The sequence below is a fragment of the Chionomys nivalis genome, chromosome 5 (genome assembly GCF_950005125.1).
Source record: "Chionomys nivalis chromosome 5, mChiNiv1.1, whole genome shotgun sequence".
Classification (NCBI taxonomy): domain Eukaryota; kingdom Metazoa; phylum Chordata; class Mammalia; order Rodentia; family Cricetidae; genus Chionomys; species Chionomys nivalis.
The window spans coordinates 97,344,772-97,488,950 of NC_080090.1; the positions used below are offsets into that span (position 1 = coordinate 97,344,772).

The 144,179-nt window shown below is 41.0% G+C and overlaps 1 pseudogene; it reads right to left on the reverse strand.

Annotated features, from left to right (window-relative positions):
* Nucleotides 1-34,059: 34,059 nt before the first annotated feature.
* Nucleotides 34,060-35,379, reverse strand: LOC130874560 (fructose-bisphosphate aldolase A-like; annotated as a pseudogene).
* Between the last annotated feature and the right edge of the window lie 108,800 nt (nt 35,380-144,179).

Below are 144,179 nucleotides of genomic sequence, written 5' to 3' on the forward strand. Positions count from 1 at the left end.
TATTCATTCTTTGGTTGAGGAGCATAGTCAAGATGGGGGAAGGACAGAGATGCAGAAAAGGAAAGAGATATTTTGATTGACGGAACCATTATGGGGCTAGCAAGAAACCTGGCACTAGAGAAATTTCCAGGAATCCACAAAGATGATGCTAGCTAAGACCTTAAGCAATAAAAAAGAGGGTGCCCGAACTGGCCTTGCCCTGTAGTCAGATTGGTGACTATCTTAAATGTCATCATAGAACCTTTATCTAACAATTGATGGAGACAGAAGAGAGACCCACAGTGAAGCACTGGCCTGAGCTCCCAAAGTCCAGTTGAAGAAAGGGAGGATTGAGAATATGGGCAAAGAGCTCAAGACCATGATGTGGACAACCACTGGAACAGTCTATCTGAGCTTAGGGGAGCTCACCAACTCCATCCAGAAGGAAGGAACCGGCATAGAACCAAGTTAAACCCTTTGAATGTGGGTGACAGTTGCATGACTGGGGCAGACTGCAGGGCCACTGGAAGTGGTACCAGGATTTATCCCTACTGTTTGTACTGGCTTGTTGAAACCCATTCTCTTTGGTTGGATACCTTGCTCAGCCTGAATATAGTGGGGAAAGCCTTGGTTCTTCCTCAGAGTAATGTGCCTTGCCCTTGCTTGGGAGTGGATGAGGGGTGAGGTGGAGAGGTTAGGTAGAAGTAATAGGAAAAGGGGAGGGAGTGGGAACTGAGACTGGAATGTAAAATGAGAAAAGATCTGTTAACATGAGGTGATTTTCAATTCCCACTTTGAACACAACCTTCCTTCTGTCCTTCCTAATTTCTAATAGAGATCATTTTAGAACAGCGTGAGAAGGATGGTAGCTGAGACATGGGGGCTAGGGATAGTGAGGTGCTTGCTACACCGTATGAAGACCTGAATTTGATCACACACACACACACTATGAGGATAGTGCTGACTTCATATAATCCCAGTGCCAGAGAGGCAGAGACAGGTGGATCCGTGGGGCTCTCTGGACATCCAGTCCAGCTGATTCAATGGATTCCAAGCCAATTTGAGACTCCAGATCAATAAAAGTAAGGTGGATAGTGCACCCAAGTTTGACCTCTAACCGCCACACACAGTACATATCTGTACACACAATATGTGTACACACACATATTTATACACAACCTCCAAGAAATATCTAAGATGAGAATTCTAGAAAACACCTTTGCTGGGCTCAGATCTGACATGACTTCGTGTGTTCAGAAGTTAGAAACTCAAGAGGAGACAAGAGCTGAACATAGTCTCGTTTTCATTTTCTTTGATTCTATCTAAAGCCTCTGAAGTTACATGCTGTGTGTGAGAGTCCTCTTCCATGATCGGGCTTTTAACCCAAGGGATTATACATTTTATCAACTGATTTGTGAACTGTGACCCTCCCTGAATCCTTGACTTAGTTACGAGTAATTACTTTGAAGCGGCGCAGAATGGACTTCATTTAGAAAGCAGCCCTTTGCCTCCCAGTTAGCTTCTAGCAGAAAGCACGTTAAGCGACCGTGCCTGGAAAAGGCCAAGACCACAATTTAAGCTCCTGTCACTTCTTCATAGAAACTCAAAGCAGAGCTCATAATGGCTTGCATTTGAGACTCTGTCTGCATGTTATGGGTCTGCAAGTTAATTTGGACTGCAGGCCACGGGCAGAGAACACTGTCCAATCCCTTGACGAAGCTATAATCGCTTCAGGCTAAAAACAAGCAAACAAACAAAAGAACTTTTTGCAATGGTTGGAGAGATGGCTTGTGGGTTAAGAGTGCAAACTGCTGAAGCAAAGGACCCCAGTTTGACCCCCGACACCCACATCAGGTGGCTCACAAGCTCCAGGAGGATCCAGTGCCTCTGGCTTCTGTGAACGTTGAACTCACATGTGTACACACATGCATGCACACAACTAAGACAAAAATAAATATTAAAAATAAATGTTCTGCATAAAAGGGACACCTCCTGATATTTGGGGGCTCACTGCCAAAAGCCTACATCCTCCTCGATCAATTGTATAAACAGTATCCCATAATCAACTGACCCCTACTGAATGTCGAAACTCTGTACTATTTAAAATGCATGTGATTTGAGGTAACAAAGTGAGTATAGAACCCATAGTTGTTAATACTGTTTATCAATGTGATAAGATCAGAAACCACTTAGGAGACAAACCTTTGCTTGTGTCTGTGAGAAAGTTTCCAAATTGGAATTAACAGAGGACGATAGCTGCACCATAAATGTGGGCAGCACCATCCCACAGGCTGGAGTCCTAGACTGAATAAAAAGGAAAAAGTGAGCTCAGCACGGGCATTCATCTCTGTTCCCTGACTGCAGATGAAACTCGATCCTTTGCCCCATGCCCTTTCTCCATGCCTTCCCCACCACGATGGACTGTATTCCTTCAAACTGTGAGCCAAAATAAACCCTTTCTTCCATAAATTTAGATCTGTTGGGTGTTTTGATGCAACAGCAAGCTGGTAAATAATTCAGCGATGTATTCAAATCAATTCTAATAACACAAAGGGGCACAGTGTGTCATCTAAGTTCCAACTTTTTCCCTTACTCTGTTCAGCCATTTTCAGCAGGTGGTTTTCATTTTTCTCATCAAAAGTTGGTTGTTTCACAGAACTGAATTTCAAGGGAGTCGGCGAGCTATTTTTAACTTGGTACATTGCTTTTACCAAATAATGTTGAAGTTTTCTTAGTAAGGAAGAATAAAGAATCAATATCAGATTGACTGCAGAATTTGCCCTACACCCAAGCTGGAGCAACACATTTGAGGTGGATAAAAATGGGTCTTCCAAACCATAGCCAAGACCTCTGCAGACTTTTGAATTCAAGAGAGGAGTGCTTGAAGAGGTTTGATAAGCTCTTTTATTGGGTATTTTAGGATGTATAGAACCATAATGATATTCAATTTATTTTCTCAATATCTTAATAAGGCTGTTATTGCCTTACTAATTCTGTATAGCAAACATCTGTGGGACGAAACAGTTCATTTGGACTGTATGTCAGCACATTTTCTGGGACTTGAAGGATAGTGTAGCTTGGCTTACTCAGTTGTGACTCAATGCCAAAACATCCACGGCCATACACTCATTGTCTTTCTTGAACCAATGGATTAGCCAGCGCTGAAGAGACAGGAATGCGAAGGCCATGGCTGTCCAGCTGTGGATCCTGAACCCCAAGCCCCTACTATTGTCGCATCCACTACAATCTATTAATTAAATCAATACCCTTGGATAATCCCCAACTCACCCTATTTCCTTAAGACAATTTTGGAGAAAAATATCTCCAAAGATATCTTTCAAACCATGTAGATACAGAAAGAAAGCTGTAACAAATTAAGGCAACATTAAATCTACCAGGAGATTCTCCAGGATGGTGTCTGACCATAGCACTCATTTTCCATAAAAGCGGGTTGGGGGAGAGTCACAGTGTTATATATTCTGTAAGAGAAACTCATAGAATAACAAAACTCATCATTTCTAGACAAAACATCTTTTATAAGATATGATGATTTTTTTCACTTACTGCAAGAAAAGCTTCTATTCACAGAGGGTGCTTTTAGTTTTTCTTCTTGGGGGCTGAATGTAATCTGGGGCTTAATCTTCAGTATCATTCACCAGGATAAGCACCCATTTTATTGTTTTGGAAACAAAGTCTCTCACTTTTGTCTGGAACTTACCAGTTGGTTAAGCTGGCTGGCCATGAGCCTCGACTTCTCCAGTGCTTGGACTTCAATCCTCACTATCCTTGATCTTCTTTACATGGATGATGACAATGGAAGCCAGGGCCTTGTTTTACTCCATCAAACACTTTGCTGACAGCCCAGAGTGGGCTAATTTTAATGATGCCTATGAGAAAGGAAAAACATTTTATGCCTCAAAGGCATCTAATCAAAGTTCTGGTTATTCTGTGACACTTTGGTGAAAGCACAATTTACATATTTATTGCTTTGTTTATTTAAAATATATAAATTGTACATGTGTACTTGTGTGCTTGTGTGTGTGTGTGTGTGTGTGTGTGAGAGAGAGAGAGAGAGAGAGAGAGAGAGAGAGAGAGAGAGACGCCAGGGTCAGATGACAACTTGTAAGACTCGTTTTCCGCCTTCCCGCTACGTTGGTCGCAGGAATCAAACTCATGTCACCAAGCCTGGTGGCAAATGCCTTTACCCACTGAGCCATCTTGTTGTCTTTATTGTGTATATACTTTAGAGCTAAGCATAGAGATTATTCTTTACTTCTTACACATAATATTAATGCTAGAAGTGTTCTGTGAGACCAGTGACTACAAAATCCAAGAAAGTCTTGAAATTACTTTTTACCACAGAATAGGCCCTTCTGCAGGTCCAGTGAACTGCTGGGCATATGGGCAGACAGCAACTCATTCCACAGCCTTTCAGATATTGTTGTCCAAATTCAAGTTTTACCTCTTGCCCTTAACTATAGAAACCTAGAAAAATTTCAGCCAGCTCTACTACAAAAGTGTACCAATAGAGGCAGATAGATGGCTAGGCCCTTAAAGGCACATTCTGCTCTTGCAGAGGACCTGAGTTCAGTTCCCAGAACCCCCATTAAGCAGCTCACAACTTCTTCTAACTCCAACTCAAGGGGATCTACTGCTCTCTTCTGGCTTCTGCAGGCACTACACTCACATATACAAATACAGACACAAGACAATCAAATCTTTAAATAAAATTCATTTTCTAATATGTTTTTTGGGGGGTTCATCTTCTTATTTAGCTTCTCTAGGATCATGAATTATAGGCTCAATGTCCTTTATTTATGGCTAGAAACCAAATATGAGTGAGTACATCCCATGTTCCTCTTTTTGGGTCTGGCTTACCTCACTCAGGACAGTATTTTCTATTTCCGTCCATTTGCATGCAAAATTCAAGAAGTTATTGTTTTTTACTGCTGAGTAGTACTCTAATATGTATAAATTCCATACTTTCTTCATCCATTCTTCCATTGAAGGGCATCTAGGTTGTTTCCAGGTTCTGGCTATTACAAACAATGCTGCTATGAACATAGTTGAGCATATACTTTTGTTTTATGATAGGGCATCTCTTGGGTATATTCCCAAGAGTGGTATTGCTGGGTCCAGGGGTAGGTTGATCCCGAATTTCCTGAGAAACCACCACACTGCTTTCCAAAGTGGTTTCACAAGTTTGCATTCCCACCAGCAATGGATGAGTGTACCCCTTTCTCCACAACCTCTCCAGCAAAGGCTATCATTGGTGTTTTTTATTTTAGCCATTCTGACAGGTGTAAGATGGTATCTTAAAGTTGTCTTGATTTGCATTTCCCTGATCGCTAAGGAAGTTGAGCACGATCTTAAGTGTCTTTTGGCCATTTGAACTTCTTCTGTTGAGAATTCTCTGTTCAGCTCAGTGCCCCATTTTATAATTGGATTGATTAGCCTTTTACTTTCTAGTTTCTTGAGTTCTTTACATATTTTGGAGATCAGACCTTTGTCAGTTGCGGGGTTGGTGAAGATCTTCTCCCAGTCAGTGGGTTGCCTTTTTGTCTTAGTGACAGTGTCCTTTGCTTTACAGAAATTTCTCAGTCTCAGGAGGTCCCATTTATTCAATGATGCCCTTAATGTCTGTGCTGCTGGGGTTATACTTAGAAAGTGGTCTCCTGTGCCCATGTGTTGTAGAGTACTTCCAACTTTCTCTTCTAACAGGTTCAGTGTGTTCGGACTGATATTGAGGTCTTTAATCCATTTGGACTTGAGTTTTGTGCATGGTGATAGATATGAACCCAAAGAAAAACATATAGGCATCTTCCTGAATATTAACCTTCATCAGGCGATGAAAGGAAACAGACAGAGACCCACATTGGAGCTCCGGACTGAAATGTTAAGGTCCAAATCAGGGGCAGAAGGAGAGAGAGCAGGAGCAAGGAACTCAGGACCACGAGGGGTGCACCCACACACTGAGACAATGGGGATGTTCTATCGGGAACTCACCAAGGCCAGCTGGCCTGAGTCTGAAAAAGCATGGGATAAAACCGGACTTGCTGAACAAAGCTGACAATGAGGACTACTGAGAACTCAAGAACAATGGCAATGGGTTTTTGATCCTACTGTACGTACTGGCTTTGTGGGAGCCTAGGCAGTTTGGATGCTCACCTTACTAGACCTAGATGGAGGTGGGTGGTCCTTGAACTTCCCACAGGGCAGGGAACCCTGATTGCTCTTAGGGGTGACTAGGGAGGGGGACTTGATTGGGGGAGGGGGAGGGAAATGGGAGGCGGTGGCGGGGAGGAGGCAGAAATCTTAGAAAGAAAGAAAGAAAGAAAGAAAGAAAGAAAGAAAGAAAGAAAGAAAGAAAGAAAGAAAGAAAGAAAGAAAGAAAGAAAGAAAAGAAAGAAAGAGGCAAAAAGAAATAAAATCACACACACACACAAAAAAAAAACTAACCAAGAAAAAAAAATTTCACTTGCTAAGGACTTCAAAAGAATCATAAACTAGAAAGTTCATGGCAGCAGAAGTTGCCTAGCTTAATTATTCCACCCGTGAGCTATCTGAAAGCAAGGTGCTTATTGAAGGCTCTAAGAGAGAGCTCTCTATGCCTCTTTCTAGCTTCTCATGGCCCTGGCCATCTGTGGCATTCCCTGCCTATCTGGATCATGCCAAGTAATATTTATTTACTCACCTTCCTGGTTTCCTAAATCTGTCTCTCAGTGTCTGTCCTCTTCTTAAAAAGACTCTATTTGGGTTGATGTCTCAGTTTAATCCAAGTTGATCTCATCCCAGCTAATTTACATCTTCAAAGATTATTTCAGATGGAATCAGGAAAGGTGCCTCAGTAGTAAACTGTTTACTAGGACCTGAATTCAATTCCTAGAATCCACATAAAGAATGCCAGGTGTGAAATGGTGCACCAGTAATTCCAGAGCTGAGAAGGCATGACAGGTTGATCACGGGCTCACTGGCCAGACAACCTACTGGTGAGCTCTAAGCAGTAGGAGGCCCTGTATCAAAAATCAAGCTGAAGAAAGCCTGAGGAATAACACCCAGAACTGACCTTTAGTCAAGAGAGAGAGTGAGAAACAGACAGACAGAGAGAGAAAGAGAGATAGAGACAGAGAGAGACAGAGAGAGAGAGAATGGAGAGAATTGTTTCAAAATATATTCAGGTCTTGGGGCTTTAAGTATATGTTACCTTTGGGGGGAGGATAATCACCCCCTCTTAACCTGCTAAGAACATTGATTCAAATACATGGAGAAAAATTCCATACTTCTACTGTGGTCTTTTTTGTTGCAACTAATTTTTTCCCTGCATTTATTGTGTGAGGGTGAGGGTGTCACAAGCATTCCATAACATGCATGTTCTGTCAGGGGACAACATATAGGAGATCAGTTCTCTCCTTCCACCATGTGGTTCTCATGCATAGGACTAGGGTCATCATACTTAGCAGCTGAGTCATCTTGCTGGGCCCTCCATTATCCTTCTCTTCTTTAGCCTAACACCTTGAGTACAGATATGCCTATAATGTTTTGTTCTGAAGTCTTCACCTTCTAAGTCAGCTGTTGTTTTCACCCAAAGTCCTCCTCAAACTGATGATGATACAAACCAGAATTATTATTACATATTTTAAGCATCACTTCCCCCAAGCCAAACTTTATGAAAAGAATTATTTGTGTGCTTCCATATCTAGGAAACAGAATAAGGTTTTGTCTAACTCATAATTTAGTCCAGTGAGCAAATGGCTTGCCCCTTTGATCTTGTACCTAGTGATCCAAGATGGGAAAGCTATGACATTGGAAATCATCCCCTCTGTCCTGGTGCTGACTTTTATACTCCAGTGGGTGCTTTTTAGATTGTATTTTACTACCTGTGTCAAAGACCAATACTGGTCAAGACTTATTACCCACCAATGAGCTGTAAAGAGACTGTTGAAAAGGGCATCAGAGGCTCCTGGAAATATGGATCATGCTCTACTAGGGCAAAATGCCCCTGGCCCAGACTTTATTAGCATCCGAGTTTCATGACTGCCCTTTCAGCTCTGCTGCAGAGCCTCCCAAAGCAGCCCAAGCTTTCAAGTGTCAAGGATTGCAGAAGGATGACAGTATTGAGAGCATCCTCATCCCATCCTCAGACACCAGAAAAAGAACCAAATCTCTATTCATTCCACCTTGCGATTCTTTGCTGGCTCCCACAGGATTCCTTCCTCCTATTATTTGTTCCTCCATCTTTCCTTTCCTTTTACCTATCTTTAATTTCAATTTATCTCTATAAGAGCATCAATTATTTCTATTAAATTGATCTATTTTATGTGTAGATGCATGTGTGTATGTGTGAATGTGTGCATATGCCACTGTACTAGCTTTGGACAGTCAGTTTTCTGTTCACCATGTGGGTCCCAGCAATCAAACTCAGGTCTTTGGGGTTGGTGGCAAGCACTTTAATTTATGGAAATAACTTGCTATGCTCCTTTTGAAGCAGAGTGTCATGTAACCCAAGCTGCCCTCCAACTCACTCTTTACTTAGTTGAGGATAACATTGGCCAAGGAAGACTTTTAGTCCTGCCTTCACAATCCCAAGGCTGGGATCACAGGTGTGCACTACCATATTTGGTTTAAGCAGTGCTGTGGATTAATTCCAGAGTTTTCTGCATGGTAGAAAAGACTCTATCAACTGACTGCATTGATCCAAAGAAGACAAGATGCTACATCCTAGTTCAGAATCTGACAGCAGATAAAAATAAAATAAATGCCAAGAAGTACGTGGGTGCTTGATACCTAGACATGTTCATGTAGCATCTGCATTCAAAGTGTGAACTTATTACTTATCAAGTGAAAATGACTTTGGTCAACCTAAGGATCTCTCTAAGCCTTGAACATTTCACCCAGCTAATAAGGATAATAGACCTATGTGCTTCCTAAGGTTGTTGTAAGATCTTAATGAGAAAATCCCTTCAAAGTAAATGGCTAGGTGCAAGGCAGCCTATTAGTTTTATTGCAATGGTATTAAGAGAAATAAAATGTCCTAGTGATTGTGAATTTGACACAGTCTAGAATCACCTGAAAAGAGGGTCTTAGTTGAGCAATTGTCTTTGTAATGCTGGTGTATGCTGTAGACATGTCTGTGGGAGATTTTTTTTTTACTGTTAACTGGAGTAAGAGGGTCTCTGGCTGTATAAAAAATCTAACAACAGCTACTGGATAAAGGTTCTATGATGACAATTAGGGTAGTCACCAATTGGTTACAGGAGAAGACCAGTTCAGGCTCCCTCTCCACGACTGCTAGAAGTCTTAGCTTCAGTCATCCTTGTGGATTCCTGAGAATTTCCCTGGCACCCGGTTTCTTCCTAATCCCATAATGACCCCCTCTATCAAGATGTCTCTTTCATAGCTATCCCTGTCCATCCCTGCCCCAATTCGACCATCCTGTTCCCTCATGTTCTCATCCCTCATCCTCTCTGCTGTTCCACTCCCCACCCCTAGTTTACCTAGGAGATCTTATCTGTTTACTCTTCCTAGGGAGATTCATGCCTGTCCCCCTTAGGATTCTCCTTGTTACTTAGCTTCTTTGGGGCTGTGGTTTGTAACTCAGTTATCCTTTACTTTACATCTAATATTCACTTATGAGTGAGTACATATCATGTTTGTATTTCTGGGTCTAGGTTACGTCACTCAAGATAATTTTTTTCTAGTTCCATCCATTTGCCTTCAAATTTCATGATGTCATTTTTTTTTTCTGCTAAATAATACACCATTGTGTAGGTATACCACATTTTCTTTATTCATTCTTCAGTTGAGGGAAATCTATGTTGCTTCTAGGTTCTGGCTATTATAAATAATGCTGCTATGAATGTAGTTAAGGAAACCATGCAGAGATCCACAGTAAGGCACTGGGTCAAGTTCCTGGAATTTAGTGGAAGGGAAGGAGGAGGGATTATACGAACAGGAGAGTGGGGGCAAGATCATGATGGAGAAACTCACAGCAAGCCAGCTGACCTGAGCTACTGATAGCTGTGGAGCCTGCATGGGACCAAACTAGGCCCTCTGAATTTGGGTAATAGTTCTATGGGTTGGGTAGTCTGTGGGACCAGAATTTATACTGAGTGCATGAACTTACTTTTTGGAGCCCATTCCCTATGGTAAGATTCCTTGCTCAGCCTTGATAGAGTGTGGAGGGACCTGGTCCTGCCTCAACTGGATATGCCAGGCTTTGTGGATTCCCCATGGAATACTTTAGCCTCTCTGAGGAGTAGATGTAGGGGTGAGGGGTTGATGGGGCAAGCAGGAGGAGGGAAGGGAGGGAAAACTGTGGCTGGTATGCAAAATGAATAATACAAAAGAACAAAAAATATACAAGCAAAATTCTCAGTGATACTGTGTGTGTGTGTGTGTGTGTGTGTGTGTGTGTGTGTGTGTGTGTGTTTTATTTTGAACTTTACGAGGGTGGATTATCAGATGTCTACTTATTTGAAAAGTTAGTCTCATAGATGATAAGGAGTGCATATTGACTACACACATTTTTATACCCCAAACAATTAAGTACATTTTTTAACCCTACGGGTTCAAAAGACACAACTCAAGATTAAAATCTACTTCCCCTTTTTCAATGATTAATATGAATATTTTTAATGGACTGCGAATTTCTTTTTACAGGCCATACATTCAACTCATCACAAACACCCCATCATTCTCTATTGTCTGAGATCTTTCCAGTATCTGCAAGTATTCACATATTGTTCCAATACCTATAATGACACTGTCCAAATCATTATCCAAAGTAGAGCACATCAAAGAGCTATGGAGTACAATACAGGGACAGAAAGGCATGTGGGGCACATTTTCAAACAGGAAATGTGTTCACATGGTTAAATGGTCTGTCTTACTATTCAATTCCATCTCTTTCAATGCCAGTGATACTTATCTACACATGGGTATGTAATTTATATAGCATCTTATGTATCTGTTTCTTGTTTGTTTCTAATTGAAAACTTGGGTATACTTCAATGAAGTCTGACTTATTCTTTCTCAACAATAAAAGTAAAAAAACTAGCTAAACACAAGCCAAAGCATCATTGTTCCATAGTTTTTGCTTCTGTTGCTGCTTGATTTCTATTCTGATTTCTCTCAGTGATGAACTGTGACCTGGAAGTATATGCCAAAAAACCTCTTTCATCCCCTCAGATTGCTTTGGTCATTGTGCTTGACACGTTTCCTATGAGGCTACATTAACCTCAAGCTGGAATCTCGACACAAACACTTAAGAAGGTCAATAGTACAAGGCAGAGAACACACTTGAATATAAGATCAGTTCTCTCTCTCTCTCTCTCTCTCTCTCTCTCTCTCTCTCTCTCTCCTCTCTCTCCCCCATCCCTCTCCCCTTCCTCTCTCTCTCCCTCTCTCAGAAAGGTTCTTGCTATTTATTTAGTCTAGACCACCCTCAAACATGTGATCTTCCTGTCTCAGTCTCCTTAGTAATGGTATAATTCCATTACTAGGCAAGTGCCTCCATGCTCACCTAGGTCAGATTATTTTTGGTACTATATTTAAACTTTAAAGGAAAAGAATATTTTCAATGAATGGTGCTAAGCAGTTGCATATACATAAGTTGAAACAAAACAATCAACATAGAACTAATTTTTGAGCCAGTGAGTAAAGGTATTTCACCAAGCCTGATGAGCAGAGTTTGATCCCCGGAATCCACATGGTGGAAAGAGAGATCTGATTTCTGCAAGCGCTTCTCTGACCTCCACACTTGAACTGTGGTGTATGCAGGTCCACATACCTAAACCTGCACATGCTTGAAAAAGAGAGATGAAATAAAAATATTTTCAAAAATCAATAGATTCCACATTACATGTCCAAACTAACTTAATAGGCATGTTAGCCCTACACAGAAGAGCCCAAATGGTAAATGACAAAACAAAGTCACAGAGGAAAAGAATGTCTATGACCTTCAGTTGACCAAAAATCCTGCAGACAAGAAGACATCAGAGATACTGGATTTTACCACAGTGGTACCTTTGTCCCGTCAGAGAACACTGTCACAAAAAAAAGTGAATTACAAACCACAAATTGGAGTGCTCATAAACTAATAAAGGACTTGTGTCCAGCATGTATTTTCAGCTCAATAATAAGATAAATACATTGATTTTTAAAATAATGAGCACGTTATTTGAAGGCTTTGCCAAAGATATGTCACAGCAAATATTTGCATGAAAAGGAGATACATGGCAGAGATAATTAAAGGAAGACTTATGAAAACATCAAGAAGATAGCATCACATTGCCACTAGAGTCTAAATTTCCAAAGACTGACAGTACAGAGAGTGGAATGTGTGTTAGTTCTTTCAATTTTTGGACAGAATGCGCAACCAAAATACCTTAACATTCTGAGACTGTAGCTCAGTTGATAAAATTCTTGCTTATATGCATGAAGTCCTGGGTTCTGTCTCCAGAACAGCATAAAATGGGCATGATGACATACACATGAGGCAGGAGGATCAGGAGATTAAAGCTGTCTTCAACTACATAGTGATTTGGTGCTAGCCTGTGCTATATGAGATCTTATGATGGTTAGTTTTAATTGTCAATTTGACACAATCTACAATAACTTAGAGAGTGTGACTGAGGGACATACCTGTGGGTATGTCCATGGGAAATTATCTTGATTAATTGAGATGAGAAGACCAGTTCACTGTGGGTGGCATCAATCCCTAGCAAGTGTAGCAAGAGGTCTAAACATGAGCCAGCATGCCTGATTTATTTCTCCCTTCTCTTGACTGTGGATGTGATGAACTTCTTCAGGTTCCTGCCTTGAATTTCCCAGACTGTAACATGAAACTGTAAACCCAAGAAACCTTTTCCTCCTTCAAGCTGCTTTTGTCAGGGCATTTGCCTACAGCAACAGAAATGAAGCTAGGACAGACTGTATCTCAGAAAGGAAGAGCAAACAAGAATTACAAAAGAAAACAACAGAGAGACAGGACTTCCTCACAGATTCAGAGCATTCAATCTGGAGAGCTGGCTCCCTCACTTTATGCCTGAGGTGACACTGGACACCACAGCAATACCAACATGTGAAAGCGGAAACTCTTCAACTTGTGGTACACAAGAAGCAGAGAGAAGGGAAGAGTTAGTTTCATGGAAAGGCGTAGTCCCGGGGAGAAGCTTCCATCAGCCAGCCCCAACCTCCTAAGGTTTCCAGAACTTTTCTAAATACAACCCTACTGGGAGCCAGATGTTCAACACTTGTGCCTGTGGTGGAGATTTCATATTCAAACCATCATAACAAGAATATGCAGTGACTTTTGACAATACCATGTCACTGTTAGAATGTCAAATGGTGCAATCACTCTGGAAGAGAATTTGGCAGTTTCTTACTAAGTTAAATGTGCATCTGTCATGTATCCTAGTATTACATTTCTAAATATTTACCCACAAGAAATAAAATTCTATTCATAGAAGAATGTTAATGTCGCTTCGTTTATCCTCACTCAAATCAGTAAACAAATGTCATCAATTTATGAACAGATAAAAATTTGCAATTATCCATAAAATGGATTCTTATTCCTTGTTATGGTTAGCTTGAATTGTCCATTTGACAACCTAGAAAAACCTGGAAAGAGCCTTGGTGAGGGGATGTCTACAGTTGGTTAACCTGGGTCATATTCTCTTTTGTTTTATTTATGTGTACTTGTCTGTGTGAGTGTATGTAACATGTGTACGGATGCCCTGGAAGGCCAAAAGAGGGCATCAGATCCTTAGAGCTGAAGTTATAGGAAATTGTGAGCCACAAGACATGGGTGCTTGGAAGTGAACTCAGGTACTGTGCAAGAGCTTCAGTCACTCAAAAAAAGTAATGACATCTTGAAACTTGTGGGCAGATAAATGGATCTAAAAAAGCATCATATTGAGTGAGGTAACCCAGACTCAGAAAGACAAATATCATATGTACTCATTCATAAATGGCTTTTAAACATAACACAAAAAAATCTCCTGAGTAAATTAGAAGCATGGGGACCATGGGAGAGCATGGTAGAGGGTAGAAGGGGAGGGGAGGAAGAGGGAGAGAAGTGGAGAAAAATATATAGCTCAATAAGAACAATTTAAAAAAATACAAAAATAAAACACTTTTCCCACTATGACAATTCATTTTTAAAAGGTTAATCAAACCCATATAGTAGATTATTAATTGTATAGACCTAAACTGGCCTTTGTTGTTGGGAAAGGTTCTAAAACTAACAGAAATTAGCAAAATGAAAATAATGTGTATAGAGCTCTCTTCTTGCCCTATAAAGTACTCAGTGTGTTTTAAGTTAGCAATGGAATATGGAGGAGACAACAGAGGTGAGAAAAAAATAAAAGAAAATTCTGCTTAGTTTCAGGAGACATCCTTTGCAGATGGATATCAGGAGCTACATATGAGGAGACAACATTGACTTTGGAGGTCCACCATGCTAAATGGCTGTGTAAGCACTGCAAGAAGGAATACATGAAGATGAAGATGATGTTTGAATGATGTAAGCACCCTCTGGGAACAAGGGTGTCTGGACCTTGCATCTCTGCTGTTTCCATGGAAAAGTGCTTTGTCGATTTTATCACCATTTTCCCTCTCCTAAGAAGCCTGAAACCTGTTATTTGCTGGCCTATAAAGTACTTACTTTACTGGAAAAATTGGAGTAATTCCTTTTGACTGCTGAGAGTACGTACCAAACTCTCTGAGTGTGTGGTTGAAGTGTAAATATCAAAGAGACTCTAAATCTGGTCTGTCCATTTCATCTGTATGAACCAGGAACCTCATACTTTGTTTTTCCAGGTTTTGTCAGTGTGCATTCATTGCATGCATTGTTGGGTTTTGTTGAGACTTTGTCAAAATGTTCTTTTAGCATGTTCACACTCTCTCACTTGCTCTTCCTTTAGACTCCTCCCTCCCCTAATCTCTCTTTCATCTTCATATATACATATAAACAAATAGTTAATATATCTACAAAGTAATATGGGAATATCAATTTAATACAAATGTGACATTTGTCTATCTTTATCTAGATTCCTTCAGTTATCATGATGATCTCAGTCATATACTTTTTGAAGTAAAGCACATGACTTGATTCTTCTTTATGATTAAATGAAACTTTATGACTAAATTGTGGAAATTCTGTCTGATAAGCCAATGGTATATGGGCGTAGTCTTCTCTGGGTATGTGACTAGAAAAGAACTGAGGACAAGGGTTGTGTTCACTCCCACCGTGGGATGCTGAGTAAACTGGCAAAGCTATGACTTAAAGTTCCCTTTGTCCCTTGAGAAACGAGGTTACCGTGCAGTGATAGTAAGCTGGTTCTCCACGTGGGTGGGTAGAGCAATTGTGATGTCACCAGAACTCTCACTTCTATCTTGTGATCATTGTGCATGGATGTGATTTAATAAAAGGTCTTCAGCATTCCCACTATAGTAAATGACACATTGTCTTTGTCCATTCAACTACTGAGTGACTCTTAAGCTGATTTCCATAGCTTAGCTGTTAGTCAAAGTCACAGTAATAAATGTGGGCATGTAGGTATCTTTGTGGAATGTTGATTTAGAGAATGAATCAAAGATTTTAATGAAGAGTTAAATTTCTGAAATGTTTAGAATCAAATATCACCCAGGTCTATGAATAGGCAAGAACATTCTGGAAATTATTTCAATAGTTCAGTAAATAATACTGAGAACTAGCAAGTGAGATTGCATAAACATAAAAAGCATATGTACATCAGAGGAAATAAGTATGGAGATGGTCTAGAGAATGGGAAAAATATTTATTCACTATATACCTGATACAGAGTTAATATAGAAATATATAAAGTATTCAAAGAACTAGACAACAAAAATAAACAACTCAGTTGATAAATGAGCTAATGAAATTAATAGACAGTTCTCAAAAAATGACATGCAGATGAACAATAAACATAAAATATCTTAAACATCTTTCATCATCATAAAATGCAGCTTAAAACTACATTAATATTCTGTCACGTGTTAGTTAGAATGGATATCATCAAGAAAACAAAGATCAGCAAATCCTCATATGTAGGAGAGTGCCTCAACTACTGTTCTATTGCTGTGAAGGGACACCAAGGCAATTATAAAAGAAAGCACTTAATTGAGGGCTTCCATACACTTTCAGAGTGATTATCATGGCAGGAAGAATGGTAGCAGGCAGGCAGGCATGAGAGCTTATATCCTGACCCACAGAGAAGCAAGCAAGAGAGAAAATGAGACATAGACTAGGCTTCTGAAACCACAAAACCCAAATCCAGTGACACACCTCCTCCAAGGCCACATCTCCTAAGCCTTTCCAAACAGTTCCCCTAACTACAAACCAAGAATTCAAGCTTATGAGCCTATGGAGCCAGTCTCATTTAAAGCATCAAAGAGCAGGACCTTTATATACTGCTGATGGAGACATAACTTGGTCCAGCCACTATTGAAGAAAATATGGAGATGTCTAAAGAAACTAAAAGTTTAATTACCACAGTATCTAGCTGTACCACTTATGGGCATATGCCTGAAGTTCATCTGAATTATCCATCATCCTGTAGAATTCGGTAGTTGAAAAGTAAATCAAGGAAATGGAAAATTCTATGAATTCATATAATATTTGGTGACATACTTATGAGTCTTGTATAAATGGAAAATTGATTGATAGTAATGGGTTATGCATGTCTATATAAATACTTATAACTTATTCTCTTTTGAAAAGGCTATCAGATATCCAAAGAGAGTCCATCCTTAAGTTAAATTCAATATAAAATTAGCTCAATATATAAATAAAGACCTCCAAATAATTCATCAAAAATTAAGTATGTGTCCCCACGAAATTCTTTAATGAAATTCTTTAATGAAATTCTTTAATGAGAAGAATTTCGTGGGGACACATAAGTAATTTTTGATGAATTATTTGGAGGTCTTTATAAACATCCTCCTGAATATTAACCTTTTTTTTTTTTTTTTTTTTTTTTTTTTATTCTTTTTTAATTAAAATTTCCACCTGCTCCCCGTTTCCCATTTCCCTCCCCTCCTCCCAAATATTGCCCCCTCCCCCCACTCCCCTCCCCCTATCCCCACTCCTCTTCTCCTCCCCCCACACCATTCCCCCTCCCTCTCGATACTGAAGAGCAGTCCAAATTCTCTGCCCTGCGGGAAGACGAAGGTCTTCTATCTACGTCCAGGAAGGTGAGCTTCTAAACAGGCTAAGCTCCCACAAAGCCAGTTCATGTATTAGGATTGAAACCTAGTGCCATTGTCCTTGGCTTCTCATCAGTTTTCGTTGACCGCCATGCTCAGAGAGTCCGGAATCAACCCATGCTTATTCAGTCCCAGACCAGCTGGCCTTGGTGGGCTCCTAATAAATCAGTTCCACTGTCACAGTGGGTGGGTGCATCCCTCGTGGTCCTGATTTTTTGCTCTTGTTCTCCCTCCTTCTGCTCCTCATTTGGACCTTAAGAGCTCAGACCGTTGCTCCAAATTGAGACTCTGTCTCTACCTTGATCCATCGCCAGATGAAGGTTCTAAGGTGATATGCAAGATATTCATCAGTATAGGATAGGGTCATTTCAGGTTCCCTCTCCTTAGTTGCCCAAGGTACCAGCTGGGGACATATTCCTGGACACCTGCGAACCCCTCTGCCTTGTCTGCAAGGTCCTTTACTGTGGAACAGTTTCCTGCCCTTTCACTGAGGCTACCAACCCAGAGTAGTGAGGGCCTGACTGAATATTAACCTTCATCAGGCGATGAAAGAAGACAGAGACAGAGACCAACATTGGAGCACTGGACTGAAGTCACACGATCCAAAGGAGGAGCAGAAGGAGAGAGAGCACGAGCAAGGAACTCAGGACCGCGAGGGGTGCACCCACACACTGAGGCAATGGGGATGTTCTATCGGGAACTCACCAAGGCCAGCTGGCCGGGGTCTGAAAAAGCATGGGACAAAACCGGTCTCGCTGAACATAACGGACAATGAGGACTACTGAGAACTAAAGAACAATGGCAATGGGTTCTTGATCCTATTGCACGTAATGGCTTTGGGGGAGCCCAGGTAGTTTGGATGCTCACCTTAATAGACCTGGATGGAGGTGGGTGGTCCTTGGACCTCCCACAGGGCAGGGAAACCTGCTTGCTCTTTGGGCTGAGGAGGGAGGAAGACTTGATTGGGGGAGGGGGGGAATGGGAGGTGGTGGCAGGGAAGAGGCAAAAATCTTTAATAATTAAATTAATTAATTAATTAAAAAAAAGGAATAATAAGTGTTCAAAAGAAACAATAAGGTTGCATAACCAAAGACTCATAAGTATAGTTTTTAATAGGTAAACCCAAATTGAGCAAAGGTTAAAGCCCGCAAAATGTCCTTTTAGCCAAACTCATAGCAAATTAAAGATCAAAGAAATAAGAAATGGGAATAAGTAGATGCTTCAGTCGATAAAAGCTTGCCTTGCAGACACAATGACTGGCCTGAGAGGTTTGACTCCAGAATCCATGTTAAAAAAATATATCCAGGCATGATGGTGTGTGCTTGCAATCCTAGTACTAGAGAGGCAGATAAAGAGAATCCTTGTGACTTACTGGTCAGGCAGCCTAGCCTACTTGGAGAGTTCCAGGCCAATAAGAGACCCTTTATCAATGGATAAAAGATAGACAACACCTAAGAAATGGCAAACAAGGTTGTCTCTGACCTCCTTGTGTGCATATGGAGTGAGAACCAGAGAGCACAGTATTCCAGAAGTGAGAGGGTGTGCAGACAGATGTGCATGGGAAGGGGGTGACAATCTGCTCATGATACTGAGACATGCCACTGAAGAAGAGTGGGAGGGATGGAGTAAACATGGTGCCACCTGAAACAAGGCCCAGAGACTCAGATAACAGGGAAGCAGGGCTCTAAGTTAGGTGGGTCAGATTAGAGCTAGATTGGATCAGCCTACACCATGGATGGGACTGGAGGAAAATTGTACAGGATGATGGATCAGGGGATCTCTGTATCATGATCCCATAGGAACTCAGAGAAAAGAATGGGATGAAGAGAAAGAATGGCTATAAACTGCATTATTCCCTCGTCACAGGATCAGACATCAAGCTAGACCTGAGGTAAGCCTCTCAGGGGACTTGAACCTACCAACAAGAAATAAGGCACTCCTCTGAGGGACAAGAAGCCTTGTCTAACTAGGTCCTAGTCAGGTTTAAACCCTGGTTCCATTTTTTGCCTTTACCATACCAGCATGGAGACAGACTAGCCAAGATCTCAAAGGTTCACAATAGTTCCAGGTGGGGTTTGAGCAATATGGATAAAGCCATGAGTCAGAGTTTGGGGGGGAGGCTCTGTCTGAACCTTTCTCCTGCAGGGGTGCTCTCTGCAGGAGTGGTCAGAATCCAATCAGTAGGGGCTGATAACATGACACAGTTACATCAAGGTCACAGTGGCTTCTTCTGTCCCACAGGATCGTTCTGGGAGAAGGCCCAGTTAAGGCACATATGAATGAAGATGCTGCCTGGCATTTGTGAGTGAAGTACACATTGCAGACCAGGGTATGCGCCTCTGCTGCAGCTCAGCTCACAATTCTTCCAGGGTACACAGCTTGGGTACTGATTGTGGCTGATCCTGGAGTGCCAGTCCCAGGTGTCCAACTCATCCCCCAGAACATCGAGACTAATTGCTGCTCCTCTTCCTTATGCTGCTGCATCTGGTGGCAGCAGTACTCCAAGACACAGGACCAAGCAGCCTTTGCCCATGATAAAGATGGTGGTCTCACCTAGTAGCTCAGCACCCAGATCTGCCAGCACCTCCTGGTCCAGAGGCTTAATGGCTGTGTCCCAGAAGTCTGTGATGCATATCTTGGTCTACATCTCCACCTAGTGGGACAGGTGGGCAGGTGACAGGCAGACAAAGGAGAACTCACTGTAGGAGTACGTGGCCTCCTTGATGCAGTTTACCAGCTGCTTGCTGACCTACTAGGTGCCCAGGTAGAGCAGCTTTACTTTGGGTAAAGCATGTGCTATCATCTTGGTGATTGTACCTCGCACGTGCAACCTTGCAGACCTCTGTGGGAGTTTTGATCTAATGCTAGCGGATGCTATAGACAAAATTGAGCTCCTCATCCTCAGTGTTTCTGACAAAGGAAAAGAAGATTGAACACAAATCTTGAAGGATCAAAGAATTGCAAGGTGATGAAGGAATCCTGGTCCGTACAACCCTATAAAATTGTAAGAAGCAGCATTTTCATCATTGGGAACTAAAAGCCAAAATGAACAACAAATGCAGAAAAATAGCACCTGCCAAACTACTTATGTTGATTACTTTTCTCCTTGTGATAAAATACCTTACAAGAAGCAACTTAAAATATGGGGGTTCAGGGCATCTCACAGTTCGAGGGGATACAGTCCATCATGGCAGGAAAGCACGGTGACAGGAGTGTATGGCAGCTATTCAACCGCATCGGAAGTCTTGTTGTCAAGAGTGAACAGGAAGTGGTGCGAGACTCTAAAACCTCAGGGCCCAACTCCAGTGATCCACTTTCTACAGCAAGACTCCATCTCCTAAAGGTCCCAAACATTCCCACTAGCTGGGAGATCAAGTATTCAATGCATGAGCTTTAATCCTACCTTTCTGATTCAAATCGCAACACCACTACAGCATGCCACACAGATAGAGAGTGGCATGTAGATGCAGGGTCACCTTTGGCTGTTTGCATTAATTTTGCTAACACTTCATGAGTGTGACCAAATAACCTGAGTTATATATCCAATTTTAAAATTTTTAGCACTGAAGAAAAGATGGATAATTACCTCTCTAATTTGAATTAAAAATAATCATAGTTATTTGCATAAAAACAGGTGAGATCCTCCCCCAAAGTAATTTGTCTCTCTAAATGCCCTGTAAACAAATTACAGTTTCCTCTAAAATCCATCAGGATAAGGCTAATCTAAAATTACACCAGAATCTCACGCATATGGACAAACATCATCTTTTTCATATTATCCCAAAACAATTCACCTTTGAAACACCTAAGTATGAACTATTAAATTATTATACTCTTTTGCTTATAAATAATAAAACAAAGGACAGTGTGCATGACTCATTTTTCCTCTATGTGTGGGTTGAAACAAGGAGAAGTAAGCATTGATAAATTCATCAACAACTCTCTTATGTGGTATAAACTTAAGGGATCCTCCAGTATCAGCCTTGGCAGTGCTAGGATCACAGACACATGCCCATGCATCTTGTTATGGAAGTGTGGGTTCTGGGAATCAAGATGAGCCCCACATTCTTGTACAGCCACCATGTCTGCTTGTTATGTGAGTGACACAGCTCAAACTCAGGTCCATTTGCTTGAATGATAAGCATGTAACCAAGTGAACCATCTCGTGGGGTCATTCTCCTTCTCTTTCTATATAGTGACTTTCTCTGCTCCTCTGAGAACATACTGGAATACAGATCCACAGTTCACAGATGTTTATCAACCGCTGTTCAAAGTAACTCCTTTGATCATAAACCAAAACCTTTCAGCTATTTTGCCAAGTTTGATCATCCATTGGAGTCATTGTTAGCTTCAACTGTCAGTTTGATATAATCTGGCGTCGTCACAGGGAGAGCCTGTCTCAAAATAAGGTGGATGACTTTCCTCAGAAAGGATACTCACTCAAGGTTGTCCCTGGCCTCCACACCAACTCACACACATGTGTAAGCACACTCTACCACTCTTGTGTATCTCCACATACATGAATATTATTTGTGCACATATATTTAAAATAGGAACAGAACACTATGTCGCCATGTGAGTATCTTTCACCCTAAAAAATTATCTACTTTGTAGTATTTCATTATTAATTGGTGAATGTCCTATCTTGCTTTTAATTTCTTAAAGTTTTAAATATGTGCGAATATGGTGCTGAAAATGGGGTTCTACACTTAGACTATATTTTTGACCTAGACCCAAGGACACAGAATTTCTGGCCTAGCTTATATAAATCATTTGTACAAATTAGGCAATGGACTATAGAATCTGTCCAAAAACATACTTCCAGCCAGCACAGTGTAACAAGTTTACTCATTTTGGTTACTTTAGGGATGAGAAATGATGCAGATGGGCTCCAAAGTCCAGCATTAAGGTTCCCATCCCTTTATGGACAGTTCAGGGTGACTTTCAGAATGTACTGAAAGAGTTGCTGTGATTATAGAGAAACATACAGCACATGGATCAGAGGCACAGTCAGAGTTTCAAACAAGTTCTTTGTGAATTTTAACCAAAGAGCATTTTGCATGCAAGCATCTTTTGCTTCCTCCCACAAGCCTTTCTTGACAACACAACAAACGATAATCTGAAATCAAACACAATACTACCTGCAGGACCCAACTCCAGCAGATGGAGCAGGGTGTAAATAGCTTCAGTTGCCAGTTACAATAAACTCAAAGTACACAAAGGGCCAAAACTAAGTGAAGGGTGCTTGGAATTTGAAAGGGAAACAGAAAAGCACAAGGTATAAAAACTACTAAAGTTCCTATCAGCATGGAGCCACATTCCCTCAAAGGCTGGCTGGAAAAGTCATAGATGTGGCTGGTGTCCAATGCAACATGAGCAGAAAGAATAAGGTTTGGGGTGTTAAGGCATTTCCACTCAGTCTACAAAGAGCAGAAGAGAAAGATGCCAATTTCTGATTTGTGTTGGGATGGTGAGGGTACAACAGCTGCTTTTGCTATCTGAAAATGAGGCATCCTGGACATGTGGCCTCATGACTTGGGAGATAGTAAAATGAAGTCAATCAAATGACATTCCACTAACAACCCTTACCGTGAATTTTAGGTTCTGTTTCAGTATCAAACTGAACAACCTAGAAAATACTTAGCAGGGTTTTTTTGCCTTGTTTTTTTTTTTTTTTTTTTTTTTTTGTGTGTGTGTGTGTAGTCTTTTGTGCTCAATGTGATTTGAATTTGTTCCAACACCATCTGGATAGAGTATTAAATTTGTTCTCTTTGATCATATGTAGCAAAGAATCTTGCTTTACAGTCTATGGTATTTATAGCACTCTTCCTTGGGGAACTAGTCATAATTTCCAAGAACTATGCCCAGCTCCAACACTGCAGCAACATCCTGGTGTTTTGTTTTGTAATTGGTGTCACCCTAGGGTAACTTTGATCATGTTATTGAGCCTTGTAGACTCAGTTGATAAAATGCTTGCTATACAAACATCTAGATCTGAGTTCAATCAACACAACCCATGGAAAAGTGCCAGGCATGGTGGCACGTGCTTATAAACCCAGCACAGAGGACGCAGGGACAGACATATCCCTGGTACTCACTGCTCAGCCGACCTAACTGAACTAGTGAAGATCGGGACAATCAAAATTCCCGTCTCTTAAAAACAAAGTGGGTAGCTCCTGAAGACTAGTTGATCTTTTATCTCTACGCCCATGGACACACACATGCACACATACCCACAAATGTGTAACAGACAAAAACACATACAGTATACATAGATTGAGAGTCCTGTGAAAACAAAAACACAATAACAAGCAGCAACCTCCAAAGGTGTTTGCCATTGCCCTAGAGTCTAGTAGGCTTGGCTCTGTGCTGCCCAGGACAATCTGGTGCAAATGTATGGGATCACTATATATCTTGAGCTTAAGTAACTGAAAGAACAATAGGATTTCAGGGCTAAAGAGAGAGTGGGTAAGCTAACATGTTTTCTTGTAGAGGACCAGAGGAGGTGCCAGTACCCATCACAGAGTGGGTGTTACACCATAATGTAATATATTAATGTAGCATCATAATTATGTTAGCTCAGAAATGCCTGTAACTTCAGCTCCAGGGGCTCCAATGACTTCTTCTGGTCTTCCTGGGCACCTACATACACATGGAAACACAAACATGCACACAGAAAGAAAGAAAGAAAGAAAGAAAGAAAGAAAGAAAGAAAGAAAGAAAGAAAGAAGGAAGGAAGGAAGGAAGGAAGGAAGGAAGGAAGGAAGGAAGGAAGGAAGGAAGAAAGAAAGAAAGAAAGAAAGAAAGAAAGAAAGAAAGAAAGAAAGAAAGAAAGAAAGAAAGAAAGAGAGGAAAGAAAGAAGGAAGGGAGAGAGAGGGGGCATATGCGTGCTCATGAGACATTATATGTATTTTTAAAGAACAGTTGGGTGGGAGCTTAGAAATACACATGGACTTTCCTGGAAACAGTCTGAACTGGATATTAAAAACTTGAAATGGATATTATAACACACATTTTCCTGGCAGCCAGGTCTTAGGAAGATAGAAACAATACACTGTGATTTGCCAAGCCTGAGATCATATTTATTATTGACTGATAAACAGAAATTAGCCCCTGCCTATCTTTAATCTTCATTATTGCCTATGTGACTTTAAAATTTTCCCTGTATACACTCATGTGTCACTTTCAGAAATTGTCATGTACATGTACATTGAACATTGAGCTTATTCCCATGCTCTACACACACACTCCTTACCCTTGTCTCCTAGTTTCCTTCTGCTACTGTGATAAACATCATGACCAGAGACAAATTAGGGGAGGAAAAGGTTTATTTGGCTTACACTTCCAGGTCCTAGTCCATCATTGAGGGAATTCAGAGCAGGAACTGAAGCAGAGACCATGGAGGAACACTGCTTACTAATTTACTTTTTGGCTCACTCAGCTAGCTTTCTTATACAGATCAGGCTCAGTTGCCTGGAGATGGAGATGCCTATGGGTACTTCTGTGCTAAGAATCAAGATAACCCTTCACAGACATGGCCACAGATGGGTGTGGTCTGTGCAATTCTTCCACTGAAGCTCCTACACATTACTGCTTTAGACTGTGTCATTTGACAGCTAAAGCTAATAAAGATGCCTTCCCTTTTTCATTCCTCCTACCCTTATCAGTCCCCTTTCTTCCCTAGACAGTTTCATGGTCACTTTTATATCTTAAATACATATATTATTTTATATATCTACATAAGATCTATGAGCAGCATGAGAGAAAGCAGACAGCATATCTCATACTGGTTTAATTTACTTATTGTGATTATTTTCAGTTGTATGACTTTAATTTGAAAGAATTTTTGACAAAATGCCATAAAAGCAAGCATATAAGAACATATCTTAGTCTACTGGTTATTCGAGTCTAATGATTTTAACTAAAAGTCATCAATAGGTTTGATTTTTAAAGCTTTTATGTTGAAATATGTATAACATGAAATATAGCATTATCATATGTGTTGGTTTGAAATAAAATGGCTCCCAAAAGGAGTGGCACTACTAGGAGGTGTGACCTTGTTTGAGTAGGTGTGGTACTCTTGGAGGAAATGTGTCACTGTGGAGGCAGGATTTGAGGTCTCGTCTCATATATGCACAAGCCACCCTCAGTGACACAATTCACTTCCTGTTGCCAGCATATCAAGATGTAAAACTTTCAGCTCCAGCACCCTGTCTACATGCATGCTACTGTAGTTCACCATGATGATAATGGACTAAACCTCTGAAACTGTAAGCTATCAAACGAAATTTTTTCCTTTGTAAGAGTTGCCATGGTCATGGTGTCTCTTCACAAACTCAACTGAGACAGAAGTTGCTACCAAGAACTGGGGTATTGCTGTGATAAGCCTGACCACATTTTTGTTTGGAGGAATTTGGTACTTGAGTTACTAAAACAGTGGAATGCTTTAAGCACAGTATAACGGGTCATACTAGTATAAGCCGGGAAGACAGTGGTACTAAGAGTGATTTGAACTGTGGGGCCTGCCTCAAGAGGTTTCAGAGGAGACAAATTTGGGTATGGTGCCTAGAAATTGTTCTTGGGTTATTTTTGTTGATAATGTGACTGTTTCTTGCCCTTGTCCAAAAAGTTTTCCTGATACTAAAGTGAAGAGTTTTGTACTAATTTCTTTGGCAAAGGAAATCTCAAAATAACTGAGTATAGACTCTGCTGTGTGGTTACTAGTGTTAACTCTAAGGAAGATATATATTGGGGAAAAAAGGCAAGCTGAGCAAAGAGAATGTTTGAGGAGAAAAGGAGGACCAGGAAATGGAATGGCTAAAGCCTGTGTTCAAGGAGATAAACAGATAAATGGAATAAAGGAGTGGTCACCTCAAGGCTACATCACACCCAGCTAAATTTCCAATTTATGAAAAGGGATTAAATAAAAGCTTAGAGCCTGGTAGTGGTGCATGTCTTTAATCCCAGGGGAGGGAGAGGCTGCTAGATCTCTGAATTTGAGGCCAGCCTCATCTACAGAGCAAGTTTCAGGACAGGCAAGTTTAAGGCAGTGAAAGCAACTGTTGAAAACAGAAAGCTGGTGAAGCTACAATTGAACAAAGGGACCATGTTCCAACCCCAGAAAGCAGCAGAACTTGGTGACTTCAACCATCTGGTTCTGGTTTAATAGTTAAGGACAAAAGAAATGAGCTACGGAACGACTAAGGAAAGTTGCTGAGGCCAGGTATGTGTCAGCAGTATCCCTGGATGAAGGCCTAGAGAAGCTATTGCATGAAGCTCTGAAGCTGAGGCCTGGATTTCCTTGGAGACCCCAAAACCCCAAAATATTGAAGATGCCAGAGCCATGGGATACCTACTGAAGAAAGCTGTTAACAGGGATTGGAACAAGCCCAAGAGAAAGAAGTGTGTTTCAATCACTGAAAAGCTGAAAGGAATTGGAGATCTGAAGAGTACTTTGACATCAGCCAAGGAAATGCAGATTTTATAGTTTGCCCAACTGGTTTTTAGTCTTGTTTTGGTCCAGTATTTCCTCACTATGCTCCCTTCCCTGGGTTTTGGAACAGTAATGTATGTCTTGTGCCATTGTATGTTGATAGTATGTGATCTGCTTTTTTATTTTGATGTTACAGGGAATTACACTTAAGAGATTGTGCAAATCTCAGAAGAGATTTTGAACTTTGGACTTTTAAATAAGTTTGAGATTGCTATGGACTATGGGGACTTTTGAAGCTGGACAGAATACATTTTTGCTTTACAATATGGCTATGAGCCTTTGAGGAACAGGGTATGGAATAGGGTGCATTGAAATAAGGTGACCCCTGAAGGGAGTTGTATTACTAGTTGTGCCCTTATTGGAATAGACATGGTCTTGTTGGAGGAAGTGTGTCACTGTGGAGGTGGTCTTTTGGGGTTTCATGTTCAAGACATTCCCAATGATACAGTTCACTTCCTGTTGCCTGCATTATCAAAATATAAAAAAACTCTCAGCTCCAGCACATTGTCTGCCTGCATACCACCATGTCCCACCATAATGATAATAGACTAAATCTCTGAAACTCTAAGCCATCCAAAGAAATTACTTTCTTTGTAAGAGTTGTGTGGTCATTGTGTCTTTTCACAACAATAGAAACCCTAACAAAGGCATCATAGTTAGCACCTGTTGTCATCTTTACTGAAACCTAAGTCACTTAGGAAAACAAGGAATCTACTCCCCCTATTAGACTGGCCCACGTGCATGTGTGCGCAGCACTTTTTGATTACTAATTGATAAAGGAGAGCCCATGCCACCATGACAGTGTTATCCCTGGGCTGGTAGGTCTGGGCTGTATAAGAAAGGTAGCCGAGAAAGACAGGGGTAGCAAATCAATAAACAGTGTGCCTCTATGTCTGCTTGTTATGTGAGTGACACAGCTCAAACTGAGTAATTGTCTATGTAAGGAGATAGTCCCTAGTATTTCATACTTTTCCATCTTCCAGAATGAATCTCCTTGGATAGGCATCTATTTATTCATATATTTGAGACAATGTCTTACTATGTAGTCCAGACTCCCCTGAAAGCCATGCTGTAACACAAGCTGGCATTGAACCTACAGTGACCCTACTGCCTCAGGAGGATTCAAATGCTGGGGTTACAGGCTTAAACTATCATTGTCTTCTGAAATACTTCATAAGCTAATGATGATTGTTTCTTTTTCCAGATATTTTGGGTATGTATGGGTGTATTTGATGGTCATATTAAACAATGTCACATTCACTACCTTTTACTTATATTTGCAGTTGAAACAAGTAGTCCTGGGCATTCCACCTCCGTATACCAGTCCCATGTCCTTACTAAATGCCTCCATTTTCACAAATGACTGGCACTCCTAATGCATCTCAGCTGACTAGGAAAACACAACATGTTATTGTTAATTGGTATGAAATTGTTTAATGACCAAATGAATCTACTACAATGTTCCCCACATGCATTTCTGCCCAGTAGGTCCAGTGAGGTTGAGACTTTGGCTCTATGACAAGCCCTCAGACATAAACTTGATTCTTCACAACACTGAGCATCAAGACTGAAAATTCCATATGATATAAGGCTGGCTTTGGGGGAACTTTGGTTCTGGTGTTTTTATTAATGTTTTACTAATAATGGTGTTTGTCATTTGTTTTTGCAAATATTTTAGTGTGTGGGCACTGCTAACATATATGTGTGCAGAAATAGCCTGCTGGCCCCACCCAGTTAGTGTTCCTTGTATGTTCATGTTTTCAGAGCTGACTACTTATTTTTGTTTTTTAAAGATTTTATTGTATTATTCTCAACTTTGTCTGGATGGGGGGAGTCAGCATGTAGGTTTGAACATGTCAGTGGCCATGTCCCTTGAGGTCAGAGGCATCACATCCCCTAGAGCTGGACTTACAGTCTGTTCTGGGCTGCCTGGAGTGGTAGCTAACTGATGAACTCAAATATTCTCTTAGAGTAATGTGTACTCTGAACAGCCAAGACGTCTCTCCAGTCCAGGTTTTGAGAATTTTTAGCCTGGTCACACTTCTGTTCTTACTCTCTACTTCCTGATTGTCAATGGAATGAAAAGTGATCAGTTTATTTCCTGACCATGAGGCCAACGTCACAGGCCTGCTGCAACTCCCCATCACCACAGACAGTGCCCTCTGGCTCTTTCAATTTTTATTAATGAAACATTTCTTCTCTAAGTTGTTTTTTCTGTCAGAGCATTCTATCAAAGCAAGAGCAGACTAACAAACACACTTTAAAAAAAAAATAAGAAAAAGATCTCCATTCTGGGGATAGGGTCAACGTCTCAAAAAAGTTATGATTGTAGTTTCTGATATCTCAGTTCTTGCCCTGGGCTGTGGTTATACTGTGTCTAAGGTACCTCTGTTTGTCTGCCATCATTACTTGTTATTACAATTGTCTTCCCACTGACTCTGTCCCAGTCTCTCCAAATAAAGAGGTTTTTTTTCTCATTTTTTTTATTCTTTTTTAATTAGAATTTCCAACTGCTCCCCGTTTCCCATTTCCCTCCTCCTCCTCCCACATATTGCCCCCTCCCCCCGCTCCCCTCCCCCTATCCCCACTCCTCTTCTCCTCCCCCCACTCCATTCCCCCTCCCTCTCAATACTGAAGAGCAGTCCAAATTCCCTGCCCTGCGGGAAGACCAAGGTCCTCCCACTTCTAACTAGGTCCAGGAAGGTGAGCATCCAAACAGGCTAAGCTCCCACAAAGCCAGTTCATGCATTAGGATCGAAACCTAGTGCCATTGTCCTTGGCTTCTCATCAGCCTTCATTGTCCGCCATGTTCAGAGAGTTCAGTTTCAACCCATGCTTATTCAGTCCCAGTCCAGCTGGCCTTGGAGAGCTCCCAATAGATCAGTTCCACTGTCACAGTGGGTGGGTGCACGCCTCGTGGTCCTGATTTCCTTGCTCATGTTCTCCCTCCTTCTGCTCCTCATTTGGACCTTAAGAGCTCAGACCGTTGCTCCAAATTGGGTCTCTGTCTCTCTCTCGATCCATCGCCAGATGAAGGTTCCCGTGCCATTCTCCTTGGCCTCTCGTCAGCTCTCATTGTCCGCCACATTCAGAGAGTCCGGTTTTAACTCATGTTTTTTCAGTAGCAGTCCAGCTGGCCTTGGTGAGCTCCCAATAGATCAGCCCCACTGTCTCAGTGGTTGGGTGCACCCCTCATGGTCCTGACTTCCTTGTTCCAAATAAAGAGTTTAAAAGATGCTGTATTTCTTTTTTTTTTTTTTTTTTTTTTTTTTTTTTTTCTCTTATTTATTTTTTTATTCTTTTTTAATTAAAATTTCCACCTGCTCCCCGTTTCCCATTTCCCTCCCCTCCTCCCAAATATTGCCCCCTCCCCCCACTCCCCTCCCCCTATCCCCACTCCTCTTCTCCTCCCCCCACACCATTCCCCCTCCCTCTCGATACTGAAGAGCAGTCCAAATTCTCTGCCCTGCGGGAAGACGAAGGTCTTCTATCTACGTCCAGGAAGGTGAGCTTCTAAACAGGCTAAGCTCCCACAAAGCCAGTTCATGTATTAGGATTGAAACCTAGTGCCATTGTCCTTGGCTTCTCATCAGTCTTCATTGACCGCCATGCTCAGAGAGTCCGGAATCAACCCATGCTTATTCAGTCCCAGACCAGCTGGCCTTGGTGGGCTCCTAATAAATCAGTTCCACTGTCACAGTGGGTGGGTGCATCCCTCGTGGTCCTGATTTTTTGCTCTTGTTCTCCCTCCTTCTGCTCCTCATTTGGACCTTAAGAGCTCAGACCGTTGCTCCAAATTGAGAATCTGTCTCTACCTCGATCCATCGCCAGATGAAGGTTCTAAGGTGATATGCAAGAAATTCATCAGTATAGGATAGGGTCATTTCAGGTTCCCTCTCCTTAGTTGCCCAAGAGTTTAAAAGATGCTGTATTTCTTAATAAGCTTCCTTGGTATAAGGCATAGCTTGGACAAGACCTCCTGACCCTGGGTTTCCTATCTTCTTTATTTTCTGCTGATCCTTTCTCAGGAACATGTCACTGAAGAACAGTCTGTTGATCAAGGTCAGTTGGTTAATCCCATAACAATTGTTCCACTATTGTGCCAGTGGGTGTATCTTGTCAGAACAATCATTATTGTAGCTCCAAGAGCTCAGAGATGACTGGCCTTGATGATAGGTCTTCTCCAGTAGTGTGTATAGCATCTTCTAACTTTATAAAAGTTGGTCAGTGTGGATGAAGATTCCAGGTGAGCATGGGATTGATTTTCCATATTCTGTGATTTGATTATATAGTGTCTTTAGCAATATGGTCTTCCAGTAAGTTTCTGAAAGGTAACCAAGAGTATTAGTGATAGCCTGTAATGCACGGGAATCTATGGCAACCCACAAGCTAACAATTCAAAAAGAGGTAACCAGTTCCTAGTACTGGAAAGTTTCTTCTGGATAGCATGTGGTATCTAGTTAGGAGTAAAGAAGGGAGTAATGGGAGAGATAACTATTACTAAAATCCTCTTGAAAAACCATATGGAAGTCTATGCCATAGAAACTTCCTAAAATGTATACACTACTTTAAGCTTCTTTGTGATAAGATAACTCAAGTACAAAGAATTGAACATGGAACAAAACACAATTAAGAAAACATCTACATACTTCAAATCCCAGGATGCAGAAGTCCTAGAGAGCTAGGTAATTTGTTTTTCTGACACGCCCCCGTATGCTAATGCTAACCTTCTTCTTAAAGCAAGGAAATATGATTTAGTGTGTTTGTTTTTATAATTGCCTTTTTTCATTTAACCATATATGTTAATCATCTAGCCATAGTAATGAGTGTATTTCCAGAATGCTATTCTCAGTGAGTATAAAACACTGGCTTAAATGGAACGTGCCTAACTCATTTGACCTGTCTCTCATTCTTGGGTATATTCTTTGAATCACTTTCTGAGTTTTAATTGTTATTTTGTACTTTAAATTGTATCTATCCAACAACATGTAGATTTGTGTTTGATTTGATTTGATTTTTAAGTGCTAACATTTCAAAACATCTTATCAGAGCGGAGGAGATGGCTCAATGGTTACTATGCTTGTCATACAAACATGAGGACTTGATTTCACTCCTTAAAACCTACAAAAAGGTCAGGTCACAGCACAAGCCTGTAATATGAGTGTTAAGAGGACAGAGCCCAAAGGATCTCAGGGGTCACTATCCAGGTATTCTAGCCAAATGCATGAGCTTGGGGTTCATGAGAGACACTGCCTCAAACAGTAGAGTGAGGTTGGGGAGTTGGCTCCTTTACTGATGGAGTGCTTCCTGTGCAAGCTTGAGAAGATGAATTCAGATCCTCAATGCCCACACAAGAGCCAGGCACAGTAGCACACAGCTGAAACACCAGTGCTGGGAGGCAGGGACAGGTGGATCCTAGGAACTCTCTAGCAGCTGGTCTAGCTGAATTGGGAAATCCAGGAGTCAGTAAAAGACTCTATTTCAACAAAAAGAGTAGAGAGAAAGAGAGAAAGATACTCAAGGTTGACCTCTGGTTTCCATATGCATGTGCTCATTCTAGTATAGCTACACACATATATGTACACACATGCCACACACACACACATATGCACGCACATTCCTCCTATAAATTATTTCACTAAGCAAACAAAAAGAACATATATTACCTTTACTTTCTAAGTAACTTATGTCTCTTACCCTTAACAAGTCCCTTTGCCAAGCAAGAATGTGTTACTTTAATGATGCCAGAATTATCAGTTTTTATTTTATGAGTTATAATTTTGATGTTTTTATCTCAGAACGCCTTCCCTAACCTAAGTTCACAAAGATTTTTCTCTTATGTTTTATTCAAACGGTTTTACAGTTTTATACTTTCATTTATACTTATAATCCATCTTGAATTAATTTTGCACAGGTCTGAATTATAGCCTTAGGGCTTTTTCTCTATATCTGCTTCCCTAGTTGTTCTAATATAATTTCCTGGGAAGGGAAAAAAGAAAAAAAAAACCTTTCTCCCTCGAATTTCCTTTAAACCTTTGTCAAAAATCAATGTGACCCTATTTCTAAGTGTCTATTTCTGCACCTTCTATTCAGTTCATTTTTGTGTCTGTCCAGTCTTTCTACCCTACTTCCCTGTCTTGAGTCCTGCAGTTATATTACAGTAGAAAGCTCCCTCAGTCTTAGACTCAAGGTTATATGTCTTCTAATTTTATTTCTTCTCAATATCACTTTAATTATCAATGGCTCTTTCTCTTTTCATATGAATTTTTAAAATATCTTACTAATATCAGGAACAATTATAATGGGTTTTAATTGAAATAGCATTGAATCAGTTTGTGAGAGCTTGCATCTCAAATATATTGTATTTTTCACTATACATACACAGTATATTTCTCCTTATTTATATCTTCATTGATAATCCCCTGTCTTTTGTACTTTTCAGCATAGAAATGTCTCAGATAGGGGGCTGGAGAGATGGCTCAGAAGTTAAGAGCATTGCCTGCTCTTCCAAAGGTCCTGAGTTCAATTCCCAGCAACCACATGGTGGCTCACAACCATCTGTAGAGGGGTCTGGTGCCCTCTTCTGGCCTGCAGGCATACACACAGACAGAATATTGTATACTTAATAAATAAATATTTTAAAAAAAAAAGAAATGTCTCAGATATTATTAGATTTGTACCCAAGAATTTCCTTTTGTTTTGTGCTTTTTTTTCTACTTTTGAGTCACAACTATATGTTTTAGCTATAACCTTACTAAATGTATCTGTGGAGCAGGTGAGGGAGCTGAAACTGGGGAATGGTTCCCTATTCAATCAAGAGAGACAAGCAAGCCAGGGACAGACTAGAAAGAATCAGAGATTCAGAGAAGATTCTTAGAGAATTAGAGACACTGAGAAGAAAAGAATGAGCATAGAAAAAAGAGGAGATAGAGTAGATAGATAGATAGATAGATAGATAGATAGATAGATACATACATACATACATACATATATACATACATACATATGCGTATAAACACATATCTATACACATACATATAATACATACACATCACATATACATGTGTGCATACATATATGCATACTCATATAAATACATGCATAATATTTAAATACATAATACATGAATACACACATATATACATACACATATACATGCATACATATATACATAAACACATACATACATATATAAACATGTACATACAATATGCCCCACTCTGGGAGCCTGTCTTCAGAGTCATACAGTTTGGGATTTGCTATGTAGAGCACTAATAGCTAAAACTTCATTTTTTTTCACATTTTTTTAGTAACTTTAAATTTTTTTTTTCACCCTTAAATAGTTGTTTATTGGCAGTGGGCTGGAAGGGATGGCAGAATTAGCATTCACAGACAACACCACACCAGTCACAAGGGCAGCAAGAGTGATGGATGGGAAAGCCTGAAGGCCCTCTCTTCAAAAGCAAGTGGGTAGGCGGGGGCCTGGAGTATTGATGGGGCAGCCTTAGATTACCTCTGCTTAGTAGGCATGGTTAGAGATGAAGAGAGATTCGCTGGCTGCGGCTCCAGACTGACCACTTGGGGTGTACTTTCCTTGACAAGCAAGGCTGTTGGCCAGGGATCGCTTGATGTATTCCTCCTGGGCAGCCTTCAGGTTCTCCTTCTTCCCGCCCCAGGCCTTCAGAGCAGAGGCCTGCAGGGCCCGGCCATAAGAGAAAGTCAAGGCCCATGGCTTCAGCAGTGGGCACTTGTTGATGGCATTGAGGTTGATGGACGCCTCTTCCTCGCTCTGCCCTCCAGACAGGAAAGTGACTCCAGTGACAGCAGGGGGCACTGTGCGACGCAGGGCTGTGACAGTTGCCTTGGCAATCTCCTCATTGGAATACTTCAGGGTACAAGCATGGCCTGGGGTGACCATGTTGGGCTTCAGCAGTGTGCCTTCCAGATAGACATGGTGGTCACTCAGAGCCTTGTACACAGCAGCCAGTACCTTCTCAGTTACATACTGGCAGCGCTTTAGGTCATGGTCTCCATCAGGAAGGATTTCAGGCTCCACAATGGGTACAATGCCATTCTGCTGGCAGATGCTGGCATAACGGGCCAGAACATTGGCATTTTCCATGATGGCAAGGGCTGAAGGAGTATGCTCCCCAATCTTGAGCACACAGCGCCATTTGGCAAAGTCAGCTCCATCCTTCTTATACTGGGCACAGCGTTCTGACAGCTCATCCAGCCCTTGGGTGGTGGTCTCACCATTGGTTCCTGCCAGGGGTACCACGCCTTTATCTACCTTAATACCCACAACACCGCCCTTGGACTTGATAACTTGGGGGAAGGGACGTCCATCATCTGCCTTCTGGTAGTGTTTCGTGGAAGAGGATCACCCCCCCTCCCAATGCAGGGGTTCACACGGTCATCAGCAGTTAGCAGCAGCTGGCGGTAGAAGCGCCTGTTCTCTTCGGTGTTCTCAGTGCCAATGGACTGCAGCCGCTTAGCAATGCTTCCAGTGGACTCATCTGCAGCAAGGATGCCCTTGCCCGGAGCCACAATTCGGTGAGCGATGTCAGACAGCTCCTTCTTCTGCTCCGGGGTTAGTGCTGGGTATGGGTAGGGCATGGTGCCAGTGGCAGCACGTTCCTGACACAGGAGGGGGTGAGTCTGCCGGCTATGGCGGTGGGTGAGCAAAAGGTCAGAGGACCGAACGCGGATAAAGTCACCAGAACCCCGATCTGCGTGCGTTCCAAAAGAATGCAGCCTATTGAGCTGAGGGGGGAAGGGGGAGTAACTTTAAATTTTTGCTTTACACTTGCTCCTCCAAAATTCTTGGTTATATTTTGGATACTGAAATTTTAGGGACAAAAATCCCAATTCAAGAGTTCCAGGAGGAGCTGGAGAGTGGTAAAGGACTTAGTGGTAAAGAGCATTTACTGTTCTTGCAAAGTTCCTTAGTTTGGTTCTCAACATACCCAGCCAATGGTTCATAACACCTGGGACTCAAACTATAGGGAATTCAGAACTCTCTTCTGGTTTTTACAGGCATGTGCACGTGCACACACACGCACACATGCAGATACACATGCACACACAACTAAAATATTTTAAAAAGAAAGAATTTCAAAGGACTGGGCTCAGGCATCTGTCAACCAGAGACCGAACAGTAGTGCAGGGCAGAAAAGGAGAACAGGGTGGCCATCAGGGTGGCCACATGAAGAAAATGTAAAAAGGCTCAGTGACTCCAGCCCTGTCTTTTAGGGACTGACAGAAATTTTGAGATTTTTGTAAAGAGCAGAGCAAAGACAAGGCGTGGGGTATGTAGCTGGCTGTGATTAGGCTTTAGTGTGGGAAGCCATGCGTCACTTAATCCACTGGATAACTGGTGTGATAACTGATCCTACCATGAAAAATTATTACTCCTGGAATCCAAAGAAATGGAAGAAGAGAGTATTCAAAGCCTTTGTGGATATCTTGGTGGTAAAGTGTTTGCCTTGCAAGCATAAGGAACTGAAGTCAATCCCCAACCTTAGATTAAAAAGTCAGGCATGAAAGCAAGTGTTTGTAATCTCAGTGCTGGGGAGGTGTAGATAGTCGGGTCCCTAGGCCTTGCTGGTTAACCTGATTAGCCTTCTTGGCAATGTTCCAAGCCAATAAGTGACCCTATCTCCAAAAACAGTGGATGGCCTCTGAAGAAGGAAAACTGAGATTGACCTCTGGCCTCCAAATACACATAAACACATATATGCACCCCCATCACATACCCAAATGCGTACACACCCAAAATAAAGTGGCTCAGAGAAAAAATAATTTAAAATGTACGATTACTTTAGAGACATGGATGGTGTTAGGCTAGTGATGAGTCTTCATTGTGAAGTCAGGGCTGATGTATAGAGCAACAGCATATCCTTCTCTGACATTCTTCTACCCCAAGTCCTTTGCTCTAAACGTGGCACCATTGGAGCTGAGTTCTTCCCTTAATAGTTATTCATCATGGCGTGCAAGGCTCTACATAGAGCACTTGAGAGGCTGAAGAAGGTTTGTGACTTATCTAGGTTTAGCTGTCAACTTGACAGGGCCTCGTGTCACCTGAACGATGAGTCTCAGTTAAGGGACGGTCCAGATCAGACTGTGGTTGTGTTTGTAGGGGACTGCCTACAAATTGGTATTACAAATTGGTATGAGATAGCTCAATCTACCATTCTGGAAGGGCAAACCTGAACTATGTTAAAAGATAGCTAAATATGAGCCAGAAAGTCAGAATGTAGCATTCTTCCATGGTTTCTGATCCAAGTTCATTCTTGAATTCCCTACTTCCCAAATAATAGATTGAGACCTGGAAGTGGAAGCCAACTAAATTCTTCCCTCCCCAGTGTTGCTTTTAAGTCAGAGTGTTTTATCATGGCTCCAGATATCAAATTGGACCAGGAAAAAAAAATAGAATACTTAATCAGGCAGGGTAGGCTGGAGTAAAGTCATAGTTTAAACACAGAGACCTTGCTATGCCGAGTAATGACTTTCAGTCAAGGTATGTCCTAGAGGAAGAAATGAGAGGCCTGGGCAGGAAGTTCCCTGCAGATGGCTTGGGGAGTTGGCATTAACTAAGTGTTACGGGGATACTTCACTATTATAGCATCTGGTATGTCACTACCATGGTGAGCCCAGGAACTACACAGTTTATAGCACTTACAAAAGACAAGATATGCAGTAGTGAGCTCAGGGATAAACCAGAGTGTAAGTATTTTACAAGGCCTGAGAGACCTCCATGATGGAATTCTACTCAGGTTTTTATTATTTCAAGATTTTATTCTATTATTGAGTGTACACATACATTTGCACATGTGTGCAGGTCCTTGACTATGGAAGCCAGAACAGGGTGTCAGATCCCCTGGGTCTGAAGTTACAGGTACTTGTGAGTTGCCCTACATGGGTTGGTTTTGTCAAGTCCTCTGTAAGAACAACAAACACTCTTAAATGCTGAGCCACTGTTGGGCGGTGATGGTGCATGCCTTTAATCCCAGTACTCTGGAGGCAGAGGCAGGTGGATCTCTATGAGTTTGAGGCTAATATGGTCTACAAAGTGAGTTTCAACACAACCAGAACTGTTACACAAAGAAACCCTATCTCAAAAAACAAAAACTGCTGAGTCATCCATCATTCCAGGACCAACTCAAGATTTTTTTAATTAAGATAAATAAATACTTGTGAGCAGCAGGCCTTGTTGCAGGGCAGGGCGGGGGAGAGATTTATTGCTTCCCCAGAAGGTCGACTTCTTGTCTTGTTTCCTAAGCATGCTTTCAGTTTAGAATGATTGCCACTCCTCTTCTCCTCTCTCTTTTGGGTAAACTGAGGACTGCTGATTCTAACTGACCATAACCTAACTGTACTCTTTATGACATTCTGTCACTTCTTAAATATTACTACGCAGTAATAATATGAAATCAATCCAGCTAGGAAGAAGGGGTCTCTGTAGCACCCCACCAGCAGCAGCTGCACCCTGCCGGCATGAATGCACTGTCTCAGCTGAAGCCATTCATATGGTGCAGAGTTCAGCTGATCCTCACACCCTGTCCCATCTCAGCAAAGCCAACAACTATTTCCTCCTTCATCTCTAGAATATAAAACTGCCCCCCTTCCTACCTGTTCTGTTTTTAAACCGCCTATGTTTAATCCTCCAATTTCCTTTCCTTTTCTTTCTTTTCTCTAGTGTATAACTTGCCTTACCATGAGTGCATTTATTAGTCACACCATTGAATTCCTGCCTGTGGTCAGCTTTATTAGCAGTTCAGATGTTTTTCTCAATAAACCATCTTCTAATTACAGAGTCCTTTTAATTAGAACTTCCTTAATCAGCCTGATAAGTGATTGTGTCTTCTTAACTTACTCTTCTGAGTCCTCCCTTTCTATTCTTACACAAATCTCCAGCTTTTCCCATTAGTTCATCCTTCAGTGCCTGCTCTGGGTCCAGGGTGTGGACCCTGGCCACCCCAAGACTACCCCTCTTCCAGACACATGGGACATTATTATCACTTTTACAGGTCAGTTTTCTGGTTCAGTTTTACAAATTACTAGTGCATAAGTCCTCAGATTCCCGAAAGCCCCATATTGAGAGACTTCAGCAACTGGGAAGATGGCTCCATAGGTAGATCACTTTCCTTGCATGTGTGAAAGCCCAATTGTGGATCACTAGAACCCACACAAAGCCAGGCACAGTAGCACATACCTGTAATCCAGTGCTCTTACAGGAAGATGGGAGGCAAAGACAGGGAGTTTCTGGAAGCTTGTGATCTCGCTCACCTGGCCAAAGCAGTGAGAGACAAGACTCTGTCTGAAACAAAGTGCAATGCTGCCACTGACACATAAGGTTGTCTTCTGCCCTTCACCACGTGTACCACCCCCACATGCACCATGCACGATACACACACACACACATACACATGTGTACATATGTATATCTCCATTGACATGTGGCATTCATAACTCTTTACTGGCTTGTGTCACCCTATTGAACATAGCCTCTTCTTCCTGCTGCCCTCAGTCTGCTTTCTTCTCTTCCCGTTTCTTAGGAAGCAGCAAGCGTCTGCTCCATTTGGTGCCATAGGCACTGGCACTGCAGGGTGACTTTCTCCAGCTGACAACATGTTCCAGGCTGAGCTCATTATGTCTCTTCTGCTTGTGCTTTTGAACGTCCTGGGTGACCTGCTCTGTATTATTGTAGAGTGATGAAGACTCCTCCACTCTGTCCCATGTTCAAGTAAGGACACACCATTGAAATGTTGCTTTGAATGTCACACTAGCCAGCTAAGAATTACATAACAAAACCACAAAATAGATGACTTCAACATTGAATAGCTTTTTTAAAAATTATTTTTGTCTGTGTGTATCCTGGCTTCCTTTTTCTTTCTGTGAAGAACACTCTGACCAAAAGTAACTCGAAGAAGAAAGGGTTTCTTTCATCTTACGGTTAATAATAAAAGGAAGTCAGGGCAGAAACCCAAGCTGAGACAGAGAACATGAATGATCACTGAGACGGAGAACATGAATGATCACTGCTTATTGTCTTGCTTCCCATGGCTTCTTTGGTCTGCTTTCTTGTATAAGCCAATATTACCAGCCCAGGAGGGGTACCACGCAAAGTAGTATGGGTCTTCCCATATGAAACAAGAAAATTCCCACTTCCCTCACACTTGCCTGTGGGCCAATTGGATGGAGATATTTTCTCAAATGGGATTTCCTCTTTTATTTATTTATTTATTTATTTATTTATTTATTTATTTATTTATTTATTTATTAAAGTTTTCTGCCTCCTCCCCGCCACCGCCTCCCATTTCCGTCCCCCTCCCTCAATCAAGTCCCCCTCCCTCATCAGCCCGAAGAGCAGTCAGGATTCCCTACCCTGTGGGAAGTCCAAGGACCTCCCACCTCCTTCCAGGTCTAGTAAGGTGAGCATCCAAACTGCCTAGGCTCCCACAAAGCCAGTACGTGCAGTAGGATCAAAACCCAGTGCCATTGTTCTTGACTTCTCAGCAGTCCTCATTGTCAGCTATGTTCAGCGAGTCCGGTTTTATCCCATGCTTTTTCAGACCCAGTCCAGCTGGCCTTGGTGAGTTCCCGATAGATCATCCCCAATGTCTCAGTATGTGGGTGCACCCCTCGCAGTCCTGAGTTCCTTGCTCATGTTCTCTCTCCTTCTGCTCCTGATTTGGACTTAGGGATTTCAGACCGTTGCTCCAGTGTGGGTCACTGTCTCTGTCTCCTTTCATCGCCTGATGAAGGTTAATATCCAGGAGGATGACTATATGTTTTTCTTTGGGTTTACCTTCTTATTTAGCTTCTCTAGGATCATGAATTATAGGTTCAAAATATATAAAGAACTCAAGAAACTAGACTGTAAAAAACTAATCAACCCAATTATAAAATGGGGCACTGAGCTGAACAGAGAATTCTCAACAGAAGAAGTTCAAATGGCCAAAATACACTTAAGGTCATGCTCAACTTCCTTAGCAATCAGGGAAATGCAAATCAAGACAACTTTAAGATACCATCTTAAACCTGTCAGAATGGCTAAAATCAAAAACACCAATGATAACCTTTGCTGGAGAGGTTGTGTAGTAAGGGGTACACTCATCCATTGCTGGTGGGAATGCAAACTTGTACAACCACTTTGGAAAGCATTGTGGCGGTTTCTCAGGAAATTCGGAATCAACCTACCCTTGGACCCAGCCATACCACTCTTGGGAATATACCCAAGGGATTTCCTCTTCCAAGCTGACCCTAGCTTGCATCAAGCTTTCAAAAACATAACCAGCATGATTTATGTCTGTGAGCATGTGTTCACATGAGAGCAGATACCCAAAAAGGCCAGAAGAAGGTGTCAAATCCCCTGTAATAGTTATAGTTAGTTGTAAGTCACTTGCTGGAAATCAATCTCCAGTCCTCTGTAAGGGCAGCAAGAGTTCTTAACTGCTGAGACATCTCTCCATTCTTTTTTTTTTTTTTTTTTTTTTTTGGTTTTTTGGTTTTTTTCGAGACAGGGTTTCTCTGTGGTTTTGGAGCCTGTCCTGGAACTAGCTCTTGTAGACCAGGCTGGTCTCGAACTCATAGAGATCCGCCTGCCTCTGTCTCCCGAGTGCTGGGATTAAAGGCGTGCGCCACCACCGCCCAATGACATCTCTCCATTCTTAATAGCAGATATTGTAGCCTCACAGATCTGAAATGAAAATATTGGTCAAAACACGAACATCTTTGATTCTTTCTGAAGCTTCTTTCTGTGCCAACAGCTGCCTTCTTTCTCTGTGCTGTGGATTTTTCTCTGAAGGTGTGAATCTGGAACACTCCAGTTGCTTTCTTAGCAAAACACCACACTCCACACTGCTTAGATTACTGTCCACTAAAAATTCCTCCTTTTTAATTGCTCTACCTTTATTAAATCCATATGTCCAAACAGTTACTGACTGACATTCCAAGAGATAAAGCACTGGGAGTTCTTGCTCTCTCTCTCTCTCTCTCTCTCTCTCTCTCTCTCTCTTTCCTCTCTTTCCTCTTTCCTTCCCTTTCTCTCTCTTCTTATCTCTTTCCCACTCTTACTTTCTCCTCTTTTTCTTTCCCATTATCTCTCATCTTTTTCTGTCTCTCTTCCACTTTCTCTTTCTTCATCTTTTTCTGTCTTTCTGCTGCTCCTCTCTTCCTGTTTTTCTCTCATCCATTTATCTTCCCTTTAGTCTCTTTCTTTGTCTTCCTCCCTCACCTCTCTGCATGTATCATCTCTCTTCTTGTTTCTTTTTCTTCTTTCTCTTTTTTCTCTCTTCTTTCCTTCCTCTTCTCTCAGTTATAGTTCATCATTCATTCTCCCTCTCTTCACATTATTTTTCTCTTTCTGTCTATTATTCTATTTTTCTCTCCCTTTCACTTTATTCCTTCTGTCTCTTTCTTTCTCTCGCTCCTCTCTCTATCCATTTCTCTCTGGCATAAACACCAATTCTTAAGTCATGTATCTAGTAATTTTCCCACACATCACTAATAATTCCCCTGCACTGCTGAAATCTGATCCTGGATTACCTCTGTTATTGTCACAGCTTTGTTTGGCCTGAGGGTCCCCAATATATTGAGCCTAATAGTGTACATAGTGCCCCATAAGCTCATCATACATTACCAGGAACACCAGAACCTTCCATGAGCATGGCACATGCATTTCAAGTGAATCATTGTTGATCATCCTCAGGGGTCTTGCTTAATGGGTTCTGAGGACTGTGATATCTAACAGCCAAATTTAACGAGGGCATCGTCCTGGGACTGACGTTAGCTGTGTGACTTTGGTAACCTACATCACCACTCTTAGGCCCCTAAAGTTCCCTGATAGCAACAGAGAACCATGCTTTCTTGACTTCTTTGACCCTTGGTATCCATCTGTCTGTCATATCAAGCTCTAATTCTGAAGTGAGAGAGAGCATAAATGTTTCACGATGATCAGTTTAAAGCTGGTGCACTAGATTATACAGTTCATAAATCACTCTACAACACAGAATGCATACAACATGAAGGCTTATCCAGCAACACTGCTATCAACCAGCTCAGTATTCTTGAGTATGAAAGACATCACTCCACTGAACAGATCTTAAATTTCTAGGGGATCTTAAAAGCCTGTCAGTGATCTCACTTACACCCACCACTTTCAATGAACTAGTTAAAGAAATAAAGCATGATGAAGCCTGCAGGGATGATGTCTAGTCTCCATGGTGCCATCCCTACCAGGTATTAATGACAGGATGGAGAAAAATGGCTGGGATGTTAAGTGGACTGATCGATGTGGGCTATGTGGACTACCAACAGTATCATTCTCTTATACATAAGAAAATGTTCAAAGCTACTCTGAGATATGCTTTTATCCTCAAAAGTCAAGTAAAGATTATCCACATCACAGTTACAGTAGCTGAAATAGGGGTGTTTATTCCCTGAGAATCCGGAGTCTTGGGTTTTACCCAAATGTTCATAGATTTAACACCCCAGACTTTCAACAACAGCAACAAATTTTTACAAAAGAAAGCTCACTGGGTGGTTGGTTTCTATTCTCCTTGGTGTGGGTCTTGCCAGAATTTTGCTCCAGAGTTTGAATTCCTGGCTAGGATGATCAAACAGAAAGAGAAACATGGGGAAGTAGACTGCCAGGCTTCTCCCCAAGCGTGTCAGAAAGTTGGTATAAAAACCTACCCAAGTGTTGAATTTTGTTATTATGAAAGAACAAACAAGGAATCAAATTTGGAAAAAGCAAATAGATTCCAGTGGTGCAAAATTTAGTGCTGCCTTAATTGAAAATTCTTCTAATCAGTGGAAAGAGAAAAAAGGAGGAGCTTTTATGATGGTGAAGAAATAAACTGGAAAGAAAAGAATCTGGAAAATAGCATCAGAGGGTCTCTTTTCCAGAAGTTAAGGTGGCTCGTGGAAAAATCAGATGCACAGGATCTTGGTCCACCAGCTACCACAGACTCAGCACTATTGGGTGAAGCAAGGTCTGCACACATTTTATGAGAAAAGCCAAAGCAGCATGGCTGGGACTTTATAGACCACAGATGGTTCTTTCCTGTCCCTTTGTTGTTGTAAAGCTTCGGAAAACCACAAACAGCGTTCTTAGCTCGGGGCCACACAGAAACATTCCCCAAGTCAAATCCAATTTGTACAGGGACTAGTTTGCTCTCTCTCTATCTCTTGTGTGTGTATTTATGTAAATGTGTATGCATGTTCAAGTGTGTGCACTTGTGTATTGGACTATGCATGCATGGGTGTGTATACTCATATGCATGTGTGTGTAGAGGCCAGAGGACAACCTTGCTGTCATACCTCAAACATATGCATGTTGCATTTAGAGAAAGTGTCTCTTAGTTGCCAGGAACTTGCCAACTGGGCTAGGCTAGGGGGCTAGCAAGCCTTAGGTATCCACTTGTCTCTGGGATCAACATGTCTGATTTTTATCTTAATGTGGATTCTGGGGTCCTTATATATACACTATGATCACTTTATTACCTGAGCCCTCTCCAAGCCCTATTTCTATGTCTTAAGGCATGAGCATGCTCTCACTAAAGGACAGAGGTGACAGCCTGCAAGCCTAGAGGCAGGCAAGGAAATCTGTGAGAATATCAATCCTGGGAATCTTTTTTTATTAATTTATGTGTATTTGTGTACATACAAGTATGCATGCAAGGGTGTGGGCCAGAAGAGGATGTTGGCTCTCTCCAGCTGATATTACAGGCAGTTATGAGCCACCAGACATGGGTGCTGGGAACTAAACTGAGGTCCTCCAGAAAGCAGGAAATGTTCCTAACTCATCAGCCATCTCTCCAACCCCATCCTGGAAGCTTGCTGCATCGCAGTCTTGTATCTAGGTTTCTCAGTCTCTTTTCCATGTGCCCATATCCTAAATAATCACTCTTTCTGTTGCATTCAAATCTCTGTGACAGACAATGTGATCTGCTTGTCAATCTCTCGGCACTTTCTAGCAGCTGATGACAGTGATGTTATTATTTACTGTCACTTGTTAGACTTACAACTTCAGCACTTAAGAAGCTGTTTATAGCATCCTAAGTACTTTAACTGATGGCAAGGGCAGATCCACAGGATACAGGGAATTTTACTGTCACTTTCGTGGCTTAAGACAGTTGGAGGGAAGGAGCCCTGTTCTTGTTTGGTTTCCATGAAACAGAGGTGATGTCACTCACTTTTCAGAATTGTGGGAAACAAAAACAAAGACATTGATGAAACACTTAATAAATTTAGAGAGGGCTGAAAGATGTCTCCGCAGATAAGAATGCTTGCTGTGCCCATACAAAAATGAGTTCAAATCCCCTTCACCCATATGAAAAATCAGTTATGCATAGCCAAGAGCATCCATCTGTAATCCCAGAACTCTGAAAGGTAGAGACAGGAGGATTACTGGGGTTCACTGGTCAACTGGAATCCAGGCACAGTGAGAGATTTTGTCTGAAGAGAATATGCTAAAGAACAATGGAGCAGGACTTCGATGCCCTGCTGTGGCCTCCACACATGAATATATCAAACATACACACACATGCACATGCACACATACACATGCACTTGCACACACACATGCACACATATGCATGCACTTGCACACACACACACATGCACACATATACATGCACTTGCACACACACACACAAACCACAAATCAATCACCCAATAAATATGGTTTATAAAGCACATGCCCATACTCACTACATGCATCAGTTATTTTCTTCTTGGAGTCCAGCCCCCTTGTCACTCTTCATAGTGTCTGGCTGGTACCCACTGGTCCTTCCTGGCATGTCAGCACAGCTCAATTTCTCAACTCAGTGCTATAAATGAATTAGGCTGCATGTTCTGTGGAGGAGGTTGGTCAGTACACTTGGTGAGTAACATGGACCCTATCCATCTGACTTCAGTAGTATTTCCTCAGCAGTGACAAGAAATAGTGTCTGGCTGTCATACTTCTCCTGGGGAAGCAGAACTGTCTGTGATCAATACAGTGAGCTCAGCTCTCATTCCCTCGATACTCAGGCACCCAAGAAGGGATGCCTAGCCTCAGCTCACTTCCCCGCTCACAGAGGACTATCAGGAAAGAGAACCCCACTCAAGCCATTTATATTTTGAGAGTAGAAAATTCAAACTAACCTAATGACTATGTCTCAAGGATTCTTCTCCCATGGAAGATCATTTGGGGCTGCAGGACAGAATCTTAAAGAGGCTTGCACTGAAACAGAGACTATCGGTTTGTAGAAAGAGAATGCACCTCTAAGAAATAGGTAAGATGCCCACAGCACCCCACATGCTATCCCAGCTCTAGCAGTCACTTTTCTGGCTGTTGTGACACCATTCTTAACAAAGCAAATTCAGGAAGGAAGGAATTAGTTTTGTCTGACAGGTCAAAGGTACAGTGTATTATAATAGGAAAGACAGAATAAGGCAGTTGGCCCTGACTTGCACACACAGGAAGCAGAAAGAGTTGAATGCTGGTGCTTGGCTCCCTTTCTCATTTTTATCCAGTACTGGACCCCAGAACATGGGATGCTGCCACCCACATTTAGGGTGAGTATTTCCACTTCAGTTAAGCCAACCTAGAAGCTCCCTCGCACAACCATCCAAGGTTTGTCTTCTAGATTATTTCATATCCTGTCAAGTTGACAATCAAAATCATCACACTGACTGTTTTCACTTCCACATTCCCTTACCCTGTGCCCAGAGTCCCCATGCTGAGTCTGTACTCCTCCTGATGCATCCTCCATACCCCATCCCATTTTGACCCTTGAATTCTACTGTTTAGATTTCTCCTAGTTTCCCATAAAAGCGTATTAACTGGGACATCTCTCAGATGGTTTTGAAGAAGGCTGAGACATAATAGCTCTTTTCTGCGCTCTTGAACTTAAAATTGTGTCAGTAAAAACCAATTGAGGAAGAAAAAGAAACACTCTAGCAACTTCAAATAGAGAGTTTAATTCAATAACTGGTTTGCTGAAGTAATGGAAAAATTGAAAACCCATGAAGAAATAAGTCAGGAAATACTGGTTACTCTGACATTCACTGAGTGATCTCAAGCCCCTCCCCATGCCCACTTCTCACCTAAAGCTGTGTACTAGGAGACGTGTGCATTTCACCCTTTGGCTTGCGATTGACCATTTGAATTGCCAATGGTAAGTGGCTGGACAACAATTAGAAATCATTGAAGATGAAATCTCCCCACAGTTGGCTTTGGGTTTCACCTCCCATTTCCCTGGTAACACTAGGAAGGAAAACATCACATTTGTCCTTCTTTGGTACTCCTGGTCCAAAAATTGACTCTATCTCCAATACTAGAAAAAATATAGCATTCTGATCTGCCCCCAAAACTAGAACATTACATATTATTGACCCCACCTTAAGGAGTTAATCCATTTGGGCCTGTCAGTCAGCTAGCCATGAGTCTCTCCCATTATTCACTTGAAGATATGGTAAGGCAGTGGGAGGAATAATTATCCTCTTAATGAGCTAATGTGCTTATAAGTCCTAGAAGGGCTTCCATTGGTGCAGCTGCTTACAGACTGTCAATGCTTAAGCCTGTCTGCTTTTCTGAATTCTAATTTATGAAGTTCAACTTTTCTTTCTCTGTGTCTTTTTTTTTCAGATACTGGCTGGAACCTGGGTATATTTTCCCTGATGTTCTGAGCTTTCTCACTCTTTCCCTGAAGGACCATTCCCCTTCCACTATGTAGCTTGCCAACCCCTATTGCAAAAGGCATGTTTTTCTCTCCTCTCCATTTCTCTTCTCCCTATTGGTACTTTCCCACCTTCCCATTCTGTTTTTCTCTCAAACATAATAAAACTGTCATCATTTTTTTCTAAGTTTGTTTCTATGTTTTTAATTTCATTTTTGAGAACATCAAGCATATATGCAATGAAACACAGCTGCATTTCTTTCTATTTCTGCACTCCAACTCCCTCTGTTATCTTCCCTACCTTCATTTTCTCCCAATTTCATGTCTTTTTTTCCATAACACACTAAGTCAAATTAGTGCATTTGTGAATGTGTTGGGATCCATGGAAGATCTCCCACAGAAACATGGAAAACCTACAGGTGGCCATAGCCTCAAAAAAGACTGATGCTTCCTCCCCTAGAAGCTACCCGCTGTCAGGAGCTCTTCTGTAGGGGTCGGATGTGGAGAGGACCTCTTCACTTGTGTTGCTTTTTTTTTTCTGGCTTGATCACTACTAAGTCTTGTGCAGGTGATCACTGCTCTGAGTCATAATTGCATTAACCATGTCGTGTCCAGAAGACAGCACTCCTCCAAGATTCTCTGACTCTCCTGGTTTCTCTGCCTCTTATTCCTCAATGATTCTTGGACCTTGGTGATAATGAAATTAATATACATGTCCCATTATGGCTGAGAACAATTTCTGTTAATTTGAATAGTTTGACCACTTAAATGTCTCCCTGTTGATTGCTTCCCACTATACAAGAAACTTCTATGACCAAGGCTGGGAGTACCCCAGTTCTATGGTTGGGTGTATAACATGGAGCGCAAGAGCAAGCCAGGGCCTCTGGGGAATGGGCATGCTAATAGAAGAAGGAGTACATTGTAAGTAACGTAAATATAATGAGGTAAAGTATGGGAATTGAAAGGCCTAAGCAGGGAGGGATATGGGAGTGGGGGAAAAGTCGGGGTCTAAACTGAAAAGAAGAGGGTTTAAAAAGTCTATTGTCTTACAATCCAACATTAAAATAATTGAAAGAATTGTAGGACACATGTGACATGACAATGAAGTGGGGAATACTGGAGGTAAAAGGATTGAGAGGGGATGGGATAGGAGGACAAGCTACAGAGGGAGGGTGGTGGGTGGGCTAACAAAACAAAGGCTCTATGAAAGCTTTATGGAAATCCACTGGCTAAAAAAGCTAGTTTCAAAATACAATGTCAAAAAAAAAGTGTTAGAACAAAATTAATGCCTTAGGAATAGATTTGAGGTTTGTTCCATCAGAGGGAATTTCATGCCTGGTACTATACTCCTGGTCAAAAGCCCATGGCTTTGAAGGTCGTAAACTCCAAGGTAGAACCTGCTGTTATTTTGCTAGTGGTCATGCTGCCTAAATGCGTTTATTAATGGGAGAACCACGGTTTCTACAGTAACACTTAGACCATAATATGTGGATAAAAGTAAAAGTTGACCTGTTTTAAGCCTAGGTACTAAAAATTTCATGAAACTTCTACCTTTAGGGACAATATATGAAGAGCTTGGATACAGACTCTCCATTTCACAGGAGGCTCCAAGAAGACTGAACATCAATAACTTTTTTAAACCAACTAGAAATATGGAGGCTTAAAGGGAAAGTGCTAACCCCAAATCTGCAGACTGGGACATGTGCACAGCACAGCCAAACTGAGTAACTCTGGGCAGAAACCACCAGAACTCATAAACTACAAAGAGCAGTTTGATGGCAACTGAGGAAGAGTTGGAGATTGATATTGGGTGGTTGTCCTATGGAATCCCCACACTTCTATATGTTCCAGCTTCAAGGACTCTCTCAAGTTCTCAAGGCAGAGAATCAGAGAAAATATTCCTTGGGATTAGAGCATTGATTAATAAATGTGTAGAATTTATCCAGAACCTCTTCTGTACTGAAAACCAGAAGCTTGCCTACCAAGAGAAAAGCTATCCCCACTTCAGGTCTCTCTAGGGCTCTTCTCTCAGCTAAGGGAGGAAATATTCTCAGTAGAGATCAAGGAGAACATCAGGAGTCAGGCAGTCTGGGAAAGGAAGACAAGGAGAGATAGAAAAACTCTTGTGAAGTTCCCAGTTCTAAAATATAGGACTCTTAAGAGACCACAACTTAAGAAAAAGGCTACATGATCCTCTTCCTCCCCTAAACCATAGCACAACTCTGACAGGCATCCAGCATAATAAAGGAAATTGTAACTGAAGGGCTGTTGAACACAGCTTCCCCCTGAGAACATGCCTTGCTGTGGGAATGGCAATGAGGCTCTCTGTAAGAGCGTATCTTCTCATTACTCCCCACACGTTCTCTATCTCCTTATGTGCCGATTTCAACACTTGACATAGAAATATAGTGTTGATTTAGTCTATGTCCTGTTGTAGATCATCCATCATCAACTCAACAACTCTGATCTGATAAGGATTTTTTAATTATATGTTAATTCTTCAAAATAATGTATTTCAGTACGACATTTTCCTTCGTGTATTCAATGCACTTGGATCATTTGATCCCGTGTCAGGATCTTTTTATTGTTGTTGTTCTCTTCCCACTGCTGTTGATCCCCTTCCTTTTCTTAACTAACCTCTTCTATATTTACATGTCTTTGGATTTTGGTGCCCTGCCTTGTGGGAAGTCCAAGGCCCTCACTCCTTCATCCAGGTCTAGGAAGGTGCATTAAAGCAGACTAGGCTCCCAAAAGGCCAGTACATGCAGTAGAATCAAAACCCAGTGCCACTATCATTGGCTTCTCAGTCAGCCCTCACTGTCAGCCACATTCAGAGAGTCCAGTTTGATCACATGCTCCTTCAGTCCCAGTCCAGCTGGCCTTGGTGAGCTCCCATTAGATCAGTCCCACAGTCTCCATGGGTGGACGCACCCCTTGCGGTCCTGACTTCCTTGCTCATGTTCTCCCTCCTTCTATTCTTTATCTGGATCTTGGGAGCTCAGTCCAATGCTCCATTGTGGGTCTCTGTCTCTATCTTCATCCATCGCCAGATGAAGGTTCTATGGTGATATGCAAGATATTCATCAGTGTGGCTATGGGATAAGGCCAGTTAAGGAACCCTCTCCTCTGTTGCCCAAGGATCCAGCTGGGGACATCTCCTTGGACACCTGGAAAGCCCTCTAGAGCCAAGTCTCTTGCCAACCCTAAAATGGCTCCCTTAATTAAGATATCTTCTTCTCTGCTCCCATATCCACCCTTCCTCCATCTCAACCATCCCATTCCCCCAAGCTCTCCCCAATTCTCCCCTTCTTCCTTCTCTCTCCCCATCTCCCCTTATCCCCACCTTACCCCCACCCCCGTGCTCCCAATATCCAGGAGGAAAAATATATGTTTTTCTTTGGATTCCCCTTCTTATTTAGCTTCTCTAGAATCACAAATTATAGGATCAATGTCCTTTTTTTATGGCTAGAATCCACTTATGAGTGAGTACATACCATATTCATCTTTTTGGGTCTGAGTTATCTCACTCATCATGGACACAGGAGACCAGTTCCTACATATAACCCCAGTAGCACAGACAATAAGAGCAACAATGAATAAATGGGACCTCCTGAAACTGAGAAGCTTCTGTAATGCACAGAACACTGTCACTAAGACAAAAAGGCAACTTACTGAATGGGAGATCTTCACCAACCCCACATCAAACAAAGTTCTGATCTCCAAAATATAAAAAGAACTCAAGAAACTAGACATTAAAACTCTAATTAACCCAATTAAAAAATGGGGCACTGAACTGAACAGAGAATTCTCAACAGACGAAGTTCAAATGGCCAAAGTAACTTAAGGTCATGCTCAACCTCCTTAGTGATCAGAGAAATACAAATCAAAACAACTTTGAGATACCATCTTATACCTGTCAGAATGGCTAAAATCAAAAACACCAGTGATAGCCTATGCTGGAGAGGATGCGGAGTAAGGAGAACACTCATCCATTGTTGGTGGGATTGCAAACTTGTGCAACCACTTTAGAAATCAGTGTGGTGGTTTCTCAGGAAACTGGGAGTCAAACTACCTCAGGATCCAGCAATTACACTCTTGGGAATATACTCAAGAGATGCCCAATCATATTACAAAAGCATTTGTTCAACTATGTTCATAGCAGCATTATTTGTAATAGTCCAAATCTGGAAACAACCTAGGTGCCCCTCGATAGAAGAATGTACTAAAAAGGTGTGGCACATATACACTTTAGAGTATTACTCAACAGTAAAAAACAATGACATCTTGAATTTTGCATGCATATGGATGGAAATAGAAGGCAGGAATTTCTAACAACATCTTTGGGCTTCTCCTCATGTCTAAGACACCTGCCCTGACACTGTTTTCTGAGAATGTGTCATACCAAAGAACAGAATTCTACAAATAAAAGCAAAGGGAACAAAGCTGAGTGCTGAGTCATTGCCTGTTGCTGTAATAATAAAATGTTGTTGAAACTTGGCCATATTAATTGTATACTTACTGTCTATAGGTACTATTAATAACAAAGTCAATTGAACTAGAAGCCCACCAAATTGGTTAGAAATGCTACTCTTTTTACCCCCTTTGGTTTTTTGAGACAGGGTTTTTCTGTGAAACCTTCCAGGCTGTTTTAGAACTCAATCTGTAGATCAGGCTGGCCTCAAACTCATAGAGATCTGCCTGTCTCTGCCTCCCAAGTGCTGGGATTAAAGATGTGCATCACCACCACCTGACAGGGAAGTGTACTACTCTTACAGAGGATTTGGGCTTGATTCCCAGCACACATATCAAGGAATTTACAATTGTCCTTAATTCCAACTTTTGGGATTCTCTTCTGGCCTCTATGGTCACCTACACTCTGGGGTACTCACCTACACACCCACACATATGTATACACATAATAAAAGTTAAATCAGAAAGAAACATAGAGGGGCTAGGGGGAAGGAAGAAATAAAGGAAGGAAGGAAGGAAGGAAGGAAGGAAGGAAGGAAGGAAGGAAGGAAGGAAGGAAGGAAGGAAGGAAGGAAGCTCAGTAGTGACAAAAGAATTTTTGGGTGCCTAAATTCTAAAATGGTTATGATCTTGTCTTTACAGAAAATAATTCTATCCCTGATATAAATCACAGCATTTGCTCCATTAACTTTTTTTTTGAAGGAACAAACAAAATATAAGATTTTGAGGCTGTCTGTCTGCCTTCCTTTCTGTCTGACTTCATGAACTGGTTGCTTCAGAAGTTATAGTTCAGAGTTCTATTTCCATATATTAAACCTGATGGGAAATGGAAATAACTTTTGTAGAGACCCTTTTACTAGATGCAGAAAAGAAAAGTGAAAAGGTGAAAAGGAGAGGAAAAATGGATGATGATTGAAGCCAGAATGAAGGAGAATGTTCTAGAGGAAGAATGGATGAGATGGTTAGCAGACACCATTTAGATGGAGAAGAAAGTAAAACTGAAATCTAAAATATCAAGTTTGGGTTCTGTGGAAAGGGATACTTTGATAATGTGCTTCTACAAAAGCCTGACCACTGGAACTGGTATCACCAGCACGTATGAAAAAAAAGAATCAGGGCACAATGGTTTACATTTATAATTCCTGGGTTGCAGAGACAGAGATGGGAGGATCTCTGAGGCTCACTCGTCAGCTAGTCTAGCTACATCAGTCATCTCCATGTTCAGACAGAGACCATATCTCAAAAAAGAAGATGGAAAGGAGAGTCAGTAAGATACCTGAATCACAATCAGACCTTTACACACATGCACACACATGTGTGCCTAAGTTCTCACACAGACATAAACACATAAAACTTTAATGTTTCAATGTTTCATTTCCACAACCTCAGATGAGTCTTTGCCCTAAGTCAACCATACATCTTTTCACAACCTGTAACAAATTCAGAAGGCTGAAGACACCAGCAAGCAAGTGGGAAGGCAGATTTGACTGGCAAGCACTGCCTTCTAGGAACTTTCACATCTTCTCTCTGCATGCTCTCCTTCCTAAGGGTCCCTTACCATCTCTTTATCCACCTGGTTGGTCTTATCTCTGAAAACAAAAACTTTCAGCACACAATATTTTCACTGTAGTGCATTAGTTTTGTACCGCTAGTAAAAGAGAACATAAATTACCTTGCCATTTCTGAAATTTAGATAAATTAGATTCTGATTGCTCTGGATCCTTTTTACTTGCATCTCAGCTGTTAATCGTAAATAATGCATGTAAGATAAAGTCATAGAAATTAAAATAAAATCTGAGTTTAAAGTAGACTCATTTTTGGCTCCCTACCTATAAAATCGTTTCATATCTATCAATTTTTGACTTATGAAAAATGCCTTTTAAAGACCAACTTGTGTCTGAAGCAGAACATTCAGAGAGTGAATCAGATTAATAAAAACTCAGGGTCAGAAACTGGGGTTCAACCTGAAGATCTGAAAAGCAAAGCAGTCTGTTATTGACTCTCACCTTGACTTCAGTCTGAAATGATGATTCTGCCTCCAGGGATCTCAGAATGAGATTGTATGTTGAGAACTATTTTCTCCCATTTTATAATCCTCTCTAGGGCTCAGATTAAAGGCATGCTCCTCTGTGATTAAAGGCATGCACTGCCCAGTTTCTATGGCAACTAATGTGGCTACTGGGATTAAAGTTGCATGTCATTATGGCTACTAGAATTAAAGGTATGTGCTACCATAACATGGTCTGTAAGGCTGACCGTTGGGACTGTTTTACTCTCAGATCTTCAAGCAGTCTTTATTTATTAAAATACAATTGAAATGCCACTACAACAGAATAGGCATTTTTCATGAATATGGCACTGAGTTTGTAAATGTTGATTAGGATTTTGTTTTCCATCTGCTTGTGAAAATGAATCTATTGCAAATTACATATGTTTTATTCCTTATTATCCTCTGGTGGTTAAATCCTAAAAATAAACATCAAGCCAACTGTAATGTGGAAATCTTAGGTGCTACATAAATGAATGTGTGTTGAGTAGGCATATCCTGTCAAGGTTTGAGTATTTGTAAGAGCTCATCTTTTCATTTGTTGTGATTCTGACTCTCTGAAGTGTCTGTAGTAAGCATAGACACTTCCTTACTTTAGATCAACAAAACAACAATAAGAACAATATATTCTTATCTACTGACATATGTCATTAGAGAAACAGCCCTGAACTTAGAGTCAGGAAACCAATGTAGCTGATCTTCCCTACTTCTAACAGACATCTGACCATCAACTATCCCTGACCTTTTTAACTATAATTCACCCATCTGCTAAATGAGGGATCTGCATTAGATAACCCTAGAGGACTTTTCATGATAGCATCTCACAACTATAGAAAAAAAGTTTATCTGTTGGAAAAGGGGGCTGCTCATTAGTCCCAGCTGCCCAGCCAAGAAATAATCACACAGAAACTGTATTATTTGCAATACTGTTTGGCCAATAGCTTAAGCATATTTCTCGCTAATTCTTATCCTAAACTAACCCATCTCTATTAATCTGTGTATCGCCATGTGGCAGTGGCTTACCAGGTAGTGTTCCCAGCATCTGTGTTAGGTGGAGGATCCTTGGCTTCTGTCTGACTCTGCCCTTCTTTCTCCCAGCATACAGCCTAGCTTTCCTGGCCTAGTTCTGTTCTTCCCTTCCATAGGTCAAAGCAGTTCTTTATTCATTAACCAATAAAAGCATCACATAGACAGAAGGAACTCCCACATCACTTAACCCATGAATAACTAACCAGAGGTTGGCATTTCCCAGGCTTTATGTTGCCTCAGGAGCAGAGTTGCCAGGATAATGGCCTTTCTGTCCTCTGAAGAAAGTATAGCTGAACAGTTTTAATCTTATACTTTGTGGTGTTATCAAGGTGTTCTCACATAGTGGTTCAGAAAGTATCCACACTCTCTGTAAAATAAATAAATGGGGAAATGCACTAACTGTTTTCAGAACACTCAGGAAAAGGAGAGAGGTGAGCAGAAAACAGAGCAATTGTCAGGGACCATTGTCCTAACTGGACCTGCTGGGCGGGTCAAGCAATAATTCATATTTGTTTATAGAATTCCTACCTACATTACCATTATAGAAAGCTGGGCTGACAACAGATTAAAGGAATTATCTATTTCTTTTCCAACAAATATTTATGTATGTACTTCATTCAGTACTTTGAGGGAATATGTATTAGTCAAGGTTCTCTTTTAAAAAACAGAACCAATAGAATGTATATATTTTATGAGTGGGGATTTATTAAATTGACTTACACAATAGGGGCTGAGGAGTCTAGCAACAGCCATCTGTATTGGAGAAGCTGAGAACACGCTGTATGCTCCATGTATGAAGCTGATACACTCAGATGTCCAGCCAGCACTGAAGGTGTGGAGGATTCTAGGAGAGTTTCTGCATTCAGAGTTGGAAAGCTAAGAATCGGTGTTCTGCTGTCAAAGAATGGCAGCAGGAGCAGCAGCAGCAGCACAAGGGAAAAGGTGCATGCATGAGCAGAAATGGAAAGCCATCTGAAAACACACCTTTTTCCCTGGACTGCTTCATATCTGAACTGCCAGTATTTATTGTCCATACTGGGGGAAGGTCTTCCCCTTTCAGTAAATCTACTGGGAATTCCTAGAAGCCTGTCTCTTGGTTGATTCCAGAGCCGGTTAATTTTGGTGATCAAGATTAGCCCTCCCACAGTGCTGAAGAGATGGCTCAATGGGGAAGCAAGAGAACTTGCAGCTTTTCCAGAGGACCTGAGCTCAGTTCCCAGCATACACACAAGGCAGAGAGAGTTACAACTGCCTGTAACCCCAGCCCCAGGGAATCTGAAGCCTTTCTCTTGCCAATTTGGGCACCTATTCATATATGACAGATATTAACACGGATGCACAGGTGCATAAGTAAAATTAAAATAGATAGTTTTTTTTTTTTTTTAACCATTACAGCATAATATGTGCCAAGCACTCTTCCAGACACTGGAGACAAATAATCCAGGCAAGGCTCAGTATAAATGGCATTTGCTTCTTAATGTGGGACTGATAATGATCAGGTGACATATGAACAAAAGTAATTTGGGTTCAGGAAGTGAACATAGCATAAAGGATACAAACAAAACACTGAATATGCTTATAGCATGGTGGAACAGTCAACATAGTGGTTAGGAAAGGGGGTAATCATTGAAAGCCAAGAGGAAGAATGTTCCATGCAAATATAGCAACAAAGCTAGGGCCTGAGGCTGGAGAATGACTAGAATTTCCAGGGAAAAGCAGAGAGGTCATCGTGGCCAGAGTGGACTGATACTGAGGTGTCTGAGGTGAGGTCAGAGAAAGAGCCAGAGACTGACCACATAGGAACTTGCAGATAATAAGTATCTATATTTTTCTTAACCTCTGAAGTTACTATTATCTATCAGCTATTCTATTATCTATTATTCTAACATCCAGTTTATACCCTTGTGGTTCGTAGAAAAGAAAGTAATATTTGCCTAAAGGACTCCATGTCAACAAATGACAGATATTTGCTCATTCATATTTCTTTCAACTGAACCCTTGCAGTTTCTGGTCACGTAAATAATAAATACCCAAAGGATTCCATGTACACATATCACAGAGATATTTTTGCATTTGTGTTTATTTTAGCTCTGCTCAGAATAGCTAAATTATAGGACCAGCCTACGTGTCCAAAACCAGAAGCATGCATAGATAAAGAATGAGTGTGCACATGTCCCCTCACTGTAATGGGACTGGGCCCAGATAAATAAGGTTGGTGACCCTGGCCTTGGTGCCAAAGAAAGGTGAGAAGTAGGGGTCTTGGGAAAAAAGGAAAAGATTAAGGATATGGGACTTACCAGAGGTGTGGCTAAAGATAAAAATAACAAAAAAAAAAATAACAAAAAAAAAAAATAAATAACAAGGGGAGGGGGAGAGTTACAGAACAGTAACATCCAGGAAAAAACAGAGAGCAGCTGAGTAGCCCAGAACTGAGTACAGATCAAACTGGACGATAAATAAGGTAATCATAGGGTCATCCAGTAATGGGTTGTTAAATTAGCAACCTAAAACACCTGAAAGAACATCTCGATGGGCTATTGTTAAAACACGCTGACACAACTGCTCACTATGCACAGCTTTAATACACAGGGAGGTAGTCAGTCTTACTACAAGTTGATATGCCATATTTTATTGATACTCACAGAAGATCTGCCCTTTCCTGGATGGAGACAAAAGAGGAAAGGATTGGGGGTGGGGATAAGAGAAATGGGGGAGAGAAACTGGGAGGGGAGGATGGGAGGAAGCTGCAGCCAGGATGTAAAATAATAGAAGTATAAAAATATATGTTGACCTGTTGATATATTTGGAGGGATGTCTTAATTAAGCTAATTGATGGGGAAAGACCCAACCCATAGTGGGTGTTACTATTCCCTAGGCACTGGTCCTGACCTGTGTTGCGATAGAGAACTCCAGCTGAGCATGAACATGCATTCATGAATTCATTGTTCTCTATTTTTGACTGTGGATATGGTATGACTAGCTGCTTCAAATTCCTGCCTGACTTCCCAGCAGTGATGGGCTAGAACTGGGATTGTGAGCTACATAAGCCCTTCCTTCCTTACAGTTGCTTGTCTCAGGATGTTCTATCACAGCAGCTAGAAATAAAACTAAAAGAGCCAACCTACAGACAATAGGAATTTGATGAAGCAGTAGGGGCTTCTGAGGTCAGGAACAATCAGCCTGGATAAATCAAGGTTGACAGGGTGCTCTTCCATGTTAGCTGTCTTTCCTACCCTAAGAACAGAAGCAGAAACTGAACAACATGTGATAAGGTAAGAATAGATACGGTTCCCCAGCTAAGAAGCACTCCTTGAGGACCACGCCCGATACCACAGGGGACCCTCCCTACCTTTCTCTGCAGAGTCTCGTCAGTTTCACTCTATCCAGCGTAGTTAGTTGGAATCCCCAAAGCCTGAAATGTCTTCAGTTAGCACTATTGTTCTTTTCAAGGATCAGTCATAATATTGGGATACTATTATTACTAAATTAAATTGAATTCTCTCTTCATTTACCTTTGACATGATCATAAGGCATCCACTGACCAGGACTTGAATTTCCCCTTTAGTCTCCTCAGGAGCTCTGCTTAGCTGTCTTCTGCTAGCTTTCTGCTGGCATACATAACCTCTTGTGTGTTTTGGGCCCAGCACCATGAATAGAGTCATTCCAAAGGGACTCCATAGAACTATAAGGCTTTGTAATTTATGCATAGGTCTATATGTGCATTTCTTTGGCTTCTTAGAGAGGTCTATGACTCCATGAAAAGTTAAGAAATGGTGCTGGGCAGATGACTTAGAGGGTAAGAGTACTGGCTATGATGAGGACTGAAATTTAGACTTCCAATGACCACATAAGAAGTTAGATGTGTCCACCTACGGTGTCTTTAGGGGTGTGGATAGGTGAATCGCTAGGACTTGCTGGCCAGTCAGGCAAGCTGAAAAACAGCAAGCGGCAGGTTCAGTGAGAGACTCTATCTCAAGGGAGTAAGAAAGAGGGTATAGAGTAGGGCAACAGACATCCTCCTCTTGCCTCGGTTACGAGCAAGTACACCACACACACACCAGACACATCACACACACATACACCAGAAAGAGAAAAAGAAGGAGAGAGCCTTTTGTGTGCCATCCTCTCCCCATTGTTAGGGGCACACTGCAGTGTTACTCTTTAAGGCCTAGCTGATAACATCTTAATAAAGATGTTCAAGTCAAAATCAAGTCATCTTTTCACCTTGTGTCTTGGTCTCTAATCACAAGACAGTTCAGCTTCCCTTGCAAAAAGGTCAGTAATTAGATATCTGCCCATCCTTGTGGATTGACAACTCCTTGAGGAGCAGAAGCCACACATCGTGGGCCGCTGTGCAGACTAGCTGCAGCAATACGTTACAAAGAGCAAATACACAGGACAAGATGTCTGTGTTGAACTGAGGGAGAGACTGTTCGTTTTTATCAGACTGAAGACACTCTGGAAGGGTCCCAGTGCAGTCTGTGTCCTTCTGATTTCTTCCTGTCCTTTACCTCTTCCTACCTGAATTCCACTGCTTTAACTGTCCTAGTTCCTTTCTGTTGCTGTGGTAAATACCCCAACTGGAGCAACTGGAGGGGTTAAGGGTTTATTTGACTAGGACTTCAGCGTCACAATCTGTCACAGGGGAGGAACAGGCAGGAACCTGTTTGCTTTCCGTTCCACAAAGCATTACCTCCAACCAGGGAACTCGCTCACAACCAAGGAAGTACAACGGAAACCATAGAGCAATGCTGCTTACTGACTCAATCAGGCTAGAGCTTAACCTGCCCAGGAATGTGCCACCCACAGCGGCCTGAACCTTCTTCCATCAACTAATAATCAAGACAATCCCCCATAAAATAATCTGATCTAGGCTGCCCCTCCTGTGGTACTCCTTCTCAGGTCTCTCTAGGCTGTGTCCAGTAGATTGCTAAAGCTAACCGTGTCAGCATTTACCATGCCAGAGCAGTCCTGCTTCATATACCCTGCTGCCTCTCTTGACATTGTTTGTAGCCTGAAGCAGAGATCTCTACCCAATACTTAGTTGCCTTCAAGTCAAAAGCTCACCTTCTCAGCATCCATTGAACAGGACTATAGAAATGGGTGAGGTTTGCTTTTTTATTTAATCTTTAATTTTTGTGAGAGTGTGTGTGTTTGGGGATGTGTTTGTACATGCATTTAGGTGCCCTCAGATGCCAGAAGATAGCATTGGATGCTCTGAAGACAGCTGTCCAAGCTGAATTCTGGGAATCAAACTCAGATCCTCTGGAAAAACAACAAGCACTTTTGTTTCTTAATTGATTTTATTAAGCTGTCCATTTTTCTCTGCTGCCTTCCCTGACTCTCCCCCCCCAACCCTTCCCCAAGGTCCCCATACTCCCAATTTACTCAGGAGATCTTGTCTTTCTACTTCATATGTAGATTGGATCTATGTAAGTCTCTCTTTTTAACCACTGAACCACCTAAACAGTCCAGAAAGGGGTGTTTATGCCACAACCTGAAATGAATACTGGGAACCTGACACCTGAATACACACACACACACACACACACACACACACACACAATGCTTTGCTCTCATTTCCATAATTTTTGCAGGCAAAACAAAATGTTATAGCTTACCTATTTTCTTGCTTCCTTCCTTGCTTCCTTGCTTGCTTGCTTGCTTCCTTGCTTGCTTGCTTGCTTTGCTGGTTTTGTATTGCTGCCATCCAAGGACCATTTTTTCCTAAAACAGAAGAATCACACATTCAGATGAGAGATGTTCCCTCTGTGTATGGAATAGTTAAAAAGCAATCATATAATGAAATGCATCGTGGGCATAATGTGCCGGTGTTTTCTTATGATGGTGTATTTTGCTGTGATGTTCCTGTGTTGATGTGCCTCTTATATACATTAAAAATGATGTAAGTGACCATTCAGGATGATCATCTTTCTCCCATAATGATACAGAGAAGTGCTTTCTGTTAGAAAGGGTGCTATCATCTGTGTGCTGAATTTTTAAGTGGACCTTCTATTTCGGTGTGTAATGAAGGGGAGTTGACGGAGCTTTTCCTTCGCAGTCCTCTTTCTCCCTTCCGAGTTCTCATTTGTTTTGATAACTTGGAGACTCCCAAGTATTTGAGGATCATTTCCACAGCGAGAGGGATCTGATTAGCAATTTTTAACAAAGGCCTCCATAAACCACAGACTCATTTCAGACACACTTGAGAGAAAGAGCCTTGATTTTGTACTACACAGAGATGAGTTGTGGAGAGACGAGACTCGGAGAATCTCCTGGAAGATTGTGGCCATCTAGCCAGAAGTATGTGGTGCAGGGGCAGAAACATTAGAGATCCTACTTTAAGAAACACACATACACACACATATATGCACAGACACACTCAAGCACACATGAAAACACACACACACAAACACTCAGAAACTCACTGTAACATCCACATCCTCACACAGTGGTCCACCCTCACACACTGTCACACGTAATTCCACGCTCACTTCTTTTCCTTGTCTGCTCCTCTGAGACTGTTTTATGGCCATCACATCTAATCACAAAGCCTGGCTGTGGCCATGAGAATGACTTTCACATTGGGCCACAGTTCACACCATACCTCCATTTACAATGAAGCATGGATAAAACCCGACTGAAACTCGTGAAGATGTATGGTTCCATGAGACCTGCTCTCCTTGGTAGTCACCCCTAGGCTCCCACCCTCCACCCTTTCCAGCACCTCTCCTCAGAGTTATGGACCTCATGAAACAGCATCTCACTAGGTACAACAAATTTGAATGACTAAGTGGCATGTGGTGAAATACAGAGTGGCAATTTTTCTGATGGAATGGTTTTACATTCCTATCTTCCATCGTGTAGGTTTCTTACGGTTTTATTCACACATGGTAAGTGACCTAACAATACTAATTAAAACTGTAAAAGGTGTGTTTGCTTTTCTTATGTGTGTGATATATATTACACACTTAGGCTGAGAGGCTGCAAAGAAGAAAGGCTACTTTCATGCCAGGAATCTTTAAATGTTTGAAATGTCTTACAGAAATTAAACTGATTCATTCTTTAGTCAAGGAAAAGGTAAATAATTTAAAAACTTATTTGTTAGGCAACATCTGGAAAATGTCACTGACCAAGATTGTGTTATTCTTCTCTGCTTTTTTTTTTTCTTGCTGCACTATGAATTAAGCCTAAGGTCCTGAAAATTCTAGGCAAATGCCATGCACTGAGCTGTATGCCACTCCCCATCTCCCCCCTGTACCTTTTTGATTGATTGTATTGAACTCTACATTTTTCTCTGCTTCCTTCCCTTCCTCTCCCCTCCTCTTCTACCTTCTCCCATGGTCCCCATGCTCACAATTTACTCAGGAGATCTTGTCTTTTTATGCTTCCCATGTAGATTGGATCTAGGTATGCCTCTCTTAGGGTCCTCTTTGTTGTCTGGGTTCTCTGGGATTGTGAATTGTAGGATGGTTTTTTGTTTGTTAGATTTTTTTTGCTTTATGTCTAAAAGCCAATTATGAATAATTACATATGATATTTGCCTTTCTAGGTCTGGGTTACCTCACTCAATATGATGTTTTCTAGATCCACCCTTTTGCCGCAAATTTCAAGATGTTATGGCCATACCACCTTGAACCCACCTGATCTTGTCTGATCTCAGAAGCTAAGCAGAGTTGGGCCTAGTTAGTACTTGGATGGGAGACCCCCGGCACCTTTTTTCACTTTTTGTCTTGAGACAGGGTCTTGATAAGTTGTTCAGGATGCCTTGGATTTTCCTTGTGCAGGCGTGAATATGATCTTCCTGCTTCAGCCTTCACAGTAGCTAAGAATATACATATATACCACCACATCCATCTACTTTATGTTTCCTATTGACTCCATAATAAATCACCACAAATTTAGTGACTTCAAGCAACATAAATGTATTGTCTTGTTTTTTATTTTTTATTTTTCTTGCTGATTTTTTTTATTAATTAATTAATTTAATTATTAAAGATTTCTGCCTCTTCCCCGCCACCACCTCCCATTCCCTCCCCCTCCCCCAATCAAGTCTTCCTTCCTCCTCAGCCCAAAGAGCAAGCAGGTTTCTCTGCCCTGTGGGAGGTCCAAGGACCACCCACCTCCATCCAGGTCTATTAAGGTGAGCATCCAAACTACCTGGGCTCCCACAAAGCCATTACATGCAATAGGATCAAGAACCCATTGCCATTGTTCTTCAGTTCTCAGTAGTCCTCATTGTCCATTATGTTCAGCGAGACCGGTTTTGTCCCATGCTTTTTCAGTCCCCGGCCAGCTGGCCTTGGTGAGTATCCGATAGATCATCCCCATTGCCTCAGTGTGTGGGTGCACCCCTCGCCGTCCTGAGTTCCTTGCTCGTGCTCACTCTCCTTCTGCTCCTCCTTTGGATCGTGAGACTTCAGTCCAGTGCTCCAGTGTTGGTCTCTGTCTCTGTCTTCTTTCATCGCCTGATGAAGGTTAATATTCAGGGGGATGCTTATATGTTTTTCTTTGGGTTCACCTTCTTATTTAGCTTCTCTAGAGTCACGAATTATAGTCTCAATGTCCTTTATTTATGGCTAGAAACCAAATATGAGTGAGTACATCCCATGTTCCTCTTTTTGGGTCTGGCTTACCTCACTCAGGATAGTGTTTTCAATTTCCGTCCATTTGTATGCAAAATTCAAGAAGTCATTGTTTTTTACTGCTGAGTAGTACTCTAATATGTATATATTCCATATTTTCTTCATCCATTCTTCCATTGAAGGACATCTAGGTTGTTTCCAGGTTCTGGCAATTACAAACAATGCTGCTATGAACATAGTTGAGCATATACTTTTGTTGTATGTTTGGGCATCTCTTGGGTATATTCCCAATAGTGGTATTGCTGGGTCAAGAGGTAGGTTGAACCCGACTTTCCTGAGAAACCGCCACACTGCTTTCCAAAGTGGTTGCACAAGTTTGCATTCCCACCAGCAATGGATGAGAGTGCCCCTTTCTCCACAACCTCTCCAGCAGAGGCTATCATTGGTGTTTTTGATTTTAGCCATTCTGACCGGTGTAAGATGGTATCTTAATGTTGTCTTGATTTGCATTTCCCTGATTGCTAAGGAAGTTGAGCATGATCTTAAGTGACTTTTGGCCATTTGAACCTCTTCTGTTGAAAAGTCTCTGTTCAGCTCAGTGCCCCATTTTATAATTGGATTGATTAACCTTTTACGGTCTAATTTCTTGAGTTCTTTGTATATTTTGGATATCAGACCTTTGTCAGTTACGGGGTTGGTGAAGATCTTCTCCCAGTCAGTGGGTTGCCTTTCTGTCTTAGTGACAGTGTCCTTTGCTTTACAGAAGCTTCTCAGTCTCAGGAGGTCCCATTTATTCAATGATGTCCTTAGTGTTTGTGCTGCTGGGGTTGTACGTAGGAAGTGTTCTCCTGTGCCCATGTGTTGTAGAGTACTTCCCACTTTCTCTTCTATCAGATTCAGTGTGTTTGGACTGATATTGAGGTCTTTAATCCATTTGGACTTGAGTTTTGTGCATGGTGATATATATGGATCTATTTTCATTCTTCTACAGATTGACTTCCAGTTTTGCCAGCACAATTTGTTGAAGATGCTCTCTTTTTTCCATTGTATACTTTTAGCTCCTTTATCGAAAATCAGGTGTTCATAGGTTTGTGGGCTAAAGTCAGGGTCTTCTATTCTATTCCATTGGTCGACTTCTCTGTTTTTATGCCAGTACCAAGCCGTTTTCAGTACTGTAGCTCTGTAATAGAGTTTGAAGTCAGGGATGGTAATGCCTCCAGACAATCCTTTATTGTATAAGATTGTTTTGGCTATCCTGGGTTTTTTGTTTTTCCATATAAAGTTGATTATTGTCTTCTCCAGATCTGTGAAGAATTTTGATGGGATTTTGATGGGGATTGCGTTGAATCTATAGATTGCTTTTGGTAGAATTGCCATTTTTACTATGTTGATCCTCCCAATCCAAGAGCAAGGGAGGTCCTTCCATTTTCTGGTGTCCTCTACAATTTCTTTCTTCAAAGACTTAAAGTTCTTGCCAAATAGATCTTTCAGTTCCTTGGTCAGAGTTACCCCAAGGTATTTTATGCTATTTGTGGCTATCGTGAAAGGTGATGCTTCTCTGATTTCCCTCTCTGCTTCCTTATCCTTAGTGTATAGGAAGGCAACTGATTTTTTGGAGTTGATTTTGTATCCTGCCACATTACCAAAGGTGTTTATCAGCTGTAGGAGTTCTTTGGTAGAGTTTTTGGGGTCGGTTATGTATACTATCATATCATCTGCAAATAATGAAAGCTTAACTTCTTCCTTTCCAATACGGATCCCCTTGATCCCCTTAGGTTGTCTTATTGCTATTGCTAGAACTTCAAGCACTATATTGAAGAGGTATGGAGAGAGTGGACATCCTTGTCGTGTTCCTGATTTTAGTGGGATGGCTTTGAGTTTTTCTCCATTTAATTTAATGTTAGCTGTCGGCTTGCTGTAAATAGCTTTTATTATATTTAGGTATGCCCCTTGTATCCCTAATCTCTCCAAGACCTTTATCATAAAGGAGTGTTGAATTTTGTCGAATGCTTTTTCAGCATCTAATGAAATGATCATATGGTTTTTTTCTTTCAGTTTATTTATATGGTTGATTACATTGATAGATTTGCGTATGTTGAACCAGCCCTGCATCTCTGGAATGAAGCCTACTTGATCATAATGGATAACTTTTCTAATGTGTTCTTGGATTCGGTTTGCCAGTATTTTATTGAGAATTTTTGCGTCGATGTTCATGAGTGAGATAGGCCTGTAATTCCCTTTCTTGGTTGGGTCTTTGTGTGGTTTTGGTATCAGGGTAACTGTAGCTTCATAAAAGGAATTTGGCAATGACTCTTCTGTTTCTATATTGTGAAATACATTAAGAAGTATAGGTATTAGCTCTTCTTGGAAGTTCTGGTAGAATTCTGCATTGAAACCATCTGGCCCTGGGCTTTTTTTGGAAGGGAGATTTTTGATAACTGTTTCTAATTCTTCGCGACTAACAGGTCTATTTAGATCGTTCACCTGGTCTTGGTTTAGGTTTGGTATATGGTACTTATCTAAAAAAGTGTCCATTTCTTTTGCATTTTCCAGTTTTGTGGCATACAGGCTTTTGTAGTAAGATCTAATGATTCTCTGAATTTCCTCTGTGTCTGTGGTTATGTCCCCCTTTTCATTTCTGATCTTATTTATTTGCGTGTTCTCTCTCTGTCGTTTAATTAGTTTGGATAGGGGTTTGTCAATCTTGTTGATCTTCTCCAAGAACCAACTTTTTGTTTCATTGATTCTTTGGACTGTTTTCTGTGTTTCTATTTTGTTGATTTCTGCCCTCAGTTTGATTATTTCCAGTCTTCTACTCCTCCTGGGCGCGTCTGCTTCTTTTTTTTCTAGAGCTTTCAGGTGTTCTGTTAAGTCCCCAATGTATGCTTTCTCCGTTTTCTTTAAGTGGGCACTTAGTGCTATGAACTTTCCTCTTAGCACTGCTTTCATCGTGTCCCATAGGTTTGAGTATGTTGTCTCTTTGTTTTCATTAAATTCAAGGAAGACTTTAATTTCTTTCTTAATTTCTTCCTTGACCCAGGTGTGGTTCAGTAGTTGACTGTTCAGTTTCCATGAGTTTGTCAGCTTTCTGGGGGTAGCTTTGTTGGTGGCTTCTAACTTTAATCCGTGGTGATCTGATAAGACACAGGTGGACACTGATATTTTTTTGTATCTGTGGAGGTTTCCTTTGTTTCCAAGTATGTGGTCAATTTTCGAGAAGGTTCCATGAGCTGCAGAGAAGAAGGTGTATTCTTTCCTATTTGGGTGGAGTGTTCTATAGATGTCTGTTAAGTCCATTTGATTCATTACCTCCAACAATTCTCTTAATTCTCTATTAGTTTTCTGTCTGATTGACCTGTCCATTGGTGAGAGAGGTGTGTTGAAGTCTCCTACTACTAGTGTGTGTGATTTGATGTCTGCCTTGAGTTTTAGCAATATTTCTTTTACATAAGTGGGTGCTTTTATATTAGGGGCATAGATATTCAGGATTGAGACTTCATCCTGCTGAATCGTTCCTGTTATGAGTATAAAGTGTCCCTGTCGATCTCTTCTGATTGATTTTAGTTTGAAGTCAGTTTTGTTAGAAATTAGTATGGCCACACCTGCTTTTTTCTTAGGACCATTTGCTTGAAAAACCTTTTCCCAACCCTTTACTCTGAGTAGATGCCTGTGTTTGTGGTTGAGATGAGTTTCTTGCAAACAGCAGACTGTTGGATCCTGTTTTCGTATCCAATCTCTTAGCCTGTGCCTTTTTATTGGTGAATTGAGACCATTAATATTAAGTGATATTAATGACCAGTGGTTGTTAACTCCGGTTATTCTTACTGCTTTTGGTAGAAGAGTTTGTGTGTCTCCCTTCTTTGAGTTGTGCTGTTGAAGGGTCGCTAGATGCCTGGGTTATTGTAGGCAGTGTTGGCAATGTTGGATTCCTTGGGTTGTGATTTTCCTTCTATTACTTTCTGTAGGGCTGGATTTGTGGCAACGTATTGTTTAAATTTGTTCTTATCCTGGAATGTCTTGTTTTCTCCATTGATAGTGAACGATAGCTTGGCTGGGTATAGTAGTTTGGGTTTGCATCCATGGTCTCTTAGTTTCTGTAGTACCTCTATCCAGGACCTTCTGGCTTTCATGGTTTCCATAGAGAAGTCAGGTGTAAGTCTGATCGGTTTACCCTTATAAGTTACTTGGCCTTTTTCCTTTGCAGCTCTTAATATTCTTTCTTTAATCTGTATATTTTGTGTTTTGATTATTATATGGCGAGGGAACGTTTTTTTTTGATCCAGTCTGTTTGGTGTTCTGTATGCTTCTTGAATATTCAAAGGAATATCTTTCTTTATGTTGGGGAAGTTTTCTTCCATAATTTTGTTAAAAATGTTTTCTGGACCTTTGAGCTGTGCCTCTTCTCCTTCTTCTATCCCTATTATTCTTAGGTTTGGTCTTTTTATTGTGTCCTATATTTCCTGAATGTTTTGTGATGAGAATTTGTTGGTTTTGGTGTTTTCTTTGATCAGTCCGTTTATTTTCTCTATGTTGTCTTCAGAATCTGAGATTCTTTCTTCTATCTCTTGTATTCTATTGATTATGCTTGTTTCTGTAGTCTCTGCTCGTTGACCTATATTTTCCATATCCAGCTGGTCCTCAGTTTGTGTTTTCTTCCTTGCTTCCATTTCAGTTTTCAATTCTTGGACTGTTTCCATTACCTGTTTGATCGTTTTTTCTTGGCTTCCCAGGGTATCATTTACGTATTTACTCATTTCTTCAAACTTTTTGTTATACTTCTCATCCATTTCTATGAGGGCGTTTTTTACATGTTGTTTAAGGGACTCTATTGCTTTCAAAAAGTCAGTTTTTTCCTCTTCTCCTGTGATAGGGTGTTCAAGTCCTTGTGTTGTAAGATCATTGGGTTCTGGTGTTTTCATGTTGTTTTTCAGATTGTTGGGTGAATTCTTGCCTTGGCGTCTGCCCATCTCCTCTTACCGATGCTATCTATTGGGTTTGATTTAATTGTAGCGGGGCAATCTGTTCTCAGTGCAGGCTTCACTGTTTCTTGCCCACACTATCCTGTATCCAGTGCCTCCGCCGCCCGGGCCTGCCTGCCCGTGCCTCCGCCACCTGGGCCTGCCTGCGCGCCGGTGCTTCCGCCGCCTAGGCCTGCCTGCCGGGCCTGACTGTCGGTGCCTCCGCCACCCGGGCCTGCCTGCACGCCGGTGCCTCTGCCGCCCGGACTTGCCTGCGTGCTGGTGCCTCCGCCGCCAGGGCCTGTCTGTGCGCCGGTGCTTCCGCTGCCTAGGCCTGCCTGCCGGGCCTGACTGCCGGTGCCTCCGCCACCCGGGCCTGCCTGCACGCCGGTGCCTCTGCCGCCAGGACTTGCCTGCGTGCTGGTGCCTCCGCTGCCCGGGCCTGCCTGCGCGCCGTTGCTTCCGCCGCCTAGGCCTGCCTGCCGGTGCCTCCGCCGGCCGGAACTGTCTGTGCGCCGGTGCTTCCGCCGCCTAGGCCTGCCTGCCGGTGCCTCCGCCACCTGGGCCTGCCTGCGCGCCGGTGCTTCCGCCGCCTAGGCCTGCCTGCCGGTGCCTCCGCCACCTGGGCCTGCCTGCGCGCCGGTGCTTCCGCTGCCTAGGCCTGCCTGCCGGGCCTGACTGCCGGTGCCTCCGCCACCCGGGCCTGCCTGCACGCCAGTGCCTCTGCCGCCCGGACTTGCCTGCGTGCTGGTGCCTCCGCCGCCCGGGCCTGCCTGCGAGCCGGTGCTTCCGCCGCCTAGGCCTGCCTGCCGGTGCCTCCCTGTCTTGTTTTTTAAAATGTGAGAGAGTGTAAATAACTTTGTAAATGATTACTTTGGCAAAGCTATGTTCCTTCTAGAAAATGTAGAAGATCACTCATTTACTTGGGATTTCTGGCTTCCAGAGGCTTCCCCCTTCCTTTCTGGTGACTCCCTTCTATACCTCTATCTTTCTTCACAGACCTCTATCCTGATATCACCGTTTAAGTATAACAATGGCCCACACATAATCATGTTTGTGAATATTTGAGCTCCAAATGGTATCACTGTTTCAGGCAGTTTTAGAACCTTGAGAGTGTGGCTTAGCTAGCACAAGTGGGTCACCTGGGGAAAGCCTTGTAGGTGACATCTACCTCTGCATCTGATCTGATTCCTGACCTACCAAGATGTAAATAAATCACACCATAAGCTCCCCCTGTTGTTGGATGATTTCAGTCTTACAAGCCAATGGTATTGGGGTGACTAAACTCTATGGGCATGGTCTTCTCTGAGTACTGACGATATAAGAACTGAGGGTGAAGGTCGAGCCTTCTTTGGGGTGGTGAGGAAACCAGCAGATCCAAGGTTTGGAGTTCCCTTCAGCCCTTTTGGGAAGGGGTAAAGATGCAGCAGTGGAGAGCTGATTCCCTGGTGGGATGCTGGAGATGTGGCCCGATTCCTGCTTCTGTCTTGTAATCGTGCTCGAATTTGATTTAATAAAAGTCTAAACAGTCCCCAGAGTTCCCACTTTATGCCATATAGACAGAACTGCTGTCAATGCCATGTCTTCTGTCCTATCATATACCATGTATCCTAAAACTGTAAACCAATATTATTTTTCCTACAACTAAGTTAATTCTGTAAGGCATTTAGTTACATGGAATAAAAAGGTAACGAATATGCTGCATCCTCACATGACTCTTCTAAAACTTTTCTTCCTGTCTTCCTGACATGATGACCAATTGATTTAGTTAAACCTACTGTGATAATCCACCATCATTTCTGAATCTCTGGACTTTTAACTTAATTACATGTGAAAAGTGCATTTTGCTCAATTTTTGGTTAATAAGGTAGCTCACTGAGAAGTTAGGCTTCTGCCTACAATTAGCAATAACCCATAATTGAATTATTTTCTTTCTCTTTTCAAGAAGCTTCGACTCAAATCCAAAAACAATACAAGGGCCGTAGCAAGTTGTCAGGGCTGCCTAGAATGCACATGGCCTTTAGTTAAATCTCCAGGGTTGCATGAGCAGGGCCTCGTGTACACACCTACAGTTCTAGCTCTTGGGAGGTAAAAACAGGAGGTTCAGAAGTTCAAGGTCATCCTCGTCTACATAGGGAGTTTGAGACCAGTCTGTGCTACATGACATCTTGTCTAAAAGAAACAATTATGAAGTTTATATGGATCCAAAGAAATAACATACTGCTGGGTTATGGTCCCTATATCAAACACATGACAAGGGAAATCAATAAAAGTGAGGCACAGCAGAACAGTGAGCCTTGCTGCTGGTGCAGGCACGAGTAGGCAGGCTCTTGACAACCCTTTAAAGGAATTCAACGTACCAATGGGGTGAGATAAGGAGACCTCTTGGGCCTAGTTTCATATTTTCATGATTCCTGTTGCTGAGTAAATTAAGATTTTTGTCCTCTGTTGACTTCATTAAGGACCTGTGACAGTATGTAGACTAGAGATCAGCACAAGAACATTGAAGGATGAGAAGTGGATCTTTGTTGCCTCTGAAATAGGCGTGTTGAAAACCATGGGTTATAAATGTGTCTTTAATGTTTTTATTATGGCTAACAAAAAAGCATAGCCTTGAAAAATTCATTGAGGCAGTCTATGGGGAAATAAAAAAGCTGATACTTACTATTCAAATTATATTTTATATACTAAAGATTTCTTTTTAATTATTTATATGCATAAATACATGTGTATATGTATGCATGTGTATATGAGTACAGATACCTGTGGAGGCCAGAAAAGTGTGTCAAATCCATTAGAACTTTAGTTACAGATGTAAGCTGTCCACTGTGGGTTCAGAAAACTGAACTTGAATCCTCCAAAAGAGCAGCAACACTCTTAACCTCTGAGCCATCTCTCCAGCCTCCTATCCAAATTTTGAATAGACTGTAACAGGATAATAGTAGCTAATAGCTTCAGCCATGCTTTTCTGAAGGACAGAGATTTTCAATAGTGATGTTTGGAACACAAACTCTGGTGAAAATTCCTTGACAATACGTCTTTTTGTTCAGATTCACTTTCTCTAAGGACTTACTTCTATGGGTCACCTGTTCTTACCTCGAATGTTTCAGCAGCTATTCATCTTTTTAAGTGTGTTGTTTTTATTTATGTCTATATGTTACAGATATACGTAGGACTCTTGTCTGCAGGTAACCAGATGGGTCAGAAAAGGGCACTAGATCTCCTGGAGCTGAGGTTATAGATCATTGTGAGCTACCCATGGGCACTGAATTCTGGTCCTCTAAAAGGGAAATATGCACTTCTAACCACTGAACTCTCTCTCATAAAGAATGTCTTTTTAAAAATAATTTAATGTAAGTATATGATTTAATATGATTATGTGAACATAAAACTATAGATATTACCTATGCCAAACATTGACACAACAGTTTTTTATTGTTTTTGTTGAGCTATACATTTTCCTCCATTCCTCTGCCTTTCTTCTCCTTCTACTTCTACCGTCTCCTAAGGTCCCCATGCTCCCAATTTACTCAGGAGATCTTGTCTTTTTCTACTTCCCATGAAGATTAGATCGATTTATGTCTCTCTTAGGGTCCTCTTTGTTATCTAGGTTCTCTGGGGTTGTGAATTGTAAGCTAGTTTTGTTTTTTTTGGTTTTTTTTTTTTTTTGCCTTATGTCCAAAAGCCACTTATGAGTGAGTACATATTATATTATCTTTCATGATCTGGGTTTCCTCACTCAATATAATGTTTGATCCATCCATTTACCTGCAGATTTCAAGATGTCATTATTTTTTCCCACTGTGTAGTACTCCATTGTGTAAATGCATCACATTTTCCTTATCCAGTCTTTGCTTGAGGGGCATTTAGGTTGTTTCCAGGTTCTGGCTATGACAAACAATGCTGCCATGAACATAGTTGAGCGCATGTCCTTGTGGTATGATTGAGCATCCTTTGAGTATATGTCCAAGAGTAGGATTGCTGTGTCTTGAGGTAGGTTGTTTCCTAATTTTCTGAGAAATTACCATACTGATTTCCAAAGTTGCTATAGCAGTTTGCACTCCCATCAGCAATGCTCTCTATCCTCTCCAGCATAAGCTATCATCAGTGTTTTTGATGTTGGCCATTCTGACAGGTGTAAGATGGAATCTTAGAGTCGTTTTCATTTGCATTTCCCTGATGGCTACGGATGTTGATCATTTTTAAAGGATTTCGTTGGGAGATAATTTACCTTTGCACTAATCTCTTATGATCTTCCTGGACCAATTTAAATGGTTCAGACCACAGGAGAGAAATGCAAGTTTTCAACTAAGAAAGAAATCTGGATAGCCTTTTGAAAACCGGATCCCAAGAAAGTATTTCTGAGAGTAGATATAGGTGAGTGTCCAACCCCACTAGATCTAATGAACTGCCCTTGCTGCAAGCTCGGTGAACCCAGTAGAAGTTTTGAAAGGCTTGCTCAGATAGGAAAATAGCTTCACCTAGAAAAAACAAAAAATACAGTAATTTTTGTGCTGTGTTCTTTTCAACATTGTCACATTTTATTCTCTTTATTGCTAATACAATAATTACAGAGAAAGTTCCCTGCAGGACTGTAAATTAGGGGGCATGCTTTCTCTGAATGGGTTTCTTGTGCTTTAGTCACATGAAGAGGCAATTACTTTTCGTGCACACTTAATCCCACCAGTTAAATGGGGCATATAAAATATGCCTTGCAACTTGTCCTTTACTAATCTTAAGCTTGCTGAAAATTGGGAGTCATCTGGCCATTGGTATTCTTAAAAAACAAAGCATGCCCTTCAGTAACTCAAACTTTGCTTAACTCTATACAAGCAGAACTTTCTGAAGTGCTGGGAAGATGGCAAGTACTGGCTGTGCTTGTTCTGATTCTCGGGATCCACATAAAGAGTTAGGCTTGGTAACCCCAGTGCTGTGGAAGATGAAGATAGGAGGATTGCTTAAGCTTGTCGGGTTTAGCTCCATGTTCCGTGATAGACTCTGTTTCAAAGGAATTAGGTAGAGTATTATTGAACACAATATCCGATGTCCTTCTCTGGCCTTCCTGTAAGCACATAGGCACAAATACCATCACATAGAGACACATATACCCACATACATGCCAGTGCTAGGTTACTCTCAGGGGAGGCATCCCTAATCTCTAACAGAATCCAAGGAAGGACTGGATACTGGATGTTAAGTGGTGCTGAGCTGCCTGATACATTGCATGGAAGCATGAAAAGAGGAATTGCCCCATCTGTAGTGGGGTCAGACATAGCAAGCTTGAGTCTTGAGAATGTACCCCTGCTTTAGACTGGACACCAGCTCAACCACTTACCCATGTTCCGAGGCTGTGACATCACATAAACTAATATAGCTTCAGTCTTTGCCCCTGTATGACAGAAAGATGCTTTATAGCTTGAATTTGCCCTATGTTCTAACTTGTGGTTGATATGAATATACTGTCTTTGATTCAGAAAGAGATGTCACACTGAGTTACTGATCATTTCTAGGGAAGCCCTAGTCGCTTGTTTCAGGAATGTCATCTTGCAGTCAAAGGAATTGTTGGAGAAGGGAGCATTGCTGACCTGGTTTGAATGTGAACTCCATCTTGGAAATTGATCTCAGATAAAGGTAAATTCCTTTTCTCCTTTTGGTCCTTGTTTTATACAGATTAAAAAAAGAAAGTTAGGGGTTGTGGTCAAGGCTCAGTCAGTAAGTAATAAGCTTACTGGATAAGCCTGAGGACCTGAGTAGAGAGTCACAGCAAATTTATCAAAGTAAAGCATGGTGGCGCTACTGCCCTAGTGCTGGGGAACAGAGGCTGGGGGATCTCAGAACTGGTCAGCAAGTCTAGTGAATTGGTGAACCCCAAAGTCAATGAGAGGCTCTGTCTCAAAAAAATCTGGAAGACTCCCAACATTGACCTCTGACCTTTCCATGCACACACATGCACATAAAGAAGATTCCTGACATGTATGGGTTGGATATGTGAAGGACATGAAAAGATGCTTTCATTGCTTAAGGGTCCAAGAAATTCTCAGAAGATATGGAAGAGAGATGCCTAGAGTGGTCCCCAAAGACAAGGCACCTTCAACTAATGTCCCATCTTAAAGCTAACCCAAAGACACTTTGGGGTTGAAGAAATGGCTCAGTCAGTCAGATGAGGACCTGAGCTTGATCCACAGCATCCACATAAAAAGTTGCATAAGGTGGGTGTCACATGCTGTGATCCCAGGGATGAGAAGGGGAAGAAAGGAATATCCATGATATTTTCTGGCCACCAAGTCTACAGTGAGCTCCAGGTTCAGTAAGAAAGTTTTCCTCATAAAGGTAGAGAGAAATGGAAGGAGACACCAAACTTTGACCCGTGGTTTCTACATCCAGACATAAATACAAACACTTGCATACACATACACAGAAAAGAGTGGGCTGGAGAAATGGCTGCTCAGGGGTTAAGAATGCACCAGTGGCTCACACCTTTAATCCCAGCAGTAGAGAGACAGAGGCAGGAAGATCTGTATGAGTTTGTGGCCAGCCTGATCTACAAGAGCTAGTTCCAGGAGAGTTTCCAAAGCTACAAAACAAACCCTTTCTCAAACAGAAAGAAAAAAAAAAGATTGCATATTGCTCTTGCAGAGGGCCTGAGTACTGAGTTTTCAGGATTCACATTAGGCAGTTCACAAGTTCACAACTGTCTGTAATTCTAGTTTTTCGGGAAATCTGATGCCTTCTGCTAGCCTCTGTGGGCACAACACTCACATTTACAAACACGTGCACATGCATACACATACACACACACAGAATTTAAAAGTAAGTTAAAAAATTTCAAATAATTGAAGAAGCCAGTGGTTCAGGTACCTTTCATAAGAACTTTAAACCCTTAACAAAATAAAAATTCTGTTGCTGAAACCACAATCTTTGATAGTTTTTTTCATACAATATAATTTCATCCTATTCCTCCCCCTCCCAACTCCATATTCACCCAACTTCTCCCTCCCTATCTCTATCTCTATATTGATCTGTCTATCTATCTATCTATCTATCTATCTATCTATCTATCTATCCATCCCTCATCCATTTATCCATCTATCTATCTATCCATCCATCCATCCATCATCTATCTATCCATCCATCCATCCCCCATCCATCCATCCATCCATCCATCCATCCATCCATCTAGCTATCTAGCTATATAGCTATCTATCTATCTCAATCTCTCTCCCTCCCTCCTAATGATATTTTCTGTTTATTGCCGAAGCCCTAGGAGACTGAAGAAGAGTTAATAAAGTTTGGTATCAACTTCCAACATCCTTAACATCCTGATTCTGACAGCTATTGAGAAAGTCTCTGTCCAGACACCTAGACACCAAGATAAGATAAGAAAATCTAGTGAGTCAAATCCTCTGACACTGGGATACACCAGTGCGAACTCCATTCCCTGCTTCTGAGAGCAAGCTGAGCAATGACTGCTTTGCCTCCATAGGAAGCAAATAAATTCAGAGAATGTCTGGCACCTACATCTGTATATTAATGCAAATATGATAATCCATACAAGACGAGTTTTCCTCTTGATTAAAGACCACTGTATGTCTGATGTTTCCAGTTAATGTATTTGCACAAAGAAATATTCTATTTTCCCCTTGTTTCTGAACCTGAACAACAGTGTTGATGTATAAAACTTAGTAGCAAGAAGTTCTGTGATCTAGGTTAACAAGATGGTCCAGTGGTCAAGGTGCTTAACATGCAAGTGTGAGGACCTGAGACCTGTGCAAACCTGGGGGTGATAACATGTTTCTGTGATCCCAGTACTCCTAAGGCAAGACTCGAGGTGGAGATAGGACAATTCACAGAAGCTTGTGGGACAACTGACTGAGTGTACACACAAGCAAACATCAAAGAGACCCTGCCCCAAGCCAGATGTTAGCACCAACACTTAGCTATCCTCTGATCTCCATATGCACATCTACACACATACACAAAGAGACACACACATCACATCACACATATACACACATCACACACATATATCACACATACACACACACCTCTCTCTCCATCACACACATATACACACACACACCTCTCTGTCAAACACACCTCTCTCCATCACACACACACAAACACACACACACACACAGTTTATTTTTTTAATCTGTGTTCATGAAACAAAGATCCAGGCTGCCTAAGATATGAGAAAGTACATGTTTTTATAAGGAAATACTGACAGTCAGAAAGACTGGTGAATTCTCTGAAAATTACCATTATTTCCCACACCCTACAGAACTAGAGAGAACATCTGGTTTTTTGGCCCTTCCAAATTCTAGAACATTTCTAATCAGACCTTTATTCCAGGGGACCACTCAGCAAAGTCAGGCATGCCTTTTTGGATGCTGACTGGCAGGTGAGAATACTCTACACCCTCACCCCAGGCAGCATCTGCCACCGTGACTTCCCTTGCTCCTCCTCTTCTCAGTCTTCTAACTTGATCCTCACAATTCCCTCACGAAGAATCAAGATAAGGCTTGTCCTACAAGCCTGAGGACCTGAGTTTGATCTCCCACAACCCACATTAAAAATACAGTGGCACATGCCTGTAATTAAAGCACTTGGAAGGCAGAAGTAGGAGAATCTCTGTGACTTACTGCTCAGCCACTCTAGCTAAAATGCCCAGCTTCAGATTCAGTGAGTTACCTTTTCCCAAAAGCAAAGTGGAAAACCATAGAGGAAGACACCCAACACTGGCATCTACTCCTCACATGCAGACACAAATGTGTCCATACACATATGTGTGGCCAGATACAAGACGATTAATCTGAGAGAGAATCAAGCTCTTGGAAGAAAATCTCTCATGCCTACAGATGAAAGCTGCCCTTCTTCCATTGTTTCTGATTTGATTTTCTCCTTTATATTTAAAATACTGTACTTTTTAGCAATCCACTTTTCTAGACTCCCAGAAACATGGAAGATACACATTCTTCCCTCTTTGCATTGGGCATGGACCATATGACCAGTTCTGGAAAGTGGGGTGGAGGAAAAAAGAGGTTCTCACCTTTCGCAGCTGAGAGCCTTCTCTACTGTTGATGGCCCAGGGTGAAGGGTGAGTGGACTCCTGGGTCACCTTGGAAGGACTTCCTCCAGAGATGTCCCTAAGTCTATTGACATTGGGATCCGTGAAAGGGTAAATTGGAGAGTACATTGTTGGGACTTTTAACCTGTGGAATAGAATAACTAGTTGATACTTTTACCTCAAGCAGTGCAAAAGAGTTTTTTATTTATATAGGTGTGGCAATGGCCCTCTAAGCCTGAAAGCCTGTGAAGGAAAGAACCTATTATAAAGATGATTTCAATTACACAGCAGCTTAAGAAATACTAAGTTGGGTCAATCGTATAATCCTTGAAATCCAATCCTTTTCTTATCCTGCCTCCTTTAACCTCCAAATCCAATCAGCAGTGGAAAAAGTAGTTTCTGATTAGTCTTTTGCACCTGTCTCGACCATGACTAAGGATGACAGAGTAGTTCAAGAGGCGCCCTGACCTGATAGCTGTGAGGTGGTAAAAGGCCCGGGTCTTCCACCAACAATGTCTAGGTCTAAAAGCAGGTATTTATCTTCCCATAATAACAAGGAGGCCCCCGTCTTATCAAGGGTTTGAACGACAGTACATCCCCCTCCCGCATGACACTGTTTAGTCATGAATTGCTAAGTGAAGGGCTCTGAACCTGCCAACCTATAAATATGCAGATGTGGGAGGTTTGGGATTATATTTTGACTTAAAGTTCAGGAAAATTCATACTTAAACCCAATTTTTGAGGCTTATGCTTCCCTGGTGACAGTGCTTTCTCATTTAATAACAAAGGGTTGGGAGGTGAGTGGGCAGCTGTCCAAACACACACAGTATGTATTTTCTGTTAGTCACAGTCTACACCACTACTTTTTGGGGTATGTGTATATATGTATGTGAGTTCATACATGCGCAGGTGTACATACATGCGTGTATACATGACTGGACATCCTCAGGTGCTGTAGTTCAGGTGCCACCCCCCTTACTCTTCTTTGAGACACACTTTCTCCCTGACCTGGAACTCACCAAGTAGTCTGGGATAGCTCCCAGTGAGCCCCCCAGGCATCCACCTAACTTTAGTTCCCCAGTGTTGAGGCTATACCATAAATGTTTGCCGTGTCCTGTGGGTTGAATTAAGGTCCTCCCGGTACCTCACTGGCCGAGCCATTGCTCCATCCCTCCCCATCCTTCTTAATCGCCACTTTTTAACATCAGTCTAATCCTATTTACCTGGTCATTGGAGATATTGGGGTTTGCAATAAGCTTGGAGTTAACTTTAATCCTTCTTAAGGCTGCCAGTGTTTGGGGGCATAGGCTGAGAGCGGCTTCCGAGCAAGACTACAAAGTTGGCAAAGTGCAATGCTGGGAACTAAGGGTGGAAGTTCACCTTGAAGGCATAAGATTCTGAACTCAGACACCAGCATAAAACAAGATGAAAATCTGAAGCAAAATGACTGGGATAAATCCCAGGCCATTTACCCAAGACCTGGAGTGAGACATTCATAAAAGTGTAAGTATCTTCAACTTCCCCTCTCATATTTTTTATCTATAAAAACAGAAGAAAACAAAACCATGAAGACAATTTTAACAGGGGTTTTCGGAGTTTTCGGATGGGCAGAGGAGATGGATAGTGGAAGAGGGGTTGGCAGAGCAGTAAAAACGTGCTGCATGATGCTGCCATGGTGAGGTCACACCACCTTTCGCTGGCTAAAATCCAAAGCGAGCACACACCGAGTAGGAATTGCAGTGTGAGCTGCGAGCTTCAGGTGGTCGTGACCTATCAGCGGGGTTCATCTGTTGTTACAGGTGAGCCACGCTGGTGGGAATGTTGATCGTGGGCAGTCTGCGCATGTCAGGGCAGGAGCAGGGGCCACATTGTAGTGAACGGTAGTTGCAGAGCCCGGGGAACAGGCTGTTCTGCTCTCCCGGGTGCTCAGGAATTAATTTCAACCCACAAAACTTGTTCTTATTCTCTACTTTCAGCAAAGTCACACACTGTTTCCAAAGAAAATGCTAAAAACAGGAGCTCTCTCCTCGGGCCCAGGAACCTGGCTGATGTCAGATCACAACCCTGCTCTGGTCTGACCTGCGCAGGCATCACTGCTTTCACAGAGGCTCTCCCCATCTCCACTCATCCAGCCAGTTCCTCTCCACACCACCCAAGTCATTATTATCACAACACTGTAAAAGGAAGGAAACCAGTATCTCCAGCTACAACAGAAGAGCATTTAAGGGCTGCGGAGATGGCTGGGTGATTAACAAATTCTTTGCACAAATGTGAGCACCAGAGGTCAAATCCACAGATCTTACATAATAGCCAGGCTGGCATTCTGACTCATCTGTAGTTCCACAAAGTGAGAGGAGGCAAGAGGACCTCCAGAGCAAGCTGGCAAGCTAGACTAGCCAAATTAATGAGCTCTGAGTTCAGCTGAGGTGGGGACCTCAATCAACAAAGTGAAGAGTTGTCAAGAATGACACTGGATGTCATTTCATGCCTATACACACAGACACACACATACACATGCACACATATACTAATACTTGAACATATATATTCCACACATATGTAAGCAGACATGTACACATGCATGCTATACATAAAAATAACAAGAGATAGTGTGAGCTCTGTGCCTAAGATGGCTAGGGCACTAGTCTGGCAAAAATAACAAATAACTAAAGAAGAGATTAAGTATAGGGTGAAGGATATTAATCCTGGGAGTGGAGAGAGCTGGCCAGAGAAAATCTTGAGATATTCCCCTTTAAAGTTATCGGAGATGGATTTTCAGAGTAGATAAGTAACTGCTTCCATCCCTGAGATGATGCCAGAAGTGAGTAGCATGCCCCTTTGTTAAACAAAATTTGGGATAGATACTTGCTACACTTAGTATGTGTCAGGGTTGGTTGTCCTGGAACTCCATTTGAGCTACAAAAACAAAGATCCATAGACTGGGTGTTTTGTGAACAAAATAATTTATCCTCACATTCTGAAGACTGGGATGGAATAATAATCTGATCATTTCCCATTAATAATCAGATTTTAGCACTGTCACATTAGGGATTCAATCACAACTTACAAATTCTGTAGGGAATAGACTTAAATGGGTTACAGTAGAAATAAATCCTTGCTTTGTGCGATTTTGTTTGGTCTTAATGATTCTATAAGATAATTTCCAGTTTACATCCTATCTGTCCCCTGAGCCCCACATGTTAAAGGTTCAGACTTCACAGTGAGGCTGTTTGATGATGGAGTTTTTTCAGAAGGTGGGGCCTAATGGGAGGGCTAGGACATTGGGAATGTGTCCCTGAAGGGGACATTGACACCTTTGACACTTCTCATTTCTCTAAAGCTTCTTAACTACTACCAAGTGAACAGGCCTCTTTTCCTACCAACTCCAACCAAACTAGGCTATTACCACAGAACCAAAGCCACACCATGCAAACATGGACTAGAACTTCCAAAACCATGAGCCAAAGTAAACCTTTCTTCGTACGAGCTGATTTCCACATGATCTGCCATATTAATGGGAAAATCGAATAATACAGTGGTGTGAGAGGTCCTTCTGTCTATGTGTTGCTTTATTGGTTAATGAATAAAGAATCTGCCTTACGTCTACAAAATGCAGAACTTAGGTAGGCGGGGAAAACTAAACTGAATGCTGGGAGAAAGGAGGCTGAGTCAGAAAGAAGTCATGTAGCTCTGCCAGAGCCAGATGGAACTTTATCCAGTAAGTCACAGTCTCGTGGCAATACACAAATTAATGGAGATGGGTTAGTTTAGGTTATAAGAGTTAGCCAGAAATATGTTTAAGCTATTGGCCAAACAGTAGTGCAAATAATATAGTTTCTGTGTGGTTATTTTGGATATGAGCATCCGGGAACAAACAAGCAGCCTTCTTACAACAACACAGTAATATAACTAATGTCTATTTTATATAATAATAATAGTGATAATAGTGACTTGAGGGGCAGCAATATGGTTCAGCAGGTAAAGACACTTGCCACCAAGCTGACAAATGAGCTCAATACCTCAGAAGCACATAGCTGAAGGAAAGAACCAACTCCTACAAGCTGTCCTCTGGCCTCCACGTGTATGACATGGCACACAGCCACACATCCCACATGCAAAATAAGTAAATATAATTCAACAACAAAAAAATTAAAGAAAACTATCTGAAACTCACATGAAGAATTTTGCCTCAGGTTATAACTTCATAAAAGGCAGAAAGAGAAATAAAATCCAGACTGGCTGACATATATACCCTGGTCTCTCACCATGGTTCTATGAGCCTCCTGTCTGAAAGGGTGAAAACGTAAGCCTTGTTACTTCTAGTTACTAGTTACTTCTAGTGCTTGGTGGCCTTTGAAAACAGTATTGGTTTACATTATATTTCCTATAGCTGCAACTATAGTTAACTAAAATGTTCTTCCTGGCTGGGCGGTGGTGGCGCACGCCTTTAATCCCAGCACTTGGGAGGCAGAGGCAGGCGGATCTCTGTGATTTTGAGACCAGCCTGGTCTACAAGAGCTAGTTCCAGGACAGGCTCCAAAACCACAGAGAAACCCTGTCTCAAAAAACCAAAAAAAAAAAAAAAAAGTTCTTCCTGTCATCAGAATGGCACCTGTCTGCAGCAGAGCTCAAAATGAGCCCTAGAAGAAAACTAAGTCTACAGATCTCCTATGTCTCATCTGCTGGCCCATTGCTCCACGTGAGCATTGCCTTAGTTAACTCGCTCTTTGGGCTTTTTCCCTTCCCCAGCAGCAGGACTTATAGCCCCAATGTGTCTTTAATCACTTCTGTAGTTATGTAGACACAGCTTCCACTTCAAATCATCATGGAGCAATAAGCCAGAACTGTTCTCACACAGAAGAATAATGAAAACTTTCAGAGGGGTACTAGCTACCTCCTCCTAGTGAGAACCAGGCTCCACTGTTTACATCCAACCATTTCTTTCAGAGGGGTAGAAAAGTACAGTTGAGAGCTAACAACAATTTTGAGGTAGGACTGGTAACAACTTGGTGTATTCATCCTTTTGAAAAGGATATTGGGGATGAAGAGATGATTTCACTCTGTACTTACCACTCACACAGAGGACCTGAGTTTGGATCTTAGCACCTGTGTCAGGTAACTACCAACTACCTGTAACTCCAGCTGGAAGGCATCTGGCTCCCTCTCTGGCTTCCATAGACACCTGTACCCCATAGGTGCTCGTAGACATACACATATACACAAAATTGAAAATAAAAAAGTGGATTTTTTCAGAAAGGGTATCAGAAGCAAACATTTCAATATGCAGTAAAAAAGGGGAAATAGCAAAACTCTACTGGCAGCTGGCTGAAAATTCATTGCTCTGCTCTGAGTTGGTTAGAAAACAGTGGGTAAAGAGGAAAGTTTGTAGAGAAGCCAGGCCTCAGAAAACAATCCATTGAAGGTAACCTTTCCAAGAAAAAAGGGACTTTTACAGAAAAAAGGTATTTTGATATGCCAGCAACACTCAATGGCACATAATTGCCTCTCTTCCGAGCACACTTTTGTGAAGATGAAAGATGGAGCGACACAGGAGAGGAACCACAAAGCAGCCTGTTAGTTCAGATCCCAGGGACTGACATTTATAGACCCAGATGAAGCAGAGCTGGAGCTGAGGGCTCGTGCCTTCACAAGTTTGAAGGAAAAAGTGGCTTTGGGGATACATTTGTCTGCATATTATACCTAGAAGGCCATTTTTTTCCTTCTATTTTGTCTAAAGTAGAAATATAGTTCAACAATATAATTGTACTTGCAAATATGCTTTAGGTTAAGTATAATAAATAATTTGATCCATTCATATTTTACTTTGATTTTTAAACTATCATTGTATATATGTATTGCACGTGATATCGTTTCCACACAAAACATTTTTATACAAGTATATATAGCCTCCAAAACCCTCTGTCTTTCCATATCTAATCCCATCCTCTCTCATTTATCCCTTTTTGATCCCTTAGACTTTTTCATTTTTACTTTCATGTCATATACACATTCATAATTTTATGTATATAAAAAATGTAGAGATGGTGATAAGAGGGTCTCTCTCTATAGTCATTGTTAATAGTGAACTATGGAATACAGAATTAAAGGAGCTATTATCTCTGACCTGGGCAGGTTCCATCTCATAGATTTGTCACTAGAAGGTTCTACGTTGTTCACTACAACATTGTAGGCTAAAGAAATTGCCTAGAACTCACTAAAGAGATTTTTTTTAAATTGGTTCTCATTGTTGATTCTAGATCTTGGTCATAGTTTTCCCTTCTAAGACAATATTTGAAGCAATAATTTCAAGATGCCCATTTACTGGCTGTGTTCACTTCCATGAGGAAGATACCTATTAGTCCCCTTTTTCATCCTGATCCCCATTCCATTTTCTTAAACTTCATTTTAAAAGTCCCACAAAAATCCTCTTGACAAAGGATTAGTGTGATTGTTATTTGTGATTGTCAGCTTGACCATATCTGGAATTAACTAAAACCCAAGTGGTTGGGTACACCTGTGAGGAATTTTTCTTAAGTAAATCATTTGGAAAAGTTGGAAGACTTTAATCCTTTAAAGTCCACCTTTAATCCAAATCTTTTAAGGTAGCAGCCGACATAAACAGCACGGAAGCTTTTGCTCTTTGCCTCTTGCCCTCTTCTTTACCGGCAAGTCTGTCCCTTCTAAAGAATTAGAGACTACTTCTTTAGAATTCCAAAACATACTGAAGACCCACTGAAACATAGAGTTTTGTTGACTGAACAATTACTGGATTCTTAAACTTTCTGAGGGTAGGCAGCCATTGTTGGCCTAGCTAGACCAAAGCATGTAAGTCACTCAATAGATTCCCCTCAGTTACGCTCCTCTAGAGAGTCCTGACTAATACAGTGTTGTAGAAGCCTGCTTGTTTGTTTCCTGACTGCCTGGCAGCTCAGACCTGAAATAACCACACAGAAACTCTATTAATTAAATCACTGCTTGGCCTATTAGCTCTAACTTCTTATTGGCTACCTCTTATATCTTAATTTAACCCATTTCTATTATTCTGTGTATCATCATGAGACTGTGGCTTACCGGATAAAGTTCTGGCGTCTGTCTGTCTCAAATGGGGCTACATGGCTTCTGTCTGACTCTGTCTCCTTTCTCCCAGCATTCATTTTAGTATTCCCCACCTACCTCTGCTCTACCCTATCACAGGCCCCAAACAGCTTCTTTATTAACCAGTGGTATTCACAGTATACAGAGGGGAATCCCACATCAATTCAGTTAGGAACTAAGGAATACTAGCTGTCCTACTTAGCTTCAACTATTGACTTGACACAACCTAGAAATCACCTAAGAGGAGAATCTCAACTGAGGCATCCTCTAGATCAAACTGGTCTGTACACATATCTGTGAGGAATGATCTTGATTGTTAATTGACATGGGTGGGGAAAATCCACTATAAGCAGCACCGTTACCTATGTAAGAGGTATTAGGATGTAAAAGAAAGTTAGCTAAACATAAGTCTCCATGTGCTACGAAGAAGCATCTTCCATAGTTTCTGCTCTTTCATCTCAGCTGTGAGTGAGTTCTTTGGTTAGAGGGAGAGCTGTGTGGAATAACAAGCAGGCCTGCCTTCAAGTTTTTGCTTATTTTTCTGTCCTGATGTCCCTGCCTGCTGGGCTATGAGCCAGAAGTGTAAGGCAAAGAGATCCTTTCTTTCCTTAAGTTGCTTTGTCTATCATATTTATCACAGCAACAGAAATGAAGCTAGAACACTAACCAAAAGTAGATTTCATCAAATATGCTCAGAGACAGGATGGAGCATCTAGAGTACTTAGAATCATGATGGCAAGAAAGGTGAATGTCAGTTGATAAAATACAGTAATAAAGACATTATTGTTGGAGACACAAAAGAGAAGCAGAGCTATGAGGACTGGAAAGAACCAAACTGTACTCACAGCAATGACAAGTTGCAAGCATGGGTATACCATCTTTACTCAAGATGCATGTAGGGGTACACTATCTTCACTCAAGCTGCATGCAGGGGTGCACTGTCTTCACTGTGGCATGGTAAGACTTGGAGAATGCAGACACAACCTTCTATTCTGGAGACACTGAAAAGATTTGTGGCTTGTAGGCAGTTATAGTGTAATGGCTAAAGAAATTCCGTTTTATGCTAAGCATCCATCTTATATACCTAATAACTATTTGTCTCTCATTCCAGTCTCTGGAAGATCAGTTGTCAGTAATACTGACTCAGTGACCTCCACCCAGAAAATGTACAACCATGACCATCTACTTTGTTATATGACTATTTTGTTTTTGTTTGTTTGGTTGGTTTTATACCATGCTTATGCAGCCATTCAAGGACTATTTTCAGGTCACACTGACAACCTAATCTTGGCATAGCAGATTAGCTCTCAGTTTGTTATGCAGATACTCAAGATCTTCTGGTAGTTATCAGCTTTAAAAATCCTTCCCTCACCATCCTTTGGGCTCAGAGACTGCTCTCCTGCTGGCAGCCTCAATAAATTTAACTAATTATGTTCCAGATTGAGACTGTGACTTTTTCCTGGCTTGTCTTGAACTCCATAACAATAGAAACTCATAGGGACAGTTTCTAGGACTAAAATTCAGTTTTCTTCTTTCTGACTCAAATGTAAAACAGTCAAAAATTGAAGTAAAACAATTGTCTAATGCTAAAGAACTGGCCCTGAAAACATACATCAAGTGATATTATATAGACTCAACGGGTTATACTTAGAAATATATACATGTATGTACATCAATAATGATTAATTGAAAAGAGGCCATGAAGGTGTGTGTGGAAGGATTTGGAGAGAGAAAAGGGAAAGGAGAAATGCAATTAAACTGCAGTCTCAAAATAACAAAAATAATTGGTGTAAAAGAGAGGAAATTTAGTTCATTGGTAGGGCACTTTCCTAACAAGCACAAGGCCTAAGATTCTATTCTCAGCTCTAAGAAAAATAACTAATGATCAAACAAACTATTTAAAAATCTGTGCTGCTGCTAGATTGAAAATGCGAAACACTCAGAAAAGCCAATGGAGGATTATGGAGGACAGGAGGAAAGGGAGAGAAGAGAAGAGAACAGAAGGGGATATGGAGAGTGGAGATCTGGTGGGGGGAAGAAGGGAAAGGAGAAAAGGGAAGGAAGGGTAAGAGAGTGGAGGGGGACATATGGGGAAAGGAAAGGAGGAACAACGGGAAAGCAAACAAAGGGGGAAGATGATAAAGAGAATATGGGGGAGGGGATGGTAGGGAAGAGATGGGGAAGGAAGAAAGAACAGTAAATAAGGTCAAGCAGAAGCTCCAATAATCCTGTAGATATCTGTCCTGTGTGGTAGTTTAAAAGAAAATGTTCCCCAAAGGGAATGACATTATGAGGAAGTATGGCCATGTTAGAGTGGGTGTGGTCTAATTAGAGGAAGTGTGGCACTGTGGAGACAGACTTTAAGGTTTCTTTTTCTCAAGCTTTCCTTGGCGTGATAGTCAGTTGACTTCCTGTTGCATGTGAATCAAGATATAAGGATTCTCATCTCCAGCACCACATCTGCCTGCATGCTGCCATGTTCCCTCCCCTTCATGATCACAAGGGACTTAACTTCTAAAACTGTAAGTGAGCTACCCCAATTAAATGTTTCCTTTCTAGGGGTTGCAAAAGTCATGGTGTCTCTCCACAGGGAAAAAAAAAATCACCTAAGACAGAAATTCGTATTGGTACCAGGGACTGAGGTGTTGTTGTGATAGGCCTGACTATGTTTGTTTGGTATAATATGAACTTTGGTAATTTGGAAAGCAGTGGGATGCTTTAATGACTGCTTAATGGTGCATACTAGTAGGAGCATCGAAGACAATGAGTTGATAATGAATTTGAAATGTCAGGAACTGGCTCACAAGGTTTCAGAGAATTTTAGTATGTTGCCTGGAAATTATTCTTGTGATATTTTGGTGAAGGAAGTGGCTGCCTTTAGCTCTTCTCTGAAGAATCTGCCTGAGGCTAAAGTGAAGAATTTTGGATTAATTTTGTTGGCAATAGAAATCTCTGAACAGACTAGTTAGTGCAGACTCCATTGTGTGGATATTAGTACTAACTATAGTGAAGATTTATAATGAAAAGTAGCAAAATGAGTATGGTAAATTACAAAAAGTACATTTTGAGGAGAAAAAGCAACAGGAAGTGGAACTGAGCTAACTCCTCTGTTCAAGGAGATAAACAGTTCAAGAAATGGAATAAAGGGAATGGTGACCTCAGGGCAAGATCCCACCCAGCTAAATTTTCAGCTTGTGGAAAGGAATTAGGAAAATTTAGAGCAGAGGGTGATGGTGCATCCTTCTAACACCAGCACTAGGACGGCAGAAGCTGGCAGATCTGAGTTTGAGGCCAGACTTGTTTAAAGATCAAGGACAGCAGAGCTTAGGCAATAAAGGAAAACAAAGCTGGTGAAGAAGCAATTAATCAAGAGGGCCATGTTCCAGCCCCAGCGAGCAGAAGAACATGGCAGCTTTGGCCACATGGTTGTGGCTTTAGAGTTCAGAATAGAAGAAAACAGGTTTTAAAAGTTGCCTCTACTCCTAAGAACAGTCACTGTGGCAGAGTACATGTCAAGGGTGTCCTTGAATGGAGGTCTAGATGGACCACTGTATGAAGTCAGAGCCTGGATTGTTTTGGAGACCCCAAGATGTTAGAGATGCCGGAGTAATAAGGTGTCTGCCAAGGAGAGCTGCTAACAGGGAATGGAACCAGACCAAGAGAAAGAAGCGTGTTACAGTCAACAAAGGTGAGCGGAATTGGAGATGTAGAGAGCATTTTGGCATCAGGCGTGGAGATGCAGAATTTGAAGTTAGCCCAGCTGGTTTTCAGCCCTGCCTTGGTCCAGCATTTCCTCATTATGCTCCTTTCACTGTGTTTTGGATTGGTAATGTATACCATGTACCATTATAATTTCTCAAGCTGTAAGTGAGCAACCTTAATTAAACGTTTCTATTTATAAGAGTTTCCATGGTTATGGTGTCTCTTCACAGCAATAGTAAACTGCAAAATTTATTTTGATGTTTCTTTTGAAATATCAAAAAATTTCATAATTATTTTTATAATCTGTATTTCCTCTCACAAATTCAATAACCTTAGGTTGTACCTATTGGAATCAGGCTTTTGAATTCGTGAAAGGAAACAGATTATGAAAATAATTATAAAACTTTTTGATATTTCAAAAAAACTGGTTTATTAAGGCCATATTATAAAGTAGAACTAGCATTATCATGAAAGGTACAAAAGTGATTCTTTTTTTTTTTTTTTTTTTTGGGTTTTCGAGACAGGGTTTCTCTGTAGCTTTGGTGCCTATCCCAGAACTAGCTCTTGTAGACCAGGCTGGTCTCGAACTCACAGAGATCCACCTGCCTCTGCCTCCCGAGTGCTGGGATTAAAGGCGTGCACCACCACCGCCAGGCTAAGTGATTCTTTTTAAACCGATAGTCAATGTCACTTCTAAGAAGCCAAAAGCTACAAAGATTGGAATTCCCTCGGGAAGTCATCTACCCCTGAGGAGCCACAGTAGTACCACAGCTAGGCTTCTCCTGGCCCCATCCTCACTAGGCCTGTATCCCAGTTAAGTTTCAGTACCCTGTTTGGTCTCACTTTCAGTTTCCGCTTCTATACTCTGTTAAAACAGGAAGAGGAGCCCCAGTCAATCAGGGTCAGGATGACCTAATCCCCTCCTGACTGCCAATAAAGAAGGCTGCCAGCTCCATTTTGTTGTCTGACTGACTGACCTTAACATACTGGAATAAACAACGCTCTTGCTGATTGCATATGTGAGTGGTGGTCTTTGTTTTGTGGGGTGAGCCACGGACCCTAATATCTCAACCCACCCAAGTCGATCTCACTATGTAGCTCTAGCTGGTATGGAACTCACTATATAGACCAGGCTGGTATTGAACTCATAGAGATCCACCTGCCTCTGCCTCCCAAGTTCTGGGATTAAAGGTGTATACCATCACACCCAGTAGGAAATTGTCCGTGTGGCACAGTTATAATTCAATAGATTCTGGATCAGATAATAGAGTCACAATGAAACAAAGGGAAACTTATTGAAAAGACAAAGCCAAGTTGGGAAGAAGTGTAAATGTTACAACAGAACTCTAACGCAGTACTTCACTGTGCAGTGCATGGGCGGAAGAGATTGAAATGGACCACAGTGGACGATTAGCGCATGTGCGGTCAGACTATGGAAAAACGACAGACTGTCCCTTCAAAACATTTGTCAAGTTTGGTAAGTAGTTGTGTGAACTTTTTCTCAGAGATATGAGCAGAGTCTACTCGCCACAGATAGGGCACCGAAGACAGAAATAAAGAAACTTCCACACAACAATAGCTCAGAGAACTAGTACACGCAGTTGGAGTCAACTTTAGGAGCAGAGGAAACATGGTAGCTATGGCACTGGGAAAAAAACTCTCTCCCAGCAACATCCTCACATTATCTCATGAGCCCTACCCACAACCATCGTAGGGTACCAACAGGTCCAGTCCTAAGGTCTCATTCAGGTACAAACTGCTGCTGAGACTTCAAGAAGGCAATAACCGTGTCAGGCCCGAAGGAGGACATTTCGCAAAGCTCCATCCATTCTTTGTTCTATGCATTAGGCGTTGTGATGGGCGCTGAGGCTGAATCTACAGACTTTTTGTTACATGCAGGGAGTTTTTTCTGTTATGAGATATAACGAAGAGCAGCTAGGACTATAGCCAACTTCAACTGCAGGAACAGGCTGAGTAGGGGTCTGTCCCAGTGTTCACAGCCTTCCTAACGCTATAACCCTTCAAAACAGGTCCTCATGCTGTAGTGACCCCCCAACTAATGAAAATTATTTCATTGCTACTTAATAACAAATTTTTCTATTATGCTATGAACAGTAGGTAAATAGCTCATATGATCCCCAAAGGGATTATGACCCACAGGTTGAAAAACACTGGTCTACCCCATTCTGAGAGCATTTCTTTCTGGAAGTCTTTATGGAAGATGTGCTGTCCCTGGATACCAGAGAAGGCTGAAAGGTGGAGAGAAATATCCACTGCTAATTGAAGGCCAGGCAGGAGTTAGCTCCGAGAGTAGGAGGCAGAATGCGGAGGCACACAAATCTGTCAGAGTGAGTCCTTCTGTGCCCAGTGATGCAATGCCTACGGAAGTGCTTGTGACATGGCCCACAGTACAGCCGCCTTCCGTCATGTCTCAGCATAATTGTGTCTTAATGGAGCCCACAACGGTCCTCTCCGAAGAGTGGGCCATATATTCACATGGTCTCCTTGGTGATGGTTTCTTGTTTTAATCACATACCGTAATAAAACACACACCTTTTAAAGGCAGTCAGTCATTCAGGGATAAAAGTCACAGGTGCCCAGGGTTTGATGGGAGATATCTGGGAAAAGAAAGGCTACCTCTGAGCTTAATATCTGGAGTTCACATGACATGCTGAGACAGTAATATTCTTAAATTACAGAAGACTGCATCTGTAGCTTAACCTCCCAGGTGTAAGGTTCTCTTCATTTGTAGCCTAAATTAAACTATGGGGGGAAACAATGAGTATTTAAAGCATAATTTTGGGGGAACATCTCAGGATAAACTTTGGTTCTGAACATTTACATTAAGTCAGAAAAAATGTAAATGATGTATTCAAAGAGAGAATGTTTATTTAAATTTCTGTAAAGATATTGAGCATATTGAGGTCACAGCCCGGTCAAGGAACTCACGGTTGTAGGGAGTGTGTTAGAGGAGAGGCAAGGTTTCTGCTAACACCCCACTCTGTCCAGTGAGTGGAGTCTGACTTTTGCTACAACTGCGAAAGAAAGAAAAAAGGAAAAAAAAAAAAAGAGTAAGCATGCAGTGGAGTAAATGGTATTAATCTACCTTTTCTTGTTTTTAATGTCATGTTAGAAAAAAGGGAGGAGGACTAGGTTTGCAGCTTAGTTGGTAAAGGGCTTGCCTTACCCCAAACCTAGAACCTGTACTTACAAAGCTGGATGTTCTGGTATTCCCTGAGGAAGTAGAGACAGGGGAATTCCTGGTGCTCATTGATCAGCCTGTCTAGCCTACTTGGTAAACTCTAGACCAGAGAAAGACCTTGTCTCAAAAGGAAGGTTCGTGGTTCCTGAGGAAAGATAACCAAGAGGGTTCAGGCCTCCACACATACATACGCATGTACATGTGTGTACACACACATGTGCTCATGAACATAACACAGATAAAATTTGATGTGATAAGTAGAAAAATCATTGCATTTTGGCCAAGTATCTCTAAGGCCTTGGATTCTTTGTCTCTTAAAAGAAGACTCCTCCAGCAGAGCTACCTGAGTGTCCATTTCTCCGTCTGCAAGGAGAGACAGCTGGATCCTGTAGAGGACCCCAAGAAGAATGCTCCAGCAAAAGCCAAGCACAAAGGGATAAATTGCACCAAGCCTCTCAGTGTGACAGACATTATCAGCAATGAGACAAAAGCAATTGAGGAGCACTTAGGAGATTGTTTCTAAAGTACTTCACATCCAAATATAGTTTCCATTCCAAATACAGTAATGGAATACTCTAGAAATCAGGGGATATCTGTGAGTTGACTAGCAAAGAGAAGCTAGTCTCTAATGATTTTTAAAATTTTGATTTATATGTATTTATATAATATGTGCACATGCATGTGAGTGGCCTTGGAAGCCAGAAAAGGGAATCAGATCCCTTGCAGGTATTTGTGAGCTGCCCAACATGAACGCTGGGACCTGAACTCTGGTCCTCTTCAAGAGCATCACGTACTTTTAATTGCTGAATCACCTCTCTAGCCTGCAACTGGTCTCTGTAGAGATAATCATTGTTGTTTTGCACTTAAGCAGAATGACTAGATGTGATAGTACAAACTAAAGTAAATGGAAAGTTCTAAAAGGAAAAATTAAATGTGAGACAATATTAACACCATGATACAGTCACAGTCCAATTAGTCTTTTTTTAGTGTTTTATTTTTTATTGATTTTTATTGCACCCTACATTTTTCTCTGCTCCCCTCTCTTCAGCTTTCCCCCAAGGTCCCCATGCTCCCAATTTACTCAGGAGACCTTGTCTTTTTCTACTTGCCATGTAGATTAGATCTATGTTAAGTCTCTCTTAGTGTCCTCATTGCTTTCTAAGTTCTTTGGGATTGTGGTTTGTAGGCTGGTTTTCTTTGCTTTATGTTTAAAAACCACCTATGAGTGAGTACATATGATATTTGTCTTTCTGAGTCTGGGTTACCTTACTCAATATGATGTTTCTAGATCCATCCATTTGCCCAAAAATTTCAAGATGTCATTATTTTTTCTGCTGTGCAGTGCTCCATTGTGTAAATGTACCACCTTTTCTTTATCCATTCTTCCATTGAGGGGCATTTAGGTTGTTTCCAGGTTCTGGCTATGACAAACAAAGCTGCTATGAACATAGTTGAGCACAGTCTTATTGTCAAAAGACAATAGCTTAAAAGTCCTAAACCTGTTGGTTTAATTTCTCAAATTCACTGGACATTTGGCATAGGCATAAAACATTGTGCTAGTTGGATTTCTATCACCATGATAAAATACTATGATCAAAGACAACATAATGAACAAAGGGTTTATTCTACCTAACAGTTCACAGTTCATTTTTAAGTGTAGTCAAGGCAAACCTGGAGTCAGGAACTGACACAGAGACCCTAGACTTGAACCATGCTTACTGGTTTGCTCCTTATGGCTTGCTTAGCTTGCTTTCTAGCTTTTGAATTGTTATTAAAATTTTTTCATACAATATATTTTTATAATATTTTTTCCTCTCTCCCAACTCCTCCAAGACCATACCCTTCAATAAAAAAAATATCATTATAAGATGTGGCTTATATACTTGAAATGCTGAAGATGTGCCAATAGGGGTTTGCTAAGTTGCCCATTCACCCTTCAACTCCATCTGCAACATGAGAAGACCTGAACATTAGATCTCCTGCTCAGCGTGAAGATTATGGGAGCGCACCAACATACCAACCTACTTATCGATTTCCCATTTACACTGAAATAAATAGGGCAAATTCAGTGACTTCTTGATACACTGCATGTTGGCTCTCCAAACAAATAGCTCCTTCTGGAAGATGCAGAAAGGCTTTATTGTCTTGCTATGTCTGGTTTCCAGGGTATTCTGCTTTCCTTTCAAAACCAGGACTGCAGAATGTAATGGGAGCTGCTGGCTGTGTTTCTGCCACCAAGCTCCTGGTCCTGGTTAGCTTATGCCCCAAAATAACAACACACAAACTCTATTCATTTAAACACTGCTTGGCCAATTTCTGTTCATGTGTGTAGCACCCCAAGGTGTACTTACCGGGAAGATTCTAGCCTACGTCCATCCTGGGTCAGAGCTTCATTGCATCTGCTCTGGAGAGGAGAGCATGGCGGCTGTCTCTCAGAGGTGCTGCCCTGCCTCTGAGCTCACTTCCTCTTCCTCCCAGCATTCTATTCTATTTACTCCACCCACCTATGTTCTAACCTATGAGGGCCAAGCAGTTTCTTTATTTTTAACCAATGACTTTCCTCCATCATTTCCCCTTTTTCTGTTTAAACAAAAAAAAGGAAGGCTTTAACTTTAACATAGCAAAATTACATATAACAAAACAGTTATCAAGTAAAAATTACAATATTTACATCTATTTTATCTTTATCATAACTAAGGAAAACTATAACTATAACTAACCATCTATTCTTCAACTCCATCAAAGACTCGAGAAGGATACAATACTACCCAAGCAATCAAAAAATAAGCAACTTTCAAACTCTAGAAATGACAGAGACATCTCGCTGCCTTGACAGTCACCCAAAGTTTCTCTGTACTGTTGGGGCATCCATCTTCGGCCTCCAGGCCCATAGTTTCCAACAGACATTTCCATGAAGCAGGAAATTTCAAAGGCAGTTCAGTCACTATCTGCTGTGTCCTGCAGATTGTCTTACAGACTCTTTCATGAATCAGGAACCCCGAAAGATCATCTCACCTTTAGGCAAGTTCAGTAGTCCTCTCTCTGCGAGTTCTCTGTGTCCAGTTTATACAATAGTCCAGGCTGCCCAAATGGCTATCAAACTCCATAAGGTGCCTCTTCGATGCCCATCTTCTTCTTGAAGTAGATTGGTGCTGCCAGGAGCAGACGTGTCTCATTGTCATGAAAAACCCTAAGTTATTAAAACACTTAAAAAATGCCATATTTTATAATCTTTGAAAGATATGAAGAATGCCTATCTAAAATATATCTATGTACATCTAGAAAGTCTAACTAACATGACTACAAACTTGACTATTATTGATAATTATCCATTAACAACCTATATACACTACATTTTTAAATGAACTACTCAATCACAATACCTTAATCAAGGTCAGAAATACATATACCTATAACAAAATTGACCTTAAAATCTATAGCAATGCAAATTATTCATACATATATCATCTCCCCCTTTAAATGTAAAAGAACATTTATAAACAATATTTGGGAATATGGACGTAGTTATTTCTTTCCAAACTGCTTCCTGCTGAATGGGGGCGCTGTTATTCGGGTCTTTTATGGGAGAACTTGTCTGCTAGGTTCATCTCAGTCGGCAGTTGAGCAAAGTAATTTTCTGAAGGTGTTCACAGCAACCTTTCAGGAGGGCGTGGTCTATCATACCATATTGAAATAGAAGAAATCCACAGGGTCTCATCCTCTGTGAAAACAAAAGAAGAAACTCTTTTCCAAAGTATCATATCCTTAGATCCAAATTCTGAAGTCAAGGTATTTTGAAAATATCTATCTTGGATTAGTTCAGCAGCATTTATAAACAAATATCTTTTAGCATCTGTTGCTCCTTCCTCAGCATTCAAACAATTCAAAGAGAGCATAATAGCATACAGTATCAAGATTCTCTGTGTATTTTCCATCTTTGTGCAGCTTTATTTTAACTCTATTTTGTTTATTTTTACTTTTGTTTTATATTCTCTGTATATATTTGTCCTGGTATAACTCTGTAGACCAAACTGTCCTTGAACTCTCAGAGATCCTCTGTCTCTGCCTCCCAGACAGAGATTAAAGGTGTGTACTGCCACACCTTGAAGTCACAGAGGTCAATCTCCCTCTGCCTCCCAAGTGTTGGTATTAAAGGTGTGTACTACCACACCCAACTACTTCCTTATTTTTGTTTTTTTACTTTTAAGAACTTTAACTTTCAGCCTGCATATATTTTTAAACACTGTAAATCATTTAAACATTTTCTTTGACTTTGAATCTTTCTTTTACTGTATATCTCTCTTTTTCTAACCACACAAGCCTTTAAATTACTGAGCAATATGGGTAGGATTAAAGCTGTGGCTTTGCCAGCTAGATCCAGCCCATTCCTTAGCTTTCCAGCCTCATGGCAGAGGTACTGCTTGAGCCATGTTTATCACCACAACTCTGTGGCATTTCAAGGTCCTTGCCAGCAAACAAGCTACAACACTCAAATGCTCTCTCTGTAGCTGACCTCCTGTCTCAAAGAGTCAGAGTTTTCCCTGGCAGGATGGCCCACAAAGCTGGCATTTTAAAACAGCACAACTTTTTTCCTGCTACGGCCGAAAACAAACAATCATGCAGTCAGGTTTTCATCAACACCATTCAAGTGTTCATGGCAGGACCTCTTAATGAGCTGCAGGATTTTGCAGCTGAAGCTGAGTCAGGAAGCCTCTCTTAGATGAGAGCACTTACTTGCCTCTAGCAAGTAGAGCAGACCCGAGAAATTGCTGCTACCAATAAAACATGCTTTACTCTATTCTTTCCCAAGCTTTCTCAGGCTTTCTGTGGATGCAGTTATCCACGTGTGCGCCATCTGTAGTGTGGAGCTGCGGGCCTGCTTTTCATCCTGCCCGGTTCCCGCACGGGTAGCTTTACACCAGAAATAACAACACACAAACTGTATTCTTTTAAACACTGCTTGGCCCATTACTTACTTACTGGCTAATTCTCATATCCCGATCAACCCATCTCTAATAATCTGTGTAGCACTAGTCTTACCAGGAAAAATTCAGCATGTCTGACCTGGCGGCTTGCTTCATCACGTCTGGCTCTGAGAGGAGCTGCCCTGCATCTGTCCGGGAGAGGGGAGCATGGCGTCTGTCTCTCAGAGGAGCTGCCCTGCATCTGAGCTCACTTCCTCTTCCTCCCAGCATTCTGTTCTGTTTACTCCACCCACCTATGTTCTAACCTATGAGGGCCAAGCAGTTTCTTTATTTTTAACCAATGACCTTCCTCCATCAGCAGAACTTCCAACTCCTTTTTCACTGACCTCTGCCCACGTGTCATGGTTTTTATATGAAACCTATGAACATTTGGCACTTGGATGCTGGCTAGTTTGTTTGTCAACTTAATATAACTTTATTACTTCCTCTCACAGTGTGATAATCTATAATAATATCTCAATCTCTTGGATTATTGATGCCAAGTTACAGCCCATTTTACCATGCAGATGGTATTTCTAGCTTTTGATGACTGGGGAGGCTAGAATTCTGGCCACTACAATCATCAGTAGTAAATGACTCAACTGATGCTTCACAAGTCACATGACACTTCATGTTCTTGACATTTGACTCAAATCCAAAACTGCTTATTAAAGATGGGCTTCAATTGGTGAGATACTTTCTTAGCATTAACCAGGCGTTGATTTTGAGCCTCAGTACTATATAAAAGCAGGCATAGAGACCAATGTCTGTAATCTCAGCACTTAGGAGGGGAGCTAAGACAATCTGAAGCTTAATGTCATCCTTGGTTTATCATGCTACTACCTGCTTAAAACAGAATGCTTGGGTTCACAATAGCTATGAAGAGATCTACCCAATACAAGAGTGATTATTAGAAATGTGCATGGAACATAAAGTTGATTCTGCTTGGAAATATGTGCTTTGGGGATCCAAGTCTTATGAGACTAAATGAGAACACATTATATCAAGTAATGAGAAAACAGCTCACAAGTCATCATAGAAACTTGAGACTTAAAGAGGTAATTTTAATCAGCATCACTCTGTATGTTTTAAATAAATATTATTTAAAAATAAATTTAAAAATAGAACAAATTTTATTCAGCGATTGTGATATGAGTCATGTTGATCTAATCCACTGGTCAGAGATAACAAGAATAGCAAATTCTTCCTTAGGAAATTATATATGTGGTTGTTTTTCATGGCCATAACATACATTCTTCACACTTAGTTCACACTTGGTTCACACTATACACTTAGTTCCCCAGTGTATAGAGTATTCATAGATTTGATGTTGTTTGAGAAGTGTCATTAATAATTGGATCAATAGGGCTGGGGAAACAGCTCAGTGGGTAGTGTGAGGTCCTCTACAAGTGTGAAGACCTGAATTTAGAAACCTAAAACCAATACATAAAGAGTGGCCATGTCCATCTGTAATCTTACTGCCATGGATGTGAGACAGGTGGATTCCTGGGGTTCAACCAACAGCCAGCCTCACCTGCTTGACAAGCCCTGGGTTCCAAGTGAGAGATTCTATCTCTAAATAAATGTAGTCAGTTCCTGAGGAGCAACACCTGCCTAAAGTGGTTCTCTGACCTGCCTAAAGTGGTTCTCTGACCTCCACATACACATGCACACATTGGGCATGCAGAGAGTGAGACTCATGCATACATATGCAAAAATGTTATGTAAGCACAATCCCTCAATAGGTTGATAATTTAATGTAGAGGAGAGAAAAATTACCTATAGTGTAGGTACACTGAGTTAAGTGGTACTACAGAGACATAAATAAAGTCTTCCTTGGATAAGAAGGGAGATGTTTTTAATAAAAATTGGCATTTGGAAAACCACTGCAGCAAAAATATTTGAAAATAATATGTAAAAATCATGATTTTTATGTATGAGTATTTTGAGTGTTATGGCTTAGTGATGTAACTTGGCTTATAAAGAAAGTTTTAAAAGAATATCTTCAGATTGGAAATGTGAGTAGGAATTCTACCACTATTTATTGAATACCAGGTAAGTATAAACCTGTTTCAACTGAGGTGAAAATTGTTTTTTGATGTTAAAACTTATCTATCTATCTATCTATCTATCTATCTATCTATCTATCTACCTATCATCTATCTATCTATCTATCCATCTACCTACATACATACATACCGATCTGTCTACCTGTTTATTTATTTGGAGTTATATGCAGATGTACCAAGATACATGGCATAGAAGTCAGATGACAACCCTTGGAAACCATTCTCCCATCTATCATGTGGATTCCCAGGATATAATCCTTTTCCCACTGACCAGGGTGTTGTACAGACACGAGATAGAAGAAAAGGCTTCCTGATGTATGCATGTAACTTTGGGGTGTGGGGGAGAATTACTATTAGAATATGATATATAAATAGGATATTAGAATGATAATAGAATATGATATTACTATTAGAATATAACAATACGTTGTTCTCAATGTGTAAAGTGAATTTATGTAAGCTACTGCCCACTAGCGTATTTTAATGTTTTAAGTAGGTAGGGGAAGTACTTTTCATTTTTAAAAACTAATGTAAGAAGAGAGCTATTTACCAGAGTTTAGACAGTGTATGAATAAATAAAAGCTAAAATCTAGGTGTTCTTAGTTTGTGAATTTTCTAAAGATCAATTATTATTTCCTAGAGTAAGGAAAACAGGTGAGACACAGAATTTTAGACCTGGACATTTAGATGTTGTGTTGGAGACTTAAAAACTAACTGCATTAGAGAAAAAAATAATAATATAAGTAATTTGAACACTGAAGCAACTGGTGTGTGAGTGCATGTTTATACATGTATGCACATGCATGCCTGTGTGTGTATGTGAATGCCTGTATGTGTGTGTGCCTGTGTGTGTATTATGATTCATATTCTATATCTGTAAAGCCTGTGTGTGTGTGTGTGTGTGTGTGTGTGTGTGTATCACAATGCACATTCTTTATCTGTGAAGCACTCAGCAGTCTGGGTTTATCCTTCAGTAACAAACATCTCCTAAATCTTAGTGACTTAGAATATGGCCTGCTGCAAATCAGCAGGAAATGTGGTTCATATCTCCTCTCTCCATAATCCAGGCTGATTCTAAGTGTTTTTTCTTGTGAAGAGAGAAGAGATAATATGCCACATCAAAACCTTGCTCTCGAGGCCACTACTCAGGGCTGAAGCATATGCCAGGCAGGTTTTCTGAAGCAAAGTGATGCTCATGGCTACATTTACCATTAAGTAGATGCAATAAAGAAGAGTCAGCTATGGAGCAGAAGATGAAGAGATAAGAAAGATGGGGATGAGAAGCTAAACACATTCACAGGTTCCTCCCATTCTTGTCACAAAATATTTGGTTTACTGTGTTTTCTTCTTACATATATCAAGCTATGAGCATTCTCTGGGTATTATGTCAGTGAATTTAAACCTCAAGTTAATGCACAGCTGCTGTTGATCTGGAGGTATCTGAGCTAAAATCACATCTGTTGATGCCATTTAACACCCATTGGTGTAATATGAACAGGGATCTGCTGCAAGCAGAACGAAGGGTAGGAATGGAGAGTGCACGCCAGCTTACAAACACTTGTCCTTCTGTGATTGTTAACACAGGCTGTGAATTTGACAGAAGCTAGCATCACCCATGAGACAAGCCTCTAGGCATATCTGTGAAAGATCCTCTTGACTGGTTAATTAAAGGGGAAACAGTAAGTGTGGGCAGAATCATCTGTCCACAGCCCATATACAGGGAAGTCTGAGGGGAAGGTTTTGGTCTGCTTGTCTTTAGGGCTTACAAGTGAGTGATTCTGCTCTTTTGCTGTTGCTGCTGCAGCTGCTGTTGCTGCTGCTGCTGCTGCTGCTGCTGTCACTGCCCTCACTGCTACTTCCATTCTTCAGATTCTTCAGGATTCCAAGTGGAATGAGGAATCCTTTAGTTCTCCAGACTAGAGTGAGAATGCTGAGGCGCTGGGTCTCACGAACTAGGTTCTAGGCCCTCTCCAGTGTGCAAACAGCCATTGCTGGACTATTCATAGTGTGTCTATATCATATAAGCCAGCCTAATAAATCACACACACACACACACACACAGAGAGAGAGAGAGAGAGAGAGAGAGAGAGAGAGAGATTTTGCCAGCTTGCCCTCATTCATGATAGCAAACTAATCTCTCCTGTTGCAGCAGCAATAGGAGATATCACTGATACTAGAGCCAAATTCTTCAGGCTTCACTGCAGACTGAAGACCAGCATCAATCCTGTAATCCTACATATCTTAGGGCCTGTTGCAGCTGCTGAGACAGCCAGTTTCATGAACTGAGCAGCTACCAGAGTCTCAGCCTCTCCAGTGTTGAATTACCCAGGTAATATGGTATAAACCAATCTTAAACATCCTCTTTTGGTACAATACCTATCAATTATGTTTGTTTAGAAACCCCGACTAATACAGTGGATCTCCACATCAAAAGGGACCATATCTGAACCTCGGTGCAGACTCCACATACGACCTAGAGAATAGAAAGCCATAGTACAACACTATTCCCAGACCGGAGTCTATACCTGAACACTGATCAGAGCACAGACCTTAGCAAGGCCATGGGAAGATGTCCATTAAAGAGTTTGCTTCACAAGCACAAGGACCTGAGTTTGATTTCCAGAATCATTCTTTTAAAAACATATCCAGATGTAGTAAGGCACACTTATAACCCCAGAGGCTAAGATGAGGAGCTAGGACTAACCCTGTGGTTCACTGATCAGCCAATCAAGACTTTTTGGCAAGTTTCAGGCCAGTGAGAGACCATATCTCAGAACATAAGTGTGACCAAATGTGTAGGTAATCCAGGAACCAGTCAGGTTGGCACATAGAATTAGCCACATTAATAGATCATTATATTCTAATAAGTATTTTGAGGTTTGTTTATATGATGTGAATACCATAGGTTAATAATCTGATTTGGGACTATTGCAGCACAGAATAGAGCAAGGCAGGAATTCAAAACAGATAGAGAAGGAAAGAGTAGGCAGAGTCAAAGAGAAGCCATGTAGCTGCTGCAGAAGACAGAGGCAGGATACTAGATAGAACCTTACCAGCAGGCCACAACTACGTGGCAATACAAAGATTAATAGAAATAGGTTAATTTAAGATATAAGAGCTAGCCAATGAAATGTGAAATAATAGGCCAAGCAGTGTTGTAATAATATAGTTTCTGTGTTATTATTTCAGGTCTGGGCAGTCGGGAAACAAACAAGCAGCCTCACTAAAATAACACAGAAAAGAATGCTGATGTAGAGAGAGCCCTGGCTTTATTCTCATTTGGGAAATGAGTTCAAATCTCAACTATATGACTCTTTTTCAGAGATAATGAGCATCAGTTATCTTATCCCTCTGAAGGTCATGGTCCTCGCTTGTCAAGTATAAATGATGAGTTGTTTTCTTGCATGACTTAGAAAGGTCAAAGTCTTTGAAGAAAGTGCTTCAGCAATTCCTTTAAGTGGACATAGATGGGATTTGCACCAAGCTCCTCAGTGACTCTATTTTAAGGGTGAAGCCTGCTGCTGCAGGGCCTCATTCTGGCAGTAGCTTCACTCTGCACTTCAGCTACACTTGCAGGAACACCCAAGGAAAAGGTAGTGCTCTTGTCAGGTCCCAGAAGCCTCTCTATTTGGACTGTTTAACGGTAGAGCTCAATTAGCCAAGTAGCCAGCCCGAGTTTTGCTTCATCAACAGTAAAAGCTCATTGTGAAGTCAGACATTCACTGGAGAGAAATTAGAGAACAAGATGCCAATTGGAGGCAGAGCCCTTTACTGTGGCCAAGCCGAGGGATCTCTAAAGATAGACACTCTGAGGATCACCTTCGGTTATCCTGGGGTTACTGACTATGCCCAAAAGAGTTACAACACTCTCATGACATGGTGGGTGGGAAGCAGATGAAGCAACATCAGGTTTCAAACTGAAAACAATCCTTTGAAACTCTGTCTATAAACTTTTAAAATTCAAAATAAATCCTTCTGGAGTTAACCGGATGATTCCACACAGTGAAGGCATGGCTCCAAGTCCATCAGATTTGCTGCTTTGAGTATCAGACCTGAAAAGCTACCTGCGAGTACACTGTGATTTGAGACAGTCAAGTTGGTGTCCCCTTGTTATAGGCAGCAGGTCAGTCACATGGTTTCCCCAAATGGGAAGCAAAGGAAGATGATGCTGTTGCTCAGTTCAGCTTCTCTTTTCTGTTCAGTCCAGGACCCCCAGCCATGGATGCTGCTGCCCACAGCTGGGGTGTGTCTTCCCACCTCAGTTTACCCTGTCTAGAACTCCCTGGCAGATAGGCCCAGAGAGTTGTCACCTTGGCCATTTCTAGACCTTCTCAAGAAGATAGTATTAACTATCACAGTCCCTGATTTCTAAGACAAGTTACTTAATATATTTTATGATGATTCTATTACTTTGTTAATATCTTTAATTAAGTTAAAATTCAATGGCAGGAAGGATATCAGAGGCCCAATCCCAGATGCCTCCCCAAAAATTTTAATCAAATGATTAAAATCCTTTAAAAAATAATGCATTAAAACAGCCAAATATGCTAGTAGCATCCACATTCTTTTCTCCGTAAGTTCATACACAGGTAATAGGAACTACCAAGGCTGGTTCAGTCTAGTAAAAATAACTGATTATATATTCTCTCTCTGCCATCCTCTCTTCATCTCCCTCTGCCTCTCCTCTCCTTCCCTTTCACTCTTTCCCCCTCTCCCCACGATTCTCATACTATATATCACCCTTTCCTTCCATCTTCTTCTTCCCCCTCTTCCTCCCTCCTTCACTCCCTCCCTCCATCCTTCCCTTACTCTCCAGGTCCATAGCTAGTGAAAATGCTCAGCAAGCCGCTGTTCTTCTCAACATATTTATATGGTAACAACTGGCTTTGACTTCTGAGTGTTGATCTTCCTCTCAGACACAGGCGTGTGTTCTTCTTTAGAGCAAACTTGGATGCCAGTGCCCTGTTAGCAGCTGCTAGGGTTCCTGCTCATTTTCTAGAAAAGCACACACTCACTCACTCCCCCAACTCAGCTTTTGACTCACTCCCAACAGGTCTTATTATTCGGAAATTCATATTATTTTTTTACACCCCCAGAAACATATTTGGAGAAAAATAGGTGTCTTTAACTTGTTAGTTCCCTTTCTCCACATGTGCCCGCTGAGGCTCTGTGGGGCTCCCAGGGACCAAACTACTCACATCAGTTTTGAGGTTCTCTGCTCACCTGCAGCCAAGTGTGCCTGCTGAAACACTAGGAGGGGAACTGATAGCAATGCCATACCAACAGTCAGCCTTCTTTCATCAAGGAGCTGGATGCTGTGGGATTCATGAGACTAGGCGGGCTGGGAAAGCAGTTTTACCAGAAGGGAAATTCTGAGTATAGTGAGTATAGACAGATACAAAAGTGCACCGATGTTAGAATCTCTCTCTCTCTCTCTCTCTCTCTCTCTCTCTCTCTCTCCCTCCCTCTCCCTCTCTTCCGCTTTATATCATGTGTCTTTCATTTCCCCTCAGTCTAGTTGTTCTTGAGTATGCCAATAGCAGAGCAGAGCACTAATTAAATGCTATTGAATTCTCCTTTCCCAAGCAAGAGCAATCCTTTCTTTGTGTGTATGTATGTGTACATGTTCCCAAGTTTACAAATGCACACACGCTTTGTGCATGATGCATGTGCTTGTGGAGATTAAAAGTAACTTCCTTGGGGTGTTTTCCTTGGGATCTTTTCATCTTGTTTCCTGATAGAGAATCTCTCACTATGCTGGACTGATCAGTCAGAAAGCTCCATGAACCTACCCATCTCTGCCTCCCCAGTGTTTCTGACATGTGCATGGGGGATAAATCCAGGTCCTCCTGCTGGTGTGGCAATTACTTCATTTCTCTAACCCATGTTTGACACTCTTTATATGAATCTGAGTCCCTCTAAATCTCAGAGCCAGCAGTTTGCATAAGCTTCTCCTACTCTTTCACTGACTGTACCTCGTCTTTCTGATCTTATCCTTGGCCAAACTTCTCCTGTGACTAAATCAATTATAACCTCTGCCAACCCCAGCATCTCAAGTTATGTGTTTCTGTTGTTTGGGTGTGTGTGTGTGTGTGTGTGTGTGTGAGAGAGAGAGAGAGAGAGAGAGAGAGAGAGAGAGAGAGAGAGAGAATATAGATTGATTGGTTCCAGTTAGTGTTTCTCTCGAGAACCCCTACCAACAGTTTGGAAACACCTACTTTCTTACATCCTCTAATACTATCCCCTGACACCTTCATTTTTTGACTTTCAATGCTGAAGGCATACAATGGTAGAATACTTGTTCCCTCATTTGATCCCTCAAAATAAAAGAGAAAAAAAAGAGGACTGAAAACAAAGAAATCAGCCAGACCTCCTGAATTTTTTCTATAGAACTGTAAAATAAGTTTGTGCTGTTATGAGATGCAATGGTATTTAGACTTGTGGTTGTTTGAATAGTTGTGACCCCTATAGATGTACGTGTCTGAATTCTTAGCCTATAGGAAATGGCACTATTAGAAATGTGGCCTTGTTGGAGTGGAGTAGGTATGGCATTGTTAGAGGAAGTATGTCACTGTGGGGACAGGTTTTGAGGTCTCATATGCTCAAGCTCTGTCCAGTGTGGGACTAATTGTTGCCTGCAGATCAAAATGTAGAACTCTCAGCTCCTTCTCAAGAACCATGTCTGCAAGCATGCCACCATGCTTCCCTCCATGCTGATGATGAACTAAACCTGTAAAACTGTAAGCCAGCCCCAATTAAATGTTTTTCTTTATAAGATTTGCTATGGTCATGGTGTCTCTTTACAGCAACAGAAACCTTAACTAAGAGAGAACTCTTCATGGATGACAAAGCAAACTAATATTGTAGTATGAAGTGAGCTGCTTGTTGGTTCACACTGCCCAGAACTGAAATAATCACACAAAACTACAATATTTAATCACTGCTTGGCACATTAGCTCTAGCTTCTTATTGGCTAGCTCTTACATATGAATTTAACCCATCTCCATTAATCTGTGCATCACTATAAGGTCAGGGCCTTCCAGCAAAGTTTCAGCACATTTGTCTCCAGCAACAATTCCATGGTGTCTCTCTAACTCCTCCCCCTTTCTTCTAGCATTATGTTTAGTTTTCCTTACCTAGCTCTGTTCCCTATAGCTGTGCTATAGGCCCAAAGCAGTTCCTTTATTAACCAATGATATTCACAGCATACAGAGGGGAATCCCACATCACCTACCCATTCCTGTTTAAATAAAAGGAAAGGTTTCAACTTTAACATAGTAAAATTACATATAACAAAACATATATCAAGCAATAATTACAGTTACAATGTTTATATCTATCTTATCTTTTATCATAAATAAGGAAAACTATAACTTTAAATTCTTCAACTCCATCAAAGATTCCTGAAGGATATAATGTTACCTACTAAACAGGAAGTGCATTGTAAGCAACTTTCAAAACTCTAGAATTGACAGAAACATCTCTCTGCCTAGATAGTCACCCAAAATTCTTCTGTACCTTTGGGGTATCCACCTTCAGCCTACAGGTCCATAGTATCCATCAGACTTTTCCATGAAGCAGGAAATTTCAAAGACAGTTCTGCCTATATTGACAGTTTGTCAGTCACTTTTTTCTGTATCCTGCAGAATGTCTAGCCAACTCTTTCATGAAGCAGGATCCCTGAAAGATCGTCTCACATTTCAGCAAATTCAGCAGTCATTTCTCTGCAGATCCTGCATGTCCAGTTCATGAAATAGTCCAGGCAAGAGCAGTTTCTTACCAAAATGGGTAACACACTCAATGAGGAGCCTCTTCAATGGTCAGCATGTAGTAGCTTGGTGCTGCTAGGAGCAGATGTGTCTCACTGTCATGAAAAGTCCTAAATTCTTAAACATTTTAAATGCCATATTCTGTAGTCTTTAAAAGATCTGAAAAATGCCTATCCACCTGAAATATATCTCTGCACATCTAGAAAATCTAACTAACATGACTACAAGCTTGATTATTATAGATGATTATCTATTAACCTATATTTCTTAATTATACAATTGCATTTTTAAATGAGATGCACAAACACCTTAATTAAGATCAGAAATACATATAAACAGGATAACAAAATTGACCTTAAATTTTGTATCAATAAATCAAGATGCATATCAATGCAAATCTCTATAGCATATCCCCCTTTAAATATAAACAAACATTTATAAACAATATTTGTGAATTTAGGAGTAAGTTTTTAGACTACTTCCTGCTGATTGGGGGTGCTGTTAATCAGGTCTTTTATGGTGTATCCAATATATTAGGTTTATCTCAGTCAGCAGTTGGGCAAAGTAATTTTTTGAGGGGTGTTCAAGGTGACCTTGGTCCATCAAACCACATTAGTCTGGAAGCAATCCACAGGTTCTCAACCTTTGTGGAAATGAAAGAACATCTTTTGCAAAGCAGCATAGCCTTAGACTCATATTTTGAAGTCAAGATATCTTTATGTTGGTTTAACAAGATGTCTCTCTGTACTTAGCGTCTTCTCAGTCAAAGGATTCAAAGAAAACACAATAATATGCATAATTCAGACTCTGTGTAGTCGTCATCTTTACATGACTTGCTTTTACTCTATTACTTTTTAATATTTATTTTATTATTTTTACTCCTTTAATCTATGACTGCCTGTACTCTGTCTGTACTTTGTTTTTTTTAAAAAAAAAAAAAAAAAACATTTACTTTTTTTTATAACTCTCCGTACTCTTTTTCTTATGTCTCCCAAGCCTACGTACATTTATCCAACACTGTGACCCATTTAGAGGTCTTTTATATCTGAATCTGTCCCATTGTGTATCTGTAATTCTTTACTGTCCAAGAATGCTTCTTGAAATGCTAAGCACTTCTTTAAAACTTAAGCTGTACCATTGATAGGCTAAATAAAGCACTGCCTGCTTGTCCCACCTAGCCCAGCATGGCAGAGCTGCTTGCCTCTGAAAGCCATGCATAATGTCCCATCTCTAGGCATACACCCGGTCCATGTTGCAACCAAGCAAGCCATAGCACATTGCTTACAAACCTCATTCAAATGCTCAGTCTCCTGAAAGAGCCAGAGGTTTCACTGGCAACATGGCCCAGAAAGCCAGCATTTTAAAACCTTGGCTTTTTTCCTGCTACTGCTGAATCAGGAAAACCTCTCTTAAAGGAGCCATGCCTCTCCTTGCTTCTAGCAAACAAAGCCCACCCAAGAAGATGTCACTACCAAACCATGCTTAACTCTATTCTTTTGTGTCTAAAATTTCTTTTGAAGCCCTCTCAGGTTTTAAGTGAATTTTAGTCAACCACACTGTCACCAGTTTGTAGTATGGAGTGAGCCACTTGTTGGTTCCCACTGCCCAGAAATAATCACACAGAAACTATAGTATTTAAATCCCTGCTTGGCACATTAGCTCTAGCTTCTTATTGGCTAACTCTTAAATATTAATTTAACCCATCTTCATTAATCTGTGCATCACCACGAGGTCATGGCCTACCAGCAAACTTTCAGCACAGCTGTCCCTGGTGGTGGCTTCATGGCTTCTTTCAAACTCCTCCTCCTTTCTCCCAGCATTCCGTTTAGCTTTCTCAGCCTAGCTCTGTTCCCCTATAGCTCTGCTATAGGCCTAAAACAGTTCTAATTCATTAACCAATGATATTCAGAGCATACAGAGGGGAATCCCACATCATAATATACATACACATTACCTCTCCTGGTACTTGATATTTCACTGGGTCAGATAGCAGCCAAATTAGCCTGAAAATAAGCAAAATTGCTGCCAAATATGAAGTGATTTAAGGGAAATAAGCATAAGAATGACACAGGAGACCTAGATCTTAAGAACTGTTGGTCAGAGTGATATTTAAGCTGAGCAAAATGAAGGGAAGGATCTGACTGCTCCAAGATGCAAGATAAGCACATTTATGCAAGAGAACAGACAAATGAAGGCTCTGAGCAGAGGAACAGCCCTGGGGTGTTCAAGAAACTTAAAGGGGACTAGCAGTATTGAGCATTGCAAAGGACAGAATTTAGAAGAATAAGTTTTGAAAGAGAAGCAGAATGTGCTGTACTTCATAAAGCATGATTAGGAATTTAGGTTTCACTCCAAGAACCACAGGAAACGCTTGTACACTTTTGTTACTATAAGAAAAAGATACTGAAACAAAAAAAATGGTTTTAGAGAAAAACCTGGAGACAATCAAAAATGTCTTTAGTTTAATTAATCATATTATACCAGTATTAACTTCTGAGTGTTGTTGATTGACCAGGGTTAAGGTAAGGTGCTGACCCTACGGGCGACTAAGAGGATGTCTACAGGAATTATCTACATCATCTCTTCTTCACTCTTCTGTAAGCCTGAAATAATTTCAAAATAAGAAGTTCAGGGGGAAAATGTCATGACCCACTTTTTAATTTAAGAAGATTATTATTCTCCACAGTTGGAAGGCACACATGTGAGGGTGTGCACAGCAGTTAAGAACCTGACTCAAAAACCTATGTGAGAGCCAGTGGAACAAAGAACCTGCTAAAGGGCAAGTTCAAAGTCCGAGTCTGAATTAGAATCTGTAAGACTTGGCAATGCACCTGCACAAGTGTGTGTGTGCACATGTTCATGGCTGAGAGTCAATATGGGAAAATGGCCAGTGAAAAAAATAATAAAAATCAAGTTCTAGGCCACTGACCAGAGAACTTAGGGAGTGGGCTCATTTACAAACATTTACTAATGGAAAGGTGGCAGGAGGAGCTCAAGAGATGACTCAGAAGTTAGAGCAGTGAGTGCTCTTGCAAGGAACCAAAGTTTGGTTCACAGCATCCATACTGGGCAGCTCACTACTACCTACAAAGCCCTCTTCTAGCCTTCATTAGTACCAGCAAGTATGTGCACATACATACCTAAATACACACACACATACCCCAATAAATTATTCTTTAAAGTAAAGCAGTGCAGTGAAAAGCAAAAGCTAAATGAGGATGAAGATGAGTGGATCATTAAATGAAGACATGAAATTCAAGGTCAGGGTCTAGGATGGAGGATGTTGTTATGAAGCCACGAGCAGAAACATGGCATTGAAACTCTGCTACCTTGATTAGGCGTACAAGACATCTACTAATTCTAAAAGCACAAGGGGACTGGTAACGTCCAGGAGAGAATCAGCAGGTTAGTGAGCCCAAAGGCAAAGGGCTGCCCACAAGAGACAGAGACTTCTGAGCATTCACTCTGCTTCTACAGTGTTCTCTAGTAAGGTGAACCGAGAATGAAAACTTCTGTTTGTGCTTCAGTGTGGAATGAGAGAAGGAAACGCAGGTGAAATGAGACTGTGCACAATTTGTAGAAAGAAAATTTTGCCAGGGTTCTGGACTGGGTGCTGCTCTCTACAGTGATGACTTCTAAGATGTACATCTAGTGAAGAACATGCATCTTATCACATAGACACGTATTTGCTTTTGTACCTATGTAAATACTTTACCTATTTCTTCACATAAGAAACACCTGAAAATCAGTGCTGAATTTTTATACTAATATATGTGTGAAAGAATTTCCATACATGAATTTAGAGCTCAGAAGCTTGGGACCTACAAAATGGTTTATTGGGTAAAGGTGCCTGCTGCCAAGCCTGACGGCTAAGTTCAATCCCTTGAACCCACATGGTGGAAGAGGACAACTGAGTCCCAAAAGTTGTCCTCTGATCTCCACATTTGTGCCATTGTATGCTTCTGCCCAAACCGCTCAGGAATGAGAGAGAGAGAGAGAGAGAGAGAGAGAGAGAGAGAGAGAGAGAGAGAGAGACTATATTAATATTATTTGGGATGCTGAAATCAGATATTATTTCCTATGAATCATTAATATGCTATCAGATACAAAATAACATTAGAAGAAAAAAAGTCCAATTCTTACAGATTTATAAAGTACCTGTTCCAGAAGTAATGGAGTGTAGAATATCTCTTTATTTTTATATACCATGGGAAAGGCTACTAATCAGTGTTTAATCTAGAGTCCAAAGATAGGATCCGGACCCCTGTCTCATTGTCAACATGAGTCGTGGAACAAAAAAGGGAATCAGGCCTTCTTGGTCATTATATTCAATTGAGGTAACAAAATCACAAAGCCCTATCAAGTAATTTCAGAACTATCTCTGAGCTTCAACGTAACTCAGCATAGCCTTTACCTATACTTATAAAGCTGCAGATTTATAGCAGAGAGTAGCGGAACGGGGGATGGAGAGAAAGAAGTGGAGGGAGGGCCTGTTAGGCTTCAGATGTGTTGTGAGCCTCAAAACACAATACATAATACCTTTTTAAAACAAAACCTGCTACTGCAAAGAAATGAATAACTTGACTTTATTGGAATAATTTCGGTTTTGTTTTTTAACTGGGAATTGTTTCAAATTTTATATAAGATTAATTTTAAGTGGTAGTATCTATAAACCTCACCAGCATTCAAGTCATTTTTCATACAAGCCAATAGTGCACATTGGGTTGTTTCCCCAATGCACCTGCCCCAGCCTCCCCTCCCATTAGGTGGGTCTCTTTGTCCTCTAAACAGTTTTCTTTCTACATTCCTGTCATGCAGATACAAAGGACTGTAGGGTTCTGTGTAAAGTCTAGGGGCCACATGCTGAGAGAAAAATGAGGTACTGGTTTTCTTGTGATTGTCTCCAGTTACATTTATTGTCCTGCAAACAACTAACCATCATTCTTTATGGTTGAAATAAAAACACAGTGTGTATATACCACTCTTTCTTTATCCATCCTTCTGTTGTTGTGTGTATAGGTCAATTCATGATACTTTTTCCAAGTAAATTTCTATTTGACCAAGGACTAGAAGATGGGTTGTCCCTTTTTTATGAATGTTCCTTCATTCTTGTATATGCTGAATAAAATGGGGCCAAGGAATGGTAGGCAACTCCAGGAGGATGACCTGGACCTCACCGTGCCCTCATGATAGAGCACAGGGTTCTGTTGTGAGGGAAGTAGACAGGCTTGCATTTTTTTATCCCTCTTTGCTATTGATGTTGTTCTGCTCTGTAGACCAAATGCTCTTCGCCTGAGCATATTCCAGCTCTGCACTGCTGGGCAGTGAGCCTAGCCCCAACAATTTTCTACTCCAGACATAAATATCTTTGCTTTTAACCCCAGTGGCATGGGCAGATCAGACCACTGTACCCAGGCATAGACTGACTTTCATAAGGTAGTTACTCTAGTGTTACAGCCCTAGTAGGAAAAAAAAGCATAAAGAAAGAAAAAGGGACTCTTTATTAGCTAGGGAGTTGTTGGCACTACCTGCTGAGCCAATTGAGAGGCTTTCCTGGAGGAGTTGACCCTTCAAGGAAGGCGCCAAGGTATCCCATGAAGCGATTGTTCCCACCGTTTAGTGGAACTTCGTTTTGAAGGGAAATCACCTGGTGACTGACATCACTTCCTTCCTTAAAAGCATTCCCGTTTTCTGTGCTTCAGCTCACTTATCTTTTTGTAGGCGGAACCCCCTGCTGAACCCTTCAGTCATAGACCACTCACCCCAGTCCACCCTCCCTGGCAGTGGGTAAATGATAAATGAAAAGCTTCTCTCCATCGAGTCAATTGGAGAGGGCAGGTGGCAGGGTACCCAAGGATGCTGCGGCTCTCCATGCAGTTTCGTGTCCAAGATCAAACGCAGAGATCACGGGAAGAACAGGTGATCAGCGGGCGACAATAGATGACTGCACTGGGTTCCGGATGAGTTGTGCAACTCAAACGAAATGGATGGCCCCATTTAAAATGACTTCAGAAGTATCAAAGAAGGCCTCTGTAGTTCCCGTTCGAGCCTTCAGACTCGAACATTATTTTCCAGTCCTGCTGGCGTTACTGTTGAGAGTGGGAAGGAAATGTGAAAAGGGCTCTCATCACTCAGCTTTCTTCCCCATATGCCTTTTCCAAAGGGAAACCAAAACTCGATGTGTGGGTTTTAGAATGAGGTTGAAATCAGCCACTACTGACCCCCAACCCTGTCACAGATGTGCCCATGGGGCACAAGAGAATGGGAGTGTTGAGTGGAAAATACATCACATTATGTTTCCATTTCTTACCAGGAGATTGCAACCCACCATCACACCTTGCCCCAAAGAAGTAGTCATTTCCATTCTGGGACTGTCTGTCAACTCATTTTTATTCAGCAATGGAAAATGAACAGCTTGCTAAACAAATAAATGACTTTTAGGGCAGCCAACATAAAACCAACTGTCTCCTCAATTTTACATGGTAAATATATTGCCAGTTTTTAAATGCAAGGTTTGGTTACCTAAGTATTGGTATCTTATACTGATATTATGAAGACTCAGTAAGTGCAGGGGCTATCAAGTGAAAGTCTGTCTCTCTCCCACCCTAAGTCTTTACTTTCCCATGGACTGTCTTTCTTAGAAACAGCCACCACTTGGACTTTCAACAGGAAAACCTGCACATAGAGCAATGTATATGTGTGAGTGTTCACATACTTATCCTTTTACACATTTACATAGCTAAGAGCCTACTCTCTGTGCTGTTTTATGCCTTGGTATCTTGCTACTTCTCAGAAATCTTTATACTAAGTCATGTGTGTTAATGGTTATGCTTCTTTCTTTCTCTCACTCTCCAAATGATTGATGGATTGATAGGCAGATGGATGATTGGTGGATAGAGAGCAGAAAAAAGAGATAATACTCAGACAGATGGATAGATGATAGACATTCATTCTTTCGATGGAATTTATTTATCTTTACCTCCCACTGGTTGACACATTTGATTTTTGTCTTTACTGCCTTTGTAAGCACCAAAACAACTGATAGTCCCATAGAAAACTTTTGCATGTGTGTTTCAATGATTCGTTCAAATAAATCTTTCAAATGGAAACTTTGGGGAAAATGGCTGTGGGTATTTGGCCAGGTGTTGCTGAATAGGTATCCCAATACTTGATACCAATCTAAGCAATCACCAATACTATTATGACTTTGTCCCATATAGTTGTGAAAATATGTCCATCTAAACTTTGGTCTTTTCTATTATAAAAGATAATTTAAGATGCTCTTGGTCTTTGCATAGACCTTATATTAATTATAAACATACTGAAGTGCCTCCTATGCTTACCAACATATTTTGTAAATATTTTCTAATGACTTGATAATCAATCCACTTATCATAGCTAATCACAGGAATCACCATTTTACAGATCAGGAAGAGCTGAAATTCAGGAAATTCATATACTGTAACTAGATAAACAAAAAGATGATAGTTTATGATAGATATATAGATAGATGATATATAGATATATAGATGATAAAAATTATGTAATGTAGTTTAAATGCATATTAAGATTTCTTCTTTTAATAAATGTCTTTGTTCTTCTTTCATTTTCTTTTTCTCTATGAACATGTTACAATGCAATCTTTTCTGGAATAAATTAGTATGGTCATTTAAAATCATGGAATAAGTCATATTTACAATTTAACTTGGAAATGACCAGTAAGATTAGATTTTCTGACCTTGATTTCTAGTCTTGTGAAAATTTGAAGTCCTGAGACCATTCAGTGACAATTACTTCCCATTTCATAATGCTCTTCTGTATTTCTACTAAACTTGTTCCTAGGCATTAGTTATTAACATAATTGTGAGATTTTTCTTCTATGATATATTCTGATTTTAAGTCTTAAAGAAAAAAATCATCTTTTGAATGTTAACTTTATAATCTAATACATAATTAACAGTTTATTAATAACATTTATTTCCCTAAGCTCCTGAATATATGATCATGTGACATACACATAAACATAATATCTAATGCTCTTTCCTTCTTATGCCCAATATCAGCTTATATTTGTAAACCTGATGCTATGTTCTTAGGCAAACTTCTGGCTTCTGATATGACAGTGACAGCAAACAGATGGAATATTCACTAGTTTCCATTCAGTGGGATTAACAATCTTTCTATAATGTGCCTACTAAGTTTTATCAGACCCCACAGTAGAATATCTTTCACCATCAGTAAGAAGATAAAGTGTAATATTTTTAGCCTTTACTAAAACTAATTTTATTAATAGGCTTATTAAAATGTAATTAAGCAAAATTGAACCATCCTTGCACTCTCATTTTAATTGCATTTGATCATTAACTTCTTTTTCATTTTATTCCTTCTTATTTGTGGATTCCTCTCTCATACATTATATCCCAACCACAGTTTCCTTTCCCTCCACTCCCCCTTTCACCACCTCTCCTCTTCCCCACTCTGCCCGTGTTTCCCATCAGGTCTCCCAAGGAGAAAAACTGAACCTGCCATAACAAGTTACAGTAAAACAAGGCATAATTCCTAAACTCATTCTTTTTTTAATTAATTAATTTATTTATTTCCCTCCCCCTCCCCCAATCAAGTCTTCCTCCCTCGTCAGCCCAAAGAGCAATCAGGGTTCCCTGCCCTGTGGGAGGTCCAAGGACCCCCCACCTCCATCCAGGTCTAGTAAGGTGAGCATCCAAACTACCTAGGCTCCCACAAAGCCAGTACGTGCAGTAGGATCAAAAACCCATTGCCATTGTTCTTGAGTTCTCAGTAGTCCTCATTGTCCGCTATGTTCAGCGAGTCCGGTTTTGTCTCATGCTTTTTCAGACCCAGGCCAGCTGGCCTTCGTAGTTCCCGATAGAACATCCCCATTGTCTCAGTGTGTAGGTGCACCCCTCGCGGTCCTGAGTTCCTTGCTCATGCCCTCTCTCCTTCTGCTCTTGATTTGGACCTTGAGATTTCAGTCCGGTCCTCCAATGTGGGTCTCTGTCTCTGTCTTCTTTCATCGCCTGATGAAGGTTAATATTCAGGAGGATGTTTATATGCTTTTCTTTGGGTTCACCTTCTTATTTAGCTTCTCTAGAATCACGAATTATTGTCTCAATGTCATTTATTTATGGCTAGAAACCAAATATGAGTGAGTACATCCCATGTTCCTCTTTTTGGGTCTGGCTTACCTCACTCAGGATAGTGTTTTCAATTTCCGTCCATTTGTATGCAAAATTCAAGAAGTCATTGTTTTTTACTGCTGAGTAGTATTCTAATATGTATATATTCCATACTTTCTTCATCCATTCTTCCATTGAAGGGCATCTAGGTTGTTTCCAGGTTCTGGCTATTACAAACAATGCTGCTATGAACATAGTTGAGCATATACTTTTGTTGTATGATAGGGCATCTCTTGGGTATATTCCCAAGAGTGGTATTGCTGGGTCCAGGGGTAGGTTGATCCCGACTTTCCTGAGAAACCGCCACACTGCTTTCCAAAGTGGTTGCACAAGTTTGCATTCCCACCAGCAATGGATGAGTGTACCCTTTTCTCCACAAGCTCTCCAGCAGAGGCTATCTACGAACACCTGATTTTTGATAAAGGAGCTAAAAGTATACAATGGAAAAAAGAGAGCATCTTCAACAAATTGTCCTAAACTCATTCTTAATGAAACGTTTTCATTCAGGTTTTTACATCACTAGTCAAATAGTATTTATTTTTAACTTTGTAGTCTAAGTCTATCAGTGTAATGCATACCTCTGAGTAAGGAAATTGAAATATTTTATTTTATTTTATAGACTATACATTTTTCTCTGTTCCCCTCCTTGCCTCTCCAGTCCCATTCAACCCTCTCCCATGGTCTTCATGCACCCAATTTTCTCAGGAGATCTTGTCCTTTTCTACTTCGATGTAGATTAGATCCATGTGTGTCTCTCTTAGGGTCCTCATTGCTGTCTAGGTTCCCTAGGATTGTGATTTGTAGACTGATTTTCTTTGCTTTATGTGTAAAAAACATTTATGAGTGAGTATATATGGTAATTGTCTTTCTAGGTCTTCGTTACCTCACCCAATATGATATTTTCTAGCTCTATCCATTTGCCTGCAAATTTCAAAATGTCATTATTTTTTTTTCTTCTGTGTAATTTAAATTTTTCATCTTTGTCAGTAGCCTGGAAAGATATGGAATCTCCTGGACGACACGAGTACTTTGATCTTTGAAGATAAGTAAAATCTCCCCTGATGTTGTCAGGAGGGCATGTTTAAAGTTGAGGGAAATAGGTCTTTAACAAAGAATTTTAATTTTTCTGTAATTAAAATATTTAGTTATTCTTAAACATTTCACATAATTATATACAGTCTATGAAATGTGAAATATTTTAATTTTTCATAGTTTTTCAAAAACTATGTCATTGTGTCTATAGTAGAGTCATAGTGTGATAGTAGACTGATGAGTGGTTTTTTAAAAGCTTAAAATAGGGACTAGAGAAATAGCTCAGTGGTTTATTTATTTATTTATTTATTTATTTATTTATTTATTTATTTTTAGCTCAGTGTTTTAGAATACTGGCTGCTCTTCCAGAAAAATCCAAGTTTGGTTCTGAGCATCCACATTGTGGCTTCCAACCACCTGTAACTCTAGTTCTGAGGCAGCTGATATCCTCATCTGGCCTTCATAGGCACTATGAGCATGGGGCACAGATATTACATGTGGACAAAGCATTCATACACATAAAATAAAAATAATAAACCTTTAAAGCCAGTCATTAGTTTTTGATGTGTGTTTGACTTTAAAATTCTCTACTTCCTAGAAATTAATACTAGGCAGAACAAGAAGGAAAAGAAAGTAAATTGTGTGCCTGTACAAGTGCACTTGTGCATGTTTGTGCCTGTGTGTACTGTACAGCATGTCTGTGTGTACATTTAATGTATACATGTTGTATATGTATGTGGGTATGTATATGTGTTTGTGTATTCATGCAGTGTGCATGTGTGTGCATGTACACATATCCATGTGTGTACTTATATTCATGAGTGCCTTGCATTATGTGGATGAAAATGAGTATTTCATGTATGTATGTATATGTATGCTTGCATGTTTACATATGTGATCAAATGTTCTTGGATGTGTGCCTGTGTGTATGCATGTATATGTGTTCACATTTTTCTATGTGTATTTGTGTTCCTGTGAGTACTCATTTATATATGTTTACATTTCCCTGTGTGTATTTGTGTGCATATATACTTGTGAATGTTAACATGTTGTGTTCTTTGTGTGAACTCCATTGTATGAACGTAACTAAGGGCCTTGTGTGTATATATGTTTGTGTATATATGCATGCATGTGTGATTTCATGTGTGTATGTGTGTTTGCCCGTGTGTAAATATGCATGCATGTGCTGTTTTATATTAAATATCTAAGGACCAAACAACTAGTACTGAATTTTATTAAAGTAATTAAATTATTACAGACTGACTTGGAATATTGAAATTTGTAACTTTTATTGTTCGCAGAAATCTTGAAAAGAAAATAATTGTTTGATTTTCAAAGCTATATAAAGATTTGGTTGGGACCTAAAGCTATGGGTTGGAATGCTACAGTTATTGCTGCTCTATGATATCTCTTTCCTTTCTGAAAATAGAATGAAGAATTGTGAAGGACTACTTGAAGCTCTATAATACATAGTTTAAATGTGTGTAACATTTAAGGTTTTAGTCAGCACACATATTTAAATAAAATATACTATAAGTAAGCCTGAACTTGTTTCATTTTGCTCTTTTAATTTCTCTTCTGGATCTGGAGAGATGGCCCCAGTGACCAATAACACTTTCTGTTCTTCAAGAGGGCCTGGGTTCAATTCATAGCTCTCTCAATAAGTGGCTCACATGTAACTAACTTCAGTTCCAGAAGATCTGATGTGCTATTTCGGCCTTTGAGGGCAATTTTATACATATGGGGAACACAAACACACACAAAATAAATATATAAATATTTAAAAATAACTAAAAATTCTCTTCAGTATTGTATCTAATCATGTATTTTTTAGAAAATAAATAACTACTTGAAAATTAAGCCTGGGCATAGTGGCAGATGCATATAATCCTAGAAATGGAGGCTAATACAGGAGGGCAGTGAGTTTGAAGCAAGTCAGGGTTGTGTATCAAAACCTTGTCTCAAAACACAAAACAAAACAAAATTCATGTAAATAAAGATAATATAGGAGTCATGGAAAGTAATCCTGGTCTCTATATTATGCAGAAGAAATGCGTACTGACCACAGTCTGAGCCTACCAGCACCAGCTATTCAGCCCTCATGGCCCTAAAGGATTTAAGATTCAAAATCAAGGTAGTTTTGATGTCCAGTAAAAGTCTGTTTTCTGGCCCATGGCACTCCTTTCTGAGTCTTCATAGGCTGAAAGTGGTGGAAAATATCCCATGCCTCATGTAAAAGGCCTGGATCCCATCCTTGAGCATCCACCATCATGACTATGTAGCCTCTACACTCACAGGGCTGAGTGAGATTCAAATCCTATGACTTTGGGATGTGAGGCACACATACTCAGAAGCTACTAAAAGGGATAATGTGTGAGACTACAGAAAAATGAAAACAGTAACAAGGGACATATTAACAGGGACACGAGTGGTGCTGGTATATGCATAAAGAACAGAAGTATAGTAAGTACTGATGAAAATCAAGTAGATTTAGATCAAGTAGATTAATTATCAGCTTCCAAAGCAACTATGAGTGTAAAGACATAAAATGCTATTTAAATGGTATAACAGTAGAAAAAATTTTCTGTTAAATCACTTGGAATTCTAAACATTCTGTGCTACAGATAACACGTTATGAATATAACCACTTAAGTAGGACATCATATTCTCTGAAACAGAAACAATTCATGTGTGAATTTTGCCAACAAGGGCCAGTCTCTTTCAAAGTCATTATAATCAGTATAAGCAGTTAGTGTTGAGTTATGAGAATGAGAACACATCTGCCTATGCTTCTGGAGACAGTGAACCTAGAATTAGAGATTTGGCAGTGAGAGATCAAGCTTGGCATAGTTTGAGATGGTCATAAAGCATTGACCAGTCAGCACTTACCACCATCCTCCTGAGTCACTAACCACACTTTCCTAAGACTAGAGAATATGGGGGGGGAGGGGAGAAGAGATGCAGAAAATTAACTTAAGAAGAACACAATCACAGGTTTCCAGATAATGGGTATTTCTAATATCTCAACCACACCATAAACAGATGTTTCTATACTCCTCTTTAGACCTCAAAACCAAGAATGCTCAGGGTGAGCAAGAGGGACCAGAAACCTTCTGTACTGGCTTCCTTTCAGTCACACTCATCTAACATAAGAAGCAGAATGTTGCCAATCATATTTCTATCTGTGACAAGCAATGTAAGGGTCTGTATTATGCAGAAAAAGCTGTAGTAGGGGGCTGCAGGCATGACTTGGGTGGTGAAGCACTTGCTGCACAAGTGAGATGACTTGAGTTCTACCTCCTAACACCGTGTAAAAAGTCATGTGCAGTACTACATGCCTAGAACATCTGGCCTCAGTGAGCACCTGATTCATCAATATATCCACACACAATTGATTAAAAATAAATCTTTAAAAAGGGGAGATCAATAGAGGAAGACAGTTGATCTCAGACAAACACACACACACACCTGCACATACACAAACACAAAAATAAAATAAAATAAATTTTGATAATAAATAACTCCAATCAGTGGAGAAGACATACTTAGTTACTTACTTTCTCTGCTTACAAGTGAAGTTCACCATTTTTTAAATTAATACAAATTCTCACCTGATAATACTGTCGAGATTAATTTTTATTAAATTTTTCCATTTATTTTACATACCAACCACAGTTTCCCCACCCTCTCTTCCTGTTCCCTCCCCCTATATCCCACTTATCCCACAAATCCACTCCTCATCAGTTCAGAGAAAAGGAGGCCTCCCATGCAATATCAAGTTGAGGCAGGACCAAGCTCCTCCCCTTTTACCAAGGCTGGGTGAGGTATCCCTGTGTGGGGAATAGACTTCAAAAAGACAGCTGATGTGCCAGGGACTGGTCATGATTCCACTGATAAGTGTCCCACAAACAGACCAAGTTACATAACCATCATCCACATGCACATGCCGAGCCTAGATGGGTCCCATGCAGTCTCCCTAGTGTGGTTTTAGAATTGGTGAGCTCCCACAAGTTCAGGTCAGCTGTCTGTATGGATTCCCCTGTCATAACCTTGACCCCCCCTCACACAACCTGCTCACACAATCCTACTTCTCTCTTTTCAACAGGCTCCCAGAGCTCAGACCAGTGCTTGGCTGTTGATCTCTGCATCTATTTCCATCAGTTAGTGGATGAAGACTCTCTATTAACGATTAGACTAGTCGTCAATCTGATTACAGGGCAAAGCCAGTTCAGGTACCCTCTCCACTATTGCTAGAACTCTTGTGGATTTCTGGGAGTTTCTCTGGTTTTTCCCTAACCCCATACAGCCCCCTCTATCAAGATATTTCTTTCATTACTCTCCCTCTCCATCCACCCCTAACTTGACCAACCTCATGCTCCCATCCCCTCATCCACTCCTCTCCCCCTACTCCCAGTTTTCCCAGGAGATCTCATCTATTTTCCTTCCCAGGGAAATCCATGTGTTCCTCTTAGGATCATCTTTGTTACCTAGCTTATTTGGGGTTGTGAATTGTGGCTTGATTATCCTTTGTTTTACAGTTATATTCACTTATGACTGAGTACATACCATGTTTGTCTTTCTGGGTCTGTGTTACCTCAGTCAGAATGATTTTTTTTCTAGTTCCATTCATTTGCCTGCAAATTTCATGATGTCATTGTTTTTTACTGCTAATTACTCCATTGTGTAAATCTGTAAATTTTCTTTATTCATTCTTTGGTTGAGGAGCATCTAAGTTGTTTTCAGGTTCTGGCTGTTATGAATAATGCTGCTATGAATATAGCTCAGCAAGTGTCCTTGTGATATGATTAAGCATTCTTTGGGTATGTGCCCAGGAGTGGTATCACTGGGTCAGGAAGTAACTAATTCCTAATTATCTGAGATTACCATACTGATTTCCAAAGTGGCTGTACAAATTTGCACTCCCACCAGCAATGGAGGAGAGTTCCCCTTACACCACATCCTCTCCAACATAGGCTGTCATTAGCATCTTTGATCTTAGTCATTCTGACAGTTGTAAGATGGTATCTCAGAGTTCTTTTGATTTTAATTTCCCTGATAGCCAAGTTTAACTGTAAGCAAAGCAATAAACCTGTGTGTAATTTTGTGCCAAAGCATAGTAGAGAACAAGAGTCAAAATACATAAAGGAGTGCAGAACACAGCCTCTTTTTGAGCCTCAGTCTTCTGGCCTGTGTGTGGTAAGAAGTGGTTGAATGAAAACTGGAAGAAAAAAAAACCACATGATTGCAAGGTGCTGAAATCCTCAAGAGGTTGTTTTTAAATGTATATCTCTTCTGGGCTTAAGATCCTTCCCTAAGACATATAAATCAGGAGGGAAGAAAGTGAGTGCTCCTTCAAGATAAAATAAATCCATCTCAAATGATCGATTAATCTAGAAGTAGCCAATTTTAAGCATCAAGAATATTGAATATTTTGCACATATACTTAGAGTCACCAACAGTTTCATTGCCTTCTCCCCTACCTAAAAAGAAGGGGGTGGGGATCTTCCATGGTGTTTCCCTTTTGTTGCAGGACTAAAACTGAAACTCAACTCTTTGGAGCCTCATTGTTTTGGAAATTTCTTCCTTGTGTCTCTCCAAATGTTCAATGGAGGGCTGAAGAGGTGGCTCAGTTAAAAGCACTTGCTGGTTTTCTAGAGGACCTGAGTTCTATTCATATCACCACACCTAGAAGTTCACAACCACCTGTAAATCCAATTTTAGAAGATTAAATACCCTCTTCTGGCTATCTCTGGTGCTTGTGCAAACATACACATACACATATACATGCCTGTGTACACTCACAAGAGTGTGAACACATGCCCACAAACAAATGCATGTGAATACAAGTTTTATATAAACATAAAAATAAATGACCAGGTATGCACGTGACAGGGAAAATACATTTACACTGATAAGCCTATATTTGTGACTAGCAAATGCCACATGTTTGTTGTAAGATATAAAATCCTATGTTAAATGCAGATTCATTGCAATTGTAAGAGATCAGCTGGAAAAGTCTACTTCAGTGACGAAGAATCTTCTAGATTATATTGTATTGAATAGCAGTGAGGATGATCTTTGCACTTGCTCTACAGTGTTAACTGTTCTCTATCCATTAATCAGTTGGAAAGTGAATGCTAATGAGAGAAGAAAAGAGAAGTCAATATTCATGACACTGTGGGAATCACAGATGTTTGAAATGTGGTTTATGCCGCTGTCTGGTGGGAGCTATAAGAAACTGTATACCAGGGAAGGACAGCTTGTTTCTGAATATGAGCACAGTGACAAGTTCTGAGAGAAGATAGAGCTCCCAGAATTTCATGGTTGTTAACTCTTCCAGCCCTCAAGTGTCACTCTCTGTGACTCAACCATGAAAGATGAGAACTTGTTGTTGTCCAATTGCCATTGGGAGTGTGGGAAGACACACTGCCTACCATTCACAGGGTTCAGTGGAAACCTCAGACAGGCATGCAGACAGACAACCGCTGCTGGAGTCAAGGAATCATTACCAGCTGCTGTTGTTTGTGTCAAATTTCAATTGCCTTATCCAATGAGATGGAAAACAACTCCATGTTCACACTGCACAGTTTTGAAGATACTCTGAGAGAAAATGTTCTGTGCACCCTGGTTAAATGTGGCTAAGAGGCACCTCAGTTGTCAGCTTGATGAGATCAGCCTGGGAGACTGACCCCTCAGCATGTCGCTAAGGATTATCTTGATAGGGCTAACAGGGGTAGAAAGACTGAATGCAGGTGGCACCATCCCACAGGCTGTGGTCCTAACTGAATAAAGAGGAGAAAGTGAGCTGAACACCAACGCTCATTGCTCTCTGCTTCTCAGATACAGATACAATATGGCAGCTGCCTCAGGCTGCTGAGATTCCATCTTCAACTGTAAGCCAAAACAAACTCCTTCTCCCTTAAGTTGCTTTTGTCGGAGTATCTTACTATAACAAAGAGAAAAGTAACTGAGATGCTATCCAATTGCACCCGCAACCAGAAGTAAGACAATGGGGTAAAATATTTGTACATTCCATCCTCATGGTAGGACAAAAAGACCAATGCCTAGAGAAGAGGATATGGTATTACGCCTGATATGCTCCATAGTGCCTTAACCTTGTAACTGTTTACATTTTGGTAACGCTGCTTCCTTTTGTTCCCTTTTCATAGGGGAATTGTAATCAGACACTTTATTTGGAGAATCTTATCCATTAAACACAATAATCTTAGTGGGAAAAAAATGTGAACCAACATTTTAGAACATTTTGTGTACAAGGTGACCTGGTTCCTCTCACTAAATTGCAGTCTCTTATGATGTTTGGCTCTTAGCGACAAATATGAGAATTTAACTTGAATGAGAAACTTAGTACCGAGTCTTCCTCTGTGAGCTGTGTGGTCCTGGGCAGGTCCTCATGTCTTGAAACCCTTCACATTATCTGCTAAATGGACATGTTCATCTCTTTGCACTATCTACCTCAGAAGAGGTGTGAAGAATAGAGAGGTAATTGCTGCCAATGAATTTTGATTAAAATCAACCATACTAAGCAAATGTAGATCAAGTGTGCATTTATTTTGTGAATATTTACAAAGTACCTAGACTGTAGCTTCTATTCAAGACATTCTGTGATAAATTCATTCCTTCTGAGTCATAACCTTACATCTACATGGACAAGAAAATGTAAATAAATTATAATATATGTGTATATGTATACATATATATCAGATAGTGATAAATAAGAAAAACAGTAGGCAGAAAAAGGAAATAGACCATTCTGTGCTCTTCTGTGTAAATTGCCAATGGAGACTCACCTGGTGAGTTGCTAGCTTTGTAACGAGGTCTTCTGTAACTCCACCTGAAAAGTCCTCATGTTTGTGGAATATGCAAATACACACTAGGTAATACTGAATCCAGGGCAAACATGTGGGCTGAGGAAATGCCTTAGTTGGTAAACATGAGGATCTAAGTTTCTCCTCCCCAGTACCCTTCTAAGAATGACAGGTGCAACAGTACAAACCTGGAATCCTAGCGCTGAGAAGGCTGAGACCAGGGATCACTGGGGCTTTTCAGCCAGTCAATTTGGTCAAATTTATAAGATATGGGGAGAGACACTGCTTTAAAAACAAATAAAGCAAAGGGTCATTAAAGACACAAGACATCAGTGTCTGCCCTTTGCACACAAGCATACATGCATAAACAAACAAAAACCTATAGACACCAAAATACTAATTTCCTCTAAATCCTTATCCCTTTCTTAACAGTGAAAAGACCACAAATCCTCCCATTTACATTTTGTAAAACAAACAATATTATTATCATTGTCTACAGTCACCCTACTATAAAATGGCAGGTAGTAACTTCTGTGTCTGCTTAAAATGTGGTCCTGAGTTGTGTGCTTCTGTCGCAAAGGCCACAGCCAAGATGGTGCCCCTGGTGCAGGTCTCTCTTTGCTCATCAAGTTCTGTTTCACAGCTTTGATGATATTATGCCATGGTTCTCTACATGACCTATATAGTGCCAGGCACTACAGTTACCTAAAATTGTGAGCAGAGGAAGAAATGGTAGCAGCAGAGAGAAAGATGAAGCTGGATGAGCTGAAGTTGATAAGAGAGAATGCCAGAAGCTCAAGATGACTGCATGTCAAAGCAAGATGCCAGTGAGCTTGCCTTTCTATAATCCCTGAGATAAATAAAGCTTTGTGGTTGTGTAAAAATAAAATTGGTCCCCATTAACCACCCTTACCCCATTCCTCCCCCCTCTGCTTTACTCTCTCTAAGCATTGATGTATTGAGTATTAATACTTAAGAGATGGGGTATGTGGAGTATCTTTCTCAGGAAATTAATAATTAAAGAGCATTAAGAGTGGAAACTTGACTTTTCCTGGTCTTACAGCTGCAAGATCATAGTGAGCCCACAGAGCAGAGTAGAGAAATCACAGCACGACTCTGGAAAGGCTGCCACGGTGGAGCATGCATGGAGCCATCATGGCATACAAGTGTGATGTGAAACCATTAGAAGACTGTGAGCAACAGTGAGCCTCATTTTCTTGTTTTGTTTTTTTATTAGAGATTCCTTTGACTCACACCATAGCAAGCAAGAATGAAAAGGAAGACATGACTGACATTTAAGTGAGATGGAAGTTCAGACTCGAGAAATGAAATCAAGATCTAATGACATCATTTTGGGTAGACCTTTGGCTGATGGAGTGACTGATTTACCAATTAAGAGTATGAAGGATGGGCTGACTAGAGGCTCAGTTGCTAAAGTGACCAACTATGTGAACTTGAGTTTAGATCCCAGGCACCAACAAAAAGATCAGGGAATAAAGGTGCATACCTATAACCCCAATGTTGGGGAGGAAAAATAGGAGATTTCTATAGGCTCTAAGGCCAGTCATTCTAGTCAAATGGGAGACCTCCAGGTTCAAGAGACCTTGTCTCAAGAAAAGGGGTAGAGAAATCAAGGAAGGCATCCAACTTTGATCCCTAGTCTCCACACACATGTACACATATATGTGCACATATTCCTTCAACACAACATGTATCTACAGATACACATAAAAATATTAAAGTTAGCCGGGCGGTGGTGGCGCATGCCTTTAATCCCAGCACTTGGGAGGCAGAGGCAGGCGGATCTCTGTGAGTTCGAGACCAGCCTGGTCTACAAGAGCTAGTTCCAGGACAGGCTCCAAAACCACAGAGAAACCCTGTCTCGAAAAACATATATATATTAAATATATATTAAAGTTAGTGAACTTCTCAGTTATTGTTCTTCCATCCTGGTAAATGCTTCAATCTACACTGAGGATTTTGAACTAAACTAAGGCATCTCTGGGGAGGACCAGAGAAGACATGAACAACATAACTAATCACCTGTAACCTTGACTTCCCTATTCACGGATTGTTTGCTACTTGGTAATAAATGAATTGAAAGCAATATGACCTTTAATTCAACAAGAAGTTTACTGAAAGATAGTTTCTTGGTAAAAAGCACTAATGAAGAAATTAGAATAATGTAAGATGCTAAAAAGCACACTTTGGACATTGATGTGTAGAGGGACATAAAATAGATATTGCATGGTAGAAAAGGAAATTGACCAGAGAAGTGTAATTAGGCTCATTAGCATAATAATGACCAGACTGGTATTGGAAGTAATTATTTAACAATGGATCAGTTAGGATAATGATACATTGTTCATACACTTCTACACAGGGTCACAGCGGTTAAAGAGCTCGATTTAACCACACTATGTTATTCTAGGAACTGTATTGTAAGATAAAGAGAGTTGAAGATACTTGGATTTTAAATTAGATGTGGAAGCATCAGAGGTACTGGAAAGATGGTTCAATGGGTAAAGGAATCTGCTGCCAAGCCTGACCACCTGAGTTCAATTCTAGGGACCAAAGTAGTAGAAAAAGAAAATCAACTCCTAAGAGTTTTTCTGAAACCTCCACACATGCACTCTATGAAACACACACATACAATAATAATAATTAAGTATTAATTAATTTTTTAAAAGTTCTCTCAATGTGGGAAAAGGTAGCTATATTAACAGATTAAAGAAACGTTGACATTTACAGAGCAAAGGAATGTTCTGAACAGATAGTGTCCAAAGAGATAATATTTGACATTAATGGCACTATTTTTGGTAATTGGCCAGGCTCTGTAGATGGCCCTGGGGATGAGTGTCTATATATGGATCCTAGAGTTAAAAAGGAAAACATTCAGCAAGTATTTGAAGTCAGTCATTGACTCCAAAGGGGAAATTCATGTAAACTCTGAAACAGTTGTTTGTAAAGTTTCTTTCACTGACTATGAGTTAAGGTAGGGGTGTTTAAAATGTTTTCTTAGAAATACACCATGGCCCAAATTAATTTTCTGTGGTGTTTATTCATAGATGCTCTGGGTTGTCTGGAATCTATCTGAAAATTTAGCCTTCGAATGTGAAAACAGTCTTTCTTAGAGTCAAAATTACAGATTCTGAGATGAGATGTCCCTTGCAGATATTAAATGTACTCATCTGTTTCCTTTTCCTCCTTATGCTTATCTTCCTCTCATAATCTCTATTTCTCTATTTTCAGACAGAAAGAAGAATGGTAGATAGATGGTACATAGGTAGTCAGGTAGATGATAAAAGATAGATAGATAGATAGATAGATAGATAGATAGATAGATAGATAGATGGTAGATAGATGATAGATAGATAGATAGATAGATAGATAGATAGATAGATAGATAGATTATAGAAAGATAGACAGATAGACAGACAGATAGATAAAAATGATAGATAGATAGATAGATAGATAGATAGATAGATAGATAGATAGATAGATAGATAGATAGATTATAGAAAGATAGACAGATAGACAGACAGATAGATAAAAATGATAGATAGATAGATAGATAGATAGATAGATAGATAGATAGATAGATAGATAGATGATAGATAGATAGACAGATAGATAAAAATAGATAGATAGATAAATAGATGATAGATAAATAGATAGATAGATAGATAGATAGATAGATAGATAGATAGATAGATAGATAGATGATAGATAGATGATAGATAGATAGATAGATAGATAGATAGATAGATAGATAGATAGATAAAAATAGATATATAGATATATATAGATAGATAGATAGATAGATAGATAGATAGATTATAGAAAGATAGAAAGATAGACAGACAGATAGATAAAAATAGATAGATAGATAGATAGATAGATAGATAGATAGATAGATAGATGATAGATAGACAGATAGATAAAAATAGATAGATAGATAGATAGATAGATAGATAGATAGATAGATAGATAGATAGATAGATGATAGACGGATGGACGAATGGACGGATGGACGGACGGACAGACAGACAGACAGATAGATGATAAACAGATACTGAGAACTAAATGTATAGAATAAAATACCTCTGGAGGAGACTTTATTTTGTGTACTCAAATTTATTTGAAATCTATTCTGTATCAAATGGCATCCCTGCTGTTTTTAAGCACCAAAATGAATCATGCAACCCTAAAAACAATACAATCCTGAAGCATATGTGTCATTGTGATACATAGGACACTAACTCTCAGGAGTTTAACACTCATGGGGAACAAGGAGATGGACGACAGCGTAGTTGGTGAAGTGTCATTCCCAGCTGTGATGACACACTCCTGTAACCCCAACAGTGGGGCAAACACAGACAAGAGGAGCCTTGAACCTCAAGGTCAACAAACCTCACAAAATCAACAAAGCTTCAGGTTGAATGGGAAACTTTGTTTCAAATAAAGCTGGAGAGTGGTTGCAACCTTTGGTCACTACGGTCACTTCCACATATGCACATGTATGTGCATACACACACTAACACATACACCACACACACAACATACTCCATACATTTTTAAAAAATAAATATGCATATAGTCTGCATATTGCCTTATTTGTAATGCCCAGAACCTGGAAACGACCTAGATGTCACTCAGCTAAGGAATGGATAAAGAAAATGTGTTACACATGGTGTATTTATTACTTCATTATTAAAAACACTGACATCAGAAAATTTGAAAGCAAATGGATGGAACTAGAAAAAATTATCCTGAGTGAGGTAACCCAGACCCAGAGAGACAAACATGGTATATACTCACTCATAAGTGGATATTAACTGTGAAATAAAGGATAATTATGCTACAATCCACAGACCCAGAGAAACTTGTTACCCATAGGTAGCAAGGCATGTTCAAGGGAGGACTCCTGGATCTCCCTGGGAAGGGGAAATAGAAGAGATTCTATAGTGGACTGTGGGTGGGTGGGTACTGAACCATCAGTTTGTGGGGAGGATGGAAGGAGAGAGTATTGAAAGAGACTACATTTCAGGTGAGGTAAAAACGTGATACAAGGGAATCTCCTAGCAATCTACAAGGATGACCCCAGCTAAGATTACTGGCAATAGCAGATACTTAGCCTGAACTGGACATCTCCTGTTGCCAGGCAGACTTCAAGTGGAGGGAGTGAGAAGTCAACCCAGCCATACAACCTTTAACCTACAGCTGTCCTGCATATGGGATGTGACATAGAGTGACATAGAGATTAAGGGAGTATCTGACCAATGACTGGTCTAGCCTAAAACCCATGCCAGGAGAGTCATCCCACCCCTGACACTGCCTGGAGCACCAGAACCCACAGGCTGGAAGACCCAGAGACCTAAGATAGAACCAAGCACAACTGGAGGGAAACATGTCAATGTAATGATGCCTAATGACATTCTGCTATGCTCATGGATTGATACCTAGCCTAATTGTCAACAGAGAGGCTCCATACAGCAACTGATAGAAACAGACGCAGACCCACCCACAGCCAAACATTAGGCTGAGGTTGGGAAATCCTGCAGAAGAAGGGGAGAAAGAATTGTAGGAACCAGAGGGGTCAAGGACATCACAAGCTCTCAGAGACTGAACTGACAACCAGAGAGCACCTGCATGGGACTGACCTAGGCACTCATCATGTAAGTTATAGTTGTGTAGCTTGGTCCTCTTATGGGACTCCTAACAGTAGGAGCAGGGGCTCTTTCTGACTCTTTTACTGGCTTTTGGAATTTTACTCCTTATACTGTGCTGCCTTTCCCAGCCTTAATACGTGGGAGGTGCTTACTGCAACTTACTATGCTATGTTTTGTTAATATCCACGAGAGACCTGCCCTTTCCTGAGCAGAAACAGAGAAGTGGATTGGGAGTGGGGTAGAAACAGGGGGATGGGAGGATGAGCTAGGAGGAGAGGAAGGAGGAGGAACTATGGCTGGGATGTAAATTAATTAACAAATAATTAATTCTGCCTAAAAATAAGCAATTTCATATTGTAGACAAAAATAAGTCAGCACAGAAGAAAGGAGTCTGTGATCATATGATTTAATATTCTTTAGTCAGACCTTCCAGAACCCAACATTCTGTCAGCAATGAGACTCACTCTCTTCAAATCATCACCTTGGCAAGTATACAATATGTTATAATTATATCACTTATTTATTTAATATATATTATGATATATTTATTCCTAAGCCATTGACACTGCTGTAGATGTTTTATGAGTTACTTTTGAGGCTTGCTTAGCTTTAAATTTTTTCCCCTGAGCACATTTCTTTAATTGAGCTATACATTTTTCTCCACTCCCCTCCCTTACTTGCCCTTTGCATCTACCCTCTCCCGTGACCCCCCATGCTCCCAATTTACTCAGAATATCTTGTCTTTTTCTCCTTCCTATGTAAATCCATGTATGTCTCTCTTAGGGTCCTCTTTGTTGTCTAGGTTGTCTGAGGTTGTGAACTGTAGGTTGATTTTTCTTTGTTTTGTATCTATAAGCCAGTTATGAGTGAGTACAGATTATATTTGTCTTTCTTGGTCTAGGTTACCTCACTCAATATGTTTTTTTTCTAGAGCCATCCATGTGCCTGTAAATTTCAAAATGTCATTTTTTTTACTACTGTGTAGTACTCCATTGTGTAAATGTAGCACCTTTTCTTTATCCATTCTTCAGTTGAGGGGGATCTAGTTTGTTTCCAGATTCTACCCCACATCAGACAGAGGACTGATTTCCAAAATATACAAAGAATTCAAAAAAATTGACATCAAAAGAACAAATAATTCAAATAAAAATTGGAGTATAGACCTAAACAGACAACTCTCAGCAGATGAATCTCAAATGGCTGAACGACACTTAAGGAAATGTTCAACATCCTTAGCCATCAGAGAAATGCAAATCAAAACAACTCTGAGATTCCATCTTATACCTGTCAGAATGGTCAAGATCAAAAACACTGATGACAACTTATGCTGGAGAGGATGTGGGGTAAGGGGAACATTCCTGCATTGCTGGTGGGAGTGCAAACTGGTGCAGCTGCTTTGGAAATCAGTATGGTGATTTCTCAGAAAATTAGGAAATAATCTACCTCAAGACACAGCAATATTGCTATTGGGTATATACCTAAAGAATGTTCAATAATATCACAAGAACATTTGCTTGACTATGATCCTGAGCATTTTTTAGTGACGTTGAATCACACGTTTGAAGGAAGATTCGGCTAGCAGAGACAACCTGAAACACAGTGGGGGTGGGCAAGTCATTGGTGATAGTTGTAAGAGATGTGAGCCATCAAAAAGGAGTAGATTTAAAAAAATACATAGACTGGTTGAATTACAAGTGTTGTGGTATAATTCTGAAGGCAATTTGCAAAGCAATAAGACTCCTGATTTTAGCAATATCTTCAATAAGGTGTCTGAAAATTACTGTCCACTTTGCCATGGAGAGTTTGACTTCAGGATGTTTGCTTCTGAACTCAAAGGGGAACAGGGAGTATGAATTCCTGTTGATCAACATTCAGTTCCCCTATCTCGTGATTCTACAGTCTTTTCCTACACATTTTAAAGCCTTTTATTCTTCAGCCAAATTAAAATAGTATGGTTTATACAGTGATGAAGCAATGGCCAAATTTTCTAGAGAACCAAATTTCCAATAAATCTTTGACTTAGGTTTATTGCATGGCATGCCAAAAACAGCAGAGAAATCACAATGTGGTAGAAGCATCTGTCCAGGTCCTTTCTTCCTTAAAATAAGACATTTCAAAGACATCTCCCACCAACTATGGTTGGTTCATTTTATGACTCTCTGTTCTTACAAACACAGATGCTCAAAAATGACCACCTTTGTGGTCTGTGTAGCAGAAGCCCTGGATTCATTACTGATCAAAACACACCCAGGGAGGGTCCTGATGTTATTTTTAACATCCTGCACTCCTGTACCTGCGGTTCTCAGTAAAACCATTATCCAAAACGTTTTTAGAAGTTGCCTTACTGAAAGTTTGGCCTCCATCAGGTGTTCTTGCTCTTTGCTCTCCCGTGGGTCATCAAGCAAACACTCCTTTGCGACTCCTCCTATGTGCGGCTTCTATCAGGCAAGCAAGACTGTCACCCTCTTTGGTTTCCCTGCCTGTCATGCTTCTCTTTAAAAGAGATGAAAGTGCCCCAAATGTATTATTTCTGTCTAAAGTACGATGGTACTGTTATTAATACAAAAATTACACACACACTGTCAAGAGAGGCTATTTTTTTCTAAAAGTCCTATTACTTTTCCCTGTACCCACATCCATGAAATCCTAGGAATCAACTCTTATCTACTAGGGATTTGCTTTACATTCTTGCACCAGTTACTCGTCCTAGCAATGATCTCTATTTTTATTTAGCCAGCTGGAAAGTTGGTAACCTGGATATGGCATAATCGTGGCACTAGCACTGGTGACAGCCTGGGTAGATCAAGGCAGATCAGCCCTATTTACACAAGGATTCTATAAAATGCTCCCAAGACCAAGGATTTATTGTGTCCACATGCAGTAGTTACAGTAGCTATAACAAGACTGGGGACATATCTCAGTCAATAAAGTGCTTGTCTTGAGAGCATGAAGACTTGAGTTTGAGACCGAGAATCTACACTTAAAAAGTCAGGTGTAATGACAGGTTCCTGTAATCCTAGCACCAGAAGATGGATAGAGAAGGATCCCTGGATCTTCTGGCCAACCATCCTAGACTATTAGCAAGTTGCAGGCCAGAGATCCTGTCTCGAAAAACTAGGTGGACAGACAGCACTTCCTAAGAACTGATGCGGGAGGTTGACTGTGGTCCAAGCACATGCAAGCATGCACATCTTAATGTAGTCTTAGATAAAAACTGACCTACTGTAGTGAGAGTACTTTTTAATCTATTTTCCCACTTGGCACTCACATTGTGATGTACAACCAACAGTATTTTTACAAACAAGAGAAATAGGGAACAGAGAAGTTAAGTAATTGTCCAGGGTAACACCAAGAGCAAGATAGTGTTGGGAATGGACCTAGCCAGTCAGTCTCCACAGCCAAAGACATTCCTCTTCTACTATGTCTCTTTAATATACGTAATTAACAATGTTACTAATTAATTGATGGTTAATGTTCCTAATGTAATATATGAGTACAGAAATGCCATCCTGAAGATGATGATGAAAAGAGAGGCAGGCACAATTAGAGTGAAATAGTCAAGTCTACCCCAGATTCTATAACCCAGATAGACAATTTATAAATAGGTCATAGATAAATGGATGGATGGATAGACTTATGGTAGACAGTGTCCTTGTGGTATGATTGAGCATCCTTTGGTATATGCCTGAGTGGTATCACTGAATCTTGAGGTACATTGATTCCCAATTTTCTGAGAAACTACCATGATGATTTCCAACATGGCTGTACAAGTTTGCACTCCCACCAGCAATGGAGAAGCAATCCCCTTTCTCCACATCCTCACTAGGGTATGCTGTCATTTGTGGTTTTGATGTTAGATATTCTGACAGGTGTAAGATCTAATCTCAGAGTCACTTTGATTTACATTTTCCTAGGGGATGATGAGAATAAGTGTTTTCTCAGCCATTCTTCCATTGATAATTCTCAATTTAGGTTAGTAATCCTGTTTTTTAATTGGATTATTTGGGGTGTTTTTTTTATGTCTACTTTCTTGAGGCTTTTATACATTTTAGAGATCAGCCCTCTGTCAGATGTGGAGTTGAAGATCTTTTCCCATTCTATAGACTGCCCTTTTGTCCTATTGACAGTATTATTTGTCTTACAGAAGCTTTTCAGTTTCATGAGGTCCATTTATTAAATGTTAATCTTAGTGACTGCTCTGTTGGTGTTCTGTTCAAGAAGTTGTCCCCTGTGTCAAAGTGTTTAAGTCCATTCACCACTTTCTCTTTCATCAGATTCAGTGTAACTGGATTTATGTTGAGGTCTTTGACCCACTTGGACTTAAGTTTTGTGCAGCATAATAGAAATGGATATATCTGCATTCTTGTACATGCTGACATCCAGTTATGCCACCACCATTTTTGAAGATGTTGTCTTTTTTCCACGGTATAATTTTGGCTTTTTTGTCAAATCAAGTGTCCATAGGTGTGTAAATTTATATCTCGGTCTTCGAATCGGTTCCATTAATCAATGTGTCTGTTTTTATAAAAATACCATTCTTTTTTTATTACTATAACTCTGTAGTAGAGCTTGAGATTAGGGATGGTGACACCTCCAACAGTTCTTTTGTGCAGGAATATTTTAGCTATCCTGGGTTTTTGTTTTTCCGTATAAAGTTGAATATTGTTCTTTCAATATCTGTAAAGAATTGTGTTGGAATTTTGATGGGCATTGCATTGAATCTGTAGTTTCCTTCTGGTAAAAATTACTATGTTAATCCTATCGATCCATGAGAATGGGGGATTTTTCCATCTTCTGATATTTTCTCTAATTTCTTTCTTCAAAGACTTGATGTTCTTGTCATACAGGTCTTTCACTTGTAGTCTGAGTAAGGTAAACCAGACTCAGGAAGACAAAGATGTTATGTACCCACTCATACATTGATATTAGCTATAAAATAAAGGATAACCATGTTACAATCCACAGACCCAGAGAGGCTAGGTAACAAAGAGGGCCCGGGGGAAGACAAATGGATCTTCCTGGGAAGGGGAAATAGAGAAGATTTTCTTGGTGAACTGGAGGCAGGTGGGGATGGGAACTTGAGGGATTGGATGGATGGGAAGAGTGTTGAGAGAGATGACTGGAAAGGGGTCTTTACTTATGGAGCTGGGTAGAAGTCTGATGCAAAAGAAACTCTCATGAGTCTACAAGGATAGCTCCAGCTAAGATTCCTGCCAGCAGTGATTACACAGCCTGAACTGACCATCCCTTATGATCAGATTGATAATTACCTTAGTTGTCACTGGAGAACCTTCATCCAGTGACTGATGGAAGCAGATTCAGAAACCCAGGACCAAACGTTGGGCAGAACTCAAGGAGTCCTATTGAGGAGAGGGAGGAGGGATTATAGGAGCCCCAACGATCAGGGACATCACAGGAAACCCCACAGAAATGGCTAGCCAGGCTTCTGGGAACTCACAGAATCTGAACCAGGAATCAGGGAGCCCGCATGGAACTTACCTAGGCCTTTGCATACATGAGACAGTTGTGTAGTTTGGTCTATTTGTGGGACTCCTGGTAACAGGATCAGGGGCTATCCCCAGTGCTTTGACTGGCTCTTGGGAATCTAGTCCTCATGCTTGATTGCTTTTCCCAGCCTGAAGAGAGGGGCAGGTGCTTTATTTTATGACAGCTTGACAGGCCTTGTTTTGCTGATGCCCAAGGGAAGCTTGCCTATTTCTGAGAGAATATAAAAGAGGAATGGATGAGGGTGGGAAGGAGGAGAAGATGGAGGAAAGGCTATGGTTGGGAGATAAAATAAACAAATAAACTGAATTTTTAAGAATATGAGAAAAGGAGAGAGTGCCCAGAGCAGCAGCATTTGTCTCGTCCTGCTTCCTGGTGGTGGACACCATGCGGCCAGCTGTCTCACGCTCCTGCTACCATGCTTTCCCCACCATGATGGGATGATACCCTCAAACTGTGAGCCAAATAAACTCCTCCTCATCCTTAAAGCGCTTCTTGCCAGGCCTTTGACTGTGAGAAAAACAATGCTACAGAAAGATAGTTATAGAGATGTATGTATACACATGAAAGATAGACAGTTGTGTATGAAAGTGTATGTGTGTATGCATAGATGCATGTACATATGCATGTCTACAGTGTGTGTGTCCGCAACACCTCAAAAATTGTTCTGTTTTGTCTCTACCAATAGTCACGCTGCACCAGCTAGTAATATAACTTGATCGTTGTCTGAAAGAAGGATCAATTAGATTAACCTGAACACAAAAATTTTAATTTTCCAACCCCACTATGAGACTCTATGAAAGTATGAGGATAACTGTGGGTGTCAGGGCACCCTCCAATGGACTGAGTTGCAAGAGGTTGGCAGCATGCCTGGGGCATCAGGTCCCCCATGCTCTGGGTCATTTTGTACTTCAGATAGTCAGTGCTTATCCCTTTGATCAGCAGGCAAATTACTTCCTCCTCATTTTGGTTCTTGTACCTGCCTGCTGCCAAGAGTTCTAATCTTCCCCTCATCTACCTGCACTTGATTTTTCAGCCCTGTTTCTGAATGTGGCCACGTGTGGCTTGGTACCCACATCTCTTGTAGAATTCTGCCATTCTTTTCTCGCTAATGTGCTGGGCCACCTTCCCAGTCCTTTCTACACTCTGTGTGATTTCATCTGAGCATTTTATCTTAGGCCTGATCCATTTGTATGTGCATATGTGTATGCATGTATTGTGTGTGTGCGTGTGTGTGTACTATGAACGCATGTGTGTGTGTGTGTGTGTGTGTGGTGTATACGTGTTGTTCATGCCAGAGCTTGATGCTGGGTATCTCGTGTGTGTGTGTGTGTGTGTGTGTGTGTGTGTGTGTATGTGTGTGTGTGGTGCATACGTGTTGTTCATGCCAGAGCTTGATGCTGGGTATCTCCCTCAATCACTCCACACCTCAGACACTGAGGTAGGGCCTCCCGCTGAACCCTGAGCTCACTGATCACTCTAGTCTCCTGATCCACCTCCCTCCCAAATGCTGGGATTTCAGATGAATGCCCCATCATCTGACACTTTACATGGATACTGGGGACCCAAACTCCAATCCTTGCAATCACAGAAAGCACTTTGCCCACTAAGTCATCTTTTCCGCCCCATGGCCTGCTTTGTGACCTGCCTCTATCTCTGTTTAGTGAGCTGGACTTTCTGTCCCCTAAAAGGCTGTAGTTTGGTCATCTAGCCAGTTGGTCCTCCCCCCTCCCAGAGTCTACCAGCACTGCTGGCATCTGGCTCATCTGACCTCTTAGAGCTGGTGCTGCTCTAGCTCCCCACAGACCTGCTCACCTCAGTCAGGTCTCCAGATACCAACTCCATCCTCTCCAAAGGAACAGCTTCTCTTTGTCTCTGTGATTTCATATTCTATTTCAAAAGCCAGCTTTTCCTCACTCAGAGCTCCCTTCCCTTTATTCTTCCCTGTCTGTTTAGGCAGAATCAGCCTCAAGCCACACTTGGGGCATCTGAACTGAGGAAACATGTTGCTTCCGAAATAATTATTCCTTCATATGTGGCCTTTTCCCAACTATCCAAGCCCTGGGGCAACAATCAATAAAGTGTGGTGCTGGAGTCAGCAGCAGATGGATCCCCTGGACATATGTTACCAATTTAATTTCTCGTGCTTTACTTCAGATCCGCTGAACCAGAAACCATGGCGATGGGGCTCAGACAGAAGCGTGCTATTAAGCCTGGAGTACCTGAAAATACTCAGCCCTGAAAGCTACTGCCCTAGACAAATGTCCTCTACACCCTGACCTAAAATAATTACTCTTCCTGTTATTCGTGTGTGTGTGTGTGTGCACTTGCATGCATGCACATGTATGTGTTGTATGGGTGGCTGTATTTATGCAGAGGTCAGAGGTCGACCTCATCTGTCGTTCTTCAGGTGCTACGTACCTTGTTCTTTGAGACTAGGTCTCTAACTAGCCTAGAGTTCAACAATTAGGCTAGGCTAGCTTGCCAGTGAACCCCGTGGACTTGCCCATTTCTGCCTTCCCAGAACTGAAAAAAAACAAGCAAGCACCACCATGCCTGGCTTTTTCACATGGGTTTTAAAGACCCAACTCAAGTCTGTATGCTAGCAAGGAAAGCACTTAACTGGCTAAGCAGTGCCTACCCCTTCCTCGGGTTCCTTCTTGAGTTTAGGGAAGACAGAGTTAAATTTAGGTGGTTTTACTTCTTTGTTCTTGTGTAATAATCTAGACTTGTCAACCAGACCCTTAATAAAAACTATTTTTGTTTGAATAAACTCGGCTGGCCAGCCTCTGTATGCCTAAGTTCCATGAGATCACAGAGAATCCAGTGTTAACAGAAAGTGAGACACAACCCGCTAAGAATCACCACTGCGACACACATACACACACACACACACATGCACACACACACACGCCCTAACCCTTGGATCATGACTAATATCTGGACAGAATCTCTGGGCAGAATACTCCTAAAAGGCAAACGCTGAGCTCCCATGGCCATGAGAGCCTTGTCATCCTCTGAGCAATGGCATCCAGGAGGTTAGATATTTAAGAAGTACAGAGGCAGGTGAAGGCTCTGGTTATTACATCTTTAATCATGCCTATGTTCCCCCAAAGAATCTTAAGCAATTGAGAACCAACTTCAAAAGTAAATCAGAACACTTTTCTGGTAAATCAATACTCGGGGAATTTTGAGACCCAGCATCCTACTGAATATAAACCACCTCATCATCCTGGTGGTAGATGCTTAGTGAGAGCCAGCAAGAGGTCTATAAAACCTAATGGCACCCCAGATATCAACATACAGCACAGCTCTAGTCATTCTGCAGTTATGGCCCTGCATATGAAAGACCAAGGCAAATGGTGTCCTAGGGCCTGTAGGAAGTGCCTGGTAGATAATGGAGAGAATATAGTGTCCGGCGGATCACATACCAAAATAACACTAGACTCTGGGAAAATGCTGACTTTGATGCTAAAGTCAATGGTTATGTTGCGTGTGTGCATGTGTCCATGTGTTTGCATGTGAAGGTTAATGTCAGCTGTCATCCTCAATCATTCTCCACCTTACTCTCACTGAACTCGGAGTGTACCCATGCCAATAGACTAGCCATCCAGCAAGCCATAATGATCTTTGGGTCTCTGCCTCCTCTGCACTGCATTTACAGCCAGGCTCTTTGACATGCATCCTGAGGACCAACCTCAGGACCCCATGCTTGTGCAGCAAACAGTTTACCAACTGGGCCATCTCCCCATCCCTTAGCAGTCTTGATAGGAAAAACTCCATTATAGAACCAAATGTATACTTGTGTGTTTATTTTTCTCCATGTTTCTCATTTCTCTTTAATATTTCTCTTTTCAATTACCCAAGAATTTACTAATCTGCAGTTTGTTGAAAACCACTAGATCAAGAAACAGTTGAGATGATGTTGCCAGCGCAAATCCTCTAAGTAGGGGGCTGACTCGAAAGTGTGTCTGGAGGAATCTGCTCAAGGTACAATTAGACGTAGGCACTTTTGTGGTGCTGAAAATTGGAACAAGGAAAACAAGGAAGGCTCTGGTTCAGAAGTAGAGGGAATGAAGACCTGTGTCTGCCACAGCAGAACCAGCTGAGGCACCATTCTGTTGGCAGACAAATAACCTTCAGTCCTGCTTCCTTACCCACCAGGATACATTTGTCTCTCTCTAGGGAGATTCGGTTAAACACCTAGATCTGGGCACATTTGATGGCCAGCTCAGTGGAGCTGCCAGTAGCCAGCTTGTTTCCCCAAAAGGTTTTTATTTGTTTCCCCAAAAGGTTCTTAGAAATCACTAGCAAGAGTAAGTACTGCTTAGTTCAGATACTAAGTTTAGGCCTGGATTCAGTCACACGTCTAAGAGATAGGATTAGAAGCTGAAAGTCTTGTTTCACAAAATGTTCAGTAAGGAGCAGACTCCAGAAGAAAAGAGGGTTCAGTGAGGGGAAATATCTTCCTGCTTCTCTTGGGGAGTAGCTTTGATATTCAAGAACTACAGTGCTAGGAACTAGAGATATAGCTCAGTTGGTAGGGTGCTTGCCTAACATGCACGACGCCTTGACTTCAGTCTTTAGCATGATGTGGACTAGCATGGGGGCACAAGTCTAATCCCAGCCCTGAGAAGGTAGAAGCAGAGGATAAGAAGCCCAAGGTCATTTTTTCTATACAGTGAGTTTGACATCATCCTGTGATATGTAAGACTCTGCTTTAGAGGAGAGGAGAGTGCCTTGACATCTCTATATAGTGTGTGGGAAACAGAGGTATCAGGGTTATGACCATCATGGTAGCAAAACAAGTCATGAAATCTGTCTCTTTTGTAGCCACCAAGCATTAGGAGAAAAGCAGAGCAAATCACCATGGGTCCAAGATGCTCCCATATCTGCTATGGAGCAATGAAGTTTTGCTGGGAAGAGCTAGCAGAGGAGTCATCCTGATCAACTTAACCGCATACTTCCTTGTGGTATTGCTGGTAACCTTCAGTCACAAGTAAGCTCTGTCCACTCAGTCGCTAGAGTCCACCTTGCCTCTCTTTCCTCTAGTCATCCTTTTCCTCAGTCCTTCTGGAAGCTACAGCCCTCCAGGACAGCTGCAGACCTCTCAGATGACAGATCTTCACAGCCATCTCCAGCTAAGACCCTCACGCCACTCTCCAAGCAGCACTTGGACCATGCGCTGGTCTCACACATCTCCACTGATGCTCTTCCTTCGCCACTCTGAATGATCATTATTGCCACGATCCCATCAAGCTTAGCCACTTCATCAGGCTTTCTCTAATCATCTAGACCATCAGCAATCTTCCACATTTAAATTCTTCTTTAGTATCCTCTTTCTTTCCTTCATTATTCATCTGGCACTAAGCATGCATTGCCCTCCTTAGTCTTTCCTTGTATATATTTGTTCATCTGCACCAGTGTATGGCATGCTCATTTATTTGGCCTAGAGCCAAGTTCATTGCCATGCCTAGAAGTGATAAGAATTATCATATGACTAGGTTGCTGATGGCCTGATGTCAGCATTTTGATGTGAGTTCTTCAAGCTTTATTTCTGTTGAGAACAAGAGCAGTAGCAGAAAGCTTCACAAAGGGTCTTCCAGCATCTGATGTACTCATCAGCATGTTGCCCCTCATTGATCCTAGACCCTCTGGTATACACCCCCTGGCTAGATTTTCAGCCTAACCCAGGCAGTGGATGGTGAGAACAACTTATCAGCTTTCTAAGTGAAGGTGTAGTATCCTGGAGCAAGGATAATATCATCAGGTTCATTCTTACTTCTCAAAGTAAGTTTTCTGAAACCTAGATTCATGATGAAGAGGGTAGATCATATAATCACAAAGCTTCAAATAAGTTACATCACATCATTATTGTCATTGTGTGTGTGTGTGTGTGTGTGTTTGTGGAGGGGTATACATGTCTATTCTGGTAACATGTGTGTATGTAGAAACCAGAGGACACCTCATGTCATTCCTCAGATGCCTTCTAACTTTTTTCTTAATTTAGTTTTTCTTTTTTGAACCAGTCTCTCACTGGCCTAGAACTCACAAAGTAGCTAATCTGGTTGCCCAGTGGACCCCAGGGATCCATCTGTCTCTGTCTGCTCAGGGCTGGGATTACAAGAATGGACCACCATGCCTGCTACTTTCCTTTAATCCATCTACAGATGGAAGTCGGGTCCTCATACTGCAATGCAAGCACTTTCCCTACCAAGCGACCTTCCTGGCCCCTCATCTATCAGGGGCCAGGTTGATTTGGGTTTGATCCTGTGCTCTTCCCATTTATCATAGTTGTAACTGTGCACACATTGGTAGCTTTCCCAGGTTTCTGTTCACCTGCAAACCTTTACTAGAAATTCCTACTTGGAAAGTTCTTAGGGGAGATTGAATGAGTCTGTAATGATTCAGGATGAGGCACCAAGTCTATAAGCCAGGAAGCAGATCTATTTATTGTGCAGCATAGAGTCAGCAGACTCTTGTCTTAAGGGTTGAGCCTCTAGTTCAATCAAGCATTGTTTTTGTTTATACCATTTTACTTCCCCGTCCCATGCACAGTCAAGTACAGCAATACAGAGTAATCCTGCAGTTTGATTGACTGATTAATGGAATCTGCTGTATGCTGGAATGTTTTATCAGTCACAGAATTTGACACAAATACAAAAGAGAGAGAAAAGCCTAGGCAGGTGTAGTGGTGAGGAGTGGGAAGATGTGGGCTGCCACTGACAGGACTGGCAGTGAGTCCCTACAGTGAGCAATGCTGTGCCTGTAGCTTAAGAAAATTCCTAAAGCCAGGAGTCGACACCAACTGCTGCAAGGTTTTCAGCAGGGGTTTGTAGTCCACCAAGGAGGCTCTTTGGAGTTCCCCATTACAGAGCCACAGTATGCAGATGCAGAGTATTAAAAGACATGACTGACAGCAGTGCACTCAGTCACAAGTGGACTTCTATATCATATACCCTTCCCCCAAGGCTCAGGGACAACACAGAAGGGAGAGACAGAAGCAAAACAGGATCTTCTGGACATGACCAGATTACTGCATTCGTGATCTTACAGTGACTGCAGCTGACTGCACAAAGCATGCACGAGACCATGTTAGTCAGCATTGCAACATAGGGGGAGGAGACGCTAGAGGTCACTACTCCTGACTATGGACAGTTGGTGGCTTCTGGGGAAAGAAGAGCCTATTATCTTTAAGGGTGTGGCCCTGGTTAGGTTAACCAGGTGAATGACACAACACCAGTATGTGTATGGGCAGCACAAAGTGGACTCTGTGGGTTATAAAAATTTAAGAAAAGAAAACACAAATTTGGAATGGATAGGGGAGTGGAAGTGGTCTGGGAGGAGTTATGAAGAGGAATGGATAGGCGGGTAAATCTGATCTAATACACTGGATGGATGGATGGATGGATGGATGGATGGATGGATGGATGGATGAACTTCTCAACAGATTAATAAAAACATAAAAATACATTTTAAAATGGCATGACACGCATGGTAAGTGCTTAATACATGAAAGCTATAAAACCATTTACTCTCATCAACTGCAGTGGTTAATTTTGGTTGTCAAATTTATCAGATTGAGAAGTATCTAGAATATTAGTACAGAGCCTGTAGGTGTGTAGGGCATTGCCAGAGATCATAAACGAAACAGGAAAACTCATCATGAATTCAGGCAGCGCCAGTCAATAGACTGGAGCAATGGATGGTTAAAAGACAGACAGTGTCGCCTAGCTCAAGCATTCATAGACCACCACTTTCTCTCACCCCTTTCTGACCACTTTGGCAAGAGCTCTGCCTTCATGGGCTGAAACCTCAGAAGCTGTGATACAAATAAGCCATTGCTCCTTTGACTTATTTCTCTCCAGCATTTGATCATTATGATAAAGACACCAACACTAACCAACTAAACATATTGAAGGTTCCCTTCGTAATAGACACCAGAGATATAAAAGGGTTATCTTTTCCTCAAATATTTTTTATGTAAAATTAAAGGATTGGAACATAAAATCAAAGACAATTAAATTTCAGTTTAATTTAAATTATTCAACCTTTTTGTTTACCGTATATTAAGGCAGACCCAAACTACACAATTAAGACCCATGTTGTGGCTGTCCTCAATGGATATCACAGCCACCAGGACCTATATACGATTTTTAGAGATGAATAGGAGATAGATAGATAGATATATGGGTATTTATGTTATTTGGATCTCAAAGTCCTTTTGTCTATAAGTAGTTTTAATTGAGCTAAATTGAGCATTAATGGTTACCTTTTCTTTTCAATATCTATAATTTCAGACCACCAACAGCATATGTCTTAGCTTCCTGTTTTGATGCTATGATAAAATGCCCTGGAAACAAGCACCCTGAGGAGAAATGGTCTGTTTGACTTATAGTTCCAGATTTCAGTCAGCACCGTGGTAAAGTCACAGTGGCAGAAGCTTGAGGGAGCTAGTGACACTGATCCACTGTCAACAGCAGGAAGAGCAGGGACACATCTATGCCTACACTCTGTTCATCTTTTATTTTTTTTTTTGGGGGGGGGGGGTTCGAGGCAGGGTTGCTCTGTAGCTTTGGTGCCTGTCCCGGAACTAGCTCTTGTAGACCAGGCTGGCCTTGA